The 140662-nt window shown below is 39.3% G+C and overlaps 1 protein-coding gene across 1 annotated transcript; it reads left to right on the top strand.

The window, feature by feature from the left end:
• Positions 1-49984: 49984 nt before the first annotated feature.
• On the top strand, positions 49985-125186 carry TPPP (tubulin polymerization promoting protein). The gene is made up of 5 exons (XM_066323578.1): positions 49985-50582; positions 80933-81080; positions 84428-84433; positions 95658-95848; positions 124891-125186. Exons 1-5 carry the CDS (start codon positions 50359-50361, stop codon positions 124967-124969), a joined length of 648 nt encoding a protein of 215 aa, XP_066179675.1. The 5' UTR covers positions 49985-50358; the 3' UTR covers positions 124970-125186.
• The last annotated feature ends 15476 nt before the right edge of the window (positions 125187-140662 follow it).

Here is a 140662-nt window from a genome sequence, read left to right as displayed (position 1 = left end):
ACACCATTTCTTTCTAGTGTGTTTGGTAGATGTTTCCTGTTTGGCTCATTTGGGAGATGACTCTGTGTCCATGACAAATGGACAAATCTGTAATACATAACGTATAACATCCTCTAGCTAGGTGGCACCACATATCAATAAATTTTATGTGAGTTCCCATCAGTTGGAATATGCTGCCATTGAAATTGAGGGGAAATTCCTGGAGTGTTTTATAAAGTCAACCCAGAGGTGCTATAAAAATTGAGAAAATGGAATTTATTTGTTTTTCCTCTAATAACTGCTGTATCAAAAAGTGTATTGCACTGAGGATGTAAGCCATGTTAAGAGAAATCTTAGATCTCTTCTTCCACAGGGTAGAAATAGATAAATGAAAATACAAAGTTGTCTAAATAACTGTGATTATTCTTTTCTCTTTTGTATATCTATCATCAATCTCATGTTTTAGCACAGTCTTCTTCAGTGGCAGCAAAGGGAATGTTGAGGCTGTATTGTACACACAGCAAACATTTTTGTAAACAAGGATTCGGCATGGAGCAACTTTATTCCACTCTCTGAGATACATAAGTACAGGGACAGAATTTACCTGAAAATATTAGGTGAAAAAGTCTTTCTAATGTTCCTCCCTTGTTCATTATTAAAAAAGAAGAAGCACAAGGACATTTTTAAAGCCATGTAGTTCTTTTGCTTTCTGGCAGATGCATTGCTATGATAAGAGATTTATGCAGATGAGACTTGAACAGCTGACCAGCAGAAATAACCTGATTTCTCCACCCTACATTCCAGAATGAAGGGCTGGTTCTTACCATGCCACTCATTTTTGTGTTCGTTGCTTTGGTGGTGTTTATCTACCTGGCGACAGTAGGACTTGGAGTCTGCACATCATTACTTCCATATGGATGGAAATGCGCTGCTTTTTCTGGTTTGGTTTTTTCTATCCTTCTACCATCCTTTGTGGAATATGTTACTCTAAATGCTGATCTGTGTGCTGGTAAGGGGAGGGGAGAAGAAGCAAATCCACCTCACAAGGAAGGCTAGGCATTGATTCCTAGAGTGCTTAAACTCTCACTTGACTATTGCAGAGCTCAGTTTATGTAGATAAGTTGGGTTTGTGTTGCAGGAGGATATGTGTATTGTAATTGTAAATGTGAATTATGTGTTTAAAGGTCCTTTAAGTGGATCCTTAAGTAAAGGGGCCAGGGATGGGAGAGTGAGAAGAGCCACAAATGTTTGGAAGCTGGGGGCAATGCTTTGCAGTTGGATGATTTTTCCCTGACTGATCAGAAATTACTATAAACCTCAAAGTAAAGACTGGATGCTGTTTCTGCAAGGAAAGACCCCTCAGAAACAGCCCTGTGAGAAGCAGAATGCCCAGCTCTCCATTTGCTTATGGGGCACTCAGTCCATTATTGCAGAATTAAAACTTGGTGAATCTGTCATAGAATTACAAACTAACACTAACTTTATTTCAGAGGGGTCAATTTGGATAACATGAAATACCTTGGTTTATGTTAGTTTGCTTCTTTGGCAGTTCATTACATTACAGAGCACAGTCTGAAGTTCTGCATAATGTCCAAATAAGACTCTTCATTTTACATGGGAGAGGCAGAAATGTTTAACAGTATAATGAGAAAGAAAACACTGATAGGCAGTAGTTCATTCACTTTTTATGTACAAAACATAGATTGTTGCTAGGAAATGGTGTGTCAGTGGAGCACTCTCATGGCAGCACTGTAATTCTTGTTGAAACAGAGGTCGAGCAGTCAGCACAGCTGTAGATCTAATGCCTCAGGTCTTTTGCAATGGGTTTAAGAAAACAGTCTTAATTGTGTCCCTGCTTTTGCTTCTTTTGAACATACCCTGGAAAAACCAGGTTGCTGATGATTACCATGCCTTTACAGATGAGTAACAGCCTTGCTAAAGCTCTGATGTGCCTGCAGTTGTATTTTTTCTGTCATTTGCATTCTCTGTATTATCAACTGAGGAGATATGTGTCAGCTGTGTTGTGTCCCATAATCGTTTACAGTGCTGGAGAGATCCAGGAAAGGAAGACAGAGACCTGTAAGCCTAGCAGCATGCTGCATTTATTGCTCAGGAATTCTTAGAAGAAATGACAGATGAGGTTATTCCAATTCAGAGGTCTTCCCATATATCTTTCTCTGGAGGAGGAGATAGGTCTAAGCTAGGAAGACATGAAGAATCCTACCAACTGCTATGAAGCTTCATTTTGATGCTATTTCCAAAATATAATTGGTCTATATCAGCTGTAGAATGTAGTAAGAGGTTTTGATTGTAACATTGACAAAGGTATAAAAGAAAAGGCAGTCAAAACAGGCATTTTCCACCTATTTGCCAAAGTGTTTCTATGTTCTAGCTGACAGGATTTAAATGCAAGAAATATTGAGACCTTTGTCCTTAAATTTCTGCATCTTTTAGCAAATATTTAAAGAGGCAAAATCCTAAAACTTCCATATCTCTGCACTGGTCCTTTCTGAATCAGATATTTTTTTTCTCCAGCTTAGCTGTGGTTCTGTTTCTGATGAATAACAACTTTGCCTAGACATTATAGGAAATAATTGCGTTTGGGCACACAATGAGACTTCCTGGACTGGTGAAGAAAACACACCTTCCCATTGTCCTCATGTTGTGTCAGTGAGCAGTCATTCTCTTCAAAATATTGGTAATTGCTGTCATGGTAACAAAACAAAAACATGGTGTGGCAACTATTTTCAGCTTTGCACAAGTTCTCCTGGCTGTAAAACATTTCAGCTTTTAACTAGGACGAGAGGTATCCTCTAGTTTAAGCCTGGCATGGGTAATTTTTTTCTGAACAATGGTCCAGGTGTATGTGGGGGTTTGTAGTGTTTTGGTTTGTTTTGTTACGTTGGGTGTTTTCAGGCAGATGGGCAGAAGGCTTAGAGGTACAGGACAACCACTGCAGAGTGTGATCAGCTTATTCCTAGTAGCTATTTGCACTACTTGTGAACACCTCTGCAGCTAGGATGGGGTTGGCACTGGAATTCTGGGGGCTCTGGCAATACCAGCCCTTGTGTTCTTTAGCACAAGATGAACCAAGCAAAAATGACCACAGGAGCTTCACAGGAAACTGTGGTCATACTGCAACTCCTAGAGAAAAAAGGTTCCTCAGATGGCTGTAGCAAAACAGCCAAGAAAACAATGGGAAGGAGGGTGAGATAAACTGGTAGGGAGGGAACACTTTTGGAGGAATGGGGGGCAAAATGTGAACCAAAAGTGCACAGCTTTCATCTGTAACTTTTGCTTGGGCTTTTAAAATAACAATTTATTGCAAAATTTTAATGTATTTCATGCATCCTTTCTTCCTTTTCTCTGCCTTCTTTGCACCAGCTCATGACTTGTAAGAATTGTAAAGAGCACCCAGAAATGTCCAACCCTGAGGAAGGCACTTCATCTACTTTTGAATATTAGGAAGCATTTAATAGTAAATGATTGTCTTAGGATGTAACTGGGGAAGAATGAGGATGAGTTGAGGAAGAAAATAGAGCTTGAGGGGTACTTTAGAGTGTAGATTTACTTTCTGTTTTGAAGAAGGCATGCTGACGTTGCCACATTTGGGTTTGATTCTAGGGAGGAGAATTCAAAAATTTGCAAGAAAGAAGACTGTAATGGAGGATTAATTAATTCCTAATACTAATAATTTGATTTTTCAACCCACATTGTTCTGTGGCATATCACAGGCTGCCTAAAATCTGAGGAAGGGTGGAGAGTGATATTTAGCTTTCAGTCAGTATGCATAAAAAATCTAAAAAAAATATATTCTCCCTTCCTAATATTCAAAATCTATTCTTGCCAGTGAGAGGGAAAGGTGCGAAATGAATATAGGTCTAATTTGCACAAGAGGAAGAAGATAAGCTATGCTGAATATTATTTTTCATTTTCTCTTGTTATACTGAAGCTCTTATCAATAAAAAAAAAAAATTAAGTCTCTTGATACAAAACTGTTGGGGCACGTACTTGATCACAGTTTGTTCTCCTTTGAGCAATTTTGTCATTAATACACTTGATGTTTTCTTAACTTAGTTTAACACATTACTGGGCTTCCAGTCATCAGCTTATTTTCTCACTCTGTTGCTGCTACAGTTGATCCAGCAGTGAAAAATGTGCTAAGAAAAACTTGAATGATTCTGCTCCAGTCTTTGACAGAAATAAACCTGAACATATCATCAAGAATCAACACTCATCTCTGCAAAGGCAATGTATAAATTATTAGATTATGGAAAAAAGTTTCAGGTTTTAAGGAAACAAGTTCCCAGTTTTTGGGATATTCTGATTTTTATTCCTTTTTTTGGCCATATTAATGAAACTTTATAATCATTCTAATTGTTCATAAATGTACTGTCATTATATATATAAAATCCCGTATCTTTCATTAAAGCAACCTTTTACTACAGCTTGTATACTCACAAGCAGACAGAAGATATTATGTTCTTAAATGTTTAGAAGTGCTTTTCTAAAACTAATATTGCTGCTTCAAGGTACAAAATTGATTAAAGCACTCCTATCTATTTTATGGATCAATACAAATTTTTTTTTAGAAGTCTATCACACAAGTGGTTTTTGTCAGCAGTTTATAAAGAAATCATCTTTGAAATTATCACTTTGCCTTCGACATAAACTTCAGGAATTTCCAGGTCTTACTGTGCTTCCAGTTTGTTTCTAGTCTGTCTGGAAATATCTTGAAATTAGGTACTGATAGCTTTGATTGTTTTAGAATAATGTAACTCTTCATTAGGATTGAAGGTAATTGTTCTTGAAAAGCAGGGACTAGAGAACTGATGAAAGCACAAGAAAAGTGATCTGATGGAATGTTCTCTTAGGTAAGTGTTTAATTCAAAACTTTGTCTTTTTCCCTGGTCCTCCTAGTCCTGAAGTGGGAGTAGGTTTTTGTATTTCTGTCTAGCATGGTTTCCCGTTTACTCTGCTAAGCAGAACTTGGTACCTTGTTCAACCTTGTTCATGGACTAGCACAAACTCTGCTGGGTTTGTGCTGCAGGAGGTCACAGCCATCCTACCCCATCTCTGAACAGTGTTGTTTATCACATGCTATGAAGATATTTACTAGGCATGTTTTGGGAGTACCTCCTTCCCTCACTGAGCATTTTTCTTGCACTATTACAATATTTGTTCTCTCTCATTTTCTCAAACATTATGGAAGTATTTTTAAAATAATAGTAGTAGTAATAATAGCACCCCTTGAGCCATGCACGTTTTCAAGCATAAGTTTTTTACATGCCTTTCAATCTTTCCTTTAGCATGGTTGCAGAAGAATACGACATTTGAACTTCTAAGGTTAAGTTAGCTGAGTCTGAACGGATGTCATGTAAACAAAGCTAACAACAAAGCTAAAACTGATTGTCTGTAACTTCATGTATATATTTGTTTTTTTATAGAGAAAACTGGAAAAAAATCTTTATTCTACATTGATAGTATGCATGATACTGGACCTAAACTTTTTGCTTACAGGACTCATTAGTTAAAAATATTAATTGATTAAAATATCTGTTATATGCAATATTTTTTTTGAAAAGCTGTTATAATATTCTATTAAATGTCCACAGGCAAGATTTGTATGGACAGCAAAGGAGTTGAAAATGGTATCTTCTGTATTCTGTACCTTGTATGATCTTTTTTCTGTAACAACCATGATGACAAAATCTTGATGACAGTGAAGGTGATTTTATTAAGTGGAAGCAAAATTTGCTGCAGGTATCTAGAATGCTCTTTTCTGTTCTATCTATTGCCCAAACTATGAACAGTGTGAGGAAGCTGGTCAGAAGAATTTGAAAATATCTATGAGAGAGAGGAAGAAAAGAATGCTTTATTAAGAACCACTGATATGGAAAAACAGGGCAGGATATGCCTTGGTCTTCTCTTCAGAAGAGTCTGAGTAATTTTTCTGTAAACAACCAGATGGTGTTTCTCTCTCACAGCCTGTCCTCCATCTAAGGAGAGCAGCAGTTGCCCTAACGTAATAAAAATCTGTAAGTTTGCCATAATTTAAAGGGATTGATGTTTGAAAAGTCAACAAGAGGTAAAACTGGAATAGCAATTCAATACTGTTATAAAAAATGTAGGAAGGAGGGGAGAGGGAAAAAAGCAAGTATTTTGGTTAAAATAACAGTGAACAGTCACCCTTTTCTGTCATGCTGCACACAAGCAGAGCATTTATTTTACTGGAATTTGCATTTGACTGGAAGGGAAATGATAACTCCTCAAATTTGTTGAGATCATGTAGATTTGTATATTTCCTTAGACATATTTTGGATCCAACCCTTTGGGTGTGTGCCTTCACTGCATATGTACATTTAGCCAAGCTGAGTGGGCACCACTGAGAGCAGAAAAAGCTGGTTCCAGGTCACCTCTTTGTCAGTTTGGGTTAAGCCAGCTAAATAGTCCCAAAGTTAAACATCCCCACCCTTAATTGGAATAGGTATGGTTGCATTTTTGAAATCTCTGTACAAAAACCACTGCACTCCGTTTATCAGGCACAAGAAGTTCTACCTTTTGAAAGCAGTGGCAGATACTTCCAAATAATATTTCCATACCATTATATACTAAATGAAGTTCTAACAAAGGGTTCTTTTGCCCTTTGAGAACAGCTAATATGAAGATTTTAATATTTTTGAAAGTTTTGGGTTGTTCTTCTTTTCCATTTTCTTTTTCTTTTATTGCTGCCTCAGAGCCAGAGTTGTGAGGGTTTTGTTCTCTTATCTCCTGGTCATTAAACTACAGTGTGAAACCTGTCCCACCGAGCTCACACAATACAGGTTAAACTGCTTCTGACATAAGACATACAGCAAACTGTAAACACCATTCCTGATGGATGAAATTACTAATAACGTTTGGAGAACTAACATTTCACTTCTGTCTTTAAACAAAGTCAAAATCCTCTGGGTGATGACAATGAATGAATGAAGAGTTTATGTGTGCACAAACTTTCTTAAGCAGTAATGTGGAGCTTCTGTTTCAAATTATTTGCATGTCTAGGTCCTCGGTTTGAGGTGCTTCCTTTGTCTTAGGGCTTGGCCAGTGTTATTAAAATATAAATATTTATACTGGCCTTTGAATTGTTAACTGACTCAAGCAATAGCTTAGCAACTGAGATAAGAGGAGGATATCTCTAGCATTCTGTTCTTACCACGATATTTTGCTGCCAGAAATGCTATGAAAAGCTTCAGAAAAAATCATCTCATGGTCAATGATGCACAGGGACTACAATATTCTTGAGGTTTACTGTAAGATGCATTTCCCACACCCTGCAAGTGTTTTCCATATAGGGAAAAGTTTAAGACCCACCCCTTAAGGTAAAGAACCCAGAAACTTCCATACCCTTCTGACAGTGCCAAGAGATAAGCATCTATTGGACCTTGTCACCCTTCTTCAAACCTGTATCTCCCTCTATAGCTGCAAGCCAGTTATCCCTCCTAAAACATTCAGTATTGAGGAAAGAGCACAAAAGGAAGTAAAGGTTTTTCGTAGTGTCTTAGCAAGGTGTCAGAGGTTTTCTCAGACACCTGTGCACAGCTTATTATTTGTTTTCTGTAATGTTTGTTTTTTATATATTTTTACTTATTTAAAGCTTTTGATTTACACAACGCCTCCAAGAAGCAGTCTCACTCTAATTATAGCCACTTCTCTGCAAAGGCTGGACCCTCAGAGATCAATACATTAACACCTGGCTTGTTAGACTCTGGCCATGTGTTAATCTGTATCAATTTGCTACTAAACAAACTGGCTTGCAGTGACTCGTGGTGCGGTGCAGTAGTATTCCTGTTGTGATTCAGGACAGCCTTGTACTGGATTTAAGAATGAAACAAATTGATGAAGTTATAACACTATGGGTGTGATGGGCACAGAAAGGCTCATTTGTCTTTGCACTAAACCATAAAGCTGCAGACATAATATTCTAGCAGTCTGAGTTAGCAGATCTTCGTGCTTTAAATGAAATCCTGTGTGCATGTCTTATGTCAGTATATGTAATGCATGTGTGTCCTTCAGGCAAAGAATAATGCAAGTGATTCTCCATTTTAAGTGCTTCCTTTACTGCTCTTCTTTGTGGTTTGTGTATTGAGGTTTCATGTTTGGTTTTGTTTGGGTTTTTTGTTGGTTGGGGTTTTTTGTTTGTTTGTTTTTTTTAAAAAGTAATTAGGTATGTCTATAATTTCATAGAATAATAGAATGCTAGATAGGCTTGGGTTGGAAAAGACTTAAAAAACCCCATTCCAAATTCCCTGCCACGGGCAGAGACACCTCCCGGCTGGACAGGTTGCTCAGACCACCATCCAACCTGGCCTTGAACACTTCCAGGGAAAGGGCACACACAGCTTCTCTGGGCAACCTGTTCCAGTGTCCACCACCCTCCAGTAAAGAATCTAATCCTACTCTCTTTCACTTTGAAGCTGTTCCTCCTTTCCCATCCACTACCTGGCCTTGTAAAAATTCTCTCTCCATCTTTTCTTGCAGGCTCCCTTTAGGTACTGGAAAACTCCCATTAGGTATCCCAGGAGCCTTCTACAGGCTGGACAATCCCAACTCTCTCAGCCTTTCCTCATAGGAGAGGTGTTCCATCCCTCCCAGTCATCTCGGTGGCCTCCTCTGGATTCACCCACACAGCTCCAATGGTCTTCTGTGCTGGGGACACCAGAGCTGGATGATAGTGCACAGATGGTGTCTCAGGAGAGAGGAGTAGAGGTGTATTCCATTAATGCTTTTTTAGTTGATGGAAAAAATAGGCAGACTTTCTTTTTATGGCTTACAGATAATCAGAGAAACACATTCTGTTTTCTAATTAAAAACTCACACAATTTTTTTCCTGCCCCTATGCCTAGGAGATAGGTATCAGTATCTTGGTAAACATGAGTTGTGTTTTGTAGGGTATTAGCTGTGGATCCCCCTTACAAACTAAACACCACTTGCACTAATTTAAAATAGTTTTACACTGTTGCACAATCAAGCACTATCTAGTGCACTAAAAAACCTACAACAACTGTAGCAGTTGTGAAAACATACATTATTGTTAACTGGAGATTATTTTATTTGCAATATCCAGTTCTGAAGGATAATTGTGACGCTGCTTTTTTTTCTGAATATGATGGGTTATAGTTTGTTGCTTGAGACTTCCTAGGATAATTCTCGGAGGAAGGCAGCACAACAATGTGCTTGCAGAACAGAAAAATTAAAAGTAAGGTAGAGCTTGGTTGTTACTACTTTTGAAGGAAAGCTTTTTTCTTTATTCCTCTCTAGAAGTTGGTTCTACTTCTGTAGTCAGACTGTAGCACTGATTAAGTTGACTGCTCTAGCCATTTATAAAGTGAAGGAAAGGATGGGAATAGTAACAACACAACCTTCCTAGTGCGGACCTTTTTACATCCCGTGGTACTTAATTATTTTCTGTTTACTTCAGGTATTTCTAGAGGCCTAACTACTTTGGGCTTTGTAAATTGCCAAGCAACCTCATGTTACTGCCTTGACTGGTACTGCTGGTACTCTGAATACCTGAAAATTAACAAGGTTCTGAACTAGATTTTAGTTTATGCTTTGCAGCTCCTATTTAGGAACTCTAAGTGTTCTTGTAAATATAACTGGTCTTTTCTTTTGTCGACATATTTAATGTTTTCTGGCCCTACAAATTTTATCAGTTAGTGTCCCTTAAAGGCATGACCTCTACCATGCAAGTCAAGTAAAGCAAACAGACAAATGTTTAGTCTTCTACCTGCAGATCAGACCCGTAAAATCATCATTAAAAAATCAAGAAAGGCTGTTATGTCCTTCAAAGGCAGTTACTCATTCTTGGGCTGCAACATGCCATAAATTAATTGCAGTGCAAATAGTGTATTTTTTACTATACGGAGACCACTCTCACTCAAAAATAATACTACTATGGTTCTTTCTATGTAAAATTATTTCCACCTAGAAATGCAATCTTGTAGCCTTAAGCATAAAGCCAGGGAAACCAATGTGCCATTAGGGGTGTTGTATGAATTCAGGCTGAAATGTGATGTTCTTGGAAATTTCTGATGTTTAAAGATTAAGACAGTTCCAAATAAAAGAACAAGTGTCAGATGTACCAGAACTTCAAAATGTCATTACTTGCTTTACCGTTTCTCTCAAGTTCTCAGGCAATTCACTCAGGTAATATTTATATGCAGAGTTGCTGCATTTTATTAAAAATTCTTATGAGATGAAACCAAAGTTCTTCAGTTCTGAGTTTTTATTAAGCTAAGAAAAAGCCTGCACTACAAGTAGATTTTTAGCTTTCAAATAAAATTGCTGATTTTCTGCAATAATTCAGGATACCTTTGCTCATCTTCTCTTTCAAATAATATTGCATGATATCCTTGTAGACAAACTGACAAGTTATGGACAAGGAAGTGAACAGCAAGGTCCTGAAGGGCTGGACCCATGCATAGGGTTGTGGTCAGTGGCACAAAGTCCAGCTAGAGGAATGTTGCTAGTGGTGTACCCCAGAGATCAATGCTGGTTCCAGTGCTGCTTATTATCTCCATTAAAAGTCTCAGCAATGCTACAGATGATACAGAGCTCTGAGGAGTGGGTTACGTACCAGGCAGATGTGCTGCAGTTCAGAGGGAACTTGGCAGGCAGGAGAACGGGCAGAGAGGAACCTCATAAAGTTCAAGAAGGGAAATGCAAAGCCCTGTAACCTGGAGAGGGATGACCCTAGGCTCCAGTACATGCTGGAAGCCCCACTGGGTGGAAAGTAGCTCTCTAGAGAGAGACACTGACACCCTTGGTGGCCTACAAGTTGCCCACAAGCAATACACCCTCACATCTAAAGCAGCCATCTGTGTTCTGGGCTGCATAAACCATTTTTGTCAGTAGTGGTGAAAGACATCTGGAATGTTGTGTCCAGTTCTGGTGTCCCCTAGTACAAATGAGATATGGATTTCCAAGAGCAATTCTAGCACAGGCTGACAAGGATGAGGGGATAGCAACACCTCTCATATAAGAAGAGGTTGGGAGAGATGGGGACTTCTGGTCTGGAGAAGTCGCACCAATGTGTGCAAATATCTGAAAGGAGGGAATTAAGAAAAAGAAGCCTGATTCTTCTACCCTACTGACAGGACAAGAGAAAATGGGCCCAAATTAAAACAGGTTTTATCACTTATCCAAGTTTTATACTCCTTGTTGGCTGAACCAGGTACCCACTGCCCCAATGCTGGTCTGGCTGCCACAGAAGGGCTTTTCTCTCCTGTAGTCACTCAAGACATAGAACCCAATGACCCACTCATGTGTCCACCAAAGAATATCCTCAGTGCCCTTTTGGTTGAGACAAGTTTTTTTTTACCATAATTGGTGATCATTATTTTATACCTTCCTGAGATAATTATTCTTTTGGCATCTCCTCCGATCCTTCTATTGTCAGAGGGTTTAGGTCAGTACATTGGTTAAAGATCAGACTGAAACTAAGCAGCAAGGAAGAATAGTGGTCACTGAGAGTAAAATGTCAGGGCCTGAAGACAGATAAGCTTAATTTCATTAAGATTCAAGTGAAGTAAAATGCTTCAACCTGCAAATATGTATCTTGAAAGCAGCAGCTGCAGACCATCATATATTGGTCCCCTTTTCCTGTGTCAATTTGCTGCTTTACTATCAGATATCTGAGCAATTTACTCTCCTCAACAGTTTATTTTAAATTTTTATCCTAATTTATTAACTTCTAAGACGTCCTAATAAGCTCTCATTTTATGGTCTTGTATACTCCAAATCAGGAAAAAAAAGTATTCTATTTGAAAAATATGCAACAACTGTATTTTAGACATGGGATATGGGGATGTTTGAAACTAACTAAAACCCTGCTAATATTTTCCCCAAATGGACAGATTCACTGGCTGACTATTAGATTGCATAAGTTGATATCAATTTCCATTTGATAGCAAACAGAATCAAATTAATTTAATTTGTTCCAATTCCTGACCTAAGAACTTGAAGAAAGAAGTTTCAGTTTAGACAATGCTTATTTTTTAAGGAAATGGGATGGTAGTGGGGTGTAGGTTATGGTGAGAGAGTAAGAAGAAGACATAATTCAGTTATTTAACATGAGATTTCTCTATGTCCCACACATTTTCATGCAAATTCAGCAGAAAGCAAGACACTTTTTTACATTTCTAAACCAAGTCAGAACTCAGAAGAACTTTTTGCAGTAAAATGTTCAGTTGAGGACATGAAACAAACAAAAGAAAAAGTAAAGACATGACTTTTTAAACTATAAAAATTTGTTTTCCAGTTTAACTTTTAATATTAAATGATCTTTTTAACCTAATTGTCATGACTTTCACTGTCTTGTGAGGATTTCATGTCATCAGTTTAAGATTTTTTTTGTCATTAAATAATAATTTTATAAATTCCCTGTCATTTTGCATTTTCTTCTAGAAATCAGAGTTTTAGAGCTCTTGAGGGCTGATGGAGATCATCAGCACATCCTAATTTCGTTGATTTTGAGGTACAGGAGGCTCTAAGGTCTTCCTTGCTGAACTTCTACCTAAATCTGGGGCTGGTAGAGACAAATTTTCAAGAAAATCTTCAGCTGCGGTATGGCAAACGCTAAAACTCAACACTCAAACTTGGTAGGAAAAATCAATATATAAGCTAAGGATTCCATATAAATATATGGCTAAAACAGCATATAAATGTGTGCCTTAAAATAGAATTTTTAATGAAAAAAAAATCTGGCACTATATTAAGAAAGTTTAAACTCTTTTTAAACTTATTATTGTTTCATTAATCTTCATTCATTAGAGAAAGGAGATATTTGAAATTTCAGTCTGAAAAGGAATGGGGTTTAGGGAGGTTTTGTTTTAATTTTTATTTATTTTTTAGGCTTTTATTTTTATGGAAAGATGAAAAAGCAAGATCTTAGATAAACTGTAAATTGACATTGTTATGTTATTTGATGTAAACAAGAGATTTACTTTCAGTTAGATAACATTAAGGTTGAGGTTGATATTTAAATAGAAATGTAAATTTAAAGCAAAGTTCCAATTCTATGAATTGATCTTATTCATTCTATTAAACAGAATGAATAAAATTTCACTCTTAAAAGTAAATATACTCCCTTAGATCCCTTTCAATTTTCAGTTTTCCAAAGGTTTAACTTTGTTAAAACCTGAAGGCAGAGATAGGGAAAATACTGTTTTTTCCTGATAGGGATGGTAGAAATTTTTTTTAAGTTGTGATTTTTTTATTTTCCAGTCTATCACTCTGTTTTTGTAAATATGATTTTAGTAGGCTTGAGGAAGAAAATAATTATTTTCAACACTTGACAAAAGTTATGTAGCTTGGCGCTTTTTTTTGCTCTCTGCTATGTGCTACAGGAAAACCTACATAGCATAGAGAAATAGCCAATCTGTATTTTCTTTTCTGAAACTGATGCAGCAATTTGAAATGAAACTAGTAGGAAACATGTGCATGATCTCATTATAACTTTGTGATCATTGCACAAAATAATGCAATGAATATTTTTAATAAGACCAGAAACCTTAATTGCTTAAGATTTTATTTCTGTTGCTATAGTGATTCTGAGAAAACTCTAAAGCAACAACTGAAGCAACTTCCTGCCATGGAAGCAATCCAAAAATGAGAACAAAAGCCTCCTACAGACTGGATGTGACATTCTGGATAATTGTTATAATTCAGCATACATGTTTTAGTAAACTGGCAACCTTTCCTAGTTCTAGTCCTAGAATGTTGCAGCTTCTTGTCCAAAGGGGAGAGACCAGGTAAGTGTATTCTGGAGGAAAAGTGTCCAGATCTCCATTGAAACTTGTAATTTTACAATAGATGTAGTGTGCAACTGGTTTTGACATATGTTAAAAAAGCATGAGACAATTACATTCTTTGTGTACCTCTCTGAATATCTTCTTGTAGTGAACATTACTGACCTTATTTCTATTCCTTCTCTTCTGGTCTTTGGGTCCTTTTGCTTGCTCCTGAGAGAACAGCTGAGGTGAGTGGCACGGAAATACAACATAGCAAGAAAAGGGTAAGGAAAAAGCAAGTTGTTGCTGCCTGTCCTAGTATCCTTGCCCTCCAACAGCAGCAGGAAAAATAAGCCAAGCATTCCAAGTCTTTGCCACATGTTTGCCTCATATTACGCCATCTCCTTTTGCTGTTTGTGGAGCATTTAGATCCATTCTTCTCATCACCAGAACAGCTGCCTTCAATCTCACCTGGGCCACTGAGTAATCTCGAGCCGGTTTGGAGGCAATTTAATGAGGATACTAACAAAATTGACATCATGGATAGGCAGTTTATATATTATTGGTCTCTGGTAAACTGAGAATTATTTTATTTTTATGAGAGACATACCCATATTTCAGTGAAAATAACAGATTTGCTTTTCAAAAGGTTAGGTGTTTTCTGAGAATAATTCCTAGAAGTCTATAGCTACAAAGGAAACCTGCAGACATAATGTCTAGTCATTTTCTGTATTAAAAAAAACAGGTTTGAAACTGTCAAACTATAGTCTTATTTTTAACTGAATACCCTCTGTAAATGCTAAGACAAACATGGAAATACACTTGGATATTAACAGAAGTGTCAGAAAGATGTTAAATCCATCTTCAGAGAACTTGAAGCTAAACACATCAGTCACAAAACTAAGTGACATGAGTCTGCTGGCGCTTTTCTGCTCCTGTACCTACAGCACCAAGATGGTTTGACACAGGCATAAATATTCTTATCTTTATGTCTTGATGCTGAGCACTGGCTCTTTGGGTGTCAATGCTTAGAAAGATGCTTGTCCCAATAACTGCAGTGCAGGAGGAAGAGGGTAAAATGTGAAAGCATTCTAGCACCCTGGCAAAGAGAACAAAATTCAGAAAGTGTGTTCAAATTTAGATTGTTCATGTTATTCTTATTAGAAAAAACAGTAGCAGCACTGCAGGGGAAATAACTGGTGTATTTTGTGTTGTTACAGAAAAGATTTAGACAATACCTGAGTTCAGCACAGCCTGGAAACACTTTTTTAGCCTATGCAAGAGATTTCAGTGGCCTCTCAGCCTAAAGAAATCACTTTATACCATGGAAAATGAAAGGCATTGATAAGTTCTGGCAAGAAATTTGACTACTGCAGTATTTTCCAAAACAGTGTTCTTAGATCTGTGTGACTGTTTCATGACAAAGGTAGTCTAACACAACAAAATCTTTCTAATATCCAAATACCCATTTTTGTTTGTTAGTTCTTTGCTCCTGGTTATTGGCAAGTGTTTGAAATTTCCTTTGTTAATTGAAGGAATGTTCACAATTATTTTTTTTCAGAAAGAGAAATTATATGTTCTATACCGATTTTTTCCTACCTTGCGTAGTCCAAGACATATGGAATTGAACATTTGCTTTAAAATGAGAAGTAAACAACCACAAAGAAGGTTTCCATGTTAAAGAGTGTCAAAACACTGGCATATGAGAACCTGAGCTCTCTGCTTTCATGTTAGTATTTAAAACACACATTTTAAACATGTGGAATTACAATAGGTTCTGCATATTCTTCCTACAACAACACAAGTAAATTTTCTTCTTTCCAGATCTTTGATTTGAGATTAAAATCTTGATGTGGGAAATAGTCTTCATTCTGGAGATCCCACACATAAAGTTTTGTAAATGCTCTTTCAATCTAGATCATGTTATTTTAACTTCAAAGTTGCAGCAAGTGCTTGCATAGCTATTTTTTCTGTAGTGCAAACAGAATTCTGAGAGGAAAAGGTTCCATTTGTAGTCGGTAATGTGGCTCAGTGTTGTTTTGTTCACCTATAAATTCCATGTGGCTTGTGAGGAGTGAGGCATTGTTCCCCCAGGAGATTACAAATATCTGTGTAAAGAAGTGTCCAAACTTGTTTCTTGTAACCTGGGTTGCTGTAAAAGATAAGAATTGTCTTGGCTGTCTCCAGTTTTGTCTGGAGGGTGTTGAGATACACGGTGGTTGTATTTGTGCATGCTCACCTAAACTGAGCGTATTTAGCCCACACTGAAATGATGGTTGATATTCCTAATAAATAAGAGTTTTGAGCAGGTACAAATGCACTTTTAAAATAAGTGCACTTCATTAGCTAACAATATGAATAGTAGGAAGGCTGGCCAGAGAGCAACTGGTCCACTTCCCTGAGCCCTGATTCTGGCTACTCCAGCCTGTTTTGTTGACAATCAGGAACCACATGGTTTTCTGGTTTGAGTTCACAGTCTTGAATATAAATTAAGAGTTAATCAGAGTAAGTGTAAACTACTCTATAAGAGTGTTTGTCAAAGTACTGAAAATTTGCAATTAAAAAATTATTGTGGTGGCAGCAGGCACCTTTGAGAGTATCATGTAGTTCAGTCTGCCTTTTTTTCCAGCTACTTGTTATACTCTACATATGCATGGTGATGGAACCAAGGAGAACAATTTCCTATGTTATGAGGATATGTACTGGGTTTCCCTGCTTGACTTTAAGTACCAGAAGAGCTGTGTCAGCCTTTCCTGACTCTCATTAAAACCTCATGTAAACAGAGAGAGGTGATCATGCAGCCATATAAGCTTTGTTCCTTAATAAGTCACATTATTTCCATGATAAATAATGGTGGGACCAAAAGTAGATATTTCTGTTTACTTGTTCTTAACAATCCCATGTGGGATCTGTTCCAGTATCTTTAACTTGGGAAGTACTGCTGTGGGAATGAAAGAATGGATTTGTCTATCTGTCTCCCACATTAAAGCCTGTTGTATGCAGCCAGACTACCACTAGATGGATAGCAGAGTTCACTGTGTTAAGTATGCCTAAAATATGGGGAGCAGCTATGGTCAGTATGTTAAGGAGTACACTTAGTACTCATGTATGGAGTACAGCTCCGAGTGCTCTGGGTGTGGGAGCCCAAGCCTCAGAAAAGAGGCTGTGACCTACCCAGGCACCTGTGCCACAGCTAAATGACACTACAGGAGCGGATGACTTCAGATTTTCCCATGCTTAGACTGTGAGGGTATAAAAGCGCAGGGGTTCCTTTGTTCTGTGTCCCTCCTTGGAGGCACTCAGCTAGAACTTATTTTGTTACTGCTCCAAGATTTAATTATTTTAAGGATCTGGACATCAGAGACACAGCTAAGGGAAACCTGGAGTTGAGCCCATAAGGAAATCTGATCTGACTGGGAGTATGGGGGATGTAGCTGCCAATGAGGACTTGGTCTCAGATTAGATGATGCCAGAATGGATTCTGGATGACCAGACAAGGAAGTCTCCTTAACAGTTGTCCTCCTTTGACTCTCCAACTGTTGACTGAAATTATCTAGTAGAATTAAAAGTTTTAGTGCGTTCTGCAACACTTTACCTGTCATCAGTCACTTTTCCCACATACATGGGCAAGAACAGCTGGCTGAGTGGAATGGGGTGGGGCAAGTGGATATTTCAGTGAGAAAGATCTGGAGGCATCAAATTAAGAGTAAGGTAGTAGTAACCTGGGCCTTTCCTTTGGATTTGATGTTCTACTGCCTTTTCAAAGCTGATAAGATCTGCTGGTCCTGATTGACCCCTAGTTAAATGCCATTTTGAGGAACAAACAGCACAGAAGTCACTTGCACATTTTATGCTGGTGAAGTGCACAGAATTGTTAGCAGGTTACAGACTGCTTTGAGTATTCTCAGTTCAAGCCTCTTGGATTGGATAAGGGTCTGGAGTTTAATTAATTTTGTCACTATTTCGATGTCTGTTTATATATTTACACCATTACTAATGTCATGTAACAGCCATAAGAGTGTAAGCAAAAACTGTACTGCCTGTTTTGCCCTGCTTTTTGTAGCCTTTGTGTCTGCTTTGACAGGGCTTTCTGCCAAGCTCTAAGTGGCTGGAATATTCACTGAACTGAAATTGCTGTCAATGTTTGTTTAATATGCAAGTATTTGTTGTAAACACCTGTGTTGATTGGTTAACTGTAGCACTTCATGCAGAATCTGCTAAGATTAAGGACACAGTTTACATTGGAAAGAACTTTTTAAAAAAATTAACAAAAACAAAAGAACAAATCTGTGTACCTTCATTTTCTAATATTTTTCCCTTTAATTACTTTATTAAAAATTACTAATGTCTTTGTTTTCTACATTTAGAATGACTTTTTTTAAAATAATCTTTTTCATGCTTTTTTTGTTGTTTGTTTGATTTTTTTTTCTCCCATGTACTTTGTGAGTCAGATCTGTTAGTGCAAGGTGTGGATTTCTGGCAGTATCTCAAATAAATACATCATGGAATCATCTGTTTGTTGTTCAACTGATAGCATTCAAGTTTTACAACCCAAGAAGTAAATTATCACCTTTAAGAATTTTGGTTTGAAAAATCCTGAGACAGAATACATACTGGTTTTAAAGGCTATTTTTTGGCTTTAGCTGGTTCACAGGATTCTCGTCATAGTATACTTACTTCTGCTTCAAAAACATTGCCTGAAAACTAGATAAAAGCAGAAGGACTTGTAAAAAACCATGGGGGCACTGAAGTGTAAATTCTATCATTCCAGGCGGAGTTTAACCACAGCCACCCAACAAACAGCTGAATTAAGGTGTGTTCAGCATTTTGAAGCTATGCATCGTGTGGATGTCAAAACATCTTTGTGTGGCAACAGTAGAGCCTGTTCCTTCTTCATAAGGAAAGGCACCTGGCAAGTGCAGTACTGAACAATTAAATTGACAAAGCCCATAAGAAGACAGAGATAAGTCTGAAAATGAAGATGTGTCATTTTCAGTTGTGACATTTATTGATACTTGTTTAAATAGAGACTCGTCAAGTTGTTTGTTATGAATAGTTCTCATAGCCTTCAGATGCAGTCTAATCAGAGAAGTAATGAGGAGTCTTGACCTTTTCTTACCATTGTTCTTAAAAGTAGCCTTTGCCCTGTACCCTCTGGGAACATATGTAGTTTCAGTGTGCATAGAATGAAGAATTATTTATCAAGAGCATGAAGTAAAATTTGCAAGCCGACAAATTTTTTCACAAATTTTTCAGGGCAGACCTGAAAGCAAACAAATAATTGCTTGCAGTTTTGTTGGATTTTTTAATGAACTGTTTATTGGTGCATTGTATTGTGACCTATTTAGCTCGAAGTATGTTTCTACACAGCTGCCCTTTACTGGTTCAGTAGAAATGCTAATTTTCTCTTGTGTATACACATACCATCCCTCACAAAATGCTGCTGGGGATATTATTCTTCCAAGAGACCAGTTTGACAGTCTGTTAGACTGAATGGTTGGGGTTTTCTACTGAGCAGTGCCTGGAACTGGATTGCTGTGAAATGTATGCAAAGATAATGAAAATTTCTCTATAATAATTAATAAAAAGAGTCCATCTAATTTTCTGTCCCTGCTTTGTGTGCTCCTGATACAAATAAATGAGGAATTTTTTAAAAGGCCTTGTAAAAGCACTAGCTTCTCTTCTGAACCAGCCCCTGATGGCTTACCCTTCACTAACTCAATTGTTTGGGTAATGTTTACTAGTCATTATCGACCTCTTTGTTAACATAGCTACTGTTGACATCACTCCCTATCCAAGAGAGATAAGGCCTTGTGTTCTGTTGCATCGTAACAGGGCAGCTGTCCAAGTGCAAATTGTTCATCTATATTCAAAATATTTTTCTTTTGAGCTTTGTAATGAGACTTGTTTACATGGGGGAGGGGAAGGAGAAAAATCTTTTTAAATGATTGCAGTAGTCTCAATATAAAACCCCACAATATTTCAGTGAAATAGCAAGGAGAATGTGTTTTCCAGCTGATGTTTGTAGATTCCTGTTGCTAGGATGCTTGATATCATCCGGTCCCATGGTTACAGTCTGCCTATCTTTGCTTTTCCTGACAACAAGGTTAAAGACTATACCCTCATTACTTATCTGAATAGAACCAGCCCAGAAAATTAATGCTAAGAGAAAAAAAAATCTTATGAAGCTCATGCAATCATGAGGATATCGAATTTCATTAATGATCTCTTAAACCAGTGAATAACTCATTGGAGAGGTGGACATGAAAACCTGCCTTGCTTGCATTCCCTGTATTGACTTTAATTAGGGGAAAATGTTCTTCAGTGTGATAACTTGTTGCTGTAAGAACAATATCTTTGCAGAAAAGGGAAGATTTTGCTATTTAGAACAAGGCTGGTTTTTGCATCTTGCATTAAAAGCATGAGCCATTTAACCATGTGGTCACTGGACAACTGGATCATACATCTCATTGCCCTTATCTATGATAGTAGGTTGCAGAAGACTGTTCCTTCTCAGTTCACTCAAATGTCTCCTTGGTACTCATTAACCAGTGTCAAAATGTGTCATAGGAACTGCAGAAAGCAAGTAAGCGTTTTTCCTGCAAAAATCCCAATTCTTTGTGCTCTAAACAAATAGAACAACAAAAAGGAAGAAAATAACACATTAACACCTGTGTCTGGAGGAAAGAAAAGCAGAGGTTTGGAGAAAATATCACAAGTTTATTCACAAGTACCAAAATACTCCTCTGGGCTTCTAGTTTTCTCTGCTTGGGTAATTATGTCTCATTGTCTTCAATGGTAAACAATGTTTACCATTTATGAGCGGAATCAATCCTTCCCTGACCTCATTAGTCCAGCTGTTGACTGTATTCTAAGCTATGTGGCTGCTTAGTTGCATCTGACCAGTCAGGACCATAACAGCTCACAGGGCTTAAAACTCCCAAAGAAATCCAACTGCTGTTAGTCTGGACTGTAAATCTGGTTTGTTATAATCCCTCAATGCAGTGGCATGCACAGTACTTGAAACTTTGAAGTACCAAGACTGGGACTGTTACATAGCTGAGAAATACACATACAATCAGCCTTTTTAAGATGGGATATTTTGATAAAAAATGCTTCAGTGAGTTTCACAAGTTTTCACTGCATTGATGCCTTGTCATAAAGAATTTCCACCAATAAATTAGCCCTCTTTGAAAGATACTGTCTTAAAAGGAGATTCTGAACAACATCCAGTTACCTTGCATGGCCTCCTCTGTTCTGGGAGCATACTGGCCCCAAATTCATCATTTGTGATAAGGCAATCTCAGGGTTATTCTTGTGTTTTAACATGAGTAGTAAGTGTTCTAAAAAAACACTGTTAAGAATGATTTGTTTGTTATGGCTCTTTGGCTATGCTTTCTCTTTTTTCTGCTTATGTCTGTCCAAACATAGGGGCAGGAATGAAAAACTAAGAAGCAGCTTGTCATCTGCTGGTCACCTTCCAAAAAGCGACTTTCTTCACTTGAGTTAAGGTGGTTTATTCTCTCCATATGATCACTAAAGGACAGATAACATCAGACTGTTATTAAGTTTGTAGTTGCACATCTGCCTTACTGAGGACATTTTGGTTAGAGGCCACCATAGATCCCTTTGATTTTCCATTTGTTTGGGAAACTAAAACCTATTTGAAGGGATGGATAACAGGCTACAGTCATAATGCGATCTACATAGGAATGACCAAAGAGCATGGTCCCAATTGCAGTGGGCACTTGAAAGAAAAACCCTGTAATGCGTTAGTACAGAGTTCAACTTCCACCACTATCAGTAACTTATCGATCTCCTGTTTTAGATAAACATAAAATGTCAGTAAATGAGCTTCACACATTCTCTTAGCTGTATGTGTGCAATATAAAGGTAAATATAAAATTTAAGTGACTAGTTCTAAGGAGGCATGATATTAGAACAGGAGCATCATTGTCTGGTTTGACAGGAATTACTTGAAGAATATCAGGGAACACCAAACTGAGTGTTCCACCAGAAGGATGCTCTAACCATTCTTAAAGTTCCAGTATTCATGGGCTTTTAGAAAATAATCCTCTGAAAAAGAAGGGTTGAAAGAACCACATCAAAAACTTCTTGCAGTTCTGCAAGAAGGCTACTGGAGTTTTAAATTCCAATAATTTCCTTAAAATCCTTAGCTTTAAAATGGTCCAGTTGCTTACAACCAGTCCTGTGTCAAATCATATGGTAACAGAGGGGTTAAATTACCAAATTCAATTCCAAAAGGGTTCCTGTCTGTACAGATGTGGCTAAAAATAGCCAACATTACCAGTTCTTAGTCTAATCCAGAGTTGTGTGTCAAATGAAACCCTAGATGTGAGAGAATTCATAAGTGGTCCTGTATGCTCATGGTGCCAACATGACAGTTCTGTGAGATTCCCTGGTTTGCTGGATTTTCTCTTCCCATGCCTGTACCATAATTTTCTTTTTTTTTTAAACTGCTGCTTGTAATGTTCTGTTTTCAAAAGGTTATAAATGTACTGGATATCTGGATGATCCAGAATATTTACCACCTTGATCAGCTGCAGCTTTGGCTAGGTGGGTCTTGAAAACTTTCAAGGCTGGAGAAATCGAGAATCGCTGTCAATCTGGCTACACAATCCCTCCTATGGCAAGCTTGTTCTGATATTTTTCCTGACATCCAGCATGAAACTGATAAAGCAGGACCTGGGTCCTTCATCTTGGAACAAGTTCATAGCTCTAGAAAAGCAAGCCATTTTTTTCCCAATGATGTCTAAAATTTTAGCTTGTCCATATTTTAAAGGGGAATAAGTGGGTCCTATTTCACATCAACATTTATCCAACTAAACAAGGTGAGAACTTGTACCATGTTGAAAAGTTAACATATCACATTATTTTTGCTGATTTCTTGTGGTGAAAATCTGGCAATCCTGAAAACAGTAATTTACTTTCTTTTTTCCTACCTTCCACACCTGCTGCTTTTTTTTTTCCCCAAGATTTTCCAGACACATTTATGGGCATCCCTTTAGGACTGGTTGGAAAGATTATGCAGACTTCTGTAAGAACATTATTATAATAATGTCCACTGATAAAGGGTTGTTCTATAAAGAACTGTATAAATCATGTACAAGAGTCTGAAGCCCTCAAGTGGGTTTAACTGAAGAGATATTGTTGTGGTAAAGCATAGTCTATTTTTTTCCCATGTGAGATACTTCTTCACTTCCCAGCTCCACTTTTTTACTTAAAATTCTTGTTCACACTACCTTTGACAAAATTATTATGATATATGCCATGCTGCATGTTCTTTGCTCTTAGAAATGACAGAAAAACTTCATTGAGCTCTGTCAACCCACTTCAAGTCAGTGCGTGAGACAAAAATGTTGCCTTCTCTTTGCAGTCAGTGTTATCTTTGTGGGTTTAGTGGGTGTTTCTTCATGAGTTCTGTGGGGAAGTAATAAGCATGAGTTTGTACGTTCATTTTCTTGCTGAACATCAGTATGCTGAGGGCATGATGAAGCAGATGATATTATCTGCTTTGTTGCCTTTGGGAAGGACTCAGACTGTCACAGACTGGCAGCCAAACAGTTTGTTGGAACAGCAGCTTTAGAGTATGACATAATGTGCTTTCAGTTCACTTCTGAGTTGAGTCAAAGGAAAAAAAAACCCAAAGGATTGACCACAAAGAGAGGATTTGCCTGCTGTCAGGTTGCTGAGGGGCTCTGACCTAGATGTAAGTGGGACTGTGGCTTTTTCTTTCCAGTAGTACAAAAACATTTAAAGAGGGGATTCCACTTCCAATTTAACACTTTGGCACTAGTTCTAGAACAGGCTCCATAACCCTGTCTGTTCTCACTTAAAACTTCATTTTACTTTATTTTTTAAGCTTAGTCTTGTGAATAATTTTAGTGTGGGAGAGCAACTGAGAAACTCTACTAAAACTCACATAATTCCTCTGCAAACAATGCAGCAGCTATTAACACAATGTTTGTAAATTAATTTATTGTGACTTTTAAAGTAAAAGTTGTGGAAATCAAGCTCCTATAAGAAATGCTGAGGTGGTGCTTTGCATTTTGCGCAATCTTCTGAAAAACAGCTTTCAACTTTATTGCTAAGCTTTGACTGTATATCATAACTTTTCATTAGCATATTAGCATAATTATGCTAAATAATTTGCACAATTAGCTAAATAGCTAAATATACCAGGAATTGAACTCCATGATCCTTGTGTGTCCCTTTCAACTCAGCATATTCTCTGATATTGTCTCCAAGGAGAAAATAGCATAGATTTTTCTAATGGCAGATAATATGGCACTGGAAGGCAGTGTTTTCAAGAATAGAGTTTTTAGCCATTCTGTGTTCTTACATGAAGCTAAAAACCTCTTGTAAAAGTGCTAATTTCTATCCTATTTTTTATTCTTTTTTCAGGCCAGGATTTCTGGTGCTCTATTTCCTTGGTATGCTGATTGCAGCTTTGCTTTCTCTCCGAAATTCAATTTAGAGCTCTGATACTCCTTTGTACCCTAATGTATTCCCATTCAATCCAAAGGAGGGAACTACTTGGAAGTGATGGGGAAGGTGACCAGTACACTAGGAATGAAATTCAGTAGTAAATTAAATGAGAGAATGAATTTGGGAATACATGCCAGGCAGAATCTAGCCTCTTGTAAATGCAGCTTTCCCTTGTTGCTATCAACAAGTTGTTTTTTATGTATTTAAAAGCGAAGTAAATTTGAAATGGCTAGAGATATTTATATTTCTTGTTCAAGCAGATCTGTGAAGACACTGTAGCTGGTATCATGCAATAATTGCCCGAATTTCCAGTCTATTCCTGTTCACTAGAATAGCCACACACCACTCCTGGCCATCAGAGAATGGCGTAGTCATTATTGCTGTATTTTGGTCCATAACTTGAAACTATTTGTTTGGTTTTTTTCAGTTGTGACACTTCCTCATGTATAGGACAATTAGATCTGTTCTCCTCTCCTATCTCCATGGCTGGAGATATGTGCCAGTTTTTTATTATACTCTGTTGTGTCTAAATTGGCAAATTTCAGGGGAGGACCAAGTAATGTGGCATACAATGTAAGAAAACTCTGTGTGTGATCATACAGAATGGGATGGTGATTTTTATTTTAAAGCTCATCTTACTTAGCTCACTCACTTGTATTTCACTCATTCTGTCAGAAGATCCAAGGTGTATATATTCAAGTGGTGTGGCCAGGATTACTTTTGGCAACATGTCCTGGTTTCCACCAGGATATAGTTAATCCTTTTCCTAGTTGCTGGTACAGTGTGATGTTTTGAATTCAGCATGAGACTTGATGTTGATAACACACTGATGGCTCAGTCATTGCTCAGCAGTGCTTACCCTCAGCCAGGGGCTTTTCAGGTTCCCGTGCTCTGCCAGTGAGGAGCTGCACAAGGACCTGGGAGGAAACATGGCCAGGACAGATGACCCGAACTGGCCAGAGGGATATTCCAGACCACAGAACATCATGTGCAGTATTTATACTGGGGGAGTTGGCTGGGAGGGGCTTATTGTTGCTGGGAGATGGGCTGGACATCAGTCAGTGGGTAGAGAGGAATGGTACTGTGCATCACTTGTTTCTGTTGGGTTTTCTTCTCTCTCTTTTTGTTATCTCACTTTTCATGATTATTATCAATTACTATTACACTTACATTTATTTTGATTATTAAACCGTTTTTACCCCATGGGTTTTATCTTTATTTGATTCTCTTCCCCATCATGGTGTGGGGGTAAGGGGAAGGAGAGTGAGTGATTGGCTCCTTGGTGCTCAGTTGCCAGCTGGGGTTAAACCATGACATAGCAGAACAAGGGGCACTGCTTACTAAATCCTTGGCACATGTCCGGGATTATTCATTATCAGTAACTATATCCTGGTTCTTCTGAACATACTTTTTGTACCTTTCTAAGTTCACAGTGATTGTTATAGCTTGTTTTTTCATCATGTCCTACCTCTGAGTGTTATTAGCATTACTGTTTTTTTAATCATCCTTTTGCCTCCTTTTCTAGTAAGAATCTGTTTTTTGTTTGCCTAATTAGATATCTTGATAAACTGCATGTTTATGTGCTGAGACTGTGACGACCTGCTGTTCTGCATCAAGGTGTGTAGTGTAGGTGAGGTGACAAAGAAGGTGCAGGGCATTTTTTGCAGCTCAGTAAGAAAGACCTGACAACAAATAGCTTAATAGAATAGCTGCTTTAAGAAGACAGAATAAAGAAGACAGAATAAAACCAGGAGTATATGTAGGGAGTAAACCTTTTGTCCCTTCAGATGCTGAGAAGCACACATGCATGCAGCATCAGGTGGACTCTGGGTGGACTTCGGCACAGTGTGCCAGGCAGATTCCATCTGTGGACAGAAGTTTCACCTCTTTGGTCCTTCAAGATACTTAATAATTTTTAATGTTCTTCAACTCTGCTCCTGAAGGTTATTGAGGTGAGAACTCCTGGCTACATTGTTAGACAAGGATGTGCAGGTGGAGCAGGAGCTGCCTGCGGAATCCTCCACTGCAGCCAGCTGCTGAGGGGACCCTGTAGACATGTGACACACAGAACACAGCACAGCCTGAGGGCCACGCAGGTGTGCACAGCACAGCAGAGCCTGAAGGCCATGCTGGGTGTCCAGCACAGCACAGTGCAGCTCTGTGCCTGCTCATGAAAGCTGCAATGTGGATCACCAGCTCCTCTATCTGAAGCAAGTTGTTTTCCCAGGCAGGATAAACACACCCACTGATCTAGGTGTTACCAGCACTTGTTTGTTTTTTCCTCTCTGCATTCTGTATTTGCATTCATACTTGATTCATACTAGTCCTGATATTTTTGTTTCTCTGAAATGCTACTTTTGTATGTTGCTCCTGGAAGTACACTGGAAAATTCTATCTCTTTCACTCAGTGCTTTTCTCCCCCTTTGACTCAAAAAAGGTAAGAGATCATGAATTTAGCCTCTGCAGTATTTACTTTAAAAATTACCTATTTGTGAAACTAGTTTCTACTTTAAATTAAAAATTACAAGAATACAAAATAAGAAGCTGCATCAATCAGGGTGCTGATCTTTCCTTCTTGCTATCAGAGGAAGCACAAAACTGGGCTATTAGACTGGTGGCCATGAAACACAGTGCTCTGATTTATTTTACAAAATACTATTCTGGACATGAACTGACAGGTGTTCTGAGACAGTCATTATGTAACCTGAGATTTTTTTTTAGTTGCTTCTGGGTGTAGTTCATAGAACGGCAGGGCAAAATTTAGTGGCTTTACCGCAGACCTATTTTGTTGGGAAAAAAGGTAGACCATGTTACATACTATAAAACTTCGCCAAATGATTTCCACAGAGATTTCTCTCTATCATGCATGAAGCTTTTTATTTTAACCCCTATATTTCATTTTGGTTTTTTGCTTAGCACTTTTCTGTTTTACCCAACTGGTAGACCAATACTGCTTTGAAAAAATATTTTCCACTTGTACTTAATAAAACAAATCAATATTGTTTTAAGCCAATTATCTATGAAATATTACATTACAGAGGAATGTAACAATTCACATAACCAGAACTTTGGAAACTGAGCTATAGAGCTCAGTTAAGATGGTAGCTGCTAAATCACAGCTTTGAGTACATTGTAGTCAACTGTCTTAGGGGCTTTGATGTCCTTAGAAACCTGAAGAAGTTGCCCCTTTGATTCCAGTTATTTTCACATCTCTTTGCTTTATGAGACAAATTAATTCTTCTGGCTCATGTTAGAAATTCTTCTGCTGTAACAAGAGTGTAGGAGCATATTGAATGAATTTCCAATGTTGAAAGGGTTTTTGTTTGAAAATTTAATACTAATGGATGGGTTTCTGTTGATGTTTGTGGGTTTTTCCCCTTTTGGCACATCAAGTATTTTCCTTCTGCATCTCTCTGATGCAATCTTCTCCTAAATAGGATATATTCCAATATAAAAGTACAAAGCTGACAAAATACATCATGTTTGCTCTGAGTAACTCAACTGACATGACTTTAGTGATCATTCAACCATGAGCATTTAAATGCGATCTGAGACTATTCTAGGAGAAGCCTCAGCTCCAGTGTAGCTTTGTTTTTTGTCTGACACGACTTGTATGGCTGCTCCACATGCACACATGCACAAAATACAAAGAAAACCAAAGCAGCCTCCCCAACCCTCCCCACCCTCTAAAAAAGCAAGGACGTCAGCATTTGAGGCTTTGAATGTCCTCTAGCAATACATGCCTGATTTAACCCCATTTTAATGCCTGAGTTCTTTTCCTTATCGTACTAACTTGCTCTTGTTCACCACAAGAGTTTTACATTCCTAGAGCAGAAGTAGCAGAGTGCATTTTCCTATCTCAGGTATTCCCATTCATAGCCTGACACAAAATAATCTGTCAGTAGCAGTATATTGACACATCAGAGTATAAAATTTGCTGTTTCACATGTGGACAAATACCCTACTCAGACATCCTGTTACAGTGGTGATAGAATTGGAAGAAGTCTAATTTAAACACCTGAATACAAGGATAACTTGATCAGCTTCAGCAAAATTTGACAGAGCATTTGCCTGTGTCTTTTAGTGTGAAAAGAACAGTCTCCAATTCCATTGATTAATGGAAAACATTGTATTAATTGTAATGATTGACTAGAAAATACTCTGATTTTATTCTAGTTGATGGTTTACTTCATATTTTCTACTTGCTTTGCTTTTATTTGCAATAGATGAAGACCTTAATTAAGAGAGGGCCTTAGCTATTCAAACACTTCCAAGGAATAAGCACCAAGTAGCCAAATATGACATTAGACCTAAATCAAAAACAGCTCAGAATTTGAGAACCCTTTTTGTATTTGACCCTTTGCTTCACGTTGAACCACCATCCTAAGCAGTACTGAACAGACTGTTTTAATGTGGTTTGGTTTCCTTTATTCATGCTTTAGTCTGAGTTTTCTATTTTTTTTTAAAGAAACAGTAACCGAGAAAGTAAGGGAATTTCAAATTAAATGCTACCTCCTTTTATGTTAATGATAAAGGTCTTAAGTTTATTGGGGCTAGAACTTCACCTGTTGATTTTAGGTTGAACTTCAATAAATCCATGTCTGGTGCCAGTATATATTCACACCAATCAGATGAGTTCTGACTATGATCCATTTGTCTTTACACCAGTAGGAAAAAAAAAAAAAAAAGCATCACAGCTAAGTCTGTTGAATAGGCTTATGTTATTTTCTCCAGACAAGAAACAAGATGACATGTGGTAGCTGCTTGGATAAAAATCACTTAGTTTTAACACAAATCTACATCTCTTATCAATTAATTTCCTAATCAATGAACACTTGTCAACAGTTGTCTGTTAAAATATCTCACAGTAAAAGAATTCTTGCTTTCACACAAAGAAAATACCAGTGGAATCCAGTGCCAGGGGCAGTCAGCAGCATTTGAGGTGACTTTGAGCAATACTTCATATATTTTGTCATTTGCTGACACAAAGTAATTAAAGCTAAACTGAACAAAAAAACACCCAGCGTCTCAGATTCCAGCAGATAACTGCTGCAAGTACCTCTTCAGGAAGCTTCTGTTCTGTGGTCAGTCTTGCTAAAGTTTCCTCTTTCATTTTGACCTTCTCAGCTCTCCCTGAAGCATTTGAGAATGTAGGTCACCTAAGGCAAAGCAGTGGTGAAAAAGCTTTGCACTAAGGAAGCACCACAGCATGACCATTTCCATATAAATTCCATCAAGCTTTTTTACCGTCTTAACTGCAATGCTGAACATTAGATATTAGGCTTGACTGAAGCTTACCTTCTCTGCAGTTCTGAGGTCCACCTCCTGGCCATGTCCCCTCCTGTCAAAAAGAGAAGTGTGATTTATACCCTCTCCTAAGGGTATTTTAGGGCTCTGAAAAAGTGCTGTGCTAACAAAGATAGAGTGAAATGGGGACTGTACATGATAAATTGAAAAAATTACCAAAAAGGGACAACCAAACGATTGTCAATGATTAAGTGAGGAAGAAAGAAATCAGAGAATTAATAAGGCTTTAGCAAGTTTTTGTCCATTAGTATGAAATTATATGGAATATAGATATTTAGAAATGGCTCAGTGGTATGGGCTTTTGAATGTGTTGTCTTTAACCACAAAGTCAGTGGCTTTAAGTACAGAGTCACTTCACACAGAGTTAAGATATTCAGTGGATGAAGGACCTGTCTTGTCATAACCTTTACATCCCTGAATGCTTCCCTAATAAGACTTTTTTTCCTTTTAAGCAATGACTTTGTGCTACAATAGTCTATGCTGCTCAGATTCCTTACTGCAAAATGGACTATCCCAAATTTATGTGAGCGAAACAGGTGGAGAGAGAAACTAAGAATGTTGATAGCTTCTCCATGGAAAGCCTGTACCAAATACACTACTGGAATCCATGTTTCTTAAATTGTGATACAAAGCATTGGATGTGCTGCAAAGTTTGTCCTTTCCTACAGCTGTTCCACAGTGTCCTACTTTTGTTAGTTTTCACTTTTTGGAAGACATTGGGGAAGAAAATGTAATAGAAATTGGAACAGCATTCCCTCTGAGAAAAAGATCATGTGATGAGCTCTCCCAAAAAGGGTTTATGTGCAACAGAGAAGACTGAGTGAGAAAGAGTGTTCTAAACTTTACAGTTTCTGAAGCTCTGATTGAAACTTAACTTTTCATTACAATTTTTGATGGAAGGCTTGGCAATGAAAATTTTATCATGGTCATTCATTTGCAGGATTATGCTCTGTACTGTTAGAGTGCTCAAGCTATTTCATTAATACATGTGCACATTTCCTGCAGTCTGGCTTCTATATCTGCATAATTTTATTAATAATTTATATTTCAGTAAAAGTGATGAGCAGTCCTGATTCCTCAAATATAATCAGATTAGATTCTATACAAAGTTACAGGACTGCATATAGCAAAATACAGAATGTCCTAAGTCAAACTTTCTGTGTATGAGAATGGCCCTTTATGCTTGGCTACCAATTTGAACTTCTGCCACACTGTTCATGCAATTAAATATTCCTTGAAATTTCATATATTTAGAAATACATTTATACTGCTAGTGGGTATCTGGCAGGTAGCTAGTTCTGCCCTTCTGTAAAGTGACAATGACTATACATGTAGCTGTACATAAACTGACTGTGTGTAACATAGGAGGGCATATTGACAATATGTATGTTGCACGTAGATATACAAATAACAATATTTATGACTATTTGTATAACTTGGAAAGCTGTACATAATTTTCACAAGATGGAACAGGCTTGATGGATTTTTTGTTTCTATAACTATTCTAAGAAGTGGTTAAAACAAGGAAAAAACTGAACAACCTCCATTTTTTTAAATGAAGTGACTACTAGGCATTTAAGAATTATTCCATAATTTTGATGGAAGTTTCAGCCTAATTAATACTCTTTGAGTCACACAAATATCTGATTCAAACTTATCATATTTGAAATTTACAAGTAAACTAGAGTGACCTTTTATAATAATTATGTGATCTTGGTGATACATTTCCCTACCCAGGCCCTGACAGCTCAAGAAATCCTTTTACTCACTCTTTACTAGTTCTGGCTCAAGACAGGATGTATCTTCTGATTCGCTGAGTAACATAAGATTTATGTAATCTACCATTTTGTCAGCACTGCATTTCATGTCTCTCAATCTGGGAACTAAAGTTGGCCACAAAGTTTTCCAGCTCTGGTGGAACTTGTTTAATGTATTAGCAAAGGAGCTGTCTAAGCAGGTAAGAATTCTGTGTCTTGTTGAGAACCAGGTAAGGAAGGAAGATACAGCAAAAAAAAGAAAATTTAAAATAACAAAACCTTTGAACAGAATTCATATGAGGATAGACATAGAAATAACAAGAAATGGTCAGAAAGTATAGAACCTTGAAAAGAAGCTGCATCAAATGCAGGAAAGAGATGTGCATCCGTCTCAGAAGACTGTGTTTAAACAGAAGTGGCATGTTAGTTCTTGGAGAGAACGAAGTAGCGAAATACATACAGTTTTATTTTGAATAGATTTGTGTTCTTCTTGCAATGTTAATTAAAATCAGTAATATTCTTGAATTCAATATGAAATCTGGTTGTACTTTTCTTGCTCTGTAGCTCTGGAAAGGGAAAATGTAGAGCACATTTTGTACTCTGTAGAAAGATGTCTGTTGCCATCAGACCAGAGGCAAGGAAGTTCATCCTTAAACTGCAGTTTGTAAGAATTTTGTCTGGAAGTCGCAGTGGGACCCAGGTTATAAGCAGTGCCTGCACTCTGCTTCATTCCTGGGTTCTAAGGATATGTACTCCTGCTACATATCCTTGGGATAGGAAGCTTGGGAGTATATAACAAGAATATGTCAGAGATCATGACATTCAGTCAGTCATTTAGTCTGTTTAAAAGACCAAAAGAGAATTTAAAATGCTAGGTCACACTGAAAAATCATCAGGTCAGGTCTCATGGGAACCCACACAATTTGCCTGTGTTGAGAAGAAAAGATGGTATCCTTCATCCACAGCAACAGCCTACAAACAGAGCTGTACTAGCTTCCTGGGGAAACACAGCTAATCTTAGGACAAGATAGTGAGATCTCCAGGTTGTGGTCAAGGGTCTTTTCTCTTGTGAGAGAATAGACTTCCTGAGGAGACCGAGATAATCAAGCGTTGGACTACTCTCCTGATTTTCTGGGAGCCCCTGTTCTGTGGCAGAACCCTACTGTCTCATCAGTGTACAACTAAATAGATTCTTCTCTGGACTGAGGAAAATCACTCTTTGTGCAAGGATGATAGAGAACTTCTGGGAACTCTCAGGAATTATTCAGAACAATATAATTGTATTATGTAACATAAGTGTACAGAGTGGTGTAGAAATCCACAACATACGTGTTGGCATTCACATTATTTCATTCTCTGAAAAATGTCCAAGGCACATAGGACCCAATGCCAGCATTCTTGAGCTAAAAATTCAAATAAATGCAGACAAAGAAGTATTGCCAATTTTGGTTTAAAATATGGAAGAAGTTAATTTCTATACAGGATTAAGATGAACCCAAAGTTACATTACTTTATTAAGATGGTGTAATATGTTGGGTTGAGCTTGGCTAGCCTGCAAGGTGCCCAGCAATCCTACTATCACTTCCATGCCTCAAGAGGAGATGTGACAGAAGGCTCATGGGCCAAGATAAGGGCAAGGATATGACTCGGTAATAATGGTCATGGGCGAAACAGACTCAGCATGGGGAAATAAATTTAATTAATTGCAAATTAAAAGTAGGAGAATATAAAATAAAAACAAACCTTAAAACACATTTCTTCCACTGTTCCTTCCTTCCAGGGCTCAACATCACTCTTGGCTTCCTTATTTCCTCCTCCTGAACAGTGCAGGGGGATGAGGAATAGGAATTAGGTCAGTTCATAATGCTTTGTCTTTTCCTCCTCATGCTCTTCCCCCAGCATGGGGTGCCTCTCATGGGAGACAGTCTTTCAAAAAAAATCATGCAACACAGGTCCCTCCCAGGACTCCAGTGTGGGTCTTTTCCACACCATGCAGTCCTTCAGGGACAGACTGCTCCAGTGTGGGTTCCCAGATGAGGTCACAGTTCATGCCAGAAAACCTGCTTCATCATGGACTCCTCTCCCTGGGGTCACAGGTGCTGTCAGAGGCCAGCTCAAGGATAGGTTTTTTCTTCTTTGGTTCACAGGTTCCCTGAGGGAACATCCACCTGCCTAACATCCACAGGCTGCAGGGTGGATGTCTGCTCCATAGGGTGCAGGGCCACAGCTGCCTCACCGTGGGTTGCACCACAGGCTGCAGGGAAATCTCTCCTCCAGCGTCTGCAGCACCTCCTTCTGCTCCTCCTTCCCCTGCTGACCCTGAGGTCTGAATAGGTGTCTGTACCATTCTCTTACCTGTTGGCTGCTGTTGTGCAGCATTTTTACCCCTTGTTAAATACACTGTCACTGTGTGCTGCCACCAGGCTCAGCTTTGGCCAGCAGCAGGTCCATCAGAGCCAGCTGGAGCTGACTCTTTCTGACACAGGGGCAGTTTCTGGTATCTTCTCATGGAAGCCACCCCTGCAGCCTGTTTGCTACCAAAAATTTGTCATGTAGCTCAAATACAGATAATCAAAAAATGGATTTTTGTGATTTTTATACTATAATTATCTAAAAATTTGTTTGGGAGGTGTAAAAGACAAGCATCCTGAACAAAAAACACCAGTTAAAAGAATGAAATAAAGGGACCAACATTTTGTCTCACACCTATCCTAGCCACTTGAGAGGGAGGTACCTGATAGACTGTGAACTGTAGAGTGGGAAGGAGGCCAATGTGGATTAGGTTGGGAGCACATATATGCCCTGAGGTATCACCGATTTATTTTTGTGACTCATTTGTCTTTGCCAAAACTTCATGATGCCACATTTTCAACAGTATGACTTCAGGACTAGCAACTAAATTACTAAATTCAATTAAATTAAATTGCTAAATTAGATCTCTAAAAGCGTCTCCATCTGAAAATATAGGGTCTTCAAAGTGTGACCAGAAAATAAGTGTTATTAGATTCTTTGACAAAAAGCTCATCTCCACACTCTAAATTTGGCACAGAACAACAATATCAAGCATGGGAATCTTCATCTTTATGGGGAACTCAGAAAAATATTCCCCGTCCTAGTCTCAGAAGTGTCACAAAAGAGAACTGATGGTCATCATCCAGGTCTGAAACACACCAGATGAGTCTGAAAAGGCTCTCCAGACAAACTTAGGGGCTGAAGTCAGGGCTACTATTGATGCTGTTTGGGTTTTGTCTCTTTTTCTTCTATATGTTCTCTGTATTCTTCACACATATATTACGCACATAAGTAACTCTGTCACTTATTGTACCAGCAACTAGTTTTCCCAGTAATTTTCCATGACCTAAGCAGAAAGACAACAAAAGCCTGGGGGTACAAGGCTCTGTGCTATATTGGCTCTTTCTGGGAACCAAAGCTGAGAACAACTCTTCAAGATACATTTTATGGACAAAGTACAACTAGTGCTGAAGGGGGTGCTCCAGAGAAGGAGCTTGACCTGGTGGGTGGAATTGCATCAACACTTGTCCTCCTAATTGGTGCTCTTTATCATTTATGCTAATTTCCTAAAACCTATAAAAATGTACTCACCCCTGTGGGGGCTCTTGTGGACATCTTTCCATAACTGCCTCTGTGGGCCTTCAAATAAAGATCACCTTTTATATTTCCTCCTTCCTAAAATTATCTCAAGTTTCATTTCCAGGTTGGGCAAAAGACAATGCTATCTAGAGGGTATAACACACACTGTGGGATGCAGGGGAGTAGGAGAGAAGAAGAAGAAGAAGAAGAGGAGAGGAGAGGAGAGGAGAGGAGAGGAGAGGAGAGGAGAGGAGAGGAGAGGAGAGGAGAGGAGAGGAGAGGAGAGGAGAGGAGAGGAGAGGAGAGGAGAGGAGAGGAGAGGAGAGGAGAGGAGAGGAGAGGAGAGGAGAGGAGAGGAGAGGAGAGGAGAGGAGAAGAGAAGAGAAGAGAAGAGAAGAGAAGAGAAGAGAAGAGAAGAGAAGAGAAGAGAAGAGAAGAGAAGAGAAGAGAAGAGAAGAGAAGAGAAGAGAAGAGAAGAGAAGAGAAGAGAAGAGAAGAGAAGAGAAATGTTCATCCAGTCCAACTGCCTGATTCAAAGCTAAAACTTGTTTTTAAGGATGTTTCCCAAATGCCTCACAGACTGATAGGGATGGGGCATCAGCAACTCCTACAGAAGATCTGTTCCAGGGCATGACCATCCTCTTGGTAAAAAAATGGTTCCACGCAGTATGTCTGAACCTCCCCTGACATTCAGGGAATCTTAGGATTGTACAAGATGTCTTCTGGCTGGTGTAGGGACAAAACTAAAGGCAGAGGAAGGGAAGGCTCATCTTGGCTTGGAGAAAATGGGTCATAGAGGGCTAGGAGGACAAAAGCAGTTGCCCATGTGTAAACACGTTGCTAGTCAGTATGCTTGTCTGGCCATGACCCACACTCGATGATCACCTGCTGTCCTGCCTTCTTCCTAAATTCCATTTGTAAATATTTTCCTAAATGAGTGGACTCTGTTCTGCGTGGATGTGATTGTGTGGATGCCCAAGAGTCAGCAACTGAAAGCAGACAAGGGATTATAGACAAGGGATATAAGATTATCACCAAAGTCATCAGCTGAAGAGACTGGAGTGAGTAAAAGCAAGCACCAAAAGCTGCACTGCAGATCAGGGGTTATATGTGTCTGTAGTACATGTCTGTGGCGCAAGCAACTGAGCCAAGTGAGAGTGTAAATATCAAGCCAAACTAGGCAGAGAAGAGATTAAGAGGCTTGGGAAAGAAGTACATCTAGTAGTAAGAGAATTGGAGAAGGTGAATTCCAAAGAAGTCTATGGCAACTGATGAAGAAGCTGTAAAATCTGAAGGTCAGCTGAAAGACTGCATGTATCTGTGTGTGTGTGTGTACCTGTGTGGGAGGAAGCTGGGGACAACAGAGATCCAGGCTGGAAGAAGGGCCTGTCTAAGGTATTGGTGGTGTTTGCTCAGGAGAGATCCACAGTGTGCATGTTTATGTGCTGCTGTGTGCAAGGAAATCTGTAGCAGCAGCTGGAGTGGGACTGTGGGGTCTGGGGAATAGTGTGTTCCTGGCTCACGTGAGTGAGGAGGTTTGTACCAGCCCTTGCAGAGGGGTTCGTGAGGGTACAGCAGCTGAGAAGATCAGAGATCCAGTTACTGCTGGAGATCCCGCAGATCATGGTGTGTGTCTGTGGGTGACAAGTGAAAAGCAACTACAGTGGGATTGCAAGTCTTAGGACATTGTAGGTCCAGCGTACAGCAAGTGAGGCACATTGTGATTCCAGGAGTAGACTGAGTATCTAAGGTCAGCTACTGGAGGAATCCATATGATACATATGCACATATTTCCTAATAATACACTTTCATCCTGATTAGGCAAAAGGCAACAAGATGAGGCCATTGGTGCTGTTTGTGCTTGTGTGAGTGCTGAGTGCTTCTGGCTGTATGGATCTGTATAGCTGTCCATGTGCGTATGCACATATGCATTGCAGAATTGAGTTTGTATGTCTGTGCCTACCAAGAATATGTTTAGTTTCACTACTGAGTACCAATATAGGCTGGGGATTTTGAGCAGCCCTGGGGAGATGGACTTGGAAGTGTCTGCAGATGACATTGACTTCGCTCTTATGAGAGATTGCAACTTCATTTGCCCTACACTCCCATAAAACCTGCACTCATACTACAGCCAAACTCAACCCTAATGTGAAGGGTCATTAAAGGTCCCTTTATGACATTCTGGGTCATTTCAATAATTGCCCTAAGTTACTGAAATCAGAGTTTATAAGCTAATTTTATAATAGTTTGTAAACTATTGTAAATCCTGGGCAAGCATAGACACATAACCAATTAAAAAATTAGCCATATATATCCCCTGCATTTGAAAAAATGAAAATCCATTGCATTTTAGCATTTTGCTCTCCTCCCTCCCAACTGCAGGTAGATTGTTTTAACTTCATTCCAGCACAGCAGCAATGAAGTTACACTCCACCAAGCTCTGCGGGGTCATTGGACTCTGGTTATAAATTCACAAATGAGGGTGCACAACGCTGACTAGATTCCTGCTGACTCCCGGACTGTGTCTGTGCTCTAGGATTTTGGATGGGATTGCTCTAGAGTAGGTTTGTGACTGCGCCTCTCCACTACACCGGCCTCCACTGCTCCCGGGCGAGAGGCAAGCTAAGGGAAGGTGAGGCTTTTACTGAATGCCCGCTGCACCACACAGCCCCGTCTTCCACAGCCTTTTCATTTACGTCGATGATCCCAGCTTCAGGCACAGCCGAGCGGCCATCCAGAGCCAAACCTGCTAGAGCGCGGCAGGACACAGAGGACATCGGTACCCCTCGGTGTATCGGGAGGGGGAGCCAGAGGATGCGCGAGCAGGGCGAGGCTCCACCTTGCCGCCGTGCACCTGCCGCCGCGCTCCGGGCGACGGGGCAAACAGGGACAACGGGAATAACGGGAATAACGGGGGAAACGGGGCCGGCGGCAGCACGGCCGCACCAGCGGCCCATGTAAGGCAGCGACGGCCGCCGCGCTCCTCAGCCGGCGCGCGGGGGCGGGGCGCAGCCCCGGCCGGACGGCGCGCGCCGCCTATGGGCGCTCGCGGGGGCGGGCGGCGCCGCTCGCCGGCCAATGGCCGCGCGGGGGGGGCGGCGCCGCCGCAACGGCCGCGCTGGCCTCGGACACCCGCGGCTGCTTCCGAGCGCGTCGCACGGAGCCCGGCCAGCCCCAGCGACCTGCCGCCCCCCCACAGCCGGCGGTGAGTGTGCGGGCGCCGAGAGAGCACCGCTCCGCCGCGGGTGGGTGGGTGCGCGTCGTGTGCCGTGCCCGCTCCATCCTTCCCATCGCGCCGCCAATCGATCGCCGCTCGGCTGCCGAAGGGGCGAGGGGAGGGGGCGCTGGCGGGGGTCCGGCGGCTCCGGAGCCTGCTCCCGGTGCCAACCCCACCGGAGGGGCGCCCGAGCCCGGCCCAGCGCGGCCGCTGCCGGCGTTATGTAACGTCCGCGGGGGGCTGCGGGCGGCGGCCGCGCGTCCCTCCTTGGCGCTCGCTCTGTGCTGTCACCCGATGTTCTGCGCTCCCCTCCACGAAACGGGGAGAAGCGGCCGGCGGGGAGCGGGGCTCGGCGCGCAGCTGCGTGCCTTTGCCTGCCGTGCGGATGGGCTCCGCAGCCGCATCTCCCGATCGCCATCGAGGAGGGACGCGCGGCGATAAGCCAGCGTGGGAGCCGGGCGGCTTCCCGGCTCTCGGCGGCAGCAGGTCCGTGGCTGGGCGATGCTGGAGGCTGGCTGCCGGCAGCTGGCGCGCCCCGGGCTGCTCCCGCGGGCGGCTCCTGGAGGAGACGGGAAGGAGGCACCTTGCGCGCACACGCCAAATGCTTCGCAGTCAACAACAAAGCCTCCGCCGCCCCAGCCGCTGCCGCTTCATGCGCGCGTGTAGAGGGAGCGGTCCCCTTTTATGGAGACCGATGTGGGGAGGCTATTTGCCGTGGGTTTTTTTGTTTTGTTTTGTGCCCCCCCCCGCTCCCCCTTGAAATCCGCAAGCAGTAGCTGGAGGAGGAGCTTCGTGTTCGGGAGGCGCTGCTGTATAGCTTCCGCCACAAAACCAGCATCAGGTGTGGGAGACCATTTAGCGCCTGCGGGGTAATACCCGTAGGTATACAGCCTTGTACCCCGGAGTGGAAAACAAGGACAAGACAGAATCCTGTGAATGAATCTGTAACCCCGGCTAGCTCGTTTGAAAATAAATACAGCCCCTCCTCCGGCAGATCACCAGCGATTGCAAATATTTCTCCAGTCCTGGGTAAAAGCTCTTGTACATTGGTGAAGTTATTCCAGGGGGAAGCTGGGTATATGCTACAACGCGCTGAACGCACATGTGAATAGCGTCTTAAACGCTGACATCTTCGAATCATGTAGGAGATACTGCTGACAACCAGTTTCCCTCTTCATGTTCTGCAGGCTCTACATGGGCAGGTTTGGGAGGGGACAATTTTTTTTCCGATTTTACGGAGGGTTGCATAACTCCTCATGTTAATTTGAAAATAAGAGGAGGAGCAAACCCAAGCCCCAGCCTGAAATGAAACACATGATGTGAGACTGTCTTTCACTGTGCAGTCCCACTATTTTCTCAGCTAGCATCATTAAATTGCATGCTTTAGATGGGTTGGAAAGGGTTGGCATCATAAAACATTAAGGTCTGGGATTTTTTTTCCTCTAGTGCTGTGAAAACTTTGGGGAAAACCAAAGAGATACCTATACGCTTTCATAATCCTAGGCTTAAAATAGCATCACTGTTTATCAAACCTATACAACTTATTTTTTAAATGGCAATGGCCATTTTTTTAAACCTTCTTTATGTTTTTAGAGACCGTATCCCAACTCAACCTTTCATCTCCCGAGTCCAAAATAAAATGCTGTTTTGAATGCCTTTGTACGTTTCTGGGTCACAGTTTTATGCTTTAAAATAGTCCATCATTTGTAACTGCTGAAGTGTATGTCCAGGATTAAATTATAGTACAGTGTAATGCTTAGCATGCCATGCAAGGATCAAATTGCAGATAAAGTTCACATAGGAATCTCCTGCAGTGCTTGCACTTGACCCTTGTAAATCTAAGAAAAGATATTTATAAATGGGAATATACATCCAGAAAATAGTTGTTTCTGCATCATATTTAATCTGTGGCTTTACTGTGGTGAAAAATAATGTCTTTTGTTTTAATTTTTATCGTAGATATATTCATTCCAGTTACTTTTTGGAGGCAGCTGTGTGATAGAAGCTATTTTTGCTTCTTGTATCTTGAGCTTAATTTGAAAAAATAAAGTAAGGCTCGTTCAAGGAGTGAGGCAGTCAGTTATGTCAATTTATGTTGTGTATTCTCATTATAGGTGGAAGCAATTAATTGTACTCAGTATATCTCATAGTGCTTCAGAGAATAAGCCGTACAATGTTTAACCTTGATAACTTGTTCTCTGGTGATAAGCTAAATTACAAATTAAAATAATATCAGATACTTTTCTTGCTTTACACACTTCAGTTATGTAAGTCTCTGGTGTGAGAATGTGACCATACTCACAAACATCTATCTCTCTACATTTATATATTATTATATATATTTCATATAATACAAGAACAGCCATTCTGTGGCATAGTCTGTCACTCAATGATGTCATGTCCTTTTTATTTGTACATGCACACTGCTTGTAGGCTTGCATAAATGGAGTGGATTCTCTTCAGCAAGCAACAAAGTTTGGTTTTGTCTCCCTTGAAGCTCATCTTTTATGGTGCGCCTAACTGAAATTAAATGCAGATACATAATTTCCACACCTACTGTTTCTCTGCTGTACTGTACTGGCATGACTGCTGTGGGCATCAGTGCTTCTAAAAGTCTCTGCCAGTTAGTTGAAAGGAAATATTTTGCTTACTGTTTGCATTGCCATAGTGTCTGGAAGCTGTGGTCAGGGACCTTTACTAATGTGTTGCATCCAGTATAATGGAATAAAAACTTCGGCATGGCCCCCACATATACACTGGTATATGTGTGCATTATACAGCTGTGTACTTTCTCATTCTAGTGTAAGAGCAAAGGGAATTGTAGAACTTAATGTAAGACTCCCACTGTTCTCTGAGGGTTATCCTTGAGACATGTGAAGGGCTTGGGTTTGGGGGATTTTGAAATGTATCTGACTTGACTAAATGCTAAAAATTAAGGTAAAAAAATCTGCATCAACCCAGTCTGAAAAAAATTCTCTTCAGATTGTTTGATTGATTTTTACAGTGTTTTTTATTTAAGGTAGTATTTTGACATTTTGAAATGGAGTTTTCCTTTCAAATATCAGTTTTACAGGAAAAAAATTTTTTTCCTGTATTTCATGTTATTTTTCCTTTTCCTCAGTGTTTTCTATAAGCAGTTCTAGTTCTTTCTTCATCTCATCCCCCTCATTTGGCTACCCCCCCCCCAGAAATAAATAATAACAACTACACCTTCAGCTAAAAGACATTTCTGAGTGAACGCGTCCCTCTGCCCATCCCGAAGTGCCCATACATAGAGGTACTGCAAGAATTTCCCATTTCCCATTGTAGAGTGGTTATTGGGGTACTTTGGAATAGTGATGAAAAGAACTGTACATTGAAAGGATGTTACTGGTAAAATACCCCTATATACCGTTTTTAACGGTCTTTAAGTACCCAGGGACTGTACATGTGTTACAGGACAAGTATGCATATCCTGCTCAGGTTTCAGGACACTCTTCCTGAGTGGGTGTTTATCTCAAGTGCTGACAGAGCAGAACTGACTGATTCTGTGCTACTCAGTTTTCTTGGCTCACTGTGGTATGTCCATTAAAACAGATGGGAAGTTTTTCTTTACTGTTGGTTGTTACATGTGGTGGGTGGGCAATTTAATTTGCTGCTGCTAAGAGGGATTCTTAACTCTGTCAGGACTCTGAGGCAGCTGTGGAGAAGCTTAGGCTGTTCTTACTCTTGCTACTTGTATTAAGGTTCCCTCTTTCTTTTCCTCCTGAGCCTTCTCCTGCCTTGTAGTGTCCTGAGTTTGTGGTACGAGTTTACCTTGTCCTGGAAAGAAACTCAAGAGGTGGCAACCAAGAGTTTGCAATATAAATGTTCAATGCATTATGTGGCTGCTGAAAAGATAAAATAAATCTGCAGTGTTACTGTTTTAAATAATCATATGAAGTTAATTTTTGCTCAGTTTGGCTAATCTCAGGAATATGCTTCTGTGTCAGTGTTCATATATTGGGAGCATTTGACAAAATGAGCACAGAGGAAAAAATAAAAATCAATAAAATAAAATAAAAAAATCAACAAGGTAAGAGTTTTTGCTTGAATCTCTGAGGTTGCAGTCCTTGTTCAAATTCTTAAATGATGTTTTATTGGATCAACGCTAAGAAAATTCTTGGAGCCGTATTGAAAATGCTAATTCACAAAATTCTTTTTTCAGTGTTGATGACACTGCTTATTTTTAATTTAAAAACAAACCTGTTTAGACCTGTCTCTTCTGATTTGAGTATTGGAAGGAGTAGTACCCAAATATTTTGTCTTAAAAGCACTTACAGATGTGAAGGAACTTCCTGATTTAGCAAAGGAAGTCTTTCCCTTCTTATTTTGGACCAAGCTGTGGGTGGTTGCAAAAACTCTGTACTTAAAGTTAGTTTATTTTCATGGATTCAGACAAAAGTGAAGTAGCAGATTTTAAGAAAATAAAGGATCTTTAGATAGTCTAACCTGATTCATGTATTAGTTATATTGAGTTAGTTATCTGAGGGCAATAACCTACATTTGGTTAAAGTCTGTCTTTCAGAGATACTTGACTGAATATATCTTCTGTATTACAGGCAGTCTAATGTGCAGACATGAGGATGTAAAGTATATGCAGCTATTGGAAGTTACCTTTCGTACTTGGCATGGTTGATTGTCTCTTTATAAGGAAGTCATATTTCTAATTTGCAGCAGTGTAGCCTGAATTTTCAAATGTTGAGTTTTTTGATATCTTTGGCAGTGAAGAGCCATTTAGTAGGTGATGCAGTTTCTTTACAGAGGTATTTGGATCTCTCAAGAATTCCACGAATGTAATTTGTAAAGCATCTTATGGTAAAACTTCTTGTCTCATGAATTTGCATCTCTTCTATCATCTTTCTTTGATCAGATGTGGTGCTTTGTAACTACTAAATCTTACAGTGCTTTCATGTCTCTGTTAGCTCAGTTTTTCTTAGCTCTCATTCTGTCTTGGTCAATAGTTGGTTCTGTAGATACTTTTACTTATGGGTGGTACTCCAAGTCCCTCATCTTACTGTAGTTTGAAGTGATCTTTCTGCACAATATTTGATCCCCTTTCATGGAGTAGATCTTCATTACTCATGGCTTTTCCAGAACTATTTTGAAAGGGTTCTGTGGAAGTGGAGGTGGAGTCTGCTCTGTGTGGGGTGGGTAGAATACAATGTACAGTGTATGAAGAAATGAGGCTAAGCAAGCTCTACAATTGTAGTAGAACCTGTACTTGACTAATTCTAAAGTGATGACAGGCCCAGCATGTCATTTGGAGCTGTAAATTAATTGTGTGACTGACTACTGTGGAGAGCAGCTGTTATCTTCCACTTTTTTTGGATCTGGGATTCCAAGTCTTTTTTTGATACACCATGAAAAAATACCTCACCTAAACAGTTGAGTCTCCCCTTTTGTTGTGCTTTAGTTGGTGTCATATTCACTTTCTCCTGTGAAGGTGGTTCTAGACACTGGCTTGTATCCTTGCCTATATATGAAATTGCGGAATGTTTATGTCCAGATTATTCATCTACCAGTGACAGCAGCCCATCAGAGCTCAGGATGAGTACTTAGAAAGTGGAACTCTCAAATGTAGTAGTGGCATAGTGAAAAAAAAAGCATAATAAGGGTTCACCAGTACATGTATGTGTTGTGGATGACTTATTTATGCTTTTATCTTCATAGTCAAAACTTTGTGTAAGTGACACAGTGGTATTACAAGATATTGTGGAGCTAGTTAAGAGTTAGCTAGATAGAGAATTTTTGTGTACTTTTAAGTGTTGTCAGGTGAACATGTTTTTTTAAAATAAATAAGTTGCACTAGATCCTGGTTTGCATGTCTGTTTACAAGTGCTTTGTTTATATAAAGAGGCAATTTTTATGAAGTGGTTCTTTGAAATGGAGGAGTGTAATTTACTAAGAGCTAAACTTAGTTTTGTATCTCAAGTGACATTGTAGAAGTATCTAGCTGGATAGCAATAGTTTTTAGAAATACAACAAGAACAATAATTTGTCAGCAGTCAGAGTAATCTCTGATCTAGATAATGTGTTTTCTAAGTTAGATCCTTTATTGGCATATGTGATGGCATATGCTAACAGTCTGAAATGCTGTTTTGCTGAGGAGAAACACTGGACAGGTTAAGTAGGTACCTTTTCTGTTACTCTATCTGTGTCCTGCTGAAGGTCTAAATGTATTTGCCTGATCTGGCCAGCTTTGCCCTTGTCCATAGTGCTAAATTCACATATATTGTTAAGAGGACTCAAGGTTCAGCAGTGCAGTTCCTCGTAAAGCCTGCAAAAGGATTTAATTTTCTTTAGGTAAAGATGGGTTTAACTGTAGATAGAGTTGTTAGCTGTGCTTGTTTTGCAGTGATCTCTGCTCATTTGCCTTCTGTGTTGTAGGCTAGGGAAAATGGATGGCTGTCATTCACTTCAGCATCACATCTGGAGAAATATAACCAGAGCAGATCTCTGAAGAGAAGTGCCATAATTCTGGTTCCTACGGGTAGCTGCAAAGGAAGCTTAAGGGAAACTTCAAGAGCAGTCTAAAGCATTGGTTCTTATTTGGAGGATGTTGCATTTCTCCATCTATTTATCCTTCCCTAAGCTTGAATGTTTATGCAAAAATATGGGAAAAAGATTCCATCTGCTGTACCTTGTCTCTGCTGCTTTTATTTGGCATAAATAATTACAGAGAGAAAATAAATAAGAATTCCCTTTCATTGCAATTTTGTAAAGTTTTTATAACAAGAGGTAGATGGATCAAGTACTAAAAGAAACCAGACGCAGTCATACAAATTCAAATGCCTTGCAAGGTTTCATAATTCATTACAAATTCAATTAACTCATAAAAATAACACCTTCTGTGCTCATTGAAAAGTTGCTTTCTTTTTTTTTTTTTTAATTGGCTAGAAGGTCTTAAGCAATTTTGGATGGCAGGTATTTGTGGTGCATTGGATAAGTTTTACCAATAGTGCAGTAACAGATTGATAAAAAGAAACTAACATAAATGTATCTGAGGCTGTAATAATGCTGTAGTGTTCTAGTCTGTTGTTCTGTCTTGGACAGTTACAGTCTTAGACAGTTGCATTTGTATTCATTTTCATAGCAGTTGATGTGAGATGACTTCCATTGAAACTGTTTTTTAACACAGTTTAAAACTTGCTGCAAGTGAAAGCTCTTAGAGGTGAGCTAGGCAAAGCAGATGAAAAAGTCCATGGTATAGCCCAAAAAATAGGCATTCAGATTTTTGTATCCTGCTGATATGTGTGTGTATATATATATATATAATTTTTAATATATATATTATTTTTATACATATATATATATATGTTCGGAGTTGTTGTTTTTTTTTTTTTTTTTTTTAGAAAGCAGTTTTTGATGTGGAAATAGATCTTAAAAGGATTTAATTATGTATCTGCTTTATGTGACCTTAACCATTAGTGTAGAATATGAGTCCCGGGGTCCTCATGATGTTCTGAATACTGGCAGCAGAAAAGACATGTTTCTCCCTCCATCTCCTTTGGTTTCTCTATCTGTGGCATGGCAGTGATGATAACTTGTGTTACAAAGGCTAAAATACTAAGCTTTCTGCTGAGCAAATAAGCCACGAATTAGTTGTCAGGGACAGCAGAGAAGGTGCTGTGGTGAATTCTGTCCTGGTAGGATACATGCATATTCAAAGAGTTGCATAAGCTTCTGAAATTGTTGGAAAAAATACTCTGGGATTTAGTGTTGTCCTTGCTCCTGAGAGATGGATTACTTCTAAGAACAATTCTCACAAATCTAAATCAATGCTATACCAGAATTCCTGCAATTTTTTGACACTGGAAAGGGTGTGGATAAGTGAAAGAGTGTAAATTAATAAAAGCAGACTTGGCAGTTGGTCAATACTGAGGCTTTGGTTATTCACACAGCTCTAGAAATTGACAACTGAAATTCTCAGAAACAATAACTTCTTGTCCCATCTTTTATGGAAAAATCCAAGGTAATAAATGACTATCTAGTGGAGGTCTCCCAGCTGTTTGTCTGCAGATGCGTATATATTCTAGTCTTTGACTAAAAGGAAGTTTGGTATTAGAAAACATTTGGTATTAGAAAACATTTTCTAATGGATTAGGCATGTGCTGAGAACACAGATCTGCACTTTCAGTCTATTTAGCATGTGAGAGTCATGAAGATAGTGGCTGACATCAGTAAACATGAGTTAGTTTGATCCCTGACCTAATCTCTGTATAATGTACTGTATTATTTACCTGTTGCAAAGTGAGGGAAGGGGCAAGAACTGGTTTTTTTGTGTTACTAAAGGACACAGACTATAGCAGTTCATAGCACAACACCTAACTGTCTAAGTATTCTGTGGGTTTCTGAAACTCCATTTTTTGGAGGATTTTTTCCCAAACCTCCTAAACTCAAGTATCTGCTTGTACTTCTTTCTTATCTGGCTGCTTTTGGTGATGTCGACCTGCTTGGTCAGAGCATGCGGTGTTAGGAGAGGCTTGTATTGGTGGCTAGTGCCACCTTCCTTTTTTTCTGCTGGCTCTTGAAATTGGTATAGTGTAACTGTGTACATATTAGACTTTTTGGATGATGATGAAAGGCATTTCTTTGGTTAGCTGTAGTTGTTGTCAGCATCTACACAGCTCATGCTTTTTGAATAGTGGCTTAATTTTGTTCTACTGAATTTTAGATTTTCTAGATTTAGATTACTCTAGATTATTCTAGAGTAATCGCTTTCTTTTGTCTTTCACCTATCATCTTGCTATGGCCCAGCCCCAAATTACTCCTAATCTTTAATTCCAGCAGAATCTACCTTTTGATTCATTTGCCTAAAAGGAAAAAGGGTAAGGAAGACTGAAAAGAGCATTAGATCTTGATTTTTTTGTCAGATAGTTTATTCTTTATTTCTATTTGAGAGATCATTTCTTCAACATGACATGATCTCCTTCCTTATCTCTAATCACTGAAAAATGTTAGAGCAGCTGCCCTGTTGAAAGTCTAATTTCATATTGTGTGTTGTGCAGTTCTTTACTTTCTAATTATAGTGTGTTAATAAATTAGTTCTCCTCACACTGTGTTTTTTTTAGTGTTAAGAAAGAAAAGTTTAAATTGAGACTAGATTTTTTTTTCATAAATCCAGGTAGCTTCTTTTTAATATATTTCATGCTATTACATAGGATTTTAACAAGTAAACTGTAATTATGATCCAGGCAGTGTCCATTGTAATATTTGGCAACTGCCACAGAGTCCTGGTTTTAATCTGTCCTTGACTTTCCACTTTAGATGGCGAGGATTTATTTGAAATGAGTCTGTTCTGCATACCAGGTTTCACCATTCAAAACTAAAGCCTTTTCTGTAGTGTGTCTGCTCTGCCTGATCAAGAACTACTCAAACCACCCTAATACAAAGTTCATTTATTAATGAGTGAGAGAAATAAGTCTGGAGCTATCTTTCTGAAGGCCAAATATGTTCCTTTTAGCGTTTTTCCCGTAACAAGTTTATAAAGTTTAAATTCATTAGCTACTGAAAGTAAGTAAAAAATCCTTTCAGTTAATACAGCTATCATATTAAAGACTGTGTAGGATAGTAAAACACTATTCTGCTGTGCTGTACAAAGTTTAGTTACGGTTATAGGCAGCAAAGCATTAAGCAAAATTGGCCAGCAAGGCACTGACACTGGCTAAAGAAAGATTTTGTTCAGGACATACTTAAAAATGTACACATTTAAAAGGCTTAAATGTACTTAAAAGGCACACATATTTTCCAATTTCAGATGAGACAGAGTGGTGCAGATGTTTTCTTGTTTACAGCTTGTAAACTCTGCTATTGTTGTATCTTTTAAAGTTACTCACTGTGAGTATAGCTTCTTAAGAGAATTGCTAAGAGCAAGGAGCTGTCCCTGAAAATTTATTAGAAAGTTTATTTGCCACAAGATGAAACTACAAATTGATGCAAACTGTACATACCTTACCATGGCAAATTTCTACCTTCTCCTGTCCTATTTCTTGCAGACGAAGGTAGCTTTGGTTTTTAATATCCTATACAGGATATTGTGTTTTGCTGATCTGTATTCTCTTTCTCTAGCCAGTTAGTATTAGCTTGAAAACATTCTGGCTCTATATTCCAGCTGCAGTTGATTTGAAATGGTACAAGCTTGGAAGAGATTTCTGCTTTTGGAAGTCAAGTCTATATTCCTTGAATATAGAGGTACATCATAGATCTTCATGGTCTGATTTTTGAAGAAATACTCTTTTTTGTATACATTGTGTCAGCAGTATTTTTTTGGGTTTTTTAATGTTATTTCACTACTGTTTTGGTAGGAAAAGAATGTAGTCTGAAGAAACAGAAGATTTGATCTAGACACATTTTGGTAAAAATGTATTCATCTGTAATGTTTGTAGTGGCTTGCAATTTATTGTGCATGCTTTTGTTTTCAGTTTCAGAGTTGAGGTGCTTTCAGATAAGTTTTTTTTAGGCAAACTTCCTCTTTGGATAGTAGATAGAATGCAAAGAAAATAGTAATAGGAATTGGTTACTTTTTAAACTTTTAAATGTCATTTTCAAACTCTTTTTTTCTCCTCTGTGCTTCTCTTTTTATGTCATACGTACACATACAATTCTCTGGCTCCAGTTAGTAATTTTCTGTCATATTAATTTTAGTTTAGCATTTTGGTTTGTTGGCTGAAACTTGTGCTGACTGTGTAAACAAAACAGAAGGATCTCCAGGCTTAAGATATAACAAGGGATTTAAACATTTACATGAGCGTTTTCAAAAGAGGCAGTACTGCTTTGGTCATGCTGTGTTTGCTCAAGTGTGAAGGACAAAGGTCCTTTTAGTATGGTTTTAATTAAAAGTTTCTGATCAAAAAGCTTAACAATAACTGCTGCATAGCAATGGCTGTGGTTCGTTCTGTTACATTGTGCAGGAAAGGGTATGTCGTGGTTGTTTGAGTGACAGAGTTTAAACAATATAGGAGGAGGTAGAATTTGAGAGCCCTTTCCCTTGAGGTGTTTGTACTGATGTACAGTATATAAACCAAAAGAATTTCCTATCCTATGAGGAAATAAAACCTAAACTAGAAATAACTACCAATCTCTGCATGTGTTAATCACACCCCACATACAGCTGGGACTTTGAAAGAAAGGCCAGGTAAGTATTATGGGCTTTCCAGCCCTTACCTGGCATTTGCCAGATTTCCATACTTGAACCATCTCTTTATGGGTTAAAACTTTGTAGCAGCACCACCAGTGTGACTGTGGCAATAGTCTGTATGCAGCTATTGGGGCAGGCAGGCAGTGTTCCCTGTGCCTAGGCTTTTTAGTGCCTCTTACTTCTGCCGTGCCAAGAGTGCATGGGCAGAAGACAAAGGTTTCTGTGACCTGCTTCTGGCACTTCAGGGTTTTTTTTAATGAAGTCACCTGAAAATAGTATTCTATTGCGCAGTTAAAGGTTTCATTTAAAAGGCAAACCTATAGTGTATTGACTTGGAGTAGACTGAAAGTTCTTGTCTGCAGTAATGACATCCCTTCTCACTGTGCCTCCATCATGGATGTGTTCATTCCAAATGAATTCCACAGCTACAGTTCTTTGAGCATAAACTTGAGAAGTAAATGGTCTGGGTAACAAGAGAGACTTGTCTTGTACTTGTTTGTTCTTTACATAATGTAACATAAGGGTTCTAGCATTAATATTTTTGCTACATTTCATAAATATTTAATTTTTCAGTAAAAAAAATAATTTAAAAGTGAAAGTCCAGAAAATAAAGGGCTGTTTATTTTTCCTTCAGAAACACAAATACATAGTAATGCCTACAGTCTAAAGGGCATACTTTTATTCAAATCAATAGAGTGACTGTGATGATTGCCATTTAAGAAAAAAAAAGGAGCTAATATTAAATGTTCTTTTGATGGCTGATGTAATGATGGTGTAACTAGTTTTGCATCCCTGGTTTCTTGCCCTGCCTTTTTTTTTTTTTTTTTTTTTTTTTTTTTTTTTTTTTACTATTTTTTTTTGTCCCAGATGGGCAGGGAGTTACATAGTTCTCTCTTTTTAGACTGGTGTTTCATGGTGGAGGGTAGTGAGTTCTTGCTGACTTTATAGACCATTTGTTCTTCCTGTGGACTTCATATGTTGTAACGTGGGCTCTAGCTTGTAGATTGACAGAGAATAATCTAGTACAAATTAATGTAGTAAGTTTACCCTCCTTTTCTTTGTAGCACAATGGCGGACAAATCAGCAAAATCAAACTCCCATGAGGGAGCTGCAGCAGGAGAAATAAGTGCTCTGGAAGAGGCCTTTAGAAAATTTGCTGTCCATGGTGATACGAGAGCCACAGGAAAAGAAATGCATGGGAAGAACTGGTCAAAGCTATGTAAGGACTGCCATATCATAGATGGGAAGAATGTGACAACCACAGATGTTGACATTGTCTTCAGTAAAATCAAGTAAGTTCATTTCAGCCATAGTTTCGTTGTCTTTGACCCCCCTGCCCTCCCCCCACGTTTTGTAACTTTGAGTAACTTTACCTTCTGTTGCTTCTGATGTTCTGAGATGCTGTTTGATAAAATCTCTTTCTTGTTCCTTTACAAAATTTTCTTGCTTGGTCTGAAGATACAGCTTTCAGCTTCTGACCTGCTATCTTAAATTGACTTCAGTTTCACAGATGTAATGCTATACAAAGAGAATGATGTGATCAGGACAAATGCAGGTTATTCCAATAAACTGGACTGCAGTAAATGCTATCTGTGTTTCCTGAAAGATACCTGAATGAAGTCAGGATGATCTTGCCAAAGCTTGGCCTCAGAGGACTGAGGCTAAGGTGGGATATATACCAGAAGTCAGTATTCGAACAACAGTCATGATGTCCAGCACAACACCAGCTCAGGTTTGAAGTGTAGAGGCATGCCAGACTGATAGTGAATATGGGATAATGACTCTTGTCTGTGATGAATTAGGATTGTCTTAGTCGTCTGATCTTATTTTTGTGACTGGAGCTTAGGGAAACTTTCTCCCCAGCTGAAAACCAGGCTAGTCAGAAACTTGTCAATCTGAGAGAAGTTATTAAGGAAATATGTTAAAAAGGTGTTAATACATTTTGGCATATTCTGTATGAAGCCCCAAATAATTTTTTTTGATTTTGCTTTATGTGTAGCATTGGATTATTTTCACCTTTGTATTCCCCTGACATCCTATATGATAATCTTGTCTTTTCTGCTTTTTATTATCACAGTAATTGTTTAAATTGTTTCACACATCATTGTTTTGATTTTTAAAGGGGCCCCTTAATTGTCGCTTGTAGGAACACTTATTTCGCTTGTGCCTCAACTGTTATGGTGTAATGCTGGGAGAACGTGCAAACTGCATTGCTTACAAGGTAGTTGGAAAAAATTTGCTACGAGCTCTGACCATTTAGACTGCATCAAAGTAGAGAAAGGCAGAGAAGAAAAGAAATCATGAGAGTTGGCCAGTGTAACATATATAGAATGATACTAGAATGACCTTATTTGATTGATTTCTTTTGTTGTTTCTTTTCTCCTTGGGGATCTTATCTAGATAACTGAAAACATAACATAAGCACACTTCCACTTTCTTGCATCAGTCCCTACTTGTATTTTCTTGAAAGGTGTATTAATGGAGTTAGATGTACCATCAGAGAAATGGCTTATTTGAAATGGATGTTTAGGCTGTAGGATTTTGTTTCTTTCTTGATATATGGTATTTCCAAATTTTCTTTGACTTCCATCAGCCTAAAAATTTGTTTTATTATTTCCTGTAGATAAATAAAACCTTAGTGCTGTTTTCTCTTATCAATTTCTGGGCTCTTTAGTGGCAGAATGACCCCATGATATGGCATAAACAGATGCACAGCATTAGCAGATATAAAGAAGTATCAAGTTTAGTGACTGTTGGGACAGAAGGAATCCAGTCCTGTTGCGCAGAGTGAATTATAAAATGGCAGGTACCTGAGGCTCCTGGGGCATGTCAGCAAATCCTCATGCTGCTGTTGAATGCTCCTAGCTCAGCTTGGGGGTTGTTGTCTCTGTCTCTTGAGAGGGAGGGCTAGCTCAGCAGTTTCTCAGACCTCACTCCTGTGGCTGCTGTTAAGTGTTGTCATTTCTCTTGGAAGAGGCATGCCATCTTTTCCTCTATCCAGTTGTCCTGGTTCAACCATAGCCAGCAAGCAAGCCCCATGCAGCCACTTTTCACTCCCCCACCAGCAGCACTAGGGAGAGAATTTAGAATAAAAGCTGGAAAACTCATAGGTTGAGATAAAGACAGTTTAATCGGAAGAGTAAAAGCCATGCACGCAAGCAAAGCAAAACAAGAAATTATTTACTTCTTCCACGGGCAGCCAGGTGTTCGCCATCCTCAGGAGAGCAGAGCCCGTTACATGTAATGGTCACTTAGGAAGACAAACACCATCATTCCAATGTGTCCCCCCCTCCCCTTTCCTCCTTCCTCCCCCCACTTTATTTACTGACCATGATGTCATGTGGGCTGGAATATCCCTCTGGTCAGTTGGGATCATCTGTCCTGGCTGTGTCTCCTCCCAGCCTCATATTCCTTGCCAGTGTGGCAGTGTGGAAAGCAGAAAGGGCCTTGGCTCTGTGTAAGGCCTGCTCAGCAATAACAAAAATATCGCTAAATTGTCAACCCTGTGCTCAGCAAAAATCTAAAACACAACCCCATACCAGCCACTGTGAATAAAGTTAACTCTAGCCTAGCAAAAACCAGCACTCTAGTATTTAATAGCGTAGTAGATAACTGCATCCAAGGCAAAAGTATCTTAGTTTTAATTGTTTAATTTTTTGTTCATTCCTCAACCTATACATGTACATGTAACATGTATTTCATATGTTCTTCTCTTTTAAGATGATTTTATTTTTAAATTATATTGCTTAAGTGGCATATGGGAGCTTAGATTTGCTATCTTTATTAGGAAGATCTGTTTTTTGAATGTGTGCTTTCAGTAGGTATACTTTCACATTTTCTTAACTCCTGGGTTTTTGTGGGTTTTTACATTTTATTCTTGAGTGCATGTGTCAACAATTCTTTTAGTCTAGATCACATTTATTTCACATATGATTTTTTAGGTTTTAGGTTTTAAAAGGGAAGATCTAATGGCTGTAGGAGCTCAAGTGTTAGTAATATGCTTTGACTTAGGAGGGTTAAGCATAAGCTGAGTATACAGAATTCTTGAGCATGTTCAACAGCAGTTTTTCCTTGCTTTCTCTTTTACTTCACATTAATCCTAAGCTCAAGGATAATGCTAGGTTTGGTAATGCATCAAAGCAGATATGTATATAATATATAAGAAACTCATACTCATTTTTATTTTACAGGCAGCTTTTTCACAGCAGAGCTCTATGGTTTTTTGACAAACCAAGTTTTTCCCCATCTATGTTAAATGTAAAACCTGAAACACTATAGAAGAATCTCCAACTCCTTCCAAAAGTGCAAAGTGCAGCTTCCATGCCTCAGTAAGAATTCTGCTTATGGTTACCAGAAGGCTTTGTGCTTCGCTCTTGGTTTTGGGCTCTTGAACTAAAATGTCTCACAAGATTAGCCTCAGCCTGGGATTCTTATAATCAGCCAAAGTGGTGGTTCAGTGGGATGGGGCTGGTGGATTTTAGCAGTTGTAGGCTAGCCAGGAAATACAACAAACATAAAAAAACAGTGTTTCCCATACCCAACTACAATTGCCATCTAGCATTTCTGTTGGTACCATTACTGGGAAGCCACTGTACATAGCAGGGTTGTTTTCTAGCAAGCTATACTTAGAGTTTATGACAATGGCACATGTTGTTCAAGAACTAGAAAATAATTAATCTAGTAGAAATGTTCTTTGGATTTATGAGTTACTATGTGTAAAGCCCACATTTGTTGTCTTGCTGACTTTCCCAGGCTTAATTTATTATTCTAGTAGATATTGGCAAAATAGGTAGGAACTGAATATTGCTGATAGGGTAAAGTAACAAGGAAAATTAATACGAGATATGGTTATCTAAGAACTTCGGAAAGATAATGTTTTATTCACTGATTGGCAACTTGCTATGCTCCAGGAGAGATTTTACCTCTGAAATAATGAACATTTTTGTAGACTTAACACCCACTCTCCACCTCTACCAAACCACGTGAACAAACTTCAGAAAGTTTTAAATAGTCTGTGACACTTCTTGAAAGCTAGGATCTGTGTCTGTCTCTGTCTTTCAGAGATTAGGTCATTTAAAGTTAAGTTTACTGTTGTTATAAAGGTTGAAGAAATTCCATTGAGCCTTTGTTACAAACAGGAAAATTAGTGTAGAATGCATTAGTGTAGAAGGCAAGAGTGAAATGCAGTTTGTCTGTTTGTCTTGCATAAAAGGCCTGCTGAAGGCCTTCATGTGAGCACAACATTTATATGTACTTGAGGATAAGAAGAAGGGATAGTCTAATGCGAAGAATCCACAGTAGTAGACATGAAAGAATTATTGATAGAATTACATTTGTTTGTAATTACATTACATTACATTTTTACAATTTACGTAAATTGGGTGATCTCTCCCCTTCCCTCCACTAAATATTTCTGTTTAACAGTAATTTGTCGAGTCCCATAAGTTCTTCCAATTTGGTGGACTGTAGTATAAGTTTATGCTTATTAAAATCGTGAGCTCAGAAAATACAAGAAATGAAGCAGCAAAGAATTTTGCAATGGAATTACTTGAAATGAAAAGCTAAAGCCCTCTTATGAGAGTAGCCACATGTATGAGTATTTATGATTTGCATCCCTAGGGAGCAGAGTTAAAACACCTACATTTATGCTAAATATTTGGATTGCATTAATGCAGTTGGAATAGACTACAGCTTCTGTAATGAGTAGAAGAATAAACTTTTCTTACTTTTTAGGTTATAAAGCATACAATAAAGTCATCTCTTATCATGTTACTAACTTTCCATGCGTCCTGTACCTGGAAGAGCAAAAGAAATTGTGAAGAGTGATTAACAAAAGTTCCACCATATGGGAGGAAATTTTTAAAAAATTTAAAAAATGCAGCAAAGCCAGCAGAAGAGTACATAACTGTAAATGTAACTATGCAGTAAGCTTGGTTTTTTTGTAGTTTCACGGTCATCACTTGACATGTTGTACTCCTTTCTTTGTATGTTCCTTGGACTACATAAAACAGTAACACCAGCTGAAGGGTAAATTTTAATTTCAAAGCTAGCTTAAAGGTATTTGCTTAAAGTTATGTAGAAATCCCTTCTGCTAACTATTACCAGGAAAACCTATTGTCTTTAAGTGGCAAACATGAGGCAACCTTTTCTCAGAAAAAAAAAAAAACAGCCTATGTGATTGTTTAGAAAAAAGCCTGAAAATACTTTGTAAGAAGTGATTTTTCTAGCTGGTCCAGAAATTCACTGCCATACTTGAAGACAAAGAATAAGTCGCAGTAATATTCTGTGGGAAAGGAAGTTTTCATGCATTACTGTAGCTGAAGTATTTGTGACAGGACTATAACTAGTATTCCAACTTTTTTTGTTACCATAGTATCTTCAATTTCCCTGTAGCTCAGGTTTCTGCTAAAATGTAGGAGTTTAATATAAACATCTTTGTAATATTAGATCATTTGAAGCATTAATTTTTCATGTACTATCTGAACTTTATATAGACATCATTCTTTTATATTTTTAATGGAAAGTGATAATGCAATCTGGGCCTACTGAATTTAGAGACATACAATATGCAGTCATGCAATAGCATTTAAAGGTAGATGTTTTTCATGACAGTGGGAATTCCCTGGGCATCTTTTCTGTAGCTGAAACACTTGTCTGCTTTCTTGGAAAATGTCTTCATTAACTGTTTCTTTTCTGGTTCTCTTCTGGAGTTCCAAAAGTTTGTAGGCCACGTGTCTTGTATTTTGCTTGCAGAGTGCAAGTATGGATTTAGTCAATCTTGTTGCCCTGGAGAAGGCAAGGTGACAGAGGAGAAGGGCACTGAAGAGTTCTGCATTTGGTATGAAAAGCAACATGTGGCTGCATTCTTCTTATTCCACCAAGACAGTGAGACACAACAGTCTAAGAACTTCAGTATTTTTGTATTAAGGAAAGCAAAACACCCAAGAATAACAGATGCTGCTGAGCTCTGATCAGCATTCCAGTATGTTGCCTTAGGAACTTAAATTTCTTTGTTTATTGAGGGACAACAACTGCTCTGGGAAATTTGATATGTTAGCTATGCCATACACATACTCCACTTGTTGTATGTAGTTAACATGGTAATAGTAATAGCCTTGACATAAATACCTCTGCTCTTATTTTAGAAGTGTTATCACTCAGCATTGCAAGAATATGTTTTAAGCACTGCCATAAAACTGATAATTCTATGACATTATTAGATAGAAAAATAAAAATATTTCTGTTTACACTGACATGTTACTGTGGTTGCAGGCAGGCCTGGGTGACGTCAGCCCTTGGATTCATTGTGAGCATTTATTTAGGTAGTCATCTCCATGGAAACATTTATTTGTTTTGGTGTTACTATGTGTTAAATTTTGAAAAAAAATTTGTGGTTGTATACTGGATTGTTATTGAAGATTAGTTAAGCTACAGAAGCTTTGTAAATATACCTTACTCCCTGCCCTCTAAAATATTCTTGGTAAAAGATCAAGTGGAAACATAGTTGTCTTCTGAAGTTCTATTAGTACTTCCTGATGTTGCTTTGACATGTTTTCTTGTTGCTGAGGAAGCCATGAATTCTAAAGGCCAGAAAACTCTCCTCCATCTCTTTGAGAAAGGAAGGTTTTGTTCCCATGGAGAATCTTCACAACACACTTTATTGTGCCCTGACTTTTGAGCAGACCCACCCATGCGCTGTCCTCACTGTCTTGCACATGTAGCTGTGTGTGTGTTTAGCCCAGCTCCCACAGCCTGGATCAGTCAGGCAAAATAGGTAGGAACTATTACGAACTATAGGAACTATAGCACTCTGCAGGAGTGCTTCCACCTGGGAACAGCTGGGTCTTCATGCAGCAATAGTTCACCATGGTTGCAAGACTTGAAATGGGTAATGTTTGCTCTGAGAAGCTGGCAAGAATGCTTTGCCCATTTGTCAACTGTAATATAATTGTCTTTTCTTTGTACTGAACAAGTATGATGCTTCTTGCTTTCTTACTGTATTTGAAAAGACTAGTACTTTGACACCTGAGCTTATTCAAAACAAATATCTATTAATGAGGTTTCTCTGAAGTAAATAGTCTTTAATGAAGATTTTTACTAAAGCCTCTCTTAAATTTTTGAAGTATTTAAATAGGTATGAAGTGGTCTTCATATATAAATGAAGCACCTAGTAGTTGCAAGCTGTATTTTACATCCATACTGGAGACATTCTTTTGATAGCGACATAGAAAAGGATTATTGTAATCCTGCTTTATGCAAGAAGTAAGCATAACAGTTAACTTTTGTACTTAAATATGTCTGCATCAGGAAATAAGTTTTGAGTGGTTATAGAACAATAAACAGAGCAAAATCTTTTCTGGTAAGTTGCAGGCAAATTGTAAAGTTTTGCATTTTTAGGTAGAAATGTAGGTAAGTTTCAACAGAAAATGTTCTTTTTTGCTGCATCTGTATTTTAATTGAAATTAAGATCCAATTGCCTTTCTTGCCTAAAGAGCCAAATGTAATGTTGCCATTTGCACTTTATCCTTCAAAAGCTTTTTATTTAAAAAACAAAGCAGCTCTTCTCCCTCTTCTGCCAAGAGGTATAAATTCTAAAAGTAAAGCAGTGATTGCGTATGAGAAGGAAGATGGTTTTAAATTCACTTGCTGTAACATAGACTTGTTTTATGCGTGTATAATGGATAGATTTTATACCTGTAGTGATGTTTGCTGATTAGGATTTTAAAAATACCATTTTGCAGGAGCAGACATCACTTGAAAACCTGTAGGTACAGTGGTGAGTGATTCATTTCCCAGCTGATATGGAATGCTGCATGATGTCATGCACAGTACTAAATGTAGCAGCTTGCTTCGTATTTGCCACACTTTGTGGCCTATGCCACTTGTGTGCTAGAAGAACTTCTACTGGCTTAGAGTAGAAGTCGGTTCTTGTTTTGTTTTGGTTTTTTTTGCAGGTCAGCCTATTGCACCATAATTTAAAACTACCTGCTTTTCATTTATAAAAGCAGCTATGTGAAATATGCCTTAGTTTTGCTGACTAAATAAACTAAGTAACAAGCAAGTGTTTTTCAGATTGTTAAATATCAATTTTGATTTCATGGATTGAAGTAGTAGATGATTGAGGCAGCCTTGTCTGCGGCAACCAGGTGATTGTAAAGTTGAGGATCATGAGAGGAATGATCAAGAGTGGCAACAGAATTACAAACCTGAACTTCAGAAGGGCATATCTTGGCCTCTTCCTTTACTCTCTGGAAACTGCCCTGGAGAGTAGAGGTGTCCACGGGAGCTGGTTGGTCTTAAAGGCAGCTTCATCAGAGCATGAGAATGTTTCATTTCCATGTGCAGGAAGTTGGGCAAGCATGGCAACAGGCTAGCAACTGTAAACATGGAGCTTTTGACTGGGCTGGACCACAAGAAGGAGGTACACAAGAGATGGAAACAGGAAAAGGCTTTCTTGGAGGAATACAGCCCATGCATGAAGAAACAGAGTGAGGAAAGTTAGAGTTCAGGCCAATCAGCATAACCTCAGTCCGTGGGGAGGTTATGAAGTAAATCCTTTTGGAATTCCTTTCTCAACACACAAAAGACAAGAAGGTGATTTGGAGAAACCAGCATGATGAATTTCCCAAGGATGAATTATGCCTGATTGACCTCATTGCTTTCTTCGATGAAATGACTGATGCTGTAGTTAAAGGGGTGTAGTTAGTATACACTGATTATGGCAAGGACTTGACCTCAAGTCACATCATGACCAAATTGATGAGGCATGGGCTGGAGAGTGGGTCAGCAGTCTAGGAGGCAGTCCTGGAGGTGGTGATGGTGTCAATATCATAGTTTAACCCCAGATGGAAAATTAGCTCCATGTAGCCACTCTGTTTCCACCACTGGTGCAGTGGGGAAGAGAATCAGAAGCCTAAGTGGGAGAAAACTTAAGAGTGGAATAAAAACAGTTCAAGAGGAAAAGCAAAAGCCACTCACACAAGCAAAGCCAACCAAGGAAGTAATTTACCCCTTCCCATGGACAGGCAGGTGTTCAGCCATCCCCAAAAAAACAGGGCTCCATCATGCAGAATAGTGACTTAAAAGACCATCACTCTGAATAACCCACACTTCCTCCTCCCCAATGCTTGTATGCTGAGCATGATGTTACATGATATGGAATACATCATGGGTCAGTTGGGGTCAGCTGTCCTGACTGTGTCCCTTCCCAACTCCTTGCATACCCCCAGCCTCCTTGCTGGAGGAGCAGTAGGAGAAGCAGGAAAGGCCTTGAAGCTGTGTAAGTGCTGCTCAGCAATAACGAAATCATCTCTCAACACTGTTTCCATCACAAATCAAAAATACCACTTCATACTAGTCACTGTGAAGAAAATTAACTACTCTAGCCAAAACCAGCACAGATGGGAAACTTCTGAAGGTGAGTTGACAGCAGTCCTTGCAGCGAGTGTGACTTGTGGCAGCAAGGAAGAGTAGCTACATTCTGGCCTGCATGAGTCAGCGTGTGGTCAGCAAGTCTGGGGAAGTGATTCTTTCTTTCAGCTTGGACTTGTAAGACTGTATTGGGAGTGCTGGGCCCAATCTGGGGCTCCTCTGTGCAGGAAAGAGATTGATACACTGGAACAGACCTGGTGCAAGGCTACCAAGATGGTCAGGGGGCTGGTTGTGGTAATGGTGACCTGTGGAATAAATATTAATTTCTTTGTTCTCCAGTATAGGCAGTAGAAATTAACTTCTTGTTCTGAAGTTAGAGTGGAAATTTTATAGGGAAAAAAATGTTTCTGTGTGTGTATAAATGTTATTTACTTCTAAAAATAGACACAAGCTAGAAATCCTTCATCTTGGACAGAGGGTTAATATACTATATGTGTTGTAATTAGGTATATTTAATCTGTCTTTGGGTGTAAAACTACTAAAAGAATTTAGATGTAGTCTGCGTGGGATGTGATGTTTGTGAATGGAAGTGTGCTCCATCTGATGTGATGTTTATTGTTCTTCAACCTTTTTGCTTGTCTTTCCTTAAAAAAACAACAGTGGCTTGACTTGGAAGAGCCTAATTGATGTATTCTTTCCATTATCAAGGCGTTTAGGAGGACATTTTTACAGCTGAATTTGGAACCAGTCACATTAAAGACTGGACATTAAATCATCAGCAGGATTAGTTAAAATGGTGTTACTTTCTGGCATTATTGAAATGGAGTTGCTTGTCATTTTCTTTTGTGTGGATGTGTCTGTGCACGTGCTAAACTAAAGGAATGTGAATGATATTCAGGTTTTGTTTGAAAGTTGATCTCTGTTCCTGACTTTCTGCAGATTTGTAATGCATGTGCATGTATTCCCATGAATTTATAAACAAAGTAAAGACAGTTTTGGTAGGGACTTCTGGTACAATCCTCTGCCCCCCCAAAACAAGGGCAGACCTTCCATTTGAAATTTTTTTCTGTGTTACAGTCATTTTTTGTTTCTCATTTTACAAAGGTGGTGGATATTGCCAGCAGATCAATAATTTTCAAAACCTTGCTGAGACTCTGAATGTTGGTGCCGATTCTGCAGGCTCCCAGAACATTTTAATTGGATAAAGAAATCTCCATGGCCATTTTTTTCTAGGAAGATGTGCTGTTAGATGGTGAAGTTCTGTGGTTGAAGGAGCAAATGTAAGAAAGCGTTCAGTTTCAGCGAGGAAAGCTGACTGCAGCTGACAGTGTAGCCAGGAGTACTGTGCCTAAGGTGTTGTACTCTTCTGGTGAGGAGTAACAAGGGCAGCTCACCTACTGCCTGTCACCATTGTTTCTGGCAGAGCAGGCATTCCCAGCACTGATTGCTGAAAAGACACAGTCAGTCCATCAGGCAGGCAGGGACTGTGTCTGTCCTATGTGAGCATTTGTAATTCAGGAAAGAAAACCTACCAGAAAACCCTGCTGCAGGGTTTTGCATCATTAAGTTTCTGCCTAAGCTGTGGAGCAGCTTTAAATCAACCCTAAATCTTTTGTCAATGATGGCAAGCGGTGGAAAATACCTTGAGGCAAAGTCGTTTCAGTGGAGCCAAGAGTTCCTTGTGAAAGCGAGAGCACTCGGTGTCTGTTTTGAACGTGTGATATTCCTGAAGTCCCGTGGGTTTTCTCAGTGCTTTTCCTTCTCAGGAATTGGTTCTGGAGAGCTTTTGGGAATGATGCCATGCTGTGTGCCAAGCTGCCCAGCCCAGAGTTCCCGCAAGCTTGCCAGGGATTGTGGTGCTGAAGAAGTGAGCCCTGTGCAGCTGCAGGGGTGTGGTGCTGCAGTGCCCCGCTCATGGAGCCCTTTGCACTGTGCCAGCTGCAAAGCTTTTGTGGCATTTGCTTGGGTATTGAACTGTGAGCTTTGTCGAAAGGATGGTAACGTGTGCTGACAGAAAGTGAGGAATGCTCCCTTGGCAGCAGTGAATCATCTTTCCTCTTCTTTGCCTCAACTTTGTTCTGGAGGGAAAAGACCTGAAAGTGTGGGAAATCTTCCAGTCTCACGCTGTTACCTTGTTTTCATGATTGCGGCAGTAGCTTCATATGATGTGTCTGGCCTTTTGACACATAAGTTGATTTTATGGGGTCTTTTGAGTCGATAAAATCCATGCAGTTTTCCTGCTGCAAACAAGCCAGGCCAGTGCAGCTGCAGAGCTTTCAGTGGATGTATTTTTCTTCAGCAAACTACTAGATACTTCTGTTACCTTGTTTCATGATTGTGGCATTCGGATGCTCAGGGCAGCAAAATGTTTTCTAGTGTGTTTTTTTTCTAGGGAGAAACATAGAAGACTCTAAGGAAAAGAATAAGCCACAACCATCGTCTGGGGAGCGGGAGCTAGTACATCTGTTTGTCTCTGCTCAGACAGGAGAGCATTGTACCACTTAGTGCCATTTGTGATCGTGGGCATCAGCAGTTGCAGAACACTGGTGATCTTTGGCACCAGGCTGTGACTCTCATGACACATGACAGCACTTACTTCATTGCCCAGATGTCTTGGTTCTTTATTATATGCCCTTTAGTTGCAAATATTGTTTAAAATGAAAATAAGCTAACAAGTAGTTACTGTACTGTCAATATGATATTTTAATGGTATGTAAAAGGTGCAACTGATAGCTTTTATTATATCTTTATAATTGTGTACAAGAGAAGTTGTTTTTCTTGTGGTTAACAACAGATAATACAGTGATACTGTAACACGATAGTAGCTCATTACAGCTCCACTGAAAAATCTGTGTGAGAAAACAAAATGAGTCTGTGCTTATTGTCTGGAATCTATCTCAGTTATACAGGCTCTCCAGATATACTCATTAAAATTCCCAATTCGGTACTAAGTAAGCCTGGATTTCACTGCTTTGTGCTATTCGAGGTGTTTGTTACTCTTTGTGAGGTGACAGTGTTGTTAAACTTTTGAGTGGAACAGACAGTGGAGTGGAGGGTTTATCTGACCCAGACCAATGTGAGAGTAATAAGAGGAGCTACTGACAAGAGGATCTTAGAGTAGAGGGTGGGCAGTTCTTATCATCATATGCAGCCTGTATTACACAAAAAGATGTCATGTGTTTGCTTCTGCTAGAACAAACCTCTGGTATGGGCTGCCTTAAAAGTGATGCCTGCAATATTTGCCCTGGGCTCTCCCATCACTTCCTGCGCACAGCAGTTACTGTTACACTAAGGTAGTTTGTGCCACTAGGGGAATACAAGGAGCTCTATTTTGATACTCCTTTGTGGGCTGTCCTCCTGTGTTGCAGTTTGAAACAGGTAGGAAATAACCTTTCTTCCAAATGTTGGCTGTTTACATTTTCTTCCATGACAGGAAGAAAATGCAAACATTAGTGTTTTCAGCTCTACAAGAAGGTTTCCAGGGAAGATGTTTTATTTGATTTTTGGGCACTTTTTTAATTTTCAGTTAAAAAATTACCAGGTGAGCTGGTATTCTTAAAAGAATAGGAAAAATAAGAAAAAGGGAGTGATTTGGTATTTATAGGTTCTGTCTTTTTTTAGTCTAGAGAGCTTTGTAGGTTGAGAAATAGGTTTCAAGTCTAACAGAACAATATGAGAAGGTACAGAAAGGTAGCTATAATAAAAGAAAATATGTACCCCATATGGTAGCTGATAACCACTCTATTTGATGATTGTCCTGTGTATATCCAGAAATAAAGAATTTTATTTCTAGATGTGAGATGAAAATTGTGGTGAACTGTCTGAGATTTGAGTACAGGATATTTTAATGCTAATTATTAGAGATAATGAGTGGTATGGATGAAAATCTAAAATTAATGACTATAATCTGAATAAATATTTTTTGTTACCAGGACATCCTGATAATAGTTTAAAAAGAACAATGAAGAATATTCAATTCAGTAGATGCTTTAGAGAGCTAGTACATTTGCCATGTGTTTCAGCAGTTCATCCTTTATTTAAAAAACATAATAGCATAATTTTTCCCCAGACTTCATAGTAAAATCAAATAGAAATTATTTCCTTACCTTTACAGAAAAGCTGGAGCTGTGCTGTCCTGCTCCAGACAGATTGCTTTTCTTTCATCACTTCACCTCAGCTGAGAGTAATGGGAGAGCTTTGCATTATGCTGAAGTGGATGTCATAGCAGGGAAATCTGCTGAATTAAAGTGTACAGAACTAGCTTGATCCTTTTTTTATTAAGACAACAGACTGTGGCCTATTGGGACTCCTCTAACCAGATGGAGAAACTGTAGAGAGGGTACTAGGCAGTTAAATAAACTGCTGGTTTTCCTGCTTCTGTACTGAACAGGATGAACTCCGTGTGCTGATTTAAGATTCTGGTTTTGAGTCTGACTTGCAAATCCAGCTGACTGCAGCTTTAGTCAACATTTCTTTCCTGATGCAATTTTGTGTTCTTAGCCAAACAATACAGTATCTCATGCATGCTTGGAAGATTGTTCGTTTTATTGTCAATTTAGATGCTGCACTGTGTCAACCAGTCACTGGCTTCCTTGTCTTTGAGTACTAATCTGTGAAAGCCATAGTCCAGATGGACAGTGAAGTGATAGTAACCTAGGTACTAGGAGGTAACAGAGCAGTCAGACTTAACAACTACCTAAGGAGAGTTGGACTTCTTTAGTGTTAGGGGCATTGACTTGATGTTATCTAAGATGACATTTGCTGTTTTTGTAAGTTTTTCAACTCCATTTGTCAAAGCTTTGAGATGAGTAAGATGACAACACGTACTTTCTGGAGACAGATACCCAAAATAACTTAGGCCAAATGTGGATTAGATTTCTATACGCGCTTGCCCCAGGTGTGATCTCTTAATCTTGGAAGAAGTCATTTGCCAAAGAGCACAGCTTCTGCAGCAGAAATAGTGATTTTTAAAGGAGTTCGTCCTGGTTTGGAGTAAATTAGGGAAGAACCTCCAAAAGGAGTCCCCTAAACCAAACCTCCATCACCCCTTTCCCCCCCCACCAAGCCCTGGGTTCGGGAAGGAAAATACCTTGGAGGAAAAGTGGAAAAACTGGTTTCTTGACAAAAATACACTCCCCAACACCGAATAGTGGGAAACGATGATGTGGAGGGTGCTGTGATGATGAGGAGGGTGCTGACGTGTCTCTGGCAGGCCCGGGACTTCTCCAGCTCCTCAGGTCAGGTCAGGTCTGGAGCCGGTTCAAACCTTGGGAGGGGGGAAAGAAGGAAGGAGGGAAAAAAACCAAACAGAAGCAGCGGGGGGGAAAAAACGGCAGCAGGGGCAGCCGGAGAGCAAAGCAAAGCAAAGCGAAGCGAAGAAGGCAAAGGCAGCCGAGCTAGCAAAAGCAAGAGCCGAAACAGGAAAAAAAAAAAAAAAAAAAAAAAAAAAAAACAACCAGAAAGAACTGCAGGCACCCGCCCAAGAGGGCGGGATTCAGCTGCGAGACATAACAATGTATCCAAGATATGGGATGGATATATGGGATAGGAGGCAGGTCAACTCAGAACAGAGTTACAGTACTGACTAACCTCTCAATAGCATTGTTAATTGTAATATGCTGTTGTTTTAAGAAAAGCGTATAGAATGTACCTGATTTTCATGTACTCAGAAGATTTGTGGCCAGAATTTCTGCTTGTCATGTTTGTTGAGCTCCATTTGAAAATCTGGAGGGTTTTTTGAGCTTTGAATTATGAGAGGATTTGGCTTCTAATGCCTCTAAAGGGTTGGACACCTTATAAGTGCTCCAGGTTAGACAGACATAAAGACTTAGTAGTTTTTGTAGCTGTGATCTCAGAACTTTGTTGATGTGTAGGTATAGAGTACTCTGTAGGTGTAGGATAAGATGTTCAGGAGTGCATAAAATTTGCTTTGATTGTGTTCTACCCTGTTAAACTTTGTTAAGTAATTGAAGGAGAGCATTAGCCTGAAACATTTGCTGTTGAATTCCTACTGGTTTTGCTGTCCTTACTACAAGACATTAAATGACCATAAATAGATTCATCAAGAACTTAAGCTAGTTTAAATTGATTAGTTGTGTAAACATTCCTAAGGTAGAGGTTCTGTAATAAAAAAGACCAGCATGTAAATCTGCAAAGATGTTTGTCAGTTGTATGTTTTGAGAGGTTTCAGAGTAGACCTGCACAGGCTCTGGTACATGCAGCACAAAATATAGAGCTGAATTGTGTATATATACATGGCATTGTGTTAAACTATTGATTTTGTATCATTCTGTTGTCTTGCAAGAGCCAGTTTGAGGATATACTTGATTTCTTATGAACAACATCTATCCTGTTGTCAGTGCTGATGGAGGGTGAGATGCTATATGTTGACTTAGACCCCATGGAAATTTGTCAGTGGTCCTCATTCAGAAGATTTTGTACCACAAATAGTATATACTTGGAAAGTAGGACCATTTTCTGACATGCATTGGAATAAGAGCACGGGAGTCTAATACTAATTGCACCATTAATTGTCCACTATTTAGAAAACTTGCCCTTCTATACAGAACATTGTGGGAATAGATACACTGAATATTCTTGCACCAGCATGTCAGTGGATGACAGTTTGGAGCAGTACTTTGCTGCTTCTGCTGGTGAAATCAGAGGCTTTGAAGAAAACAGTTTCAGAGTTGAGATAGGAATCCAAGAAAAATGGATGTGAAGCATTATTTTCTAAATGTAAGTAACTCAGAGCTACTGGAGATTGTTAGTGTCAGAATGTACTAATTTATGTTTGTAGATGAAAGTACACTTTTATGCAAAGCTAAAATCAAGAGGGCAGCAAATCTTACCCAGCATTGGCTCAATACCTTCCTTCAGTAGGTGTTGGTCTAAGTAAGTCACAGATTTCCAAAAATATATACGCTTGTTTTTTTATAGTCTCCTCTCTGCTTTCACAATTCATTCCAGTGTCTTGGAGTCTTCCCAATTGTTCCTTGTCATTTTGGTTTGTGATGATGTCTGCACCTGTGTGGGTAAACCTCCATTTACTGTAACCTGCATGTTTTGAGGAATGTAAATGAAAGAATATCTGAATTGATATCAGCTGTCATAATCTTCTGCCTTTCTTTTGGATTGGTTTCAGATGCACATGAGTCAGCACTGTAAAGATCTTTATATACAGTTCTTTAATCCAGGGGAGGTGATAGATCCCCATAGAGAATTTGGTCACTCTCTGTTTATAGCTTTCACAAAGTGCTAAGACATTATTGGCAGGGACTGTTCTGCAGATTCTCTGGGACAACTGTGAGTTCCATTTGGAAAATGTGTTACCCACTCAGGACACATAGAGAGAGGATCAGGCTCTCTCACCTGAGGAGTCAAAATGGCTTCTTTCTGAAGCTGGATGTAGCTTTTTTGTAACTACTTGTTTGGCAGACTTTGTATAGAGTTGGAGGCTTTTTGTCACGAGATGGATAAAACTCTGTACTTTGCCTATGTTGAAATATTTTTGTCTCTGAGCTCACAGGCATGCCCTAATTACATGTGAGGTATATTGGGGCTTCCTACAGTTGTTCTTGGTTATAATTAGTAGGGAGATCTTCGTTCAGATTGAAGGTTGCATTATCAATTGCAGCAACCTTGTGCTAAGATGGAAAGTGCCTAGAGATTGCTCTTGAGGTATACAAAGTAAGTGGTTAGATGCATTAACTATTTTTTCCCTAAACTGTGCGAAGGTAGATAACTATCTCCACAAGATATGGTAAGGAGAAATGACAAAAACATTGCAGAATAATTTACTAGGGAATATTCTCTGCATTGGCAATAGCAGACATATGGAACTGGCTTGTAGTGGAAACGAGGCGCTCTCATATGTAAGTGTTACAGGGGTTTCGCTGCTCTATAATTTATCCTTAACATTTTTCATCTGCACTTTTTAAAAAATAGTATCATTCTCTTCAAGTGGATACCTCTTCAACTACTCTCCTACTCTCATTTGTGAACTATTTGACAGACTGCTTTGGCCACAAACTGCCTATTCTTCTGTCTTGCTTTATGTTTTGTAAATGAGAATACTGCTGATGCAGACAATTGCATCTCTAATTGCTGTTTCAGAAGACATGAAGATAAGAAGGACATGGGGAGCAGGACATCATTGTGAATGTTGTTGCTTAACATAGAGTGAAATCTCCTTTGTAAGAAACAGACGTAGAATGGGAAATTCCTCCAAGACTGGGGACTGTATGTTTAGAGCTTTGCTGTGACTCTCCAATTTTCCCTTTCATATGGGAAGGCAATCTCCCAGTAGGGGAGAAATATGCAGTTCCTTCCTTATTTCTATTACATTTCTTGTTTTCTTTGAAAGAGAAAATGTCTGGTTTCTGCTTTGTGCATAACTGCAGTCTGGATTCTCTTTTCTTGAAGGTCATGATTTGGTCCTTGGCTGTTGTTACAGCAGACAGTTTTGTGGCTTTCTCTGCGTTTGAGCTACGGATATAGACTAACACTGTAGTTAGTTTCTCTTTTTTCACTTGGTGTGTCATTCTTGATTTCACACCTTTCTATCTCCAGCCATGGTCAATGACTCTTACACACTGAGATCGTGCTGGTGTCAGTTAACACCAGCTGTCTATTTTTAATACTGCCACCTTCTCATATTGCCAACAAAAAATGTTAGCAGATATACATACATCCATGTTTTTTCTCTGTCATCAGGATCACTGGAACAACCTCTCCCACAAACACATACTTTCTTACTTAGAGAGTTCACCATCATTGAGCTGTCACTGGGTTCAGAAATTGCTTTTGTAGTTAGATGTGATTTGACATGGAAAACAATCCAACTCTGTGAAATTCTTTGAAAAACTGGAATGGTGCTGTTGTAAAACCATCTGACAATGATATTTTCTTATTGAGACTATCTGATAAAACTCTTGGTTTTAAGTTCTGTGTAATTAAACTCTAAAGGAAAATTCCACCTTGGATTAGAGTACTGCTTCTCTGGCTTCCATAGTTGCATTTTACTAAGCAATGATTTGCTTACTACTGAGCTTGTCTGCTGAGCTGGCTGCAGTTCCCAAGTACATGAGCTGTGTTGCTTTGTTTGAATTATGTTTCAGAAATAACTATGCAAAACTATTTTTGAAAAATACGTGTAATATTTCTTATGTATAGTATTAAATGGCATTGTACCTTTCTCACAAAAAACTCACTGAAAACCAGTCTGCAACTGGAAATATTTACTTGGAGGGTAGGGAGGAATGTCCTGGAGCTGGTTACCTCAGCTATCAGACAGCATTTTCTGATTCTTGACCAAGAAATACAAGTAAACTTGCCATATCCTGTGCAATATGGTGATTAACAAACAGCTGCCGTGCCTGAACAGTAGAGTGAATGTGCTCTAATATTCAAGGTTGTGTTATCCCTTTTCCTTCATTTTTCTTGTCATCAGCCAGGGACTTCTTTTCTTATATTGACCAGTGTAATTTCTGAATTAGGATGGGAGTTCTGTCAGAGGGCCTCAAGGAAACTGACCCAAACATCTTTCTCCTTAGGAGCAAGCAAGAAAATGTTCACTTGTACTTGCACTTCTACTTGAGCTTCATAGTGATTTAAAAAATGTGTCCCCATAGTACTCGCCCTTTGCCTTGCCGCCATTTTACATTGTACTTTGCACGCTGCTCTGATCTGGATTGGCTCAGTGTAGGAAAAAATGCCTAAAAAATTTGGTAGTCATTAAATTCCTGTCTGGCAATTAAAAATCACTCATAGTATTAGACAGTGTAAGGATACACAGGTAGAGTTTTTGCTGAAACATCACAATATCTGAGAAGGAAACAAGAAAGAAATTCCAGGAAAGTCAGTAGCACATAAAAGTAGAGTTTTTGTTTTAATGTGAAGGAAAAATCTTAAGGAAGAGCTGAGAAGAGAAAAAAATTTGAGTAACATGTTGCTGGACAGAAGCTTGAATGCTCACTGTTGTTCCATAATGAAGAGTTGGATTCAGTTTTTATTCTGTCTCTTGTCCAATGGTTTACTTTCAAAGTCCAATTCAGTTCTTAATGAAGGCATAATTTAAGCTCTAATATCTTCAGACTTAAGGAGTTAAGATCATACTAAGATCATACTGTCCTATTTAATAATATGTCCTATTTAATAATGCCTTTGTTCTTTGTCCCCCTGGGTTTGAATTTTCTCTAAATCAAGTAGGATGTCATACCATATAACCATTCAATATCTAGTTCTTGGATATGAAACTTTTCTATTCGGTGTCTCATTAATAAAAACAGCACTGTCTTATGTAACTGTTTCTATTGTAAGAATTCCACATTTTATTCCCCTGTCAAATGTCATGTCCTGTTTTTGGTTAATTGATCTCATCAAAAAGGTAATGTCTTCCATGAATGTCAACTCCATCAAAACATTGATACTATATGTAGAGAGAAGGCAGTAAGGAAGGCTACTGGTTACCAAAAACCTGAGGGCACTAGCATAAAAGTTCATGAGGTTGTGTCTGTTCCTGTCTCTGAGTGCCATATATTTATATAATTCAGGTTAGTAATGTAGATGAAGCCCTGAAAAAACAGCTAGTATCTGAAAGCTGTCCTTGAGAATATTTTTCTAGTCATACTTATGAACAATTTTATATAGTTTCTGTGGATTAATGGCTTGGAATCAAATGCATTCACTTCTGCTGTAGAGGATGTTGGCCGTGCAGCGTTGACATTACTTGTGGTCATGGCTTGTCACAGTGTTTGTGTTGAGTGTTGTTTCATTATAATTGATTTGCCCTATTTTTAATCAAATATTTTCAACACTAGGTGTGAAATCAAGAGAGAGGATCAAAATAAACCCAATACTGGTGTCCTGGTTTAGGGCAAATTTGGGAGGAAACCTCCGAATGGGGCCCCTCTAGAGAGCAAAAATTCAAGCGGCCCCTCCCACACTGGTTTGGGAAAAGATTTCCTTGGGAGAAAAGTGGAAAACCTGTTTAGTTAACACGCAAAGTATTCACAGGCATTTAAAAAATATTAAACAATAAAACCTCTCACTACTCTGTAGAGATGGCAAATTCAGAAAGTCCTTGTTGTGAGGTGTAGCTTGGCTCACTCAATCTCTTATCAGTCCTTCCAGTGTTGGAATACAGCCCTGGTGGGCCACAGGTGTGAGCTGCTGGTGTTGTTCTGGCCCTCAGTCCAGAGCAGGTTTGAACAGCTCCCAAGAAACAGAAAAGCCACAGTCCGGGGAATTTCTCTGCATCAGCTAGCTAAAAAAAGCTATCCAAAGCAAAGGAGAACTCTCCCACTGTCTGTTCCTGCTGCAGAACAAACACAGTCTGTTTGAAGGATGCAGGGGAGCAGTGCAGTTTCTGATGACAAACTCCACGCTTCTTTTCCCCACTCCCCCCCCCTTTACTCTTGGAACCAGTCTTAAAAGTGCAGGACTTAATATTCAGCATAAACAGAACAGATGATTGGGGATACAAGCATCATAGTTACCCCAAGACTGGTTTTGGTTTGTTTTTTTTGTTTTGGTTTTGGGTTTTTTTTTGTTCTGGGACGTGACTGAGACATGTCAGCTCACATGGGATTGCTGGTGATCTGTAGAAGGATGCCTTATCTTTGTATCCTACTTTTCTTTCTCTGAGTTATCAGGCAGTATGTTCATGAGCATTGCTTTAACTGGTGGAGAAAGTACGGGTGGTGTGGTTCTTTGCTCTGTCCTCTCAACTCTAAAGCATTTGCCCTGAGCTGCTGCACTTCAACTGCAGAAAGAGCTTTTGAAATTGCAGTGGTTGTATCAGCTTTTCAACTCTCTGAAGATAAATGGTAAGTATTATTATATGAAAATAGTTTCTTACCACTAGCTTGTGTGGTAAGCTCAGGCTAGGGAAGAATGACAGATGAAGTGATTAGCTATTAAGAATGCTTAGTAAATCTTCAACTATTCTGAATTGCTTTAATTTATTTATTTGAGGCTGACTTAATGAGCACTATGGCATCATCTTCTTGGATTTTGTATTTTGGATATGCTCAGCAGCATCTCTGGCGGCTGTGCACTGTATTGGGTAATTACGCTGCGGTTAGTTTCTGCTCCCTTCCCTTATGGTCTGTGTCTATGTCTAGCCTAGTCCATAACCTTAAGATGACAAGAAACAAAAAGAACAGCAAATAAATTGAGCCTTCTAGAGAAGAAACCAGCATATGTGCCAGAAGCCTGATTTTGAGGCATTGTCTTTCTCCTTCAGCACTAGTTTGTTCCCTACCGTTTGTGTCGAAGACCTGTCTGCAGCCTCTTTTTTGAATTGCTTCTAATTTCCTTCATCTTTCTGTACTTCGGCTAATATTCCTGCTAGTTTCACTCACCCATGCCATGTCTTTTAGTGTCTTAACTTCCACTTATATTGAGCTGTCAAACTGTATTAATCCTTCATCCTCCCAAGGGATGTATTTCTATGTTACTAAATAATGTTATCTGCAAGTTGTATGTCATTAATTGGATTCTTTCACAGGAGTATCCAGCATTCTAAGGAGTGATAGAATTATTGTCTTCTATCTGTTGTGTGTGTAGTTTTTACATTCTTTGGGTAGAGTCCACAGGACTGACAACCAGAAGACGGATATCTCTCTTCTATTACAAGGAAAAGCTGAAGTACTCTCATACTACTTGGTAGCATGTTTCTGTCTTTTTCCAAACTCTGGTCCATGCCTGTCATGCCAAATACACTTGCAAACTCCTTTAATAGAAGTTGGGGCATATGCTTTCTTCAGGCTTCACAGAGTTTTCCTTATACTTCTTATCAGTAGCTAACCATTACATGAATCTTCATGATTAAGTATTCAAATGTAACATTACTTTTGTTCTCTTAAACTGAAGAAAACCCCAAACAAATGTGAAATATTTGGATTCTGCTATTCTGTTTAGCTAATTTAATCTTTTCCTCTAAGCTGTATACAGCTATCAGACCTACTGGCCGCTTGGACTTTCTCTTTTCTTCATCCTCTCTTAATCTCTTTAATCGCTTAACTCATTCTGGGATTTGCTTTCTTTTGGAAGCTTTCGCTTAGTAATGTTTTGCCATCATAATGAAGTCATAATCCCCCTTCATTTCCTTCCCAATACTATTTTAGGCTCATTCATAGCCTATACTTGGGTTGTCTTTTTTGATTTTTGGCTTTTATTTTAAAGGAAATGAATTTTCACCATTATTGAAGCACATAGGAAGCACATAGGATAGATAAAAAGTCAAGAGGAGGGACGTGTTAACTCAAGTATCATAAAATAGAGTTTTCGTAAGAGAAGCCTAAAATATTTAAGTTGCAATGAAGTCTAATAAACTGCTGGTTTAGTGAGCTGTTGATGTCCTCTTGCTTCAGATTTTCACAGCTCAGCAACTGTCCCAGTTTCAGATACTTAGAATAAACTAGGCATACTCTGCTTTACCCTTGCTCATTAATGTGACAGAAAGCACCAATGGAGAAAACTGTCCATTCCAGGTTCAGTTCCTGAGTGAATGATCTGAGGTGTTCAGCCCTTGTGGCCCACTCCCAGAGAGGTTTCTGTAAGTCATGACTATTTGCATTGATATAGTGAGAGAATTTTGTACCGCGCTTTGCATTGGCTTGGCTTGTTTTCCATTCTTAGAAAAACTGATAATGACATTCCCTTGTGGTCATGAGGAATATGAAGCCATGTAGTCCAACTGCTATACTGTGACTTGGCCAAGATGCTATCTGTCTTAGAGAGATTAATTGTGAAGGTCATCTGGATGTCTTTGTTGTCAGTTGTACTCTTCCCTGCTAAAGAATCCACTTGTAAATAGCCATGCATTCAGAGGTGCCTGTGTCCCGGAAGTGATCACTGCTTTACCTGAAGATCTCTGTTGTAGTTTCTTCCTAGGATCATGTTTTTGAAAATGTCTTCCATGCCTTTTTCCTCACAAGTTGCCAGATTATACCTGCTTGCATTAACATACAGATGTCTAAATTCAGTATCCCAGTTTTACCCATTAACTGAGCAGAAATCTGATGCAAAGTCATATCTAAAGTGTTGTTACCTTGATTTCTTTTAACCATGTCTCTTTAGAGTTGTTAGTGCAGTGCAAATACCCTGATAGTATTAAAGTAGCTTTCTTGGCTTGATCATCTGTCTTCAGCTGTATTTTTAAAATTTATGCACAAGCCTTTGCTTTGGGTTAATCATACATTAGTCCATTTTATCCAAGAAAATGTTCCCTTTTTAATTTTTAAGGTTTTTTTGCACTATATATCTGAGGGTTTTTTAATTCTATTTTTATTGACTGATGGAAAAAACCAGACCTTCAGAGGATATCTTCAATACTCCATTAGATTGCAAGGTTGTACTAGCCTGGTTAGCTACCTAGGGACCACTACTACTACCTAGCTACTTCTTGGCTGTAAATTGTTGTGCTGATAGTTCTGCAGGAATTCTGAGCTGTTCAGAGAGGAGAAAGTGAAAATTGTAAACCACAAAAGAAAAAGATAAACCACCAGCCCTGCAGCATCTGCTTCTTGGTTAAACAGCCTTGGACTTTGTGGTGCTAATGTTACAGCAAACATTCTTGGAAAAAATACATCTGTTAGATGAGTGTTGTGTTTTGCAGAGACTGGTACAAACCTGTTTCGCTTCAAGGAATTTGAATTTGTCTGTGGTACCTTATGATTGTCAAGGTGTGCAGTACCACTAGGAATTGTTACCGACATACATTATGTTTATAGACCACATAGTGAAGCCTTGGTGATTTTACAAGTAGCAAGGAAGAGAAAGTGTCTGTTCTACTAAACAGAGAGGGGTGAATGCCCTGGGCTGTAAAAGTAATAATAATAAAGTTGCTGCTGTAAAGTGGTAAATAAGGAAAATCTTTGTATGAAAACTGGTAAGTTTCAGCTGTAGTGACTTTTTTTTAGTATGGCTTTATAAGATAAAAGAGTAACAACTAAAGTTTGAAGTCAGGGCTGAATGTCATTAGGAAATATGCCTTTAGTTAGCCCTTAGGATAAAGCACGTGACTGATGGTCTTGTTTTCAGTGATGCCTTTATATGATTAATTTGAATAATTTTTAATGTTTACTTCTGATAAGTAAGAAATATTTCTTAGTATTAGTTAGAAGTTGCCTATGTAGATGTGGGAGCAATAGTGGCAAATCAGAAGTAGTCTGATCAGGCTTATTGTGCCAGTAAGTCAGAAACTGTGACAAATAAGCTGCTCACGTGTTCTCTTGCCAGCGTGGTCCCTCATTCTGTTTCCTGAGTGAATGAGACTGCCTTGGGAAGGGAATAAATATAGGAAGTACCCAAAGTCCTGTTCTAATTTACAATGAAAGATGCTGTTGAGTTTTACTTGACTGCTCAGTTGATCAGACACCCAAGTCTCTAGTGAATTTAGAATTGCAAACAGAATTTATGCAAAAACATTTGTTGGGCTCCCCACTTCTAGGTGTGGTGTTCCTAGACCCTTGTTCAGCCTGCTATACTCTTTAGACCTTTGTGAGTAGAGGACAGTTTTCCACAGCAGAACAGTCCTGGTTATTGTATCCTGCTGTAATCCCCTGACATGGTAACAAAAATAGAAGCTTCTCTCAGTAATTCTACATCTTCTTTCCTATCTTCAGTGTAAGAAAATAGAAAAGTGTTCCCATTGTGATGGGAATTGGGGGGTGACTTTTGGTAGCTTGGAGATTACAGCAGGACCTATTAAGTTGTAAACTTTGTTGTATTAACACTCAACTGTTTTAGTGTTGTAAGGATAAAGATCTCTAATTACCAGCCAAGGATTTTGTGTATTTGGTTTATGGAGTGTAACTGTGTAGCTTTTCAGCTGAAATTGTGGACAACTTTTAATTCAATAGTATTTAAGTCCATAGTATCCATTTCACGTTTAAGAACTTGGGGCACTCTTACTAGTAAGATTTGCAGATGAAAAATGCATCACTTGCTGTTCCAGTCTTCTTTGAGCTAATGTTTGATACTTTTCACTTTTTTTACTGTACTAATGTCCAGATGCAGAACTGACGCTTTTATGTAGGTGAACTTGGGCTCCCAAGAGCAAACTGAGGATTTCAAACTTCAGTTCAGAGTCTCTCAGTATGTAGTAGGCACGTGTGGAAAGACTTATCAAAGAAGTGATGGGAAGCTTCCTAAAAATTCTTCAGAGTATGTTCATTCTGTTCCCAAATGTAAGCATAGATTCAGAAGGCTGTCATTATTGTACCGTGAACATGGTTTCTGCCACTGAAGAATGATGCATTAGAGTAATTCTGTTTGTTGTAAGAAGAGCTTAAAATAGAATGGTATGTAAGAATGTATCCTTTCTAAACATAAAGGTTTCTTTGTGTCATAATGAAGTAGAGGGCTTTAAATTTTTATTATTAATGTCCCTGATATATTTAGTTCTTTTCATTGAAGTGGCCAAGCTTATGACACCTACTTTTGTAAAAACCGTTTTTTTTTCCCTCCTACCTTCCCTTGTTTGTTGCTATTTTCCATTTTGTCTTATTTTTTGGTCAGTTTTAATTTTCATTCTGATGGCTTGATTTATTTGTTTTTTTAACATACAGGTTTTTAATCTTCTTTCTATACTAACTGTCTGGGATGCTAAACCTAAGAGATGAATGTTAAGAGCTGAGTGATTACCCTTGGCATACTTAATTGTAGACAAATTTGAACTTGTAACACTTGGAAAATGGAAGTGAATGTATTTGTTTTGTTATTCCCATGGAAACAAGATATTTATAATGAGCTTCTAAAAACAAGTTAGAAATATACACAAAGAAGCTGATTCTTTGTAGCAGTTGCTTAATAGAATGGAATTAGTATATCTAGGGGCTCATGGATTGGGTTTTTTTTCTTAAGTTCATGAGTTCTGAAAAGCTGGTACAAGGAAGGAAGCTCCTGAATCTGAACCGGACATTAAAAATGGTGAAAATAAACTGGGGTATGACAGCCTTGTGTGTTATGCTGTGTTAAAAGTATCATAATTCTTCATACAGTTTGTGTTGGAGAGAGCCTTTTACAAGTCATCTATAGGTCACCACGACCACCTCGCCCTCTCCCAATGAGCAGGGACATATTGCATGAGATCAGGTTGCTCATAGCCCAGTCTGACCAGGGATGGGCCATCTACCATTTCTCTGGACAACCTTTTGCAGTGTTCCACCACCCTCCTAAAAATGTCTTCCTTATATTTAGTCTGAATCTACCCTGTTTTAGTTCACAACCATTACCTTGTCTTACCACAACAGCTCTGCTAAAAAGCCTGCCCCTATCCTTCCTTGTGAGCCCCCTAAAAGCTGCAGTAAGGTCTCCTGGAGCCATATCTCCACCAGATTGAGCAATCCCAACTCTCCCAACTTTTCTTCATGGCAGAGCCAATGTTTGATACTTTGTACTTTTTTTACTGTGCTAATGTCCAGATGCAGAACTGATGCTTTTATGTAGGTGAACTTGGGCTCCCAAGAGCAAACTGAGGATTTCAAACTTCAATTCAGAGTCTCCCAGTATGTAGTGGGCACATGTGGAAAGTCTGATAACTCTGTAGGTCTCTTCTGGACTCAGTCCAACTGGTCAATGTCTTTCCTGTGCTGGAGACCCGAGAGCTGAGTGCAGTGTTCCAAGTGGGCTCTCACCAGAGCAGAGTAGAGGGGCAGAATCCCCTCCCTCACCCTGGTCACACGCTGCTTTTGGTGCAGCCCAGGATACATTTGTTGGCTTTCTGGGCTGGGAGTGCATGTTGCTGGCTCATGTCCAATTTTCCATCCAATAGTACTTGCAAGTCATTATCCCTAGGGTGTTTTTGTGGACCTGTATTGGAGAGAGTGTAAATCAAGGTTTGTTGAAAGACTTTTCCTCTGTCATTTCTACCTACTCAGTCAGTGGTCTCCTATACATTAGACCAATGACTGTACAGAGAGAGGAGTGGGGGGGGGAGCATGCTATTCTGGTTAGTAATCATGATGACAGTAACTGCTCAGAGCTCTTCGAGACCTCTCTCTAGAGACAGGAGGGGTGTAGGATTGCTGCTTGCTAATTTAGGTGCTGGTACATGGCATACATGTACCATACCTCACGTACCAAAAGTGCAAGAACGTGTTGTGTTCCTAGGGTTTTCCACAGACTTGACATACATTGCAGCTGAAGAATTTTGGAGTTAAATATGATGCTGTACAAGTAGATTTGATAATAGATGAGGGAGTGAGAGGGGATATTTTTGGAGTGTAGAAAAAGATAACAAATTTCAAAATTAAAGCTGTTTTATTTAGGAAGCTTGGGACATAGTTGAAAAAATTCTTTCACTTCCAATCCTGTTTTAACATCGCTCCAATTAATGTTGTTTGCTGATAAAGAATATCAGCTACGATGCACATTTGTTTCTCTTTTGGAGTCTAGCTGCAATACTACATTCTACTACACATCATATGTGTGTCCAATTTGTGGTTGTACCTTAAGCTGAAGGGGAAACATCCACTAATTTCCTTGCCCCATGTAAGTAAAAGGAAAAAGAACAAATGAGAGAGGTAGGTGTACCTCTGTCTTAGGCCAAATGTTCTTGTTCCTTTTGGCAGCCATATTTATATATTTTTCCTTTTAATCCACACAAAAAAAAGTTCTGCTTTTCTATTTAATAAGTGTGAAACCAAAAATTCTTCCTGTGTTAATAAAACCCTGAGATCATTCGTTTGTTTAGAGTGTTGTGCTAATAATGACAAGGTCATGGGGTTTGATCCTAGAGTTAAACTCAGTGATCCTTGTGGGACCTTTCAAGCTCAGAATATTCTGTGAAAAATAAATAAGTATACATGAATTCTGCTGGTTTTGCTGAAAGTGATCATCTCTTTTCCATTGTGATGATCCTGACTAGCGATCCAAGCTAAACCTATGTGCTACAGAAAACTGCCTTTACGCTGGACTTGGCTGCGAGTCTGCAGAGAATTTAGGGCCTTAGAGTATTGTTATGCTGAAACCTGGCATTGATGGCCAGTGCTTTCTTTTTTAAATGAGAGGCAAACAAAATGAAGTCTTGACCTCTTGCGCTGCTTGAAAGTTCTTGGACATGTTTCTTCAGAACAAGGATGTTCATCCTATTAATGAGAATCCTGGAGGAATTCCAGGTAGTTAATTGCAGTTTATTCCACCTGTCTTTCTGATTAATGAAATGCTCAATTATATTCTTTATTTCTACTGTCATGAGTGTTCTTTTACCAGCTAATTCTGTGAGATACTCCAGCACATGCTTTACCGAAAGCAGACAAGTAGTTGCAACAGCAGTGTTTGGTCAAAGAACACATCAATTTTATTTTGTGGAGGTTGTTGACATTTGCTACATATGTTGGGCTGCATTGAAAATAAGAATGCCAGTAATGAACAATTATGTAAGAGTTCCCTTAGTATTGAATTTTGTTGTGAATAACCAATTTCTCTTTGTTTTAAAAAGCCTGGGATAAAATTTTATTTTGTTTAGTTAATTGAAGTAGGAGTCACTTCCTAACTGTTGGTTGCTAAACCAGAAATCTCACTTCTCCTTTTCATTAGAGGAGGCATTCCTCAGCTGAGAGGGATTTGACCACTGAGGAAGGTGTCTAGAGAAGGTCAAAGATAAATCCATGACATATAACTGAGTTGCTCTTCACAATAGTCTTTTGACACTTGATTAAAATTTAGATTTCTGTATACTGCTTTTCTAGCCCACGATTTCTGTGCTGGTGCACACTTTGTCTATCCTAGCATCTGTTGTTTATTCCTATATAAATGACTGTCTCTGTTGAAAGGACTGGTCTGGGTTGTGTGGTGGTGCTTGGTTATTTTTTCCTCTGATTTGCTTGAAATGTTCTCTAAATTGGCATAAAAAAAAATGCTCACGTAGTAAACAAAAACTTGTGCAGTAGCATGTTTTCCAGCAACATGTACTCTCAAATATTGCTTTAACTTCAAGAGTTTTGTAATGTTGTAAACATCTTCTCCTTCTGAAGATGATAGTATTTAAGATTATATCAGCCTAAGTGTTAATACATCTTTCTGAAAATTGATCTATTTGATCTGCTGAATTTTAGTTCAAAGTATATGGCTAAATTTTGGAATGTAAATTCTTATTCAAAAGATTAGAGAATCTGTAATTTACTAATACAGGAAAAGATGTGGTTTGTGTCTGCTGTAATTCATAACAACTAAAATAGTTGGGTTGTGTTTAATGGTGAGTAAACTCACTAATGCTGTTGCTTCATACCTGAATTTTAAAATGAGGAACACTAAAACTAGGTTAATATTAGGGAATTGATTGGAACAGTACATACTCCACAATGTTATCTCCTGCCTAAACTGAATATTTTAAAATACTAGAAACCAGGACATGCATAAACCTCCTTTTGGTTAAAACACATCACTGTAGTGAAAGTTTTGTAAGAGTTCTATCCACTGAAACCTTTGGTGTGATGGACCAAATAAGATCTGCAGGAATGACAGTGTAAACTGGTGTTTGTAAAGTATGAATTTCCCAATCATCAGAATTTGCACCACACTTAAATATAAGTATGTAATTACTATATGAAAATATGGTCTTCCTATTAGTGAAAATTACATTAAGTATTCAGCTCCAAATTTCTGGGAGGTTTAGAGTTTACCAGACTATCATATGTGTTTTCTGTGTACCTTTAAATGTTTTTTTGAAAATGACAGTCTGTGAAGGAAAAACAAGTATTGAGTTTAAATGTGTCATTTAAAAACTTGTCAGTCTTCAATTGAGGAGGAATTTCAAGTTTTTAAATGCTTTCATATTGCCACTATGCAATAGCAGAATCATTCTTAATTTATTTGTGAATACATGAATAGTGATTTATAAATAATATGATAACCAAGTATTCAAAGAGGAGTAAAAAATAGTAAATAAAAGACTTACCTAAGATACTTCAGTTCTTGTCTTACACATGCAGGCTTTATAAGTCATCAACCAAATGAGACTGTATTTAATTTCGGGAGCTGCAGCCATTTTGACAGTAGACCCAGTGCCTTTATTTCCTCTTTATTTCTGAACATTCATCAAGAGAAGTCTATGATGTGCCATCCTACTGACGTACATATAAAAATAAAGTGGTATTCCTGGGATATGTTTTATTTGACACCATAAATGGGCTGCATGGGCCTTCCTGTTCTGTTGCTGTGTTCTGTTGTTCACTGTGGTATACTGAAAACCATTCTGCTATTCTTGAAATGCTTTTTGTGCTCTCTTGTAATTTCTTTCAATTGCTGTGTGTTTCAACAGGGGAAAGTCTGTAAGAACTATTACTTTTGAGCAGTTTAAGGAAGCTCTTCAAGAACTCTCCAAGAAGCGATTTAAAGGCAAAAGTGATGAGGAAGCACTTCAGGAAATGTATAAACTAATTGAAGGAAAAGGCCCAGGTTTAACTGGAGTAACGGGATGTTACTGATCTAATGGACAGATTGTTTCTACCTGTCCTTTGTTCTACTGCAGTGTTTTTATGTTCACCGCTTCCCTCTACAATGCACAAATCCAATTTCTCTGTGAGCCTAAAGGCAGCAATCGCTAAGCAGAATGGGAGCAAAGACTGTGCAACAACTGAGTATTGCACTACTATGTGTTCTTGTGTGGCACTGTCATTGCTCCTTCTAGGAATTGTACTACCACCTGGTAGCACCTCAGGAATGTCCAGAGCTCTTGTGTCTGCTTAGAACAATCAAATGTTCATGAAGCGTGGTGCATCCAAATCAAAAAGAGTAGAATGACATTAGAGCCTCAATAAAAAGGTGTAAGATATTTTGTGAAATACCAAAAAGCAAAGGTATCTTAAAATACATTTAATTACACTATGTGAATCCCAAAACACTGGAAATCTTGGAATAATTATCATGTGGTCTGGTCTTTGTTTCTTGTTTGTTGCAAGTCTGTCAGAGTTATGGTGTTCTTTATTTTTAGTTTTAAAATACTGGTATTAAGCTTTGTATGTGAAAAAGAAGCTATAAAGTGTACTGTACATAAGCTTTTAGGTGCCCAGGCTAGGCAAGCTTTTATCCAGTATTTTAGGAAATACTGGAGTATTTACCATCAGCTTGAATAGTTCTGTCGGTGTAGTTTATCTCCTTAAAATTTGTGATCCGCCTGAATTTTGCCTGTAAAGCTGTGAATGAAAATATGATCTTTTCAGAAACTGGTTCTCTACAAATGAACAGTGTAAATATCAAGTGGAAAGATCTCTTTGGAGTTGTAAAGAAAGTCAGCTTTTTACAAGAATTTATTTTATTAGTCTTCTACTCTTATTTAAAACAAGTGGTAATTTTGATACTTAAAATATTGAGCCTTCCTTTTTGTTCTTCACTTATCTTAATAGATTTGAATAACTTCTTTATCTGTTAAGGAATTCTTACTTCAATGGTATACATTTTTCTAGGCCTCACTCCTGATTCCATTTTTGATATTTCAGCAGGCAGACATTGAAATGATCAGTGTCTGCTACTAAGGGAGCAGTCTCTTTTTGTGGGGGGGCATGGATGAGATGCAAAGTAGCATCATACAGGTTCTGCAGAGGTATATAAGTATGCCAGCAACAGCAGGAGAGTGGAGAGGGAATATAAGCCAGTGATGTGAGGCTTGACTGTTCAATATGTGCAGTTCTGGGAGAGCTGAAGAAGTGAAGAAAGGGGGATCAGAATATCATCTTCTGCTATCTGGAAAAGTAAGGGGTAGGAGGCAGAGCTTAAAAAAGAGGGCAATTGCAGGCTGAGAGTGTGCGTATGTAAACCAAAGTGTATGTAAAACCCAGTTCCATGTTTGTTTTCTCATGCTGATTTAGTTCCTGGATGGTAAAAAAGACTTGCAAACTTGGCAATTAAAGACATAAAAATAAATGAATACATGGTCACTCTCCTCCTGCAACCCAGGAGTGCAGATATGAAATCTCTACACAAGCTTTTAAGTGATTAAGGGAAGCTTGTGGATAAGAATGCTTCAGTAGCACATGGGGAATTTTGTGTGTTAGCTTCTTATGTTTTGTACTAGGTATTTTGGGGAAGTAGGCAGCAGGGACAGTATGTCTGGACTAAATGGCAGCCTGGGAAAGCACTCCTTCAGCAGGACAGTTGGAAAGTTTGCCTTCACATCAGACAATGAGGCTTTTAGTGGATGTTGTGATAGAAGATTTGTTTTATCTTCTTCTGTTTGTCTTCTGCAGAATGTTGTAGAATTACAAAAATCCTGCTTGTGCTTAATGTGGTTGAGAAGGCTCAGCAGCCAGACATTGAAACCAAGTGAATTTCAGGCTGCTTTCTAATCTTGGAACAGAACATGTATGCTTTACCTTTGTCACACAGGAAGAAAAACACAGGAAAGTGATAAGGGTTAATGAAGCCAATGGCTTTATTAGCTCACTTGGTAGGGATCTGTCAATAGAATATACAGTGCAGGTCATGTAACTTCGACAGCTTGTAAACAGACATGTAAATAAAGTCTAGGCCCTCTTAATTGTCCTCATTCCTACACAAAGGTTACAAAGAGCAAAACTGAAGTTCTTTTTTTTCTTGTACCAAGAGCTGTGTGCCGTAACAATGCTGAATGCATTTCTACACCTCCTGGGGAACAGATCCATGCTTTGCTCGTTGTTTGCTGTTAAAATAAAACCAGCTGAACTTCAGTATATATTCATGAGGGTCCTTGACATAGAAATGCAAAACAGTTTCAAGTGCAAGGACACTAGGAATGATCTCCTTGAAACATTCTGCTTACAAGAGTGCTAACTTAAAGCCAGATCAGATTTTTTAGGACTCAATCCAGTCAGATTCATGGTGAGGAGTATGGATGGCAGAGCAGTACAGCAGCAGCAGCAGCACTTTAAATCTAGATAATGGGTGCTCAGGAAGATGTTGATGTGGACAAGATCATATTCTCATCAAAATGTACCTGTTAGGGCAAGAGCAAGGAAGCCAGAGTGGAAGCCTGTTAGGGCAAAAGCAAGGGAGCCCACAGAGTGTGGTAAATGAGACGAAACAGTTGTTGCAGCAGAAGTGCAAAGAGGCCTAGGGATTCCACTTAAGACTGTGTACCTCTGCTTGAAGACTATACAGTGGTAGTCTGAAAAAGCTGCAGGACATGGTCTGGACATGCATCTGCTGCTGCTGTCCAGCACATGGACACACATTAACATGTTGAAGTCTGCAGAACTGTCATTAGCATACCAGAGTCCCTGGCTCTATTAGGAAGAAGTCCTAATAGAGCATCCATGTTGCATGGTTCAGAGAGCTCCTGTGTCTTCCTGGAGGTCAGGGCAGTGGTGGCCACTCTTGTGGGAGATATGCTGTGGTAAAGGTCCTGAGATTCCAGATGGTGGGAGAAGATGAAGAGGAAGACTGATGTGGTATTTGTGGAGAGCCAAGCTACACAAGGTGAGGAAGGAGTGACAGCTGGAGACCAAGTAGACAGAGGCTATTGAGATAGAGAAGGCTGAAAGCTTGTGGCTTCTGACAACAAAATCACAGATCTGTTCCACCTGCAGTTCTTCATTTCAGGGTACCAATAGTATGCTGAGCACTGGTGAGGATCAACAAGACCCATCAGAGTCAACTGAGCTTGAATTTAGTGCTCATACAAAAGGGGGAAAATGAGTGACAGTGTTGACCAGCACTATCTCGCACTGTGGGAACAGGCAGGTTCTTTAAGGATTCTTGGTTGAATGAGAGCTGGTCATAGATGTGTAGTTATATCAGGCCTTAGCATAATGCTGTGTGTTAGTGAAAATCTGGAAAGGAGCTAACAGTCGCCGAAGATTCTGCCATCATGAATATCTCATGTGCTATTACACTTGCCTATTCCATATGCTACACTCTGGCAACACTTCTGTACCATGAGTCACGAGTAATGGGTACCAGTCACAGAAAATTACTGAAGATTCTTCTTGTGGATGATCAAGGCATGTATTTTCTGATCTCACCTGATGTCTCAGGAGTTTTATTGCTTGGTAGGTGCTAGGGTTTGGGATTGTTGTAGATGCATGGCCAAGATTTGTCCAGCCTCCTAACATGGACCTCTTCTTCCTCCTCCTTGTTGGTGCCCAGAGTCCAGCTCTGGAAGTAACCTGGAGCATATAATGAGGAACTGCAGAGCTCTAGGGGTGAGGTTGATGGGTATGGAGCCCAGATCTTGTTTTGCCAATCCCAGGAGGAGGAAAGATTGGGTAGAAGTGGACTGACTGTATGGCTTCTGTTGAAGATGGTAGGACCAGAGAAAGAAGATTGGTAGGACCAGAGAAATGAGGCTGTCTTAGTTTGAAAGACAGGTGTCTGCTAGGAAGGCAGAAGCCTCCCTTGGAATGGAGAATGTAAAGCCCCCTCCTTCTGAGTTATTATAATTTTGAAATCAAGGGGCTCTCAACGCCAAGGATGTGAGGGTAAGAATAATAGTTCTTTACTACTATGTATAACAAGGCAAACAACAGCAATAACTGTGGCATTAACAACAAACAGAACCAGGAATCTTGTGACATCCTTCTTGGCCGAGACAGGAAGGGATGGAGGAGAGGCTTTGCTTCACAGAACCTTGGGGCAGTCTGATCCCTGTGCCCCTGCATGACTCTGAGGAGCACTGAGCTGGAATGGCAGGAATGAGCAGGAATCTTGGGCTGGTGGATGAGATGTATCAGAAGCTCTGTGGTGGTAGCTGAAACTGCGGGAGGTCCCAGAAGGACAGGGTGTAGATTCCTGTCCTGATTTGGAATAATTTAGGGGAGAACCTCTAAAAGGAGTCCCCTAAAAATGAGCCTCCACCACCCCTTCCCCCTCCTGAGCCCTGGGTTCGGGAAGGAAAATACCTTGGAGGAAAAGTGGAAAAAACCAGTTTATTGACAAAGGAATGATGAGGGAGGCTACCCCTTGCAGTCTCTGGGAACGAGTCCTGGGAAGTGTGGCACAAAGATATCTGTGTGCACATGATCTCTACATGCAGCAGACCCAGTGGAAGACCATAGAACAAGGGATTCAGCGCTTCAGAGAAGCAGCAGCAGCAGCAGGCCAAGCGAGCAGCCGAACCAGAGAGCAAGCAGCAAAAACGGCAGGCCCCGCCGAAGAGGGAGGGGGGCAGCTGTTAGACATAACAATGTAGTCCCAGATACGGGATAGAGGACAGCGTCAACCCAGAACATTCCACCCTTTATCCCATATCGTGGACACACAATAAAAACTTTCATCTCACTTACTCAGACCTTGACACTTACACATTTCCGTCCATCTTACTTGCTCAGACCTTTGACACTTACACGTTTCTTTCTGTTTCATGTCTGACTGATCTAATGTGCAGACAATGGTAGAAACACTCAGCACATACGAATCCTACACCACATTCAGATCTTCCTGAGGTACACGTCGTATTGTTCCATCTTCCTGCATTATCCACCATGTACAGTCCTTGAGCAGAGACAATTCCACGGATGGGTTTGCCTGTATTCGAGGCAGGGTTGATCTATACTGTCTTTCCCAACAAACCTCTAACATGGGCCACTGGGACTTTATCTCCATCTACTACATTAAGGTGCTGGGACTGAGCAGGACCCGCTCGGTTGGTGGAACCTCGAGTGTTAACTAACCAGGTGGCTTTTGCTAAATGCTCCTCCCAGATTTTTAAGGACCCCCCCACCCAATGCTTTCAGGGTGGTTTTTAACAGCCCGTTGTACCTCTCCACTTTACCTGCAGCTGGTGCATGGTAGGGGATATGATATACCCATTCAATACCATGTTCCCTAGCCCAGGTTTTAATAAGATTATTTTAAAATGAGTCCCATTGTCTGACTCAATTCTCTTGGGAGTGCCGTGCCTCCAAAGACCTGCTTTTCAAGGCCCAGGATGGTGTTGCGGGCTGTAGCATGAGACACAGGGTAGATTTCCAACCATCCCGTGGTGGCTTCTACCATGGTCAGCACATGGCGCTTGCCTTGGCGGGTTTGAGGCAGTGTGATGTAATCAATCTGCCAGGCCTCCCCATACTTGTACTTAGACCACCGCCCTCCATACCAGAGAGGCTTCATCCGCTTGGCTTGCTTAATGGCAAGCGCATGTCTCACAGTCACGCATAACTTGAGAAATGCTGTCCATGGTTAAATCCACCCCTCGGTCTCGTGCCCACTTATAGGTGGCATCTCTGCCTTGGTGACCTGAGGCATCATGGGCCCATCGTGCTAGGAACACTCTCCCTTGTGCTCCCAGTCAAGATCTATCTTCACCTCTCCTATCTTTGCAACTTGATCTACCCGCTGATTATTTTGCTGCTCCTCATTAGCTCTACTCTTGGGGACATGGGCATCTACATGGCAAATATTCACAGGTAGGTTTTCTAACCAGGCAGTGATATCTTTCCACTCTCAGCAGCCCAAATTGGTTTTCCTCTACGCTGCCAGTTCGCCTCTTTCCATTTCTTCAGCCACCCCCACAGAGCATTGGCTACCATCCAAGAATCAGTGTACAGATAGAGCCTTGGCCACTTCTCTCTCTTTGCAGTATCTAGGGCCAGTTGAATGGCTTTGAGGTTCAGCAAATTGACTGATCCACCCTCTCCTTCAGCAACCCCTGCGACCTGTCGTGTGGGGCTCCATACAGCTGCCTTCCACCTCCGACCCATCCCTACGACACGGCAGGAACCGTCAGTGAATAAGCATAACATATTTCCTCTGCTGGCAACTGGTCGTATGGCAGAGCTTCCTCAACCCGGGTCACTGGTTCTTGTTCTTCATCTGCAACACTGAAACTTTCACCTTCAGGCTAGTTTGTAATTACTTCCAAAATTCCAGAGCGATTGAATTTCCCCACTTGAGTGCATTGTGTAATGAGGGCAATCCACTTGCTCCAGGTAGCACTGGTGGCATGGTGGGGTGAGGGAACCTTTCCTCTAAACATCCACCCTAGCACTGGTAATCGGGGTACCAGGAGGAGTTTGTGCTTCCATACCTATAACCTCTGAGGCGGCCCGAACCCCTTCATAGGCCGCTAGAATTTCCTTTTCTGTTGGAGTATAGCTGGCTTCAGACCCTCGGTAACTTCGACTCCAAAATCCCAGTGGTCGGCCTCGAGTTTCCCCAGGCCCTTCTGCCAAGGCTCCATGACAGACCATGGGCTCCCGGCTGCAGAGTAGAGCACGTTTTCACATCTGGTCCCGTCCTGACTGGACAAGGGCTACCGCATGAGCATCTCCTGTTTGATCTGAGTAAAAGCGTGTTGCTGCTCAGGGCTCCACTGAAAGTGTTTTTTTTTGCGAGTTACCAGGTGGAGAGGGCTCACAATCTGGCTGTACTCTGGAACTGCATTCTCCAAAAGCCTACAGCCCTAGGAAAGCTTGTCTCTTCTTTCTTGTTGGCTGGTGGCGACATCGCTGTGATCTTATTGATGATAGCAGTGGGAATCTGACCTGTCCATCTTCCCACTTAATTCCAGAACTGGATGTCTCGAGCAGGTCACTTAACTTTGCTCTTCCTGATAGCAAAACCAGCTTCCAGGAGAATCTGGATGATCTTCTCTCCTTTTTCAACACTTCAGCTGCAGTGTTCCCACACACAATGATGCCCGCTTCCCAGGACTCGTTCCCAGAGACTGCAAGGGGTAGCCTCCCTCATCATTTCTTGTCAATAAATCGGTTTTTTCACGGCCAGTGCACCAAGAAAATGTCCTGGTTTGGAATAATTTAGGGGAGAACTCTAAAAGGAGTCCCCTAAAAATGGAACCTCCACCACCCTTCCCAGCCCTGGGTTCGGGAAGGAAAATACCTTGGAGGAAAAGTGGAAAAAACCAGTTTATTGACAAGGAATGATGAGGGAGGCTACCCCTTGCAGTCTCTGGGAACGAGTCCTGGTGAAGTGTGGCACAAAGATACCTGTGTGCAGACGATCTCTACATGCAAGCAGACCCAGTGGAAGACCATAGAACAAGGGATTCAGCGCTTCAGAGAAGCAGCAGCAGCAGCAGCAGGCCAAGCGAGCAGCCGAACCAGAGAGCAAGCAGCAAAAACGGCAGGCCCCGCCAAGAGGGAGGGGGGCAGCTGTTAGACATAACAATGTAGTCTAGATATGGGATAGGGGACAGCGTCAACCCAGAACAATTCCCTAGGATCGGACTCTGGCAGTGAATTCTCCCCGCACTGAGGAACAGCTCGTCTGTGCTTCTTCTGATGTCGAGAGCGAGAGGGAGCAGCTACCCCCAGTCCCGTCCTTTACCTGCCCCCATAATTCACAGTATCTTCCCCCTCCGAGAGAAACTCCCCGAGACAAAAGAAGTGTAGCCGGGTGCTACACTCCTTTCCAGACTTTGGCCACTTTGTTTTGCTTAAGTACCCAGTAGTTTTTCCTAGCAACTTATGCAAAAAGATTTTGTAAGGACAAAGGGAAGAAATCTAACCCCCAACAAAAGGCTACTCAGCAGGGAGGGAATAAATCTAAACATGGAACAAGAGTATCTTTACAAACTAGGCTTACTAGTCTGCTGAGGAGACTTAGACCAGTTATAGAAGGTTACCATAACTTGAAGATGAAAGATCATTAAGGGCAGAGCAGATATGTCTAGATGACAAGCCTGACTAGGGAGGTTCTTGCCCTTCTGTAAGTGCAGCAGGACATGGGGTCTGTCTCTAACACCTGCACACAAAAGCATATAGTATGGGGAAAGCAGGGCAAATTAGTTCCAGAGATGCGGTTCTCTGGGATTGTGCAGGTTTGTTAACACAGGTCTTCTAACTGGAATGCTGCACTGGATGAATAGAGGCTCTTCAGGAAATACATGGAAAGAATGAGGAAGGGGGATTGTAGCCTCTATGTAAAGCCTCTATGTAAAGACTTATGTTGACAGCATCTAGCTTTGGAACGAGTCTCATTAAAGACTGATTGTAACATTAAATTGAAGAAGGATTCAGCAACACCCTCACTTAAATAAACAAACTACTCTAATGTATTTCCCTTTCTGTTTTGCCTTCACCACCAAGAATGAAAAACTCCTCCTCAGAGAAGTGTTGGCACACTGTTTTTGTGGAAGATCATATTAATCAGGCTGCAAGATCCAGTGAATTGGGACCATGTAGTGACTTGAACTGCTGAAATGCTGGAGAACTGGAGTTAAGGGGCTAGTCTTAGAGAGGAGGAAAGGAAGGGGTATCTTTGAGATGCGAAATGGGCAACACCTGATCTGCCCTTAGGGCTGGATGTTACATGGTCTTCTCTTGATGGAGCTAGAGCACTCGGTGTCTGTTTTGAACGTGTGATATTCCTGAAGTCCCGTAGGTTTTCTCAGTGCTTTTCCTTCTCAGGAATTGGTTCTGGAGAGCTTTTGGGAATGATGCCATGCTGTGTGCCGAGCTGCCCAGCCCAGAGTTCCCGCAAGCTTGCCAGGGATTGTGGTGCTGAAGAAGTGAGCCCTGTGCAGCTGCAGGGGTGTGGTGCTGCAGTGCCCCGCTCATGGAGCCCTTTGCACTGTGCCAGCTGCAAAGCTTTTGTGGCATTTGCTTGGGTATTGAACTGTGAGCTTTGTCGAAAGGATGGTAACGTGTGCTGACAGAAAGTGAGGAATGCTCCCTTGGCAGCAGTGAATCATCTTTCCTCTTCTTTGCCTCAACTTTGTTCTGGAGGGAAAAGACCTGAAAGTGTGGGAAATCTTCCAGTCTCACGCTGTTACCTTGTTTTCATGATTGCGGCAGTAGCTTCATATGATGTGTCTGGCCTTTTGACACATAAGTTGATTTTATGGGGTCTTTTGAGTCGATGAAATCCATGCAGTTTTCCTGCTGCAAACAAGCCAGGCCAGTGCAGCTGCAGAGCTTTCAGTGGATATATTTTTCTTCAGCAAACTACTAGATACAAAATACATGTTCTTGACTTCTGTACTCATTTCCTTTTTACTGTAGTTAATTTCTTTTTCCTAAGGGCTGATAATACGTTTCTGTAATTCAAATTCTAAGAAATAATGAAATGGATTGTGTTGCTTGCTTTGTAAACTGCTCCTTCATTCATTTGTTCTCTTGAAGTAGCAGGCAAAATCTGCTAAGCTTGCAGAGTTGTCTTTCTTGACAAAGGTCAAGGGAGGAATATGGCATTTGTTAAGGTTTCCAGAGTTCAAGGACTACAGCTTTCACTTCCTGTCTTTAGTTTAATGGCTATTTCAGACAGATAGAAATTGGACTACTGGTAATACAGAATTTTGATGAGATGTTGGATTCTTTTGTTTTGTTTGACCACACTACTTACCTGTAGTGTGGTCAAACACTGGAATAAGTTGCCCATGGAGGCTATGGAACTTTGGAGGTATTCAGGACTTGAATGGAGAAGTTTCTGTGTAAGCCTGTTTGAGCATTGGTTTGACAGGGATTTATGCTAGATAAAAACTCATATTCAAAGATTCTTTCCAACCTAAATTGTTCTGTGACTTAGTAATTTTAAGTTTTGATAATCTTCAGGGACAGAGAATCCCCCACTCTTTCCGGGCTTGACTAACCACAGTGGTGAAAAGTTCTCATGTGTCTAATTGGAATTTCATATCATCCAAATCATGCCCATTATTGTTTACTTCTGAACTGTCTCTGTTTCTGATGTAACCAGTCTGTTGAGGACAGAAATAAGATTTGTCTCTCCCTTTTTTATTCTCAGTGTTGATAAACACATTCCATCATCTTTTCCATGTATGTCACATGCTGCAAGCCCCTTGCTGTCTTAGCAGCACTTCTTTGTGGAGGCTAACAGAGAGTGAGGAAAAGTACTGAATTGCTAAGAAAAAATGCACAAAAGAAATTAATAAACCTAATTTGGAACACTAAATTATTAGTTTGATTCTGTTGTGCTAAGTAAAACTTTCTTCTAAAGAGAGAGTTTTTTAAAGGTAGAAAATAAAAAACTGAAGTTCATGGGCACCTTCTATGATATGCAAACTTTGTGGTTAACTGTATGTGCAAATGAAAATGAGGGAAATGAAAGGCTTCTCTGGTCTCACAGAAAAAAAAAGGGAGAAGGTTGGCCCCAAGGGATTTATTGCCTTTAGAATAATGTAACTAGAGAGATTATATAACTTACTCTAGATAGCAGAATTCAATTCAAGCAGAATTGCTATATGACAAGGCAGAAACATTTGTATGTGATTCATTGTGAAAAAGAAGGGAGAGTAGCAATTTTCTAATGTGGAAACTCTCATCCAGCCCTTTGTGCTCGGCACTATATTTCTTCCTACATTTTTCTTCACTTAAGAAGGATGATCAGTTTTCTCCTCCCGCCCCCCCACTTTTTTTTTATTTGCCTCCCAATATCCTTGTGCAATTAATAATGAGCAGTTGGGTTGTAGAGAAGAATGAGCTTGCTGCCGCTCTTTCAGTTTAATCTGCCTGGTTGGTTTTGTTGTTCAGAAACAGAAAACCCATTTTGATAAAAACAGTTGGTTGCACATTCAGTTCATAAGGGCTGTTCACTAAAAATAAGTTATCAGCTCATAAAGGAATCTCTATAGATAAGCTTTTCATATTAAGACACTGAAAGTAATGGTACAGCTAATCCTAGCAATCATATCCAGGCATGTGAAGGGCAAGAAAGTCATCAGGAGTAATTAGCAGGGCTGATCACCAAGGGAGAGTTGTGCTTGACTAACCTGTAAACTTCTACATTTAAAGGACTGCCTGAGTAGATAGGGGAAGAAGAGAGTAGTACAGTGTCTACCCGGGCTTCTGTAAGGCCCTTGATGTGGTCTGTTATAAGAGTCTCACAACCCCTCAAACTGTTGCTGTAGTGGCTGGATGGGCAGACACTGAAGTGGATTGAAAAAAGGCCAAATGGTTGGGCCCTGAGGATGGTGATGAACAGTCCAAAGTCTAGCCGGAGGCTGGAAAAGAGTGGTGTACCCCAGGGGTCCATACTGAGTCGAGTCCTGTTTAACACCTTCATGAATCATCTTCATGATAGGGTGTGTTATACTCTCAGTGAGTTGGCTGATGACACAGCGCTGGGAGGAGTGGCTGATAGATCGTCCAGATGGGATGGTTACCATCCAGCGGGACCTGATAGGCTGGAGATCTGGGCTGACAGGAATTTCAGCAAGCATTGCAAAGTCCTGCAATTGGTGAGAAAGAGACACACACACAAGTACATGCTGGGGGGGGGGGGGGGGGGGGCATGTGAATGGAGGGGAGATTGGTTGAAATGGGCCTGGGAGTGCTCATGGACGCCAAGCTGACCATGAACCAGAGAGGTGTTCTTGTTATATGGAATGCTACTGATATCTCAGCTGCATTAGAAGTATTGCCAGGCAAACAGGGTGTTCCTTCCCTTCTGCTCAGCACTGGTGAAGTCTCATCTGAAGTCCTGCATTCAGCTCTAGGGTCCCCAGGAGAAGACTGATAAGCTACTTGAGAAAGTCCAGAAAAGGACCATAAAGATGATGGAGGAACTGGAGCATCTCTCTTATGAGGAAAGGCTGAGGGATCTGGGTCTGCGTAACCTGGAGAAGAGAAGACTCAAGGGTGAATCTCATCCATGTATATAAATACCTGAAGGGAGAGTGCAAAGATGATGGAGCAAGGCTTTTTTCAGTAGTGCTCAGTCACAGGACTTCTCTATGATTCTGTGATAAATAGTCCCACTAGCTGCTTCTGGTTGAGGAGTCCAGGGTGGATATGAAGTTGTTGTATATTCTACTTGGTATTTACAAAGACATTTTTGAATGAAAACATCTTAGCACAACCTTAAAAATGTTCACACAACCTTAAAAAGAACGGCGCGTTTTCTTTTTAGTATATACATTCATCATAAGAATGATGGAAAAGAAAAAGGAGAAATGTGGTGTTCTTCATAGCCTTGTAGTGGCATCTTATCTCTGATCTTTTATATCTGTATATCAGTTCAGGGAGTGAGAGCATAATGTGCAAGTAATTAACATTGCTTGGATTTTGTATTGTTGGAAACAAGGTGAGCCTCCCATTTCACAGAAATTTTGCCAACAGCAAATCAACAGGATTTCAATTGTAATAGTCTGTCACGTGTGGGAAGGACCACATCAGTGGCTTGACATGCAGCTTAGGAAAAGGCTGTAGTTCTTACTCAGTAAAAAACAATTTGACAAAAAACGTTTGCGTTGGAGCTACTGCCTTTAATGTTCATTTTACATATTATGACTCCACTGATCCATTGTGGGCTGAAAGACCACCAGATATGGGATCACTGTTTTTCTTGCTCTGCATTTGTGCTGTTCCTTGTATACTGGGGTTTTAGATTTTGCTTAATTGGTTTTTTGGGACAAGAAGATGGTATTTTTTTAACCTGCCAAGCTGTTGCCCATCCTCAGTTATCTTTGTTGGTTTGAAACGTTACTGTTTCTCTACAGATTAATTGGGAAAGGAAGGGCTTGTGCTGGCACACTGCTGTCATCTTGTTGTAAAGATGCACCTTATAAGTTGTGTGTGTTACAGTCTTACCAGAATGCAGGTGTCATGATATAAAAACACCACATTTCTCAAGTTTACCACTGGGAGTAGCTTTCTGGAAGCATCCTTCATTATTGACATGAGCCATTCTATAAATCCTTTTTTTACCATTTCTTCTTGCATGTTAATAATATGTGTGCATTTTCATACACTCACACAAGTTTTAGTATGTATGTTAGTAAATATGTTACAGTACAAAAATTCTCATATGTTTTTATTGTACTTTGTGTATTGAGGAAAATGTCATGCCACACCTTTGAAACAGAGGAGTAGAAGCTGTAGTCTTTCTTTTTCAAATAGTGATTAAGTTTACCATTACAAATTCTCAGAATAGCAGTCTGTCCTGAGAGTGGATTTGGTAAAGGAAAAGGCAATAAACTAGAGTTTCTGAGATTTCTCTGTGGGTGTGACAGTAGAGAGTGTAGGCACATGCAGATAAAACTGTAGATTTTCTGTGAAGTAGTGGTTTTTAAATACAAGGAAAGCAACTGTGGTTTAAGTTCAATTAACTCCATATTGAATATATTGCCCTTGTCTTGCATTTGGAGTTTTCCTGGTTATAAGGTGCCACCAGGTCAATGTGAACAAGTAAACTGTATGTATTAGACCAATACTTCTTCCTAAGCATTGTCTTGATATCTGTTTTTTCAGTACATTTTTCTGCAAATAGTACTCTTAAGAGACTGCAAGACAGAAGTCCCTAAAGGTCAATGCTGTTTTGAGCAAAGAATGCTCCAGTGTTCATTTTCTTTTAGATAGTGACAGGTGGTGCACATAAAAGATGCCCAGATTTTAGCACTCTGTTAATTTTAGCTCAAAAGTCTTGTATGTTTTTTCTTTCCCGGATTTTAAAATATAAATTTAAGGATCAAAGAAGCTGCTTCTAGTCTGAGCATACAGATTACCATGCTTCTACACTGTTATGTGAAATAATTTTTTTTCTGTTTCTATAATCAAAATTTTTGTCTCAATAACAACAAAACTGATTTTCTGAGGAGCCTGATACAACTCAGTGAAAGGACTCTTTGCTCAATGCTATTTCATAGACTGCTAATTTGCTAACATTAGAACTAACTTTCAGTCCTTCCAGTTTGTTACTTCTCTCATGAATCCTAGAGTTTAGAATGAAATTGTCTTTTGAAGCTATGAATTCTAGTTGTATTGGAATACTTTTTCTATATTGATGGAGCCAAGCTTTTATGCTTTCATGCTGACGTAAATTTTGAACATAGTTCAAAATATGAAGTCCAGATACAACTTCTTTCTATCTTTGGTGCTTAGAACTTGATTATGAATCAAAAGTATGTCATACTTTGAAAGTCTCTTCTAAAAGGTTTTGACATAATTTGCGCTATTTCCTTTTCTGCTATATTATTTTGTCATTGTGTGTAATGGCAAGAAACAAACATCTTTTGTATCCTGTTGCTTGGTATGGATAGGTATTTGCAGCCTTTGTCATTAGCAAAAGCTTAAATCTTTGTAGCATGTAAAAGTATCTGTATTAAGAATAGCTGATTTCTGATATGTCTTTATGTTTTGTTTCTTTTTTTCTTCCAATAGAAAACCGTTGCATCTCCAACTGTTTCACGCCTTACAGATACTTCAAAATTCACAGGTTCTCACAAAGAGAGGTTTGATGCCAGTGGGAAAGGAAAAGGCAGAGCTGGCCGAGAAGATCTGGTGGATAACTCAGGATATGTATCTGGTTATAAGCATGCAGGCACATACGATCATAAAGTACAAGGAAACAAGTAAGGCTGAGGGTTTACAACACAGAGGGGGATAGAGTATATATTTGTAAGGATGATGTTATGAATCCCACATGTTTCAGTTATTGTGAATGTTGAGACTATGTTGTCAAGAAGTTGTCTTCAGGAACTGGAACTGATTTCAACATCTGAGCTACTTGCAGCACAATGCCACTTCATTACATTCCTCATGCATATATTGGCAAAAATTAATAAATATGTAGGTATAAAATATACATCATTTTGTTGAGCTTTAGGAAAAAAAAACCCAAACCAACAAACAACAAAACAAAAGTCAAGAGCAGTTATACCACACTTTGTCAGTTCAAGCAAAGTATCTCAAACATTCCTAGATGTTCAGTTGCCCTGATGATGTCAAAGAGAACTTCTTGAAAAGAGGATCTTTTGTAGCAGTCTTTCTGAAGAATATCCCGTTACTTTTAAAGTTTCATTTGACTACTGTTTTAGGGTGGGGTTTTTTTTAATGTCTTATATGGGATCTAGCACTTCTCTTAAAACATTCAACAATATACTATTGAGAAGTAAGTGGTAGTGATATACTAGGTTCTAGCCTGTGATTGTCATATACAACTCATAGAAAAACTGAAAAAAAAGCTATCTCTAGGACAGTATAGGCTCTAAAGTATTTTATGTCAACAGAAAGAGTTGGAAAATACCAGCCCTTACTTTCCTCCTGTCTATACTTCATGCTTGTTCTTGCGTGTACTGTAGCATGGTTCTGACTGGCTGGATTTGGATGGAGCTATTGTACTAACCTGAGAGGTGAGGAACAAGACATTACTAAGAAAGTCTAGTTAAGGATTTTCACAGTCTATTTTCAAGTTTGTGCTGCCTCACATTGGAAGTGAAGGGGGCATTAAGCTAATAATGCTTTAAAATATTGTTTATGACTAAACACTGCTGATCAGATTGCTATTAAATGGACATTATTTTGCCCATATGTTGACACATAGTCCCTTTAAGCTCTAACATATGTAAGGAAAGCTTGTGGCCCCTCTGAGTAAGGACATTTACAGTTAATATCTGTGTAATTAGATGCAATTTACCCACAAAAAATAAAACCCCAAACCTTTATAACTAAGCTATATTTTATGATAGATTCACTGAAGCCAAGGGATTTGATTGTCTGTTCACTGGTGCTGCCAAACTTGGGAGTAATAGTATTGTTGGGAATGGCTTTCCAATGTTACCGGGAGAACCAGTCCCAAAGGTTTAAGGTACAAGCAGCTGAGTGTGACCTAGCTGGGGTCCAGAATGCTGAAAGAAATTAGTTGGAATAAAAATAACTTTTTTTAATTATTAGTTGAAAAGGAGAGAAAAGGCTGTTCCAATTTTCTGCAAGAGCTGAACATGTACCTTGATGTATTACTCTGATGCTCTAAAGTTACGAAAGATAGGATGTTTAGTATTCAAAACCAGCTCTTTGCAGTTCTGCTTTACTTTCTTTCAAAAGAGCTTGTGCACTGATTTTCATGTTCAACTCTGAATAAAGGTTAATAGATGTATTTCTCTCCCTCCACCCATATAAGCATCCCACTCAGAGTACATAAACGTAGGTGAGCAGTGTGTGCTGTCATGTGCCATACAGGTGAACAGTCTGTATTTGTCCGATGAATGGAAAGGGAACACTGGTTTTCAGCCCTTAAACTGTTTTTATTCTGCTGATGTTGTGTGATAGCCTACAATTTTGCCCTCAGTGACCCTTTGAGCCAATACATCAGCCTAAAACGAAAACAACAATAGCAAACAAAAGGCAAGGGCCTCCTTGTGGACTTGGACATCCTTTCGTTTGTTTATAATTTATTTTGATATTTGTTTTTAAGTGGGAGGGAAGTTTGCCAAAACACAGCACCCACTCTTGTAAAGATTTGAATGGCTTTTCCCACAGATGGCTTTGGTTACCTGGGAAGATTTTAGATGTATGTAAAGATGTATGTAAAGATGCAAAGTGTTCAGCTTTGTGAACCCTTTTCAAGAGTTACCCAGTGTTCTTGAAGAGTGTTATCCACTCCTGTGTTGCGCTGGGGAGCTGTCACACTTCAAAGCAGAAAATAAGATACTTGATACCAAGTGGCTAAATTATTCTGGCATGGTAGTAAACTGTCTAAACGTAAAGATCTTCTTTGTCACTGGTGCCTGTGCACCTGAAGACAGCTCCAGGGTAGTCATGTTTTTTTAATGAATAAAAAGTCTGAGGCTATAACCCTTGATACATCCTTTAGCTGAGTTACAGGCAACATCAGCGTCCTGTTTTTCCTTTTGACTTCAAGACTTAACTAATAACTCATTGGTGACAGAAAAGTTCTGGACCCAGCCTCACTAAAGGGTGAAATGAAGACTACTGCAGAGTCCAAGAGCACACTGTTGGCTTGGGTGTTTGTTTGTTGCTAGCTATCCACCTTGTCTGGCACATGGGGTGCCAGTTTGCTTTTAGATACACAAAGGACAGGCTTTCTCAGGTACCCAAATACAGAGTGTCTGTAATGCTAGAATGTTTCCATATAGGAGGAGTGATTGGTTACAAAGATTATAAGATTAATTAGGTTTTAAGTTGTTAGTTCAAAGTGAGAGAGATCAGCATACTCATAAGATAAAAGGCATGCAAGGGAATTAAGAGTGCAGACAGATCCAAGCTGACACTTGAAATTGAGTTATAAGAGGTTGATGTAAGGAGCTGAGCTTCTGCCAGAGTTTAATTTGCGTGCTTGTACAGTATAAAATCCCTGCCATGAACCAAAGCACTTTATTTGGACCTGATGCAAACTTTGAAATTCTTCCAATGGCATAGTAAGCTTGGGATCAGAACCTTAAAAGATGGTTCAGATTTTTTTTTTCAGCAGTATTTTATTTTAAGGAACACACTTTTTTTTTCTTCCTTGTTTCTATAGTATGATAGTTTTGAACCTCAAAGTGGTCCATGGAAAGAAGTCATTATAATGTGACAGTTACAAAGGAAAGTTGTTGCTGCAAAGATAGTACTTAGTAAAGATTTTTCTCTTTTTTCTATGCTTGGTGTGAAATATAATGGCTATGAATAAAAGCATCTTATGCAGCTGTGTATTAGGGGTTCACTACCTACTTGAGCTCTTACTATTCCACTAATATTGCTAGGCAATTAAAAGTCTAAATGCTTGCTTGATTATTAGGTCTTAAGTTCCAGGCCTGCTTGGGAATGAGGCAAAGTACATTATCTTACTCATTTGCTGTCCCCTCAACTCTCAGGACAGTAAGTACAGCTTTTACCTCAAAGATGACAGGAAGGGATAGCTGAGGAGGTGCCCCATTTTGAGCTCTAAAGAGTGTTGTAGAGCATATTCTCTTCCGATGCACCATGCTGCAGACTGTAACTAAATGTCATGTCTGAAGTAAGGACATGGGAACCTAATAAGGTTTTACTGTCCTCTCTTTTGTGAGGGCATCTCAATTCATTCCATCTAAATTTCCAACCTGATTTTCAGCATCTTCCACTACATAGCACTGTCTTACGTGACACCTTCTATAAAACCCTGTTGTTCTAGTTATCTTTACTTTCATTACTAGAGTAGATGCTACCAAAAGAAATGGGATCAGAAAATTCAGATAGCTTTTAGAACTGCATTGAAGAACAAACTCAAATTGTATTTAGATACTGTGGCAGTACACAATCCTTACTTGTATGTCTACTGAAGCTTAATCTGACCATCAAAACCTTTACAAGACTGAGGACAAGAAATGAAAATCCATACTGAAGCAAATGAATAGTCATTACAAGTAATTTTCTAAAAATAACATAGTTTTTAAGTAATATATGCAGTAGTGAAAAGGGATTTTCTCATCAGTGCTTGCTTACTAATTCCATTTAGTCACTCCATGAGCTTTAGTTGAGAGTTTCATTGGGAGTTTTGCCACCATCGGTATGGAAATATCAAAACCAAAAATGATCGTCCTGTTCTTTGTGGTTATCAAAGCTATCACAATAACATTACTGAGAAGCAGACATTAAAAAACACACATAGTTTCATGATTCCTATGTGAACAGTTGTAATTAATTGTAATCAAGTATTTGGAATCCCAAGGGAAATGTTGAGTATTGGACTATAGCCAAAATTTAGCTCCTATTTTTTCAAACCTATAATACTTCTTACCTCCTTTTCATTTAGGAAAGTGAAAGAGAGATTTCAAAACTATTCACGTGTCACAGCTTGTGTTTTTCATCAGTATAGAGATTGTCTTTCAAAGATATTTTGAATTGAAGTATGTATTTTACTGACCTTACCTAAATTAAAAATTCTGACAATTAAAATAAAAAGTCTGACAAATTTTAGCATTATACAAATGTGTAATGTTCACAAATTACCACTTCAGTCATCCTTATTTTCCCTCTGTTGGCTCAATTAGTATTTTTTATGGTAGCTGGAATTAGGCAGAACAAAAACACAAATGACTACTATGGGTTTGGCTTGGAAGTATCCCAGCCATCTGTAACCATCTGTAGAGAAAATCCTTATGTATATTCCCCCAAAATCAAAACTTGAAAGTTGTAATTGATAGGTTTTTTTCCTTAAGGCTTTTCATAGTTATGAAATGAATTTAAATATTTGTGCCTGCATGAATGATAGTCAAAACATAACCCTGCCTTCAGGGATGCATGTATTCTGGGGGCACATGCCTGTCATCCGTGAATAAAAATTCTCTGTTTGCACTGGCCAAGAGCAAACCTTTTACCTTCATGATAGAGAAAATGTAATGTTGCACTGGTATGTGTCCTCTTAACTGACTGTCAGCCTTGTGTGTGTGCCAAAATAACTACACCTTTGTGTATGTTGTTTGTAGTGCAAATATTATGTTCTTGACTTGTCACTTAGTTGGTATTAAGTAACGTAATGCACAAGACTTGTGTAGGTTTGTGTATGTGTGTACACATACTCTTTGGATCCAGCTTAAGTAATTAAACTGTGTAAATGTTGATGAAAAACTTAAATCTTATTAGGGCCAAGCTCTAGTCCTGCAGCCAGTGCTGTTCAGCTTGGCTGGCTGGGGACATTGTCATTCTCCCTTCATAGCATGAAGGTAGTGATCTAAGGAGACTTTTATGGTTTTACCTATCTACCCAGTTCTGAGAGAAATCACTCTTCAGCAATTCTAACATGGATTTAGTATAACAAGAGTAGTTTCTCCATGGTGAGGAAGTAGGAGAGAGAGAGTTAGGGTGAAAGCTTTCCTCTGAGTGCTCTTAAGAAACCATTTAAAACTATGCTCTGCATGGGCCCTGTAATTCCCTTTGCCCCAGCTTTGTGAAGCAGGTTGATTCTCACTGTGTAAACACACAGCTGTTCGTCATCCATTAGTAAGTATAAAGCTGTGGTACAGTGAGATGTGAACAGGAAACAGGAGTGTCATACATTGCCTATGGACTCAAGTCTTACTTGGGCCTTTATACAGTTAAATACTAGAAGCATAATGACAGTACTTAAACTTCTGTGAAATTCTTAAAGTCTGGAGTACCTCAAATTAATACATGTGTACCTCCTGTATTGGGAGTGTTTGCCCATAAAATATCATTTAACATTCAATTGCTCATTTTGTGCAACTCCAATGTGTTCCTTTGGCTTACTTAATATAAGTTGGAAATAATGGTCTGGGTTGTTCTTTTTAAATCTTCAGAATCCTAGAACTACTAAGAAACTTGCAGTTGCATTCATGCTTGCTCATTAAACTCAAAATCAATACTTTGAATGATATCCCAGCTAAGAATAACGCTTCTGGGAGTAAAAGAATATTGCAGATAGAAGCTCCACATATTAATTGTCTAGATAATTTATTTTTGCAGGGAGAAATATCTGTTAATATATTTGGGTTTTTAAAAATGTTTTTCTGTGTATTAGCCTTGGTATATTGCTTCAAAAACCCTATGGAGAAGGTGGATTTCAAAACAAGTTTAAGATACAACTCTTGACTTTGTTGTCAGAAAACATTTGAATTGGCATATTTCATTCCAAGTAATTGATCATCCACTTAAGGTAGGCTTTGGCAAGAGTAAGCCTGATCATAAATAAAACAGGGAAGAATCCAGCCTCTTGGCTGAGCATTCCTGACAGACATTTGCAGTTCCAGTAGTCTGAAACAATTTTTTAAAAAATAAGTTATCTTTTGTATTTATGTGCATGCACACAGACACTACTTGGGGGCATGGATAGGATATACATGAGGGCAAAACTACAAGAGACTTTTTTTTTTTTTCCTTTTATAATCTTGCATTTAGAAATTGACATTGAAATGCCCAACTGACTAACCTAATTTGGAAAAATGATAAGCTACTATCATATTCCATTGCAGCTAAATAGCCAGTGAATTAATTTTCAAATACAGTTACACAGCATCTCTTTTTTGTTAGTTACTGTAAAGCTTATGGCACTGTACAAAGTGAGTTTTGATGAGGTCTCAGAGGTCTCAAAGAGAATGCTCATAATAATTTGCCCTTACCTCCAGTCATCTTTATGCAAAGATTTTTCTATTACTTTGCACATTTTTCAGAAAACATCAGAAACATGAATAAAGTTGCACTCAACTAAATTAAAAATTCACCCACCTTTGCATTTTGATCATGAGCTACATTATAGAGGAACAACAAAATAAGGAAAAAAGATGGGAGTCTGAATCCCCACAGCAGTGAATTATTTTAAGTTCCAGTTTACATCAGATAAGTTTCTGTATGCTTGCATTTGCTCAAATGCTATTTTTAAACAAATAATTAAATAATGTGAAATAATGCAGCCTGGGCTCTGTTAAATAGGGTATATTAATGCAACTGAAATGCTGTGTATGTCTGTAATAGTCAAGCTAAATATGTTCTAGATCTTTACAAAGGCTTTGTGTCAAATCAGTTAACCTACAAACTGACATCCTATATAAAACTGTGTTGGCAAACTACTTTTGTTTGCACCGTAGTGTATGAAAAGGTAAGACCATAGGCAAAAACAAGTTATAAGGTGCAAAAAAGTGTATTTGTTTCTAATCTTTGTGCTGGGTTCAGAATATATCAGCTTTGGAAAATTCTTGCAGCAGGGAAATTTTTTTGTACAATGCTTGTAATACAAAGTGATTTGTCTTTACATTCTGTAAAGCAGAGAAATGGTCGATATTGGATAAATATATTAAAGTTTATTCTTAGCAAGGTGTTAATGTTTCACAGATTTAAATATTAGAGGAGAAATATATATTTATACAGAAGTATAATTTTTGAATGAGATTGATTTTTTTCAGTCATGAACCATTTATTTATCCTCATTATACTTTATTCCTTTGCTAGCTTATCAGTCCATACTGTTCCAATGTCCATTTCTAATTTGATTTAGATGTTTTGATTCTTCATTTGCACAAATCTGGATGTGCATACTGTCAGGACCTGATCATAAAGGGTGGAGACAAAACTGTTTTGTCTTTGATTACCTACGGCACTAATTAAAATTTAATCGTTAAGCAGTTGGGATATGTAGATAGGTCTTGACATAGTCTTCCTTGGAGCACTGTACACTAAGATGAAAACCTTCAATGAAGCTTACTAGTTTTTGTTCTTATTTTCATTTGTCTTTCATCAACCAGGAAGCTGCTGTGTGCTAATAATTACCTGCAATATTTCTAATTGCAGACATTGCAAACATAAACATGCAGCTGTACTAGCCTACTGTGTTCACTGTGAAATTTTCAACACAGTAAAAAACTTTACATGATCATTTAACCTTACAAGTTTACTTTTTCTCACTAATTTAACACTGAATCTTCTTTTCGTTATTGCAAATTAATAACTTGAGCATAGCATTTCTAAATCTTAACTGTAGTAGATAAAAATGTCCTAAGCAAAGATTTTTAACCACTTGATGAAGGGGTCCAGGCACCATCCAGTGCAAAGCACACTGGGCAAAATCTTATCCCCACTGCAGCCAGTTCCAAAATTCTAGCTGGTGTTAGCAAAAATAGAACCACTATTTCCAAGGGGTTAATATGCTTAGTAACCATCACAAGAGGTTATGGAGGAGCACAGCAGTGATTCTCTATTTCCATGTCTTTATTTCTGTTAATTTAAAACTACTACTCTTCAATCTTTAAAATAAGTAAAAGAAACTTGAAGGGGGGATCATATACTACTAGTTTGTACTAGGTTTTTTCAGGAAAAGGAAACAAATTTATATATATATATATATATATGCAATATATTTTTACACTGTTTATTAATGCTAGAAAGTATTAAATGTATCACTTTATCTGTGTGAATGTTAAAGTAATGACAATGTTATGGATGTTTTAAACCTTTTGAAGTTGTCTTGTTAAATTCTAAACCCACATTAACAATGGAAAAGCTACTTTGTCTGCAACATTATTGTTGATATTTTAGGGGAGAAGTTCAAATGCAACAGTTGTTTTGATTAGCACTGTAAAAGCTTGGCTTGACAAGTTATAGTGAAATCCATATTTTAAACATCATTTTGTTAAAGCATAGCTTCTCATAAAGTATGTTACTGCTGTTGACTGACTGTATAAAATTGTATTTTTAGTTGGTATAGTGATCAATAAATGTGTTATTACATCAGTTCTGGGATTTATTGAAGTAAATGGTATTTGCTGATAAACTTTGTAAGCAACAGTTCTTTTACAGTTTAGATGTTAATTTAGTTGCTGATGAATTTATAAATTACATCAGAATACTCTCTGAACATGCAGCTGTCTGGTTCTGAGCAGAATCTATTTCTTCTTTACCATTTATTTTCCTAGTTTGAATAATGAGTAAAGCTGGCCATTAATATTTTGAAGATTCTTGTATGATGCTTAACCATGATAATGGTGATCCACCAAATGAGATCTGTCAGGGATGGCGCCATTTGTTCTTAACTAGCTACCTAAGATAGGTTGATCCTCAGTGCAAAAGCCTGAATTACTTCTCTCAGCTTCTTTAAGTGGTGCTGAAAATACTTTACTTGTAAGGAAAGAAAGTTGTTTGCTACATAGAAGATTGTTTTAATGATGTTACATCCAAAAGCAAATATGGACCTTTTGTTTACAAATAACAACATCAGTCAGCTTTCCAGTAGCAAAAATACCATGATTTTATTCAAGAAGCAGAAGACTGAAGTATTTACCTGACAACACTGTAATAGCATAATTAATAATATGAAAAAAATATCAGAGTGCTGCTGAAGAAATGTAGCAGTGTCACTTGACAATTTGTCAATTGTTAATTGACAAAATGAGCAGTCAGTTGCTAATCCAGTGATCACCAACTGCAAGGAAACATAACTAAACAGCTTACCTGTGTTTTCTCCAGTTGTTCTCAAACTGGAAATGATATTCCTTGTTCTCACACTCTAGACAACATTCTTTAGGACTGCCTTTTAAGTGAAATCTAATACAGCTGTGTCCTGACATAGCTTTTCTTCCTTCACAGAGATCATGGACTGTCCCCTCCTGCAGTCCTTTTAATTCTTAGCATGTGTGGTTACTGAAACTGTAAAAAAGTGAATGAAGCAGAACTTACAGGAAAAATCAAATTCTTTACCATTCAAAAAGCCTTTAAGATAGAGGAAGATAGTACTTTTCTAGCCTATAAGAATATAAGATCCGTATTTTCAAAAGAGTTACGGATTTTTTGTTATTTTCCTGTAGAGCCTCTAGAAATGCCCACTCACCCCTACACACCACTTACACATCATAACTTTAAAATGAAAATAACCTTCCTCTGCTAGGATTTGTTCTCTTCACTCCAGGAATACAATTATTTGAGCTAGTTTTCAGTCTGTGTAGCTACTGTAGCAATAACTACACACTCCTGCTCTCATGTCTGTACATCAAGTGCGAGCTGATCTTTCCTCGATCTGTCAAGATGTTCCACCACAGCCAGGACTGCACGGACAGAGGTGTGAAGGCAAAGGCTACCTCTGCCAAATCTGAGTCTTTGGGGGACTTAACCTGGTCTTCTAGTTAGCCATTTTTATTATTTCCTCAGCTTTCTATTTAACTCACTGCACTGATTTATTAATAATGTAAGCTAACCCAAGCACATTGAAAGTTCAAATACTAATTGATAAGTACTCAGTAAATTCCCTCTCAGTCATCACTTCTCCACAACAATAGTGGATATATGTGGAAGGAACCAAAGGCAGGGATGTAGGTGGTCTGGGGAGGAATAAACAAAGTAAAATGAAGGTGTAAGGGACTAGTCCATGCAGTTATTTGATGATGCCCTGGACTACATGCCAGCTGCCCTGTCTTATTAATTTTAATTTCTAACTATTTTCTTGGGAGAGAAGATTGTCTGTTCTGTGTACATATGTGCTTACGAAGGTCTAATTGCTACCAGCTGGAGTCATACCATGGGTCACAACAGTCAGTGTTCCCTGGGGTGCAGCGGCTAGAGTGGAGGCAGGAGGGTGACAGGAACCTGTATGCCTGTGGTGCCAGCAGCTGGGCCAGGTCAGGGCTTGTATAGCATCATCTGGCTGCCAGCAGAGTTATATACTCAGCTGAACCTAGACAGCATGCAGGGGCTTTAGCATCAGTTACGAAAGCATTCATAAGATTGGGCCAGGTACATGTATGTCTCTGAGACAGCTGGAAGCACATAACAAAGGGACCGGGCAGTCCATAACAACTTGCTGGAGAGGCTACAAGGTCTGATGGTGTGTGTCTCTACCCAGGAGATGATAGAATTTGTGGGATAGTTACTCAGCTGGCTGCACATCTAATTGTAGTTACTCAAGGGATCTAGTGTATGCTGGTCTGCATTAGGTGGGAAGGGAATGATGACATGAAGCTGTATGAGCAGATTAAGTGTAACTGTGATCTTCATAGACTTGCATGTCCAGATTCCAGCAGCAGGGGGAAATAGGGATCTAGGCACTGGCCATTGGTTAGGCTGGCTGGAGGGAATCTCATTAAATACATGCATGTTTCCTACTAGCGGCCCTTCATCCTATACTGGTCAGCCATAGACAGGTTGTTGGAACTGATTTTGGTTTTGTTGGTAGTGAGGGCTTTGGTTTTTTTAAGTGTGGAGGATTTCTGGCTGTGTCCATAAATACTACCTTCTTTGCAATGGTACTAACATCTGTTGTTGCCTGTACTGTTACAAAAATGTTGATTTGTTGTGTTTCTTAACTGATAATAGCTCCCATTAAATTACTCAAATTGAGTCTCAAGGCATGTGCATGTCTGCTAATTCTTGATAGAAATTAAAGTTCTTTACGTTAAAACAATCCAAGCAACCAATTTTGTTCATTACTCCAGCTAAATTAATTTTTTATTATTTCCTTTCAGTAGTATTTTGGTGGGTTTATTCTATTTTAGTACTACTAGCTTCAATTTTTACTACAAAGGAAACTCTTTAAAGAAGCATTTTTTATAAGTTTCTTAGTGGAAAAATTTTCTGTAGTCATACACTGACATTCAGTGAGAATAGGTTTCATATGTTGATGTCACTGGACCAGATGGAGTATAAAATATGAAAAGTATAAATAAAAGTTTTTTAATATCTTTATATGTAAAACATATCAATAGATACATATAGATATATACACATACTAAAATTGGTATAAAATGTTTCCCATTATTTGAAATTCCATCTCTGTTCTTAGGTACTGTCAGCAGTATGAAGTGATGTTGTATGTTAATTGTTGGATCCTGCTTTAGTTAATTGCCATGACACAGACATCCTGAAGGATGTAATCTTTTACTTAAGTAAATCTTACTTGCCTTAAAGCAGCATCACAGACACACAGTCCTATGTGCAGTCTTTGCTTGTTATTGTTTTCTCATTCACATCATCCTCATAAACAGCACTTGACAGTGGCTTTCATCTTGAGCTGTGTCTCATCCTGCTTTTCTCAGCTTCTTGTCTGTCTGTTCTGTGATGTCCCACCCTATGGGGAAGGAAGCACCCAAGATTGGTAAATGCTTGTGGTTGAAGGGAATGACAAAAGTCAGAGGGCCCACAAAGTTTTATTAGTAAATTAGACACTTGGCGTGGAAATTGATATGTTAGTCCCTGACCTACTCTGTAAGCCAGCAGTGGGTTTTGGGTAAAGGGGATAGAGTCAGAGGGAAGAGAGAAAGGAAGAGATTAATTAAAGAGGGGAAGAGAAAGAGAGGAGATGTGCAGAGTCCTGGGGCTGTGTGCCTGGGCTTGATGGGAATACTTTTTACCTCCCAATTTTTTTACCTCCCAGATCCATTTTGCCTGTCCTGAGGACAGGTTTCTTGCTTTCTATGCAAATGAGTTATCATTTGCAGTCTGTTCTTTCAGACCTACCTGGACATGGTTTGGAGGGTCACATTGGTCTTGGGTGGTCTCATATCTTCCTGCTGGATTAGCCCTTGGCTGATAGTTCATGCCTGTTTCTTCACTGATGCTGTCTTTTGTTATTGTGCCTCCAGAGACTAGAACAAGGACGTTTGTCCCTGCTCTACCTCCACATGGTCCTCTTCTCTAATCAAATCTTGTTCTTGGAGCAGACCCCCATGGCTGTCTGGTTATTGGTGTTTGAGACATACACATTAGCCTCTCGTCATCTGGGCTTCTACATCATCCTGGGCTGTAGCTTGATCTCATTTTACCTGAGATAATTTCAGACCAATTGGTTTTTCTAATTCTTTCTAGGAGTACTATGAGATTGTCTTAAAAATTTCATTTTAACCCAAAATTCTAGCTGTCTGCAGAAGGCAGACCATATAACAACTCCTGTTTTCATTACTGAATAAGTAGCTGTTTTTCTCAGATATTTTACACCAACCAGAATGCTATAAATTATGATTATTAATGCCATGTGTTAAAGTAAGAACACTTTATGATGTTGCTAAATACAACTGGATGCTGAACAGAATGCATGAATTAAGCCTTATTTGTTATAAATTAAGACATATTTTTTCAACAAAATAATGAGGTTGTGAGTTTTCTTTTTGGAAACAAGTAAATCCTGTATTTCGTGGACCTGTGAAAGGACAAATCTTTGGCAGGATATTAAAAAGAATCCAGTAGGTGGTGCACATGGCATAGGAGAGACAGGCAGTGCTTTGGAGACCTAATTGCCACCTAGAAACTGTTTTCAGTTAAAAAAGAAGTCATCACAAAGAGTCAAAAGTAAACCCAAAAATGAACTTTAAAATCATTGATAAATAACCTCAATGAGAAGTCCAGGATACAAGCAAATTTGACTTTGCCAATGAAAGTTGTCTTGCATTTCTATGCAGATTCAATGACTACATATGGAAGAACACCAAATCTTACTGCTAAAAAGACAAAACCTTTTATCCCAAAGCCTGCACAGTATATTAGTTCAGTAGAGGAGGGTGAGGTGAATTACCAAATACTTAATGCATGACACTGAACTGAAACCCAAAGGTCACATCCATTTCTCCTATCACACAGGAGGAGGAAAGCAAAAAGTCTTGTGCATCAGTTCCCTGTCATTTCCACTGCAGGATTATGTCCAGTGTTAGCTCAAGATACATTTCTGTACAGCTCACTTGCATATCTTCCTCCACAACACTACCTCCAGTTGTTAGCCAGATTTTCTTACGTTTAGCTAAGCCATTACCTCCCTGCACCCCAGAAGCTCTCTCACACACACTGCCTGCTAAGCAAGAGGCAATTATTGGCCACTGTGCACAAAACTCAGCCAGCCACTCACCACAGGTATACACAAATGACTAAATGACTAAAGACTGCAGCATTTTTTTCTTCAGTTAAAGACGCTATCAGAAATTTCTATGACTCTTCTTGTGTTGGTCATCTCCTCTGTGTTCCAACTTCCATTTTATAAATTGGAGACGTCAATAATATTTTTTTTCCTGACTTACAGTCCGTGTCATTTTTCGCCACAGTACTGCATGTGACTCCACTAATCCACATTACAACTTCAGAATAGGATTTAAATGAAAGACAGTTATGTATTTGATAGTTTTCCAACACTGTCTTCAGAGAAGAAATCAAATTTAAAATCCTACACTGTATATAACTTGCTTGTATCTTAGAACCATAAAATAACTCAGGCTGTAAGGGACCTCTGCACATGCTCAATTGTCCAACTTAAGCTTCAGTGAGCTCTCTAACTTCAGTGTCAACAAAGCTGATGCACAGTGTTCTGTTGAGTCATATTTCAGGAGTCATCTCTAGCTGCTTGACCAGTGGGAAAAAATCCTTCTTTTATGTCCAGCTGGAATTGTCATTGTTGCCATGGAACTGTTAGCTGCCTCTTATAATTGTACTGTGTGTGTTGGTGAACATCTGGTTTCATCTTCTCCATATGCCCTCATGTAGAAGACAGCAATGAGATTCTTCCCCTGCTCACTTTCCCCAATTCTTCTCCATAGTAAGCAAAACCATACCTCTCAGCCTCTTCCTAGTATATACTCTAGCCTATACCATCTTCTCTGGACTCTTATGTTTAATGACCTCTCCTTTACGTGGGGAACCCCAAAGTGTAACACAGTACTGCCTCCTAAGTGTTGAGTAGGGGGAAATAATTCCTTCTCTCAATCTGCTCTCATTAATAAAGCCCCAACTTGCACTGCAGTCATGTTCAGCTCACTACCCAGAAAAAGCCCAAATTTTGTGCAGAGCTGATACATAACCTATCAGATCCTGCATCTGCTGCAGGGGTTTATTCTACTCAAGGTAGACTGCATTTGTCTTTGCTGAACTCAATTATGTCTGCCAACTTCTCAGGCTTGGTTAAGTTCCTTCCTAACAGTAAGCCATGTCCAGTTTGTTCTTTGCTATACGTTCATAAACACAAAACCCCTTGTAATTTAGTAATGATCTTGTTCCTTTGGGATTGGAATAGGAAAAGTAAGTTTACCCAGAATACATTTATTTGCTCTGTTGACTCACCTTTTTAAAGATATCTGTAGAATCACATGATCATATAAAAAAACCCAGTTATAACTGAAGGTGATGGCCCTGAATATAAGTTAATGGGTCCACTTTAGACACCTAATTTTGAGCATGCTGAGGAAGTTATGTAATTTTAGTAAACGGCAGTGTTTTGTTCTTTTTTGGCTGCGTGTCCAGAAAAACAAGTTCTTAAGATGAGCAAGAATAAAGATACTAGAGTCTATGGATTCTCCATGTGAGCAGGTTCTACATACAGCACGTGCTGGAGAGTCATTTCAGCTGAATAGAAACTAGACAACAAGTTCTTGTTATATGGCCTATATTGCTTAACTTTCTATATGCTACCCATAGCTTTACAGAAAGGAGGCTGATAAAAGTACTTCAGACAGTGGCAGGTCTGGTAAAAATCATGTAAAGCCTTTATTTACAAGTAAATAAATGTGAAAGCTTTTTAAATGTAAGACTAAAAGCCTGATGGGTTAACCATCTGCACAATTAAAATCAGACAGCTAAAAAAGGTCTGCTAATTCAGACCAGTTAATGGCAGCATGGTTTGCCTGAGAACAGCTCAAAAAGCTGCAATCTGATAGTTAAGAAGAAAACAGTGGAGCACTGCTGAACTGGAAAACACTGGGCAAGCTAAAAATCACACTGTGCCTGTATTTATGTGAGCATACATATAAAAAAAGATAAAGTTATAAAAAATATTCACAGAAATACATTTAAAACAAAATACTAAAATTACTCTAATTGTGATTACTATATTCTAATACTGTATCTTGGCATAACAAAATGATAGTACCAAAGCTAACATTCAAAACATAAAATATATTTGGTTTTATTGCCAAAGGGGTGCTTAAAGGCACAATATGCAGTTACATAAACACAAAGAACCACGAGAATGAAATTTAAATGCAACCAAAGAACACTCAAACCAGGTATTTCAAAGCAGCAGATCCATTTTAAATACATCAGAAGTCCTTTCTCCCCTGTGCTAACTAGTGATACTCAGTTCCCAAAATTGGGAACTTGCAAACCCATTCCAGGTTTTGAAACAAGCTAGCAGAAACATAGGACGCAAGTGTTTAAAGATAATGAGTCCACCAATGATGTATGAATGTCAAGAGATTAATTGATGACATGGGATGCCAACTGAAAAGGCACCTCCAAAAGTGAATTAATGCACAAGAAGCTGATGAGACTTGATAAATGGCCCTGCTATATCTGTGCTGCTGAGCATGTTGCAAGACAGCTATTTTTAAATGAGACATGTGATGTACCAGAAACATTCCAGCCACTGAAGCATGAAGCTGTACATAACCAGTTCACCACACTGCAAGGCTGCGGTACTATATGTGTAATTATCTTTATTAAAAATATTTAGGCAAAATTCAAATGGTGAGTGGTCTTGTAGGTTTTTTAAGTGTTTCACTACAGGTTTTTCCTGAACTCACCCCACTGTGCTATTCACTTTTGAATAAAGCTCCAACTTCTGTGACAATATTGCAATATCACTGTCTCAGATTAATGCATTTGTAACTTTGATTATTTCACTCACTTACCACTCACTGAACAATCATCTACAAAAGGAATTGATTACATTAGGACTTGTACAAGTGTTTAAGCCAGGAAGTTTGAGCAATGTCACAAAATCTTTCAGATTTTATTGATAAACTGTCTTTTAATTCAGTAATGTCATGAATCAATACTGAGGTGTGTAATAAATGTTAATGAAAAAGTAAGTGCACTCAAGATAGCACTGTAGGACATGAAATCTGTCTGATGCCGACATAGTAACTGTACACAAAACCTTGACAAATCATGTAAATCTAGCCCTTTTACAGAGGAAAGAAGATTTTAAATTTTTTTTAATTCATATGTCAGGAAAAGGTTACTTTGTGATGGCCATTTTAAAAAAATCATTATGTTACATAAGTTGCTGAAATTCATCTCCCATTGACAGCACATGTTAGAACTATAAAGGAAGCATTAGGAACAAACTTCCTTACTTTATGTTAATGATACTTCTAGGATATCTAGGAATATAAGAAAGCATGACTAATTTAGAACAGCAACATGCAACAACAAGGCACATAGAAAATTTGGGTTGATATTGAACAATAAGAATTTTTGGCAATAGGTTCCATGGCCAAAATTGATAACTAATATCAGAAGCATTGGGACTTCATGTACAACTAGGAAAGCTTCTGAATACTGTTTGAATATAATGGCTATTCTTTAACTTAGTCTTACACATGAAATGATGTGGTTTTATTCATACAAAGGTAAGCATGCAAACTATCTGCTTGGAAGTTTGGTAACAGGGAAAATTAGGTTTACTTGCAAATAGGTTTACTTGCAAAAAATAGTACAGAAATAGTACAGACCTCTACAAAAGTCACAGAAAACTTAGGAAGGTCTCACAGTTGACTTCCATTCCAAATATAACTCTTGCTATACTGTTTAGTCAGTTAATAGTGTTAGTTATACTAGTAACTATGAATAGAGGTAGCTATCTTCACTGTGGCCTTCAATATCAGTAATAAAGCAATATGGACTACATAAACACAGTTTATACAGTAATAAACTGGAATATGGATGGCAGATGGAAGTTTACAAAGCAATAATATGGCAATTTGTTTTGCAGCTCCCAAGATAATTAAAAACAGCACAGCTTCCCAGGGGAAACAGAATCTAGTTTTCTTCCCTGATGCTACTGTGAGAACAAGACAACATTTCCAAGGAAAAGGAAATAAAGCTATCTTCTCAAAAACATTCGCGTATAATGTCAATTTGTAAGTGGAATTTGTGTATACCTGTAAATACCAGTGAATTAATCAAGTCATATCCTCATAGGACAATAGGACATATCCTCATAGGACAAAAGCTTAAATCCAAAATATAGCACTGTTTTGTATTTCCTGAATTTTACTTTGATCCCTACTTCTAAACTTTAGTCTGAACTAATTTTGTATTTCTAAAACACAGTCCAGACTGATAGAAATTTGATATTTTACAGAAACCAAAGTAGCCCAAAACAAGAGCCTTTTAATTTAGATGAGCATAAAGTTAGAAGAGAAACAAGACTGAATTACTAATTCTGGTCTTCTTTAATATTGGCATTCATCACCCTGAGACTGTGACGTGTCAAGATGACCTGATCTAAAAGCTTGCATACCCTGAAAGAGAGGACAGTCCTTTTCCCTTGTTTTTTCATTCTTCTTCCAGTCAGAAGTCGCCAATGCACATATTTTTTGCCTTGCACAAACTCCTGTGTTCTCTGGATTCCTCTGTGAGTTCATGTCAACTTCCCAGAAAACAAGTCGTTCAGGAAAAAGAGGACTCTCTGCTAGATTAATGAACTGAACTGACTTGAAGAGTTGTTTGATGAGTGCCAGAGGGAAAGCAAAGGAATGTTCAGGACTATGTGGCTAGGAGCCATGTATCAGGAGTGAGGTAGGATCCTCTGCCATGGCAAGGAGGACACAGGAATAAAAGCTATCCTTTGCTGCATCAGCAAGGCATTCATTTCACTCCATTTTTTTTCATTAAAATATTCTCATTGTTACAGACCTGGAAAAAAATAGTGATTTTATTTTTGCATTACCATTGCAAAAAGCTGTAAAAAGTAGAAGTTACAAGTTTCATTTTAATTACTAAAACAACAACAACAACAACAACAACAAACCCCTTAGTGTAATGCATGGCAATCAGTTTTTAAAGCAGCATGTGAAACCTAAGTGCTGTATCTCCTTTGCCACTTCCAGTCACTCGTTCAAGTTCTCACGCCATTTTTTACATTATATCTTTTGAATATGTCAAGTTTTAATCACTATAATTAACCAAACTGGAAAGCTGATCCCGTTAAAAGATAACCAACTGGGGTATTTTTGATGCTCAAATATATATATAAATTCTTTTAGATTTATTTCAGCATTCAGACATACAAATGTCTTAGTGCTTGTGATGGGGAAGCAGCAGATACATTTATTTTGGCAACACTACTGCTCAGTTTCAGTTCACATATAGACTTACTTGCTATCCCACCTGAGTGAGAAGAACTTCAAAAGTAGTGAGATACTGATGCCATTTTTTCAATAAAAATACTTAGGTTATCTAAAATAACTCTAGAACAGAAACTGATCCTTTTCTTTGGTCCAAAAAACTAAGAGCCAGACACAGTTAAGGGGTAATGAGTTTTTACCTTGGTATTTAATAAAGATATTTATGGTGCACCACTTTGCCAAGTGGAATGTGCCAAAATGCCCACAGCTGATAGATCATGTACACAATTTTATACACCTTGCAAATTAGCATGCCTAATAAAGGTGCCTCAATGAGAGGCTTAAATGAATAGTGTGATATCTCCCTATCCTGAAGAATTCCCCCCTGGAGGGGCCTAATCCTAATTTACAGAACATATTCTAAAGAGGACCTTGCTTTCTCAAGATAGCGTAGGGCTTTCTGGCTTCCAAGTGTGAGGCCTCTGGGATGTTTGGTCTCCTGGCCTAACAGAATACCAGGGCTGTACCAAGTTATCAGGCTTAAGGAATTACAAGTATGCATGCTAAGAGCACTGAGGATAGATTAAAAAGTATATGAAAGGTATATAAAAGAGAAGGCAAAAAAATCATCATGGTGTGAAAATAACTATTCAGAATCGCCATGTGAAGCACATGGGATTCCCATGAGGCTGCTGAGAATTCTGTGATTTGGTGTGTTTGAGTTCCTGTAAAATCATAGTTACTATGAAAGAGAAGCTCCTTCAAGTGTTGTCAGTTCAACATGCAGAGGCAATATATTCTTCTGCATACTCACCCACTGGTGCAATGCAATCTTTGTGAAAGAAAACAAGTTTGAAATACTTCTTGAAGCTCTAAGTCTGCTTCAGTCAGACTAATGCCAAAGGTTGGTTTCTGCTGGGTGCTCAATAGGCTAAATCCATGCATGCATTCTGAAGTGCCTTCTGAATAGCTACAGGAAAATATGTTTTAGATGCTGATTAAGTGCAGAAGTACAGTTACCACCTCAGCATGAAACTGACCCACTTCTTATGATACATGTCTCAGGAATCACCACCTTATTTACAGTTATATGTTGTAACTGGAATTAGGCACTCAAAGTCCCTGGTTTAAAAAATGTAACTATTGCAATGTTGCTCTGCACAGCTGACACCATCGTAACCTTATCTTCCATAGGCTTTCAACACTTGGTAAATATTGGTTACATCTTTCTTAACCCTAGTTGTTAAGAAAACTCCAACCAACCAACCAATCAACCAATCAACCAACCAACCAACCAACCAACCAACCAACCAACCAACCAACCAACGTCCTTGTCTCCAAACTATCCAGTGCATTATGAGAGAGATCTAGGGATTTCAGATGACTATTTTTTTTCAAAGAATTTCAAAAATGAGTCATTTTCTCTTGTCAGAGAGGAGCAAGGGTGGCACATCACCTGCTTCAGAGCAAAGGGGCAGGGGGAGTGGGGGCATGACTGGGATCATCCATAACCTCAGCATATTTATAAGAAAGGCAGGTAGTATTTTCTACACATTTTAATACTTATTTGGGTTAATACAAAACGCATGATGAAGCTATTCTGCAGTATATCAAGAATTTGGTATCAAACAAAAATAGGAAACTTTAATTTCTTGTTGCTGCTTGAGGGGCTTTTTTGGTTTATTTTTTTTTAATGGTAGAACTAGTAATATTGATTATATGGTAACCATTGCAAAAGGATGCTAGAAACGACTATTACGTCTGTCAAATATAATATAAAGCCATCCCTTGCTCAATACCCTGCATATCCACTCTCCAGGATAAAATAACCTCTATGCTTCCAACTCTTCCTTGAAAACAAGTATTTATAGCAGGTGCATATTATGCAAATTAAATCACTGTCATACAAAGAGAACACACATCAGGTGCACAGATCTGTGTTTGATCTTCCTTAGGAAAGAAGCTACAAAACAATAAAACCTCAGTTTCTAAATATATGAGGGTTTTGCCCACAAAGAACATTTTAGATTTGTCATATGAGTAAAAAAAAACGTTTGGGTTTTTGGTTTTTTTTGTTGGGGTTTTTTTTGGTAGAGATAATTATGAGAGTGAAAGTGGATTGGGCATTCTCTGGGTTTTGTGGTACCCTTGGGCCTATCTCTGCTGAACTCTGACAGTATTACTGTAGGAACAACTGTAAAGAAAAGGTAATAATACAGTGCAGGAGGCCTCCAGAGTAAAATCTAGCCAAGATACAAGAAGCAACGTATGTATTTCTAAACTGGGAACTCCTACTCTCAGTCTGTGTACCAGGCATTACCTTTATCCCTCCCTTGATTTAACTGCACATGTAACATTTTCTATTGTGAAGAATTTATAGGCCTTAATGAAATTAGTCTCCATATCTGAGAATGCTGTTTCCAAGTACCCCTGGGATGTTAAATCATTACATAATTTTTAAAAACTTTCTGTTTTCAAGCCTTGAATTATGGAAAACACTTTGTGTTTCACATTACTCAAAGTTCAAGAAACAATTCAGAATTTACTGAAGTATGTCAATGACACATTTAAATTAAGTTAGCTCTTAAATGCAGCTGCATCCTGGGCTGCATCAAAAGCGATGTGGCCAGCAGGTAAAGAGAGGTGATTCACATGCTTTCCTCTGGCAAGATCCCATCTGGAGTGCTGCATCCAGTGCTGGGGTCCCCAGCACTAAAAAGACATAGACCTGTTGGAGTGATTCCAGAGAAAGGCCACAAAAATTATTAGAAGTGGAACATCTCTCCTCAGAAGGACTGAGAGAGTTGGGGTTGTTCAGCTGGAGAATAGAAGGCTCCAGGGACTTTTTGTGATCTTCCTGTACTTAAAGGGGACTTAAAAGAAAAATGGGGACAGACTTTTTAGCAGGGCCCTCTGTGACAGGAAAAGGGGTACAGTTTTAAACTAAAAGAGGGTAGATTCAGAGTACATATAAACAAGATATTTTTTATGATGAGTGTGGGGAAACACTGGAATAAGTTGACCAGAAAGTTTGTAGGTGTACCAATGTTCTGGGTTGAGCTGCCTCCTATCCCATATATCTATCCCATATCTTGGATATGTTGTTATGTCTCGCAGCTGAATCCCGGTCTCCCACGTGACAGGCGGGGATACTTACCACTATGCCGCCTTCCTCGCCCGCTTCCCCGACTTCGACGGGCAGGGGGTGCTGCTGGCCGTGTTGGACACCGGCGTTGACCCCGGGGCGCCCGGCATGCAGATTACAACTGATGGGAAACCGAAGATAATTGATATAATTGACACTACAGGCAGTGGTGATGTAACTACCTGTACCATTGTAGAACCTAAAGATGGAGAAATTACTGGTCTTTCTGGAAGAAATTTAAAGATTCCAGCAAATTGGGTAAATCCTTCAGGCAAATATCACATTGGCATTGAATGGGGGGGGGGGGGAAGAAAAAACGGCGGCAGGGGCAGCCGGAGAGCAGAGCGAAGCAAAGCGAAGCGAAGAAGGCAAAAGCAGCCGAGCTAGCTGAAGCAAGAGCCGAAAGCAGCCAAGAAGGAAAAAGGAGGCAGGAACTGCAGGCTCCCGCCCAAGAGGGCGGGATTCAGCTGCGAGGCATAACAACATATCCAAGATATGGGATGGATATATGGGATAGGAGGCAGCTCAACCCAGAACAACCATCCCTGGGAACATTCAAAGACAGGTTTGGGCAGGGTTCTGAGCAGCCTGGTCAAGTTGAAGATATCTCTATTCATTGAGGGGGATTGAACTAGAAGGGATTTAAAGATCATCCTTTAAAGGCCCAGCCATAACCATTCTGTGATTCTGTGATCCATAATCTACTAATAGAGGTAAAAGGTTACTAATATCAGTTCAGCTGGAACAAAAGCTGCTACCACTACCTGCAAACAGATGAAAAGGGAATGTCGAACAATGTGAATTTGTATGCAGGAGTTCCATGCCTTCTGACATATTTAAAGGAGAAAAGATAAGGAAACCTGAGGTATCTTTTACACAGAGCATACAGTTGGCAATTTTTAAATCCTCCTCCTCCTATATCAGCCTTCCTTTAAAGGTATGTTCTCCTGTTGCTTTATTCTGCATTGACTCTGGTAATAATTTAATCAACTTTCATGGGATAACAGACAATGAAACTAGAATTATACAAGAACTTTTTGCTGGTTACCAAATCGAATTGTAATACTGCACGAGATAATAAACACCAGAGATTATGCAAAATGGAAAGATACAGCACTAGAAATGAGGAAAAGAGAAGGAAGAGCAGTGAGGAAAGACAATAAAACCAAAACACCCCCCAAATATCAACTATCCTTTAATTAACCATATTAAGAAACCAAATTTAACAGCATGTTTCTCTGTTCCAGTACTTTTATGTGATATATGTACATCTGAATAGAAGTTACACATTCTGATTTTGTAGAGATTTATATCCCTTGAGCACACAAAACATACTACCACCTGAAATGCAAGATGACAAGGGACTTATTTAACCAGCAAACTATAACTATTCTGGTGTATTCTGTACACAGCAGCTAGAAACCAGTGTGTTCTTGTGATACGGTTGGGTTTTTTCCCTGACTCCTGACCAACAAAACACTATCTGCATTTTCTTCTGCTTGGAAGCAAGTTTTACTTGCTGCATTTGTAGGCAAAACACAGAACGGTGCTTATTATTAAATACCCATAGATGACAGTTATCTGCGGTGCCAAAACCCCAAACCTGGGTTAAATGGTCTGCTGACATAAACCTCTGTGGTGTCATTTTATCAGTGCATGAACTGTTGGTCAGGGGAAAGCGGCACCAGGTAAATTTTCCCGTATTTCAATAACTGCGGTGGCTCAGGTTTGCAGCGAGCGAGAGCCGAGGGAGCGCGGGGCTGGCGCGTACGCGTCCCTCACTCGGGACCTGCCCGAGGCCGAGAGCGAGCCACGCCGCGTCAGCCACGGCCGCTCCCGCCGACCACGCTTCCCCTCCCGGCCCCTCCCCGGACACTCCCGGCCCTTCCCCCGACACTCTCGGCCGGAGCCGCCGCCCGGGCATCCGGCCTTCCGCGGGCGCCGACACGGCGGGGCTGGGTCCCCTCCTGCTGCTGCCGCTGCCGCGCTCCGTGCGGGGCAGAGGAGCCGTGTGCGCTCGGGAGGAGCGCGGGGTCGGGCCCGTGTTGCTTCTTATGGCAACAGTGTTCATCGTGTCCAGGGAGGTACAGCCGCCGGCAGGGAAACAGATGAGACAAGTCTCTTTGGTTAAGCACGAGAGCCCATTTTATTTCCTCTCCCCACCGCGAGCCGGGAAGGGAGGAGAAGGCGAAGAGAGAGAAAAGAAAGAATGTGAGAGAAGAGAGAGAATAGAGAGAGAACCCCAGCTCCGTCTCCCCTTAAGTAGAGGGTCTGGGGGCAGGGCAAAGGGCAGGTAAGGGCATTGACTTGAAGTTAATCGAGACACAACGAAGGGGAAGGAACCACAAGGCCAAGGTCATTGAGGGGCAGAACCGACCAAACCACTGTGCACAGAGCACACTGGAAGCATCTCCTCAGGCAGGAGGGATAGCTAGGGTCGGTCTTGCCAAGGCCAGACCCCGGGTGAACGGACTCCACAGGCCCGGATAGGCGGTAACGGGCCGGGAGCGTGGCTCTGGTTCCGGGAGCATAACGTGACCGGCCCGGTCTGCGCCTTTGGAGAGCGCCGCGCCTGGGACGGCGCTTCCAGCCCCACCAGCCAACTGCGGCCGGCTTCCATCCGGACACCTGCGTCACGCACTGCTGCCGCTTGTAAACCAATCACTTGAAATGTTTCATTTATTGGTGGTGAGAAAGTAATTGAATTCTGGCGTAAAATTGTATTGTGAAAGAAAATAAAATATGTTTTTTGTTGATGGCTGTTATAAATACGTATTATAAAGTTGGCTTTTCGCAAATATTAAGATGAATGCTGTATCTATAAAGTTAAAATACCTCTGCTGTAAGGATATAGCTTCTAGTTTTTTGCTTAGACATGATAGTGGGACAGCTGATACATAGTTATGCTTGTAGTTGAACTATCTGTTTATTTGGGATAACATCCAATGAACATATGATGAGGACCCTGCTACTGACATGCCAGTTATCAGCATCTGCCGTCTGAAGAAAGTATAGACCAAGGCCCAAACTGGAAGTGATAAAAAGAACGGACTGAAACCACAGCCAAGAAATACATATGCTCTAAAAAGACGGACCCAAGGAGTGGCCATACTAAACAGTTCTTGGAATATGGAAATTAGTTTGTGGGAAAGTATGAATATGCATATAGTCTATGAATATGCAACAGGTTGATGTAATAGAAAAGATATTTAAGGAGTGTGTCAGAAGATACTAGGTGTGCTTTTGGCTGAGTGCCAAGCACCTGGCTGTTTAACCCTTTACTTTATCTCTGTCTCCTACGGTCTTTTTATTAAACTTTTTTAAATTTACCAGGAAAGTGAACCTCGTTTTTCACAATGACTTTCCTGAATTTTTTTAACTGCTGTAGGAGCATTTTGAGCGGGACATTTTGAGCTGTAATTCATATATGATCTGTGAATGCAGCTGATCAGTTTTTACAAAGTTTCAGTTTAAAAGAGTAAAATTACACCCAGGGTTTGTGAACAAGTCCTTGAGGTCCCCTACACTATAACCATGTTGCGCTACTATTTTCAGCCTTAAAAGTGTCTTGTCTTTTTACCTGCCTGTACTGCCAGCCTTTAAAAATATATATATAAAGATGAACTCTCTTGAGCACTGATTGTCTAACTGGTTTTACTGCTGTTGATATTCCCAAAATACTTACATCAGGCTGACTATGAATTTGATGTATTTCCTCTCTGTATAAATAGGGAGTCTTTCTGTTGGTTTAAAGGGTACTGGATTAATGATAAAGAACAGATTAAAAGCCTCATGCTAAGTAATGTTGAATTTTTTAAGGGATGTGTAGAGTTATATTAATGTGCAATTGGGTTATTACTATATTCCTCTATAACTTGAAGTGCAGGTTATATAATGTATTTTTGGCTGTTAATGGTTTTTAAGGGATGTTAGGAAGAAGGAAGAAAAGAAACTCAAAGAGCAAAGTAATTGCAACATTATTATTCATCATTGTGTTAAACATCTGACTTATGTGCTTTATTTCTCTTAATTCCTATACATTAAATAGCACCTTTATTTGGATTATACTCACGTCACTCGAAATACCTGCCTAGTGAATCCAAACCCACAGAGTCATTCTATGTCTTGATTTGGAAGGAACCCACAACAATCATCAAGTCCAGCTCCCCACTCAGCACAAAGCAGCGTAAAAGCTGAACAGCATGTCAGAGTGCTGTCCGAACCCTTGTTGAGCACTGACAGCCTGGGGCCATGACCACCTACCTCTCTGGGGAGCCTGTGCCAATGCTTGGCCACTCTCATAGTGACAGTCTCTTTTCCAGTACCCAATCTGAACTTCCCCTGACACAGCTTTATGCCATTTCCCTGCATCTTGCCTCCTAATGTTCTTTCTGGTTAGTAGGAGATGATTTTTTAAGATTTTTTTCCTAATTTAATTTTTTATAGTAAACATAATTGTTCCCTATAATATAAGACTTTTTGTAGCCCAAACATCTTACCTTTTTTATTTGATTTACATTAGGCTACCTGCCATTTATTATGTTAACTGTTTAGGGCCTAATTTTGTCACCATTATAATATATGGCTGACTGTCCATGTAGGTGTTTTTCAATTCTTGTTCAGTTTTTGGAAGTTGGATAGTATTTTATTGCTAACAGAATACACTCATCAATTTATTAAAGCCGTTATCAGTTACTTTGAGATTAGGGTGCAAGACAAAAGCTCAAAGGTGAAACTTGAAAAGCAGCAGGTCTAAACAATGTAATTGCCTTTAAAATAACTTCTAAAAGTAGAGTCAGGTTTTTGTCATGTTATCATCTTCAAAGCAACCAATCTGACATTTTTTTTTGTTAGTAGGTCTGTGTGGTAATGCAATCCCTACACCTGTAGCAGGTGTTTCCAAATAGGGAAAGAGTTTCATTTTACCTTTTGACGTGTTAAGAACTTAGCTGGAAAGTTCTGTGGATTTCTCTTTGCAGTTGGCTCGGCGCCAGCCCAGAAGTGTAGATTGGACCCTGGAAATGTTACTCAAAGACTCTTGGTACACTCATTGGGCCAAGGGCCAAAAGCCCACCTAAGCTAAAGAGAGAGAACAAAGAAACTCCACACTTTTCGCTTCTCGCGTTTCGAGGTGCTGTACCAGCAGGGGGTTTATCTCTGTGCTGTTCTTGGCTTTATTGTTTTGCATTTGGTATTCTTTTCCATCTTTTTTAAAACCATTTTGATTTTTCAAGGCACTCACAATCAGCCACCTCATTTATTACTATAGCCACGTTCTGCCAGGCTGGACCCTTAAGAGTGTGGGTTAAACCCACCGGTCTGGGAAGGAGTTCTTCTCTTTTGTTACAGTCGAGGGAAACTTTCAGAGATTGGATGACAGTTTTAGACTGTTTAGATTGTCTATTCTAAGTCAGATGGTAGGCTTTTGGCATAGATCTGTCCAAGTTTTGCCCAGATTTTAGTCTTCTTTAGCTCTTCTTAATTCAAGTTCTGTAAGTATTAAAGTGAATGAAAAAGAGAGAGTGTATTTATATGTACATTGCCCATTCATCCTAAATGTAGGTGGGTTTTTTCCCATTTTATGCTAACCATACAAATTTTGCCAAGAATGAGAGGAAAAGGTTCTATAAAATAATGACTATAAGTGAATATACCAAGTATATTTGGTATGGTAGTCAGCACCATTTTGCTCTCCTGATTTTCAGTGATACTTGATCATGTAATGTAGACCATCTGAATTATTTTTCATCAGGAGAGGTGCTAATCCAATATTTTTTTTCATGTTCAATGTTTCCATGGTTCATCATGGTAATGGATATGATGACTAAGAAATTTACAGATCATTAATATTTTTTAAAAAAATATTTTTAGACATAGAACAGTAGCTTATCTCTACAATTACAGAATTTTGCAATACAAGATTTTTAAAACAAAAAAAAGCTACTCTCACAAGTTTAAAATAGTACAACTAGACGTTAACCAGGGCAAAATGAAATGTTACTTTCCCAAAATCTTTTTGACATCCAAATCCTTTACATTCCCGACTCCATATAAAGCTGCTAAGAAGTCCTTGCAAAAAACCAGTCAAACGAGGATTTTGAGTAGCTGTTGAACGTTACTGATAACAAAAGCAAGATTCACAAGAAAAGAAAGTGGGTTTATACAGTTGTGGGTTTTTTTTAACTGACTCCAAAAAATAAGTCTCCTGCATTTGTGTAGAAATTGCATTCTGCTCATACACTGAAGGGTTACTATGTCTAATCCATGTTCTATTCAATCCATGTTGCATTCAGTGGGATTTCTTTTTTCACTAATCATAATTGTACAAATAATGCAAATTTTAAAAGTAATTAATCCATTAATCCTTGTTACTCTGTGAAGGAAGCACAGGAGAAAGTATTTTGATGTTCTAACAGTGTTCAAATGTTTCTATTTAAATATAGTTTTAAGATGATAATGTCTGGGACTGTTTATATTATCTTTAATAGGATTTTTACAACAAATATATACCAGCCAAGGAGAACTCGTTATGTTAAAACAGACATTGTAAAATATTTCTGTGCACTGAGAAGAATTTTTGTTCATAGTGGAGATGTGGTTTTGCAAGCATACACAGTTCTGAACCAGGTGCTAAATGCTAGATTTTTCAGAGCAGTATAGACAGTTTGTGTCAGAAAATTTTATTGCAGTCAACATATTATCTACTTTAAATAAATTACCACAAAAAATTATTTTTCCTATACATTAAATTTTCCTATACATTATATTGCCAATGAAGAGACTGAAACACAGTATTATGTGCCAAAATTTTCACCATCTGAACATTTCATTCTAATGTCAGTTATCTTAGTCCCAAAACAACTGGCTCTTGGTTGGTTATGTTCTCTCTGCTCAGGATAGCTGCTGTTCATGAAGTGCTGATTTCCTATGTGCCTAATTTTTTGTTCAGCCATCAAGAACGATGCATAGCCATTAGAAATTAATCTCTGTCTGTTATTCTAACATTCACTTGCAGATCTCATGCAAGTGTATGCAAGGAAATTTCCAAAGGCATTGCTGGAAAGTGGGACCCAAAGGACAGTATATTTTCTTGATGACTGATTTTTTGCCTGCTGTTTTTGCCTTTGAAAAATGTGCTCCAAAGAATTTCTTCCTCTGGAAGGCCTACAAGAAAACAATTTCTGAATGGAATGATAGTAAAGCTAGAAAATACACTGTATTCAAGATAAAAGACTACATTTTTCTCTTAAGTGTCTAATTTAGGGGAAAAATTAAGAAGATCCTAACCCCAGATTCATTGACCAGATGAAAAAGAGAGAATTGGAAGATACTGGGTAAGGTTAAAAAAAATCTACAAAAATGTTTTTGAAAAAAAGATCTGTGGATTGAAAATACTGGCATTAGAACACCTACAAATGTGCTACCTCAGTTTCAAACTCATTAAAGTATTTTTGATCAGACATCTCATGTTCCAGGAAACAATTACCAGTATGGGTTGGGAAAAGACAGGAAGATAAGGACACCTTAAAATATCTCACACAACATAATCATAAAGTCATGCTACAAAATGTAGCAACTTTGAGGATTGTGTAAGTGAATAGAATTCACTCTTATGTCTGTTTCTGAGGTTTGCCATACCAGGACTCAGTTCTTGTTTTGTGAGGCTGTTTCTTGTATGTCAATGGAAGGGATCTCTTGAGGCCATGTGCCTAATCCCTGTCCCCCCTGGTTCAAGGCGTGGCTGGCTAAAGCAAGTTTCTTAATACTTTGTCTGGTCATTTCTGAACATCTCCAAGGATGGAGACGCTGTAGCCTCTCTGTGCAACCTTACCAAGTGTTTGACCTCACCATAATACAATGGGGCTTTTTCCTTACATTTTCCTGACTTAGTTTATGCCCATTGCCTGTTGTCCTTCCACTGGATACCACTGAGTAGAGTCTGGCTGCATCTTTATATGCAGTGGGATTCTCACTCACCAGGTTTGCAGATGACACCAAGCTGAATGGTGCAGTTGATGCAGGAGGGAAGGGATGGTACCTGACAGGCTTGAGCAGTGGTCCTCTGTGAACCTCAACAAGGCGAAGTACTACAACTTGGTGTGGGCATTCCAACACAGAATGGAGAATGAAGGGATTGAGAGCAGGCCTGTGAAAAAGATTTGAGGATAGATACTGGTAGATGAAAAACTGGACATGACCCAGCACTTGCAGGCCAGAAAGCCAACCATATCTTTGCCTGCATCAAAAGCAGCATGGCCAGCAGGTTGAGGGGTGGTTGTCTTGGTTTGAAAGACAGGTGTCTGCTAAGGAAGGCAGGAGCCTCTCTTGGAATGGAGAATGTAAATCCCTTCCCTCTGAATTATTATAATTTTGAAATTAACAGGCTCTCAGGCAAAGATACAAGGATAGGAATAACAGTTCTTTACTAGTATGTATGTAACAAGGCAAACAAACAATAACTATGGCATTAACAACAAACAGAACCAGGAACCTCATGACAGCCTTCTTGGCTGTGGACACTTTCCCCTTTGGTGCAGTTCCGGTCACAGCCAGCAGGGGCGCTGGCGGCTCCTGGCGGGGCAGGGCAGGTGCAATGATCACCACGTGGCTGCAGGGGGCGCTGTGGGCGGGCTCGGGGAGCACACGGTGATGGCAGCTTTGTACAAGATGGGAGGGATGGAAGAGAGGCCTCGCTTTACAAACCCCCATGGCTGTCAGTCCTGGTGCCCCAGCAGGACTCTTGGAAGCAGCAGCAGGAACGGCAAGGATGAGCAGAAACCCCTGGGGCAGTGGACAAGATGTCTCAGAAACTCTATGGCAATAGCTGGAACTGTGGGACATCCAGGCAGGGCAAGGGTGTGTGGGGCCCAGCAGCAGAAGAAAGGCAGCTCCCAGCTGGGTTATAGAAGTGCTAGAAAAATTCCTTTCCCCAAGCAGCAGCTCGACCATCCTCCTCCAAAAGCTGAGAGTGAGTGAGAAGCCCCATTGCCTTAACCCCTGTCCTTTACCTGCCTCTATTCTCACAGTGTTCCTGTCTCTCCCAGAGAAACTCCCAGAAACCAGAGCAGTGCCACCAGGCATCCTGCTTCCCTGACGCCTGGCCACCTTGAAATGCTGCGGAAAGAACACAACAATAATTGTTAGAGTGGTATGTATTTATCAACATCGAGATGTGTGGGGAATAATTTCACCAAAGACACACATACCCACTGTTATAAACGATTAGAAGCCAAATAAAAATAATTAATCTAGCAATTTTTCAAAATTCGAATTGAAAACCCACAATAAAATCGGACAACATTGATCGAATGCTGGGTAGACAGGGAAATGGCAGCAAAGGTGTCTTCCAACCCTGCTACACATACTGGGTTTCAGCGTGTGGTTTTTATACAGTTTATTTGTCCCGAGGCTAAGTCTATTGAAAGTCCAGATATTCATGTATTTCTTTATTTCCAAGCGAGGCTTTGAAAGAGTTCCTGTAAGCATGAAAAGACGACTCAATAGTTTTCCCCGGATTTCTTTTTTGGGGTGCTGATTTGATCATCCTCAGGATACTCCACCAAGATTGATATCAGATGTTGAGCAGCTGTGAAGTTGGGGAGTCCATCCTTGATGAATGGGCCATCTCCAGTCCAGCCCTGCTATTATGTTGCGAATTTTTGAGGTTTCACAGCTTGCACAATAGTGTTTTGAATCCCAGAGACACCCTCGAGTGGCTTTTAATAGTCTAAACTTTTGATACAATATTTAATACATGAATTTTATATAGTATATATTTGCCACACCCACCAGAGCACTTGGCCCCTTATTAATCCCTGAAGACTTACATATGCATGACATTCCATGGTTCCCCCCTTCATACATATTAATTCCCTGACCCCCCCATCCTCACTTGGGATGGTAATTAACTCCACACCCTTCTGGGCATGCTCAGTCCATTGTGGTGGTGGTCTTCAGGTGTTCACCTCTTCACCTTTATCTCTCCCGTGTGTACTTTGGCCCATTTGGCATGTTTTCAAGGGAACTCTCCATCTTAGAGTCTGTGTTCTTTTCTTTATCTGGACCCTTAGCCCTGTTATTCTGTTTAGGCTAGTTCTTCTGACTATCGCCAAGGCTCACAGTACTTGTAGTGCTTAAAAATATTGTTATAAATGAGAAGAAGTCAATTAAAAATAACAGAATTTATTTAACAAATAAAAAAAAATTAAAAAACAATTAAAAACAATTTAAAAGCCACAATAAAATTGGACAACATCGATCGAACGTTGGGTGGGCAGAGTCACAGTAACAACAGTACCGTCCAACCTCAACCACACACCACCGGGTCTCGGTGCACGGTTTTTGTACAGCTTATTCGCCCTGAGGCTAAGTCCATTGAAAGTGCAAATATTCGTGTATCTCTTTACTTCCAAGCGAGGTCTGAAAGGGGTTCCCGTAAGTATGAAAAGATGTTGATAGTCTTCCTGGATCTCGTCTTTGGGGTGCTGATTTGGTCATCCTCCAGGATCCTCTATCAAGACTGATATCAGATGACAAGCAGCTGTGAAGTGGAGGCCCATCCCTGATGAAGGGGCCATCTCCAGTCCGGCTATGTCATTTCTGTTGGCTTGCACCACAAGTCTTGGAATCTCAGAGATGCCGTGGAGTAGCTTTTAATAAACCAAATCTTTGATACATGAATTTATACATTACATTTACCACAGTCCCCCACCTTTTTATTTATCCAATAAATTCGTGTTCTACAGATCTTAGTTTTTCCATTTATCAATTATCTTCATATTTGTCCCATTCATCCTGCGTTATCTCACAGTATTTCTGGAAGGATAAATTTTCCTTGACTTTATTTTCAAATTTTTCCAAGGCTTCTGCCACTTTGTTTCTCACTTTTAATTTCATTAACCTAAATGCTTTGGAAGGCTGTCCAGCTAGTTCAGGGTCAGTGGGTAAAGCAGCAATTTGCATGTCTTGTACCACAGGGGATGAGATAAGGAAGAAATATGATTCTGGCTATTGAGCATAAGATAAAAAAATATTACCTTTTTCTACCAGATACCTTGCCCAAACAACTGGTCCCACCATGAGGCCGGAAGTATAGAATTCCATTTCTCGATAGGCACAAATTTCAGCTGCCAATCCTCTTATTGTTTCTCCATAATCATCAATTTTAATACAACATTCTGATTCATTGAATTTTTCACAGACTCCTCCTTCTTCTGCCAGTAAGTAATTGAGGGCCAACCTATTTTGATACACAAATGCCCTCATTTGAGAATGCTGTTTGGCCAGTAATTCCAAAGCCTCTGAGGTTTGGTTGGAGACTATTTCTACTACTGCCTGTAATTTCACCACTCTATTTAAAAGATAGGGGTTCGATGTCCCCAACTCCCATCATTTGCCCAAGTTGCAGGACCATAATATTTTGTTATTTTTTCCTGGCAGGCCATTCTTTTTCTCTCCATTTTTGACTTCCCCCTGCTAAAGGCAGCCTTTTTTCATATCTCTTTTCTGTCTATCTAAAGTTTCATGTAGTGGGGCCCCCAACAGATTACCTTTTGTCCTGGGTAAAACTGAAAAATTAGGGCCTAATGGTTCCCAAAGTGCAAGATCTCTTCTACTTTTGAGGTAGTTCACTATAAGCTTTTCCCACATATCCAGTAGATGCCATCAGGGGCTTTCTACTTTATGTTTACCTTTTCAGGCTCTTTCCAGTATTCTTCAAAGGACTGGTAAGGGTTGGCTCCAGGACTCTTATACCAATATAATCAAATCGACTCAAACCATTCACAATTATCCATTTTTTCTTGGCCCCAAAACCCCTTTGGGGTCAGGCTGCCAGACTTTAGACTTATTATTTGAATTTATTGCTAGGGTGGATATGCAGGGGGTGTAGCCTACCAACTTAGTGTATTCCTTACTTTCCCTGCTGATACAAATCATTCTAATGATTCTTTTGTCTAGAATCCACCCTTCAGGTCTTTGAATAGTTTTTGATATTTGGGTATTGTCCCATTTTAGGAGTTGTTCTGGAGTCAAACCCTCACCTTTTCATGGCCATTTTTCTGCTGATTTTAATTCTCCGCAAATCCAACCATTAGACAGACTTAATTCCGTGGCAATTTCCTGCATCAGATCTATAAATAGGTTCTAATTTGGAGCAGGTAATCCCCAATTTTTACATTGATTTTCTAATTGCTCATAATGTTCACTAAATGTTTTTTAATCTTTCTTGTTCAATTCGTTTTCTTTTTGTCTCTGATTCTTGTCTCCTTAATTCTTGTGTTAACATTTGCACCTTACTTACAGGGCCGAGTCCTTCCTCATTTTTGAAAAACAGAAGGCCTCATCAAATTGAAAATATACCCTATCATCTTCTTGATTGAGGAGATCCAATAGTATGGGTTCATTTCCTGAAAGTGTTACCTCATGTTTTAGGTTTTTCCTACCCAATACATCTTTCCATCAATAGTTAGTACATATTTCTAATTTGTTTCTGTCATAGCATAGTCTATTAATATGATAGTATTCAGATTTCTCCCTATCCACACAGTCCGGTTACATCAGTTACACATTGGTATACTTGGTATCTTTCCTGTTTACCATTTGTGAATTCTGTGTGCTTTTGACTGCCCGTTTTTAGTAATTGCCTTTGGGTCATGGCACACCACCCCTTTTTCTGATTCACAAATTTTATATTGAGTACCATTAAAGAAACAATATCCCTTTCCCTTGTCCCCTGGACAATCATAATATGGTAGATACTTCAGGTTCCTTGTTTGTTCCTTTTGTGTAACCTCCAGGCATGGTTCACACTCCTTCATGAGGGTCAGCCTCTGAGGGTTCTCGGGGTGGAATCCCCCTACTTTGCTCAGGACTAGGCTCAGGACTACGAGGACTCCCCAGTACAAAACTCCTCTGCCTTTCCCTTCGCCCACAGGGTAGCAGTCCACAGCGGGGTAACCTATCTTCTTGACAGCAGGAGTAGGTTTTTGGGGTCCTGTTGGTCTGAGCCACAAGTCTCCTTTTAAAGACACTTCACTGGGACAACCTGACTATATCTGAGTAGCAAGGTACTTTGATTGTCCTTCGGCACTCAACAGCTAGCACTTTGGCCACTGCATCCAATCATCCTTTTATTCCCTTTTTATATATTTGATACCACTCTGGAGAATCTAACTCCAGTAGACCCAAGCTAGTGGCAATTACTAAAAAGTGGCTAGTCTCTTTTGCTCTTCTCCCAAACAACTAGTACACAATTCACTTGGTTTACACCCCCCTTTACAATGGGTAACCTAAATATGCTTACAGTATACACACTTAAAGTAAACAAAGGGGAAACAATCACGGTTTGGTTTTATACAACTTATCTGATCCCCTCTGTTCATTTGTGGTGGCTTTGAAATCTGATTTTCAAGTCTCCAGGAGGCGAAGACACTCTCCACTTTAAAGCAGTGCCTTGAGACTCAACCTTCTTTATTCTTGAAGTGTGCGTCCACCCTTTTCTGCAGTCCTGATTGCTCTATCTGTAGTAAGGACAGTGAAACGGCCTTCCCAATGAGGTGCCAGAGGGACTTCCTTTCAGGTTTTTGTTTTTTGTTTTTTGTTTTTTTTTTTTTTTTTCAAAACTGCATCACCAGGATTTATTTTGTGAATACGGAACTGCAAAGGGGCACTTTGAGGAATGAGCCCCTTTCTCTGTAGGTCCTGTAAATTTCTGTTTATGGCAATTAGATATGGCTGAATCTGGGTATCCTCTATTTGAGGATGCCCAACCAGTACTCTGTGTCTGTAAGGCATTCCATAAAGCCTTTCAAATGGTGACAATCTTGTTTCTGAATGAGATATAGTTGTTATGTTTAAGACAGAGCTAGAGGAAGGCATTTTACTCAAGACATTTTAATTTATCTCAAAAATGTTCTGTTAGAGCCTGTGCTCCCCAATGTGTTTGCTGATGCAATCTTTTCAGAATTTTCCTGGTATATTCTTTTGATACCAATTCCCTTCCATCAGGTAATTTCCACCTTCCTTCCTCTAGCTAACCCCCTTATTTTTTCATATTTCTCAATCTCCTTCTGAGAAGGGTGAGGGGGATATTCCAAGGTCTCCCCTTCCTGAACCTCAGGGATATTTACTGTGAGCAATGCTCCTTGTCTGCCAAATTATTTCCTCTGGTCTGGAATTGCATACCCACCTGGTGTCCTTTGACATGGACAATGGAGATTTCTTTTGGATCCCCGATTGCCCCCAGGATTTGCTTTATTATTTCCCCATGAATTCACCCTCATCCTCGAGTGTTAATTAAACCTCTTTTTTCCATATTTCACCAAAAGTGTGTGCAACTCCTTAAGTGTATTTTGAATTGGTGAGGACAGTGCCTCCTCTTCCTTTTAATCTTTTGAGTGCCCTTAGCACTGCATATAATTCACAGGCTTGGGCAGAACAATTTGCCTTCAGAGGCCTTGATTCTACTACTTCTCCAGATTTGCCATCTACTATGGTATATCCTAGCAAATTTTCCTTTTATTACCCTTGCTGATCCATCTACAAACCATTTTTCTTTTTATTCCAATTTTTCCTCTCCCGGGTCTGGTCTTACCTTGGTTTGCAGTTCCACCATTTCAGTGCAGTCATGAGTGGTTTCCTCCAGTACCTCTCCAAACAGAAACTGGGCTGGGTTCTGAGCAGCTGTTGTCTTAAGTTTTAAACCATGTGAATGCACCAAAATAGTCTTATACTTTAGGAGCCTGGCATCTGTGAGCCATTTATCTGCCTTTTGCTGCAGAATGCTCCTCACATTGTATGGTGAGTATACTACTGGGGAAGCCCCAAATGTTACCTTTTTAGCTTCTTCCACCAGCAGAGCTACTGCCACAATGGCTTGCAAGCAAGTGGGCCATCCTCTGCACACTGGATCTAAAAGCTTAGAGACATATCCCACAGGTGTTTTTGGTCCCTGCCCAATTCTGAGTTAAAACACTAATCCACAAACAACTGAAACCACCTTTTTACATCTGACAAATTCAACACAGGAGCAGTTATTAGAGCCAACTTTAACCTCTTAAATTTTAATCCATCTTGTTCAGTCCATTTCACTCTATTTGTATTTAGTCTCTCATAAAGAAACCTTACCTTTTTACTATATTCTTCAATCCGTTGTCTGCAGTATCCTAATAGTCCCAACAATTGCCTGATTTCCCTTTGTCCATGGAGGGGGGGGGCGGGGCAGAGCTATAATTCCAGCCACCCTTTCAGGATCTAATTTGTTTTTACCTTTTGATATCCAATGTCTGAGGTACTTTACCTTTGATTCAGCAAATTGTAGCTTTGATTTTGAAACTTTTGATTTTCAGAAAATTCAACGAGATTGTACATATTCTCATTTGCTCCCCCCTTGGGCCAGCTATTAACAAATTATCAATATACTGTAATAATTTAATTCCTTCTGCTGGCACGAATTGACTTAATGATTGTTTAAAGGGCCAGACCAAAAGGGTTAGGAGAATCCACTATTTTATTTTTTTTTTTTTGACTGCAAGTCTAAAGGCATCTTTTAGACCTATTACACTGTATCACATTCTCTGGAGAGATCCTGTTTAGAACAGGGATTAGCTACCACGGGGAAACTTTCAATTTTCAACTTCCCCAGCCGGGACTGACACGGGGGCCGGGAAGGGATGCCCCCCCTGCTCTGGGGGGGGGTGCTGCTGTGTTGGCAGCGGCAGCAGCCCGCCAGAGGGGTCAGGTTACAGGGGCTGGGTGGGGACAGGACTACCTGGGCTGGGGAGGAGCATACTCACACTGCGCTCCTGCCGGGGGAGCCGCAGGCGCAGAGACACTGAAGCCGGAGGAAAGGGCGGGGGGGGGGGGGTTCGTCTGCCAGGTTTGGAGCGGGGGTTTCGGAGCGGGGGAGAGCCTGGGTTTGTATGCGTTTGGGGTAAAAGTTTTACCTTACACACAAAGCTTTTTGGTGCTTGCTTTTCCCTTGCCCCATTATATTAAAAAAACTCTTTACCTTTTTTGGTGGTGGGTCTCGCGCTGAATTCTTTCTTAGCTTCCGTTAAGAGCTGGGATCCTTTCCCAAAGTGTCACAAACCGGATTCCGTTTTGTTTGTTTGTTTGTTTGTTTGCTTTTGTTTTGTTTTTGTGTGGGTTTTTTGTTTGTTTGTTGGTTTAGTTTGGTTTGTTTTTTGGGGTTTTTTTTTGGGTTTTGTTTTGTTTTGTTTTTTTGACTACTTACCCGTCCAAGCGAGGTGAGCTGGGGGTCTGTTCGTCCAGTGATAAAAACTGCAGTTTGCGTCCTGGGCTTCCCACCAAGCCCATAGCTAAAAGGCTTACCAGTTTCCCGAACTCAGAGAAACGTCTCCTTTCCTTTTAGCTTCCTTGTGATTGGTTGCCCAGACTCCCCTGAGTCTGGGTTTGATGAGCGAAATGACTTTTCCCCGACTCGCTTCTCTGAAAGCCGTCCAAGTCCCTCGCGGGAGTTTGGAAATGCGGGTTCTGGGTCTGTAGTTGTTCCGTGACCAGGCCATGTCTTATTCACTCACCCAATCACCCTCACTCAACCAGCAATATTTACAGCTATTTTCTTGCGTGGAATCTTCATGCACGGAGAAATTTTATGAGTGAAAACAATAGCCGCGGCTCTGAAAGACCCCCCTCCCAGATCTTTCCTGAGTTCTTTGGATCCAAAAATCCCCCTCTTTTATTGTGGCGCTTAACCTAAATTTAGTTCGTGATTCAATAGGTGCTACGGAGTTTCCCGCTCCGCCGGGCTGCCGAAATCAGCAGGGCGCCTCCCGAGCAAAGGGGTTCCGCAGCACCGTATTGATCCGAGTCACGGCACCAAATCTGTTATAAATGAGAAGTCAATTAAAAATAACAGAATTTATTTAAGAAATTAAAAAACAATTTAAAAAAACAATTTAAAAGCCACAATAAAATTGGACAACATCGATCGAACGTTGGGTGGGCAGAGTCACAGTAACAACAGTACCGTCCAACCTCAACCACACACCACCGGGTCTCGGTGCACGGTTTTTGTACAGCTTATTCGCCCTGAGGCTAAGTCCATTGAAAGTGCAAATATTCGTGTATCTCTTTACTTCTGAGGTCTGAAAGGGGTTCCCGTAAGTATGAAAAGATGTTGATAGTCTTCCTGGATCTCGTCTTTGGGGTGCTGATTTGGTCATCCTCCAGGATCCTCTATCAAGACTGATATCAGATGACAAGCAGCTGTGAAGTGGAGGCCCATCCCTGATGAAGGGGCCATCTCCAGTCCGGCTATGTCATTTCTGTTGGCTTGCACCACAAGTCTTGGAATCTCAGAGATGCCGTGGAGTAGCTTTTAATAAACCAAATCTTTGATACATGAATTTATACATTACATTTACCACAATATGCAAAAGGGTAGCAGACACAGCATTCAGTGTTGACTAAATGTCTTCTAAAATGTGTTGTCATATATTCTAAAGAGTAAATGTTCTTAAATCTACGATGAAGGATCAGCTGGAATTTTTCAAATCTGTGTCTCACCCCTGCCCCCATCTTGAACACCCATTATCAAACACCCATGAGTGCATCTCAGCAACTCAATGGGAGGAAATTCCACGAGTAAAAAGAAAGAAAAGGAAAGAAAACCCAACCCCCAAGAAGAGGTTTGGCACCTCTGCTCTGATCTCGTAAGACCCCGCTTCTGAGGAGTCCTCAGTACAAGAAAGATATGGATCTGTTGGAGGAGGTCCAGAAGAGGGCATGGAAATTCTTAGAGGGAGGATGGATCACCTCTCTTGCGGAAAAAAATAAAAGAGCTGAGAAAGTTGTTCAGCCTGGAGAAGAAAAAGTTCCGGGGAAACCTTACTGTAGCACTTCAATATATAAAGGCTACAATATATATAAAGGAGTAATAGGAAAGATAAAGATAAGACTTTGAGCAATCAGATCTGGTAAAAGAGACTCTTCCATTGGCAGAGTGGTGTTGGATCTCTGAAGGTTCTATTAAAGCCAAATCATTCTATGGTTCTATGATTCTGTGATTCCATACAGGCAGTCAGTGACAGCACAAGGGGCAATGGCTTTAGACTTTAAAAGCAGGCAGGTTAAGACTAGATGTTAGGAAGAAACTCCTTATGCAAAGGGTGGTAAAGCACTAGAGTAGGTTGCTTACAAAGGTGGTGAATGCCCCAGTGCTGGAAGTGTTACTTCTAGCATTCACAACTTCTGTCAGGAGGCCACATCGGGTGGGGCCCTGTGAAACCTAGTGTGTAGCATACCTCCCCAGGGCAGAGAGATTGGAACCAGGTGATCTTTAAGGTCCCAGCCAACCTAAACCATTCTGTGATTCTGTTATTGTGAACACCATTCAGATATACATAAACACTTGATAAGACCTCCCATAAGCCTTCTCTACTAAACTAAACCCCAGCTGTCTTGGTCTTTCCTCATTTAAGTATCAATATATTTCCCCGACTCAGCTGATACAAGCCTTCATTTCAATAAAGAGACATTTTGCAGGTCAATTATACAGTACCAAAAATAATTTAGAGATTTGGGAAGTAATTTCAGAATTCTAAAATCTTCTTCCAGTTGCAAAGCCAAGTGTATAGTTTACTGTGTTTGGTGTCTAGACAGAAAATAAATCTGGAGTTTCTTTGAACTGAATTCTTAGTTCAGATCTGTATTCTCCACTGTGAAGAATTAGTCAAAAATCCAAGTCAGGTGGTCTTCTTCTTCTTCTTCTTCTTCTTCTTCTTCTTCTTCTTCTTCTTCTTCTTCTTCTTCTTCTTCTTCTTCTTTTTTTTTTTTTATTTTTTAAATTTATTTTTTAATTTCATTAAGTTTTGTGTGCCTAATTCCTCCAAAAATCTCTTAAAATATGAATTGCATTACTAGAATCATACAGGAAATTAGAATTCACCAATATCCATTAAAGTTTTACTTCAGTTCTAGTATGTACATTTGTATTTTACATGTATATGTGCGTGTAGATGTATGTAAATATAAATCTATAAAATCCTTTTTTTAATTATTGTTATTTTCTCTCTTGATTTCTTTAGCAATTTCAGTTGCCTGCCAGAGATAATACTTTACTTTGATAACTGCTAATGAAATTCTATGTACTTTGGTGAATGTGAAGTCAGCAGTGATTAAATTGCTTAAATGACTGAATACATTTTGAAGAGTGAAATCTAAATAAATAGAAAGCAGTGGTATAACTGGAGTATTTTAACACATTTTTTCTAAATATTTCTACTAGATAAAATCCAAAGGAGCTAGTTATCCAAATCAGCAACACACCAAGTTTTCCCTCCCTTTTTGAAGTGATTTGACAAAAGCTGCAGGCTAATAAAGGCTATTTATAAGAAACTAAAGCAGGTCATAAGACATTTTGTGCCATATTGCTTCAAGATAGGATGGGATGGGGAAATATTTCTTACTGAAATTATGAAATAGGTGTTTAGAAACGAGTGTCACCCTAGAATTGTTTGCCCTAAAAATGCTTGGATCATGTGGTCCCTGTGGCAAGAATTTTCTGTTGCAAATGTAGGAATCTGGACTTGATCACTTCTCTTGACAAATTGTGACATTTGAAAAGTAAAGTCACCTCTATTCGTTTCTTGAATCTCAGTAATAAGGTTTTACACGTATCATGTGTTGTGTAGCAATCAAGAAATCCAAAGTAGGTTCAAATGAATGTTTGTTATTTCTGTTTCTTCGGCAAGTTTCACCATTCTGCTCTGCAGAACTGCTGCACCTACCATCTAGAAAACACAGATACAGTGTTTTGTGAGTAGTGACAGTCACATCTTCCATGTGAGAGGAGTGTTTTTGTGATGTCTGCTCAAGTCGTATGCTCACATCCAAGCCAACAGGACACCGTGTTTCACTCAGTGTTGACATCATTACCAGGATTGTTAACACATTTTGCCTGTCAGCACTGCCTTAACTGAAGCTGTGCAACACTAAATCTGTAATCTGAACTCTGAATGGCATGTTGAGTTGTGTCTTTTGTTTTGCAAATGAAATCATTTCATGCCGCTGCATTTAACCTTATGGTGCTTATTGGGATAATGAGTAATGATCAGGCAGGATTGGACCGTTGTGAGGAAATCTCTAAATACCTTTAAATGCTCTGGTGGTTACTCAGCAGATGCTGCTTTTTTGTTCCAGTTAGTTATCAGACCGTGCCATGTCAGGACGCTTGGATTTTGTGGCGGCTTTTTTGTTTGTTTTGTTGGGTTTTTGTGGATTTTTTTTTCTCTTTCAAAACCAAAGTCCTGGTTAAAAACCTGATCAGAGAATGGAATCGTATCTTGAAAAATAATTTTGAAAAAAAAATCAGATCCTTATGTGTAAGACTGACAACTAGAAAATTTCCACTTATAGCCAGAAAGAAATCAATTCATGAGTGTCATGCAGCTAGTAAATTAAGAATTTCATTTCCTTGGGAATACTGTAACATGAGATACTTGAGATACTTCAGCATTTCAGTGTATAAATTTAGATTCTGAATGTCACAATTCAAGTGAAAACGCAGGGATGGTAGGCAACAGAGTAGCAGTCACCACAGCTGCGTGGTGCAGAGTATGGGCATGAAAGCAGCTACAATCACTTGTTATTTTAGAAGCAAGCTTTAACAACAGTTCTGCAACTGAAGCTGAATTTCTTTCATTTATACTTTCATATCTGTAATGTATCTGGATCTAAGCTAACAGCCCCTGATAATATTCTTGCTACAGTTTTTATATGCAATAATGTGTTGAGAATTTATTTCCAGAAAGGATATTGTACTTCAGACCCTTTGCTGGCAGTATGATGTAATTTCTGTATTTTAATAATTTTTCCAGTAGTCGGCAGTAGCTGCTTATTGGCCAATAAATGAACACAATCATAGTACACTATATGAACATACATCAGTAAACCCCAAATATGTTCCTATGCAAGTGCTTAACACATAACTTATCCATAATTGTGTCTGTTCCAAGTGTGTCACCTCTTTGCTGTGTCTGAGCATGAAAAATTTTGGAGTATTTACCTTTTGAGTCTGTTGGTTTGCTTAGAAATGTGTGATAGTATAAAACTAATAAAGCTGTTACAGGGCTACTAAGGGTTAGGGACAAATATTTCTCACAGTCTGCATGGTTCTGAGGTCATTGTGAGGGTTATGCCTACATTTGAAAACTGCTGTGGATTACTCTGAGTTGATTGATTTTACATCTTGCATTAGGATTAAAATGCTTTTTTGTAAATTATCTGACATTAAATTGTGCTTTTGTGATTGGAATTTTACTCAAATAATATTACAAGTTTTCTTATGCCAAAATCAGTATGGATGATTCTGCATTGTGAAACTTGTCGTGTTGCAAGACTGTCAAAAACCTACCATTGTTTTTCTGTTTTGTTTTGCTGCTTCTAGGCTTTCTGTCTATTCATGTTGCCTTTTCTGTCCTGGAGGCATGTTACAAAAATTGTTTTTGTGCTATTTAAACACTGACCTGAAGAATTTTATGTGGTCATGGCAAACTCATAAGGAGTTCACAAACCAAAGCTCTTGGTGCTTCATCTGCCATATATAATGTTGAGTGGAGTCACATTCTGAGAATCTTGGAGATAAGACATTTTTTTCACCAGAATGACCTGAATTATTTTAACTGATCTGCAGTTGTGTAAACAGTCACCATTATGCAGACAAAGGAATACATGGGATTAAATCTGGTTTTGCCAAATATCTTGTAAGTAGATTTTGGATAAGAATTACTGTGATATGGTGTTTTTATGAAAAGTTTGATAATATCTTGGTAACTGGGCATTAGCAGTCTCAGTCACATAAACATGTGAATGTCAAACACACTGGATCTCAGAAATCCCTAAAGAGATATGGGGAACTGGAAGACCCTGGAAAACACTGAAGAATAGAGTCAAATCCAGTAAATAGAAATTGATACAGTGTTATTCAACTTCAGTGTAGGAGGGTAGGGAGGTTTAAATAAATTAATGACACTAATACATTTTTCCAGCCTTTTTTTGTTTCATGGATTAAGTGTCTTGCATACTACCTTGCCTGTATCCTGGCTTCTGCACATGACCTGTTAGCAGTTCTCCATTTCTGTAAGTACACACTAGCAGAAACAGTGTCCCACTCTGTCCCAGATCATGGTGCTTTATCTCTTCCTTTCTGCTGAGTTCACTCTGATTCTCTGAGAAGGATGTTGTTCAGGTAACAGTTTTAAAGACAGAGATATAGAGAAGGGTGAGTGATATCTTTGAGAGGATCAAAGAGCACACGTAATTCTCAGCTTTTCATTAATACACTGTCAATATGTGTCTTTACAATATTCACAGGAGCATCCAGCTTATCAGTGGCCATTCATTTCTCTGGCTTGGCAGGGCTACCAGTTTTTACTGTGAAGCTTCAAATTACACCTGGGGAGTAGCTATACATGTGAAGAAGGTAACTTTTTCTCCTTTTTACCTTATAGCTCTAATGCCATGGAAAAGAAAGGGTGGGGAGAAGGAAGGGGTAATGAATGATGATGCAAAGGCCAACAAGTTCTTGACATACGTATCAAAGTTGTCACTTGAATCTACATAGTGCTATGAAAGCCTACAACAAGATTTTTATAAGTTAATTTTTTGGTATTGCTATCTGATGAATAAAAGACATTTTTTTCTTACTGTTTTGGATCATTGATCCTCCTTTTAGTTCATCATCATAACATATTCAAAGAGACTGAAATAACATGGAAACATCAACCTTGTTACAAGATCTGTTTCACAAACTATACATGAATGTG

This window comes from Sylvia atricapilla, chromosome 1 (assembly GCF_009819655.1).
Source record: "Sylvia atricapilla isolate bSylAtr1 chromosome 1, bSylAtr1.pri, whole genome shotgun sequence".
Classification (NCBI taxonomy): Eukaryota; Metazoa; Chordata; class Aves; order Passeriformes; family Sylviidae; genus Sylvia; species Sylvia atricapilla.
Note: the sequence above shows the minus strand (reverse complement) of the source record. Positions and strands in the feature narration are given on the sequence as shown.

Coding starts and splice junctions, on each gene's coding strand:
- TPPP (XM_066323578.1), top strand. CDS start 50,359: ATGGCGGACAAATCAGCAAAATCAAACTCCCATGAGGGAGCTGCAGCA. Junction 50,583..80,932: donor ATTGTCTTCAGTAAAATCAA/GTAAGTTCATTT, acceptor GTGTTTCAACAG/GGGAAAGTCTGTAAGAACTA. Junction 95,849..124,890: donor CATAAAGTACAAGGAAACAA/GTAAGGCTGAGG, acceptor ATTCACTTGCAG/ATCTCATGCAAGTGTATGCA.